Here is a 144,179-nt window from a genome sequence, read left to right as displayed (position 1 = left end):
CTCCTACTTCTTCCTCTTTTTCTCTTTTTCCTCCCTCTCCCCTTCCTCTTCCTCTTCCTCTCCTTCTGCTTCTTCAACATCTGAGTGTATATGGAGTATAACTGGCCCAATGTAAGCAGTACCCTAAAGACGTGGTTTTCAACTGGTGTCATTTCGCCCCCTTCCCCAGACATTTGGTAGTGTTAGAAGACATTTTTGGTTGTCAGAACTGGAGGTGGGTACTGCTGACATCTAGTTGATAGAGGCCATAGATGCTGCTAAACATCCTGCAATGCACAAGACAGCTTTCTAGAGAGAAAACACCAAATGTCAGTGGTGCTGCTGGGAAATGCTGCCTTGATTGCCCCAGGAGGAACCATCGAGGGGGGAGCACCCACCCATACCTGGGTGGAAGGAGGAGCAGTGAAGGAGAGTACAGACAAGGACTGGCTGAGCAAAGACCCATGAGGTGCCAGGCTTCTGAGGGATCAAAATGGGTGGAGCCTAAGGCAGTCTGCGGAGGTGAACCTGGATCAGGAAGATATGGTAAGCAGTGCACGGACTCTAGACTTCACGCCAAGGTCCTGAGGGAGACATTGGGGGGTTTTAGGCAAGGCTGTGACAGGCCCAGGTTTGCCTTTACAGCTTACAAAGAAATTTTAACTCTTCTCATCAGATCTTTGCAATAACTCAGTGAGGAAGAGAGTCTTGTTATTATTTCTATTTTTAAAATCTGTTTTTCACCGTGGCCAGATAGCTCAGTTATTTAGAGCATCATCTCTATACGAAGAGGTTGCTGGTTTGGTCCCCAGTCAGGGTGCATACAGGAACTGATCAATGTTTCTCTCTCTCTCTCTCCACCTCACCCTCTCAGATAAATAAGTTTTAAAAAAAAAACAATGAAAAGATACTCAACATAAATAAACAAACAAATAAAATCTATCTGATTTTCATGACTTTCTTCACTATGTAAGGGGACGGAACTGCCTTCCTGCCTATGACGGGAGAAAATGCCAAGGGAAAGAGAAGGGAGAGATGCTCTCGGCCTTTGGCACTTCTGCGGAAGTGGCAGAGCTGTGCACAGCGGGGTCTCATTGCCTTAGTCGTCCACCAGCCAGCAATGTGTTGTCCTTGCCCGTTGCTTTCCCTCTGAGGAACCATGACCATGCATCAGCTACTTGGAACCATATACACCCACCAAGTTTTGCTCCAGCAACTGTCGCATTTGAATTGTTGTAGTATTAGTTGGAATAAAAATGGACTATCAGAGAGTTCATATATGCATAGGTAGTTTTGTTGCTATAAGAATGTGTCAAAGTCAGTGGGGAAATAAAAAACTTGTTGAAAACCAGATGTTGGCTCAATACATTAGTGCAGAGAGGTGAGCAGAGCAAACAGGGTACTTTTCTCCGTGGGTTAGGCTGAAGTACTGGTGTTCAGATGGAAGTGCAACACACCTAAAGCATCTCAGTGAAAGTCTGGCTCATTCACACGTCTTGCTTTTCAAAGCACCGACTCATTGCCCGCAAGCAGATTGCCTGGAATTCAGTGTGCTGACTTCTCCTGGGAGGCACAGTGAATCTTCTCCTGGTTTTGATGTACAATATCCTCCAATGGTGCTGTGAGTGGAGGTGCGAGGTTTTGCCTTCCATTCTGCAGGTGGTGAGGAGGAGGATTCTGTGAATAGACTGCTTTGTTTGCTAGTCCAGGGCAACGACTGCTTAACAACTTCTGATTCATCTGGGAGATATTTGCCAAAAAATGCAAATTAAGTGAAAACCAGAATAAATTCAAGAATAATTTTCATCAGTAACCATTTTTTAAAAAATGGTTTAACATTAATGACTATGCAAATGTTTCTATCTTCACGTTTCTATTCTTAACTGTAGTTGACACATGGCAATCCTGTGCTCTAACCTTCTGTGGCTAGTTTCAAAATTATGTTCAAAAGTCTGGAATCCAAAGTCTTTCACAATCTGATTCTACCTACTCTGCCTGTCCCCCCTCCCCACCCCACCTCATGCCACTGTTTGGGAATCTCAATATGAAATCGGAGCCGTTTGATTCTTGCATTGGTCACTTGAAAGTAGATACCTGCTCACCTGACAAGATTTTGGGCATTGCCACCCCGATCCACAGATCTCAGGCATGGACCTCTTGCAGCTGTATTTGTATCAGAGGCCCCACAGTTATCAGGGCTAGTGCTTGACAGCCTGTAAGATTCTCTTTTCTGGAAAATTTTAATTGGGATGCTGGAGTAATTAGTTCATACTCATTATGTGGCTGGAACTGAAACTTATAAGCGTGACAGCTGTGAAGTAGCCATCTTCACTGGAAACCTACAGAGGGTATAGAAGAAGTAAGTTTGTGGAGAGAGAGGAGTAGAACAAATCTATGTGGAGGAGCAGATATGAGAGATGGGGAAGTTGACCCAGAAACTTCACAGGCCTGCATTTCAGTTCTTTTCTGAAGCACATCCTATATACTATATATTCTTGTTCTTGTAGTCCAAAAAATAACCCCGTATCCTTATAATAAATTTTGCCTTTTGATTTTGTTTCCTACTCAGTTGCAGACTACAGCACTCTAGGCTCATTTGATGGTGCCCCCTCTTGATTTTAATTACTTTTCCTCTTTCATCTTCAGTCCTTCAACTCCTACTTTCTTACTTGTAACACCACTGCTGAATAGCAATCCACTGTGATGAAAACATCAGTCATTTATCCATTTTCCTATGGATGGACACTTATGTTACTCTTTTCTTTTTATTTTCTTTTTGGGAGGGGAAGAGAGAGACAAAAGAGAGGGGGAAGGCCCTGGCCTGTTGGCTCAGTGGTAGAGTGTCAGCCTGGCATGCAGAGGTCCCAGGTTCGATTCCCGGCCAGGGCACACAGGGGAAGCGCCCATCTGCTTCTCCACCCCTCCCCCTCTCCTTCCTCTCTGTCTCTCTTCCCCTCCCACAGCTAAGGCTCCATTGGAGCAAAGATGGCCCGGGCGCTGGGGATGGCTCCTTGGCCACTGCCCCAGGCGCTAGAGTGGCTCTGGTCGCGACAGAGCGACGCCCCCTGGTGGTCAGAGTGTTGCTCCCTGGTGGGCGTGCCGGGTGGAGCCCGGTCGGGCACATGCGGGAGTCTGACTATCTCTCCCCATTTCTAGCTTCAGAAAAATACAAAAAAAAGAAAAAAAAGAGAGAGAGAGAGAGAGAGGGAGAAGGGTGGAGAAGCACATGGATACTTCTGTGTACCCTGGCCAAGAATTAAACTGAGGACTTTCACACACCGGGCTGACACTCTACCACTGAGCCAACTGGCCAGGGCTATTCTATACCTCTTGATCTATGTAACTTACCTTTTTATTGACTACATTTTTACAAGTTTTAAAAATATTTAAATTGCTATCTTGGTTATCTTTTAGTTCTGATGCCTATATTTTTTTTACCTATTTGTAATTGATGATGTATCTCTCAGTATCAGAAGGTAAACTCTTTTTAATTTTAGTAAATTTATAGAATTGTTCAGTTGTTCTGTATTCTGGTTTTATCAGGCAGGGCTGGCCTAGGAGAGGGAGCCAGCAGTCTGCTAGTTTTTCCCTTTCCCGAAGTTCCATCTTTTTGCTTAGGCTGATTTGAGTTGATTCTTGTCATTTGCAGACAGAGTCCTAAGATAGCTTGTCAATAATTGTAATATGAGAATTAAATTACTTATTTTGACAGGGTTAACCATATTTTAAAAAGAAATCCTTTTTTAAAATATGCAGAAAATCACAATGAGGATACAACAATCAAAATTCATAATTTGGGAAACTCTTTAGAATGAATGGTTCAGTGTTTTTCAAAAAATAAATTGCATGGGGAAATAAAGAGAGGGAAAAGGAACCTAAAGAGTAAAAATAACTTAAAAGCTATATCAACCAATTTCAATGATAAATAATATATAAAAATTTTTATGAGGCCCTGGCCGGTTAGCTCAGCGGTAGAGCGTCGGCCTGGCGTGTGGGGGACCCGGGTTTGATTCCCGGCCAGGGCACATAGGAGAAGCGCACATTTGCTTCTCCACCGCCCCCCCTCCTTCCTCTCTGTCTCTCTCTTCCCCTCCCGCAGCGAGGCTCCATTGGAGCAAAGATGGCCCGGGCACTGGGGATGGCTCCTTGGCCTCTGCCCCAGGTGCTAGAGTGGCTCTGGTTGCAGCAGAGCGACGCCCCGGAGGGGCAGAGTGTCGCCCCCTGGTGGGCGTGCCGGGTGGATCCCGGTTGGGCGCATGCGGGAGTCTGTCTGACTGTCTCTTCCCCATTTCCAGCTTCAGAAAAATAGAGAAAAGAAGAAAAAAAAAATTTTATGAGCAAATTGAGGAAATTTGAACATTGACATAATATATGATGATATTAGGAAATTGTTAATTTTAAAATACTATATATAATAATGGCATGTGGTCATGATTTTTAAAAGAGAATTCTCTTTTAGAAACATATACTAAAACATTTCAGGTGAAGAGATATGATGCTCTGATGTTTTAAAAGAATCAGGGGAAGGGAGTGGGTGGGAGCATAAATGAAGGAAGAACGGACATACTGATAATGTTGAGTCTGGGTGCTGAGGAGAGTCAGGATACTATTCTCTATGCTTTTGCATATGCTTAAAGTTTTTCACAATAAATTTTCTTAAGTTCCTCCTTACAATCACTGACTTGAAGATCTAAAAAATAAGTGAGAAAAGAAAGCTACAAAAACTGTTCTGGAAAGATAATACTAATTACTGTCTTGATGTAATAGGGGAGATAGGCAAGTAAACATGTAATTACACAACCCAGTTAACTTCTATAATAGAAGAATCACAGGGTGGTATGTGTGTAGGTGAGGGCTATTCAATCCAGTCTGAAGTACTAGGGAAGAACAACTTTGGGGGACTGTGCTCATCCCACGGTTAGAATGAAATATAGCTGTTTGTTTCCATGGTGATGAGACCCAAGTGAACCTCCAGCTCTACTGAGCCAGTACTACTGCTACTGGCTTCTGTTTCCATCATTCTGTTTATCTCCTTCAAGATACCTATTCATTTGAAAATACAGTCTTAGTCTGTAAGATCTGCACTTTCTTGCCTTAATGGAAGCCTGACTCTCCCTGGACACACTGCCTTCCGTGTGTGCCCCCTGCCCCCCAAGTAGTGATGGTTTGTCTTCTAACACTGTCCTTGTGGCTGAAGGCAGGCAGGACATTGGTTTTCTCCTGGTACCACTGCACCTCCTGCCTCCTCAGACACCCTATTCCTTTCTCCCTTTCTCCCTTTCTGTTCTCAACCTCTCATCTCCATTGGTCCTCCTCATTATAAAACCATGTTCAAGTTTCTGCATCCTAAAAACAGAACCAAAAAGAGAAAGAGCTCTGACTCTCTTAGGGCACCATCTTCCTCTAGTAAAACACATCTCTCACAGCCAACCTTTTTCAGAGAATAGTCTATGCACATCTACGTCTTCTCAACTCCCAGCAACCCTCGGACTTTAGGCTTCACTTCTAGTACTTCTGGGTCAGTTTTGGTAGTTTGTGTTTCTTGGAATTTTTCCATCTTGGCTAATTTGTTGACATACAGTAGTTCGTAGTGTCCCCTTATAATCCTTCCATTTCCAGAAGGTCAGTAGCAGTGTTCCTTCTTTCACTTCTCATTCTAGTAATATGAATATTCTTTCTCTCTCGCCTTTTTTTTCTGTCTATCTAGTTAGAGGTTTGTCAATTCTGCTGATCTTTTCAAAGAACCAATTTTGGGTTCACTGATTTTCTCTATTATTTTTCTATTCTCTATTATACTGTTTTCTGTTCTTATTATTTTGTTTCTCTGCTTGCTTTGGGTTTAATTAGCTCTTCTTTTTCCAATGCCTTAAGGTGAAAGCTTAGGTTATTAGGTTTTTTAAAGGTACTTATAGTTATAAATTTCCCTGTAAGCAATTTTGCATGCTCAAATTGGTTTTCATTTTCATGTATCTCAAAGTATTTTCTAATTTTTCTTGTGATTTCTTCTTACTAAAAGGAATGCTGCAATTTCCAAATGTAATGGACACACATTTTGCTTGTAATTCATGCAGCATTTGACAGTGATTACTTCCTCCTTAAAATTCTCTCTTCTCCCACAAAGTTTTTAACTGCTTTCCCTCTAGCTGTTTATTCTGATTCAGTAACTTTCGTGGACTCTTCTTCCACTCACCCAATAAACGTGAATGTCTTTGTCATTCCTCTGCAGGATAGAACTTGATGGGAGACCCCAAGAGTCAGAACGACACAGAAGGTATCCTCCTGGATTTGAGCAGGGTGCTGCTGTGAGAGGAAGTGAGCGCAGTTCAAGGACACCCTGGGGCCTGGTACAAGCCAGTGCCCACAGAGCTGGGCGTTGGGAATCTTGTTGTGGGTCCAGGGTCCAGGTGGATTCTATCCCTTGTGGGGAAGCACATGGGTTTCTAGTGCTATATCTGAGAAAGGAGGAGGTGGAACCAGGTCAGTGTGGCCAGTGCAAAGGAGAGGCATCAGGAGACCAAAGAAATGTGATAGAGGAGGAGGTAGAAATAAGCCATTTGGTTCCACATAGAAACTGAGCTTCTAGACCACTAAGGAGCTGATAGATATAACTCACTGGTGATGAGACCTTCCAGGTTCCTTTTGTCCCTTCTCACCTCCTTATCTGTCCCACCAATTTAGCTTAGTCACAGTTGAAAACGATCCTCATTGTGACTTCATGCCTCCATTTCCTCCCTAAATTTTTTTGTAACAAAGAATAGAACATGGCTGGGCATGGCCTACAGATACAAATTGTAAGTATAAAAATTTGACAAAGTTTTAAAAAATTTACTATTAGATTGTCTCTTGTTTCATTGTTTCCAAACTCAGTTGGAGGGTCATTGTCAGGTCTAATATGTGTCAAATAGGGTTGCTATTATTGACATTGCCTCCCATGAGAAGTACTCTGAGAGAGCTTTCAGGGATATGAACTACCTGGTCACAACAGAGCAACATCTCAATATGCATATCGTGGTACTTGGTTGGAGGCACCAGATTTTGTGGACAGGGAGTCATTGTGGAAGTACATAATACACTCTTCTTTTACTTAGCACATATTCATGAACTTGGAAAATTTGTAATGAATGCACCCAAGGTTACTAGTACACTTCTTTTCTTGTCATTTTTACTTTAAAATAGCCAAGGGAAGACATCATAGAATTATTTAGATCTTGGTCCACAGTAACATTCGATAAAATTAATCAAGTTTAAAACTCTCTTCCCCACTTCCTAGAATACTGACACCAAACTTCACAGACATTCCTGGAAAAAAAGTTGAGTCTACATCTTGGAACTCAATTCTTCTAATTATTATTTTGAAAAGTATGACTTATGGCAAAATAAATTAATGAAAGCTAAAGGACACAAAACTTCCAGTGGGGATCCTGTGCATTCTGGGCATAACGGTGATGGGGTGATGTGACGAACCATTAAGAAGTGTTCAGTGAGTGCCTTCACTGTGCTAAGTACTGATATGACAGATACAAAGAGAACAAAAATGTAGTCCCGCCTTTGGAGGGCTTACTATCTATTGAAGAAAGAGTATGCATACACTGTGGTAGGCAGAAATCTAAGATGGCTTCCAAGACACCAGCCTCTGGTGTACGCACACCTTCTCCCAGTTAGTTAGGTACCGCTGTGAAGAGATTTTGAAGATATAAGATCCCAAATCAGTTGACCTTAAGATACAGAAATTTCATCCAAATGGGTCTGACCTCATCATATGAGCTCTTTGAATCTGTCTAGCATTCAGAAACAGGGCAAGTCAGAGACTTAAAGTGCAAGTGGAATTTAACATGAAGATTCTTCATTGGAGATGGAAGGGGCCACATGGCAAGGAATGTGGTTGGCTTCTTGGAGATGAGAGCAACTCCTGACTGACAGCCAGGGAGGAAAGAGGGACCTGAGTTCTACTCTCACAAATAACTGAATTTGGTCAAGAAACTTGGAAGCGAATTTTTTGTGAAAGCCTTCAGAAAAAAATACAGCTAGGCCAGGCCCTTGATAACAGCCTTGTAAAACCCTGAGCAGAGAACTCCATCAAACTTGTCTGGACTTCTGACCTATAGAACTGTGAGCATATGTCTGAGGGTTGTTTTTAGCTAAGTTTTTGTGGTAATTTGTTACACAGAAATTGCATGAAAAGAGAATAATAATAATAATAATAATAATAATACAAGAAAGCTTTCCTATCAGACATGCTGCTGTATTGTGCATGCAGCCGCACCTGTCTCCATGACAGATTATATGTGTGCAGATGATGTGGAAGACTCTGGAGGCTGTATTTGAAAGTCTGTGTTGTTGCATAGTTAAAACGTCAGGCTTTGCAGTCCAAATGACCAGACTTAACTCCTGCCTCTCATAAGCTGTTGGATGTTCCATAACCTAAGGATAGTCTGGAAAATAAATGAAATACATACACCTATTAGAATGGCCCAAATTCTAAATAGTGACAACATGAAATGCTGGTGAGGATGTGAAACAACAGGAACCAGACCTCCTTCTGAGAGTTCACTGCTGATGGGAGTTCAAATTTGGTATGAACCACTTTGGAAGATCGTTTGGCAGTTTCTACAAAACAAAACATACTCTTACCACGTGATCTAGCAATTGCATTCCTTGGCATTGACCCAACGGAGGTGAAAACTTATTCCACACAAGAACCTGCACACGGATTTTTATAGCAATCTTATTTGTATGTGTCAAAACTTGGAAGCAATAAAGATGTCCTGTAGTAGGTGAATGGGGAAGCAAACTGTGGTACATCTCGACAATGGAATATTATGTTAGCATTAATTAAAAAAAAACACACCAAACTATCAAGTCATGCAAAGACATGGAGGAGCCTTAACTGCAAATATGTCATTATACATTTGACCAAACCCATGGAATGTACAAACCCACCAGTAAAACCCAAGGTAACTAAGGATTTGGGGTGGTTATAATGTAGGTTCATCAATTATAACAAAGGTACTCTCTGGTGGGGGATGTTGTTAGTGGGGGAGGCTGTGCATGTGTGGGGGCAGGAGGTATGTGGGGGCTTTCTGTACTTTCCTCTCAATTTTGTTGAAAACCTAAAATGGATCTAAAGAAATAAAGGCTCAAAAAAATCTAAGTAAGAAAATACTTATAGAAGGCTTGGATAGTGACCACAAAATTAATATCGAGGGTGGGGCAAAAGTAGTTTTACAGTTGTAAGTGTGGAAAATAATACAATAATTAATAAATAATAGTACAAGGGTAAACTCCTGGTTTCATGTACTCAAAACCATAAGCCTACTTTTGTCCTCTCCTATATATATGGAGCACCTATTAAGTTAAAGGCTAAATAATTACTGTTTATTAGAATTTTCCTTGATATGTGTTCACAGAACACTCATCTTGAAAAGTCCTCTGTGATGCAAGGGCTCTCTGACTTCACTTGTTTGTGAAACCGCACATTCATTTCCCCTCTAGTGTACTGTATGCACAGTGTTCCTTTACAAATTATAGGCTCTGGGATATTCTGTGGTATGTAAACCTGTTTAGCTTTGTTTACTCAGTTATTTATCACAGCTATTTGACTGCAAACTCTTCTGTCAGGAAGCATATACTGTATTATCAACCAGCAGAAACATTTGTGGGAGCTTATTTTAAGAAACACAAATGTAGACAATTAAATTTCCTTGGAAATATATTCTTTGTGTTCATTGAGTTGTTTTCTGAGCTCCCTAAATTGCCTTTCTGTGTTTTCTTGTATATCTCTGAGTATTTTTAGGATTTCTATTTTAAATTCTCTGTTGTTTAACTCCAAGGTTTCCAATATATTAAATTTTTTCTCCATAGATCTTCTCTCATCTATCTGTGTTACCTCTCTTTCGTATCCGTGATATTCGATTTTCTCTTCCTTAATGGCAACTGAGGGTGGTTTTGTTGATAGTATCAATGAGATTTAATAATGAATAAAAAGTTAAAAGAATAAAAAATCGAAAGGTTGTGTTTTTTTAAAAAAATTAATAATTAAAAAAAATAAAATTAAAATTAAAAAAAGGAAATTATTTCCCCTCTCCTTTTTTCTTCTCCTCTCCTCTCCCCTCTTTCTTGAGAAAATCTTGTGGTGAACTGTGAATTATATTGTACTAAATAGAACAAACAATGCCTGTAATGGAGGGCCTGAATGGGGAGAAGTAATAAAGGGGCAAAAAAAAAAAAAAGAAAAAGAAAAAAGAAAAAAAAGGGGTATGGACCCACAAAAAGGAAATAAGGAAAAAATTTGGGTCAAGAATAAAATGATTTGCTTTTAGGTGTTGGTTGACTAAGAGTTATGACGAGAGGAATAAGAGGGAAACAGGAAAATGGAGGGACAAATTAAAAAATTACTATTGTATTTAGTGGAACAAGAACTAGATAAAATGGAGAGCCAGGGATGGGAGCACTGCTAGTGAGTTAAAAAGGTGAAGTAAAAACCCCCTAAAATGCCACAAACATAAGTTTGAGTCCCAGATAAGATAATTTGTTTGTTATTGAGGTTTGAATGAGAGGAGATGTAAAGGAGAAAGGAAGAAACTAATATAGAGGGAGAAAAGAAAGAGAGAGAGAAAAAAAAAAGAGGGAACCACTAAAAGAAGAAAAAAGAAAAAAGAGGAGAGAGAGAGAGTTAAGGGTTTTGGAGTACAACCCTCATAGAGAGAAAGAAAGAGGAAAGAAAAGATAATGGGAGTTGTAACACTTGTGGGTAGTGTAGTTCAAGGAGAGGAGAGAGTAAGACCGGCAGAGAGTTATACGACCAAATTGGAGGAGGAGAAAAAAAAAAAAATCAAGAATGAAGAGAGGAGTGACGTCACGGAAATGGTGCCGTGAGCAGCGCGTCCGACAGATCTCCCCAAAATCACAACAAATTTATCAACTAGAAACAGAAAAATTTATCCTCGGAGCATTCCGGAGTTCCACACAAACTGAAAGCGAAAGGACTGTTATCACTTGAATCTGAGAGACGAGGGTGTGGAGGAAGCTAACTACCGCAGGGACATTCATTCAAGTCGCGGAGGGAGTGCACCTGTGGTGAGTCGGCCCACACTCGGGAGCGGCGAGCAGCCGCCGGCGCGCGCCCGGTCCTGTTGCAGAGCAAGCACCGCTAACGTTCCCAGCGGCCCGCGCACTGCGAGTGAGAGTCCCCAGCCACCGGTGCCTGGAGCACCCCATTCACGCGCGTGCCCTACTGGCCCGCACACTCAGGGTGCCCCATTATCCTGCGCACGGTGCGCCCCAGCCGCCAGCGGCGGGGCGAGCGGGAGAGGTGCCAGGGCGGTCTTCCCTACTTGGGAGATTCTCTCCGCGGGCGGGGCACCTCACCCAGCCATTCAAGCTAACAATCAAGCATTGGGGGAGGGGCGCGCAGGCAGCCTGAAATACCTTCGGGAGCACAGCTGCGGACCCAATCACTAAAATTAGCTTAACCCATGAAATCTGTGCACCCACGGGCTCTAATTGATAAGATCTCTCTCAGTTCAGCGGTCCAAGTTTCTTAGTACCTCTCGCTAAAGGGGCGGGGGCAACTTCTGATTGATAGAGCCTCCATATTCAGGGATAAACGCTAACAAGAGGGACTTGGCAGATAATAAGATCTTTACTACACTAGTCGCAAGCAGAGACTAGTGCCTCTTCTTCCCAGCCAAAACAGGCTACAAAGTGTGGAAAGCCTGGGTTGAGTGGTCCAACTGAATGCTAGGCGCTGAACAGTCACCTTGACAACAATTGACTCCCACCCCCACCTGATTACACTGGAGGCTCTGACTGCCAGAGCCTTTCCCAAAGCCTTGCACTGAGTGGGGATAGAGTGGGGATTTCCTAGCTCTTTGAGCCTCTTACTCCCCAGGCAGAAGCAGTAGCAGCCTTATAGCTGGATCACCAGGCTGCTAATTCAGGAAGGGGGGACTAGGAGAGAGACTCCAGGAAAGCAAACTCTCTCATCGTTGGACCCTGCAAACACCAACAAGCCTTGACTACCAGCAAGACTAAAGCCAATTATATGACATTGCCATAGAATCCCATCAACTGCAAATCCCTACCTAAGTGTGACACAGGGGCAGAGCCTGGGGTACAGAGTCACCAACCAGGAAGAGGGAGAGAAAAGAAAAAGGAAGAAGTTAACCTCTCAAAATCCTTTTTTTTTCCTTCCTTCGTTTTTCTCTTTTTCTTATTTTTTCCTTTCTATTCGTTTTTTCTTTTCTTGTTTTACTTTTCCTCCCATTTAATCCTCAATCACGAACAAATTAGTTAATTTGGGACTCAAGGTTTTTTTTTGGTTTTATTTTTCTTTTTCGCTTTTGTTTTTGTTTTATTTGTTTGTTTATTTTTGTGGCATTTTGGGTACTTTTTACATTGCTTTTTAACTCACTAGCATTCCTCCCAACCCAAGGTCTCCATTGTATTTAGTCTTCACTCCACTTAATACAACAGATTTTTACTTATTATTTTTATTTTTTTCTTTATTATTCTTTTTTTTTCTCTTTTTGTCTGGTTCCCTCTTATCCCTCTCATTATATCTCTTATTCAACCATCACTTACAAGCAAATCATCTTATGCTTGTCTAAGATTTTCTTCCTTTTTTTTTGCATTTAGTAGGTCCCTACTCCCTTTTTTTGCCCCTTGAACTCTTCACCCCAAATCAGGCCCTCCATTATAGGCAGTTTTTGTTCCATTTAGCATAATATAATTCACAGGTCATCACGATATTTCCCTGAGGAGGGGAGAGGAGGGAAAGAGAAGAAAGAAAAAAGGGGGAAATAATAAATTATTACTGTTTTTTTTTGTGGGGTGTTTTACCTTTTTTTTTTTTTTACTTTTTACTCTTTATTAATTCTAATTAGTGCTATCAACAAGACCACCCTCAGATGCCAATAAGAAAGAGGAAATCGAATATTATGGATACAAAAGAAAGCGAGGTAACACAAATAGATGTGGAAAAATCTATGGAGAAAAGACTTAACATATTGGAAGCCTTGGAGCTAAATGACAGAGAATTTAAAATAGAAATCTTAAAAATACTCAGAGATATACAAGAAAACACAGAAAGGCAATTTAGGGAGATCAGAAAACAACTCAATGAACACAAAGAATATATTACCAAGGAAATTGAAACTATAAAAACAAATCAAACAGAAATGAAAAACTCAATTCACGAGCTGAAAAACGAGGTAACAAGCTTAGCTAACAGAACAGCCCAGATAGAAGATAGGATTAGTGAAATAGAAGACAAACAACTTGAGGCACAACAGAGAGAAGAAGAAAGAGACTCAAAAATAATAAAAAATGAGAAAGCCCTACAGGAATTGTCTGACTCCATCAGAAAGAATAACATAAGAATAATAGGTATATCAGAGGGAGAAGAGAAAGAAAATGGAATGGAGAATATACTCAAACAAATAATAGACGAGAACTTCCCAAGCCTGTGGAAAGAACTAAAGCCTCAAATTCAAGAAGCAAACAGAACACCAAGTTTTCTTAACCTCAACAAACCCACTCCAAGGCACATCATAATAAAGATGACACAAACCAATGACAAAGAAAAAATTCTCAAGGCAGCCAGGGAAAAGAAGAGTACAACATATAAAGGAAGGCCTATTAGATTATCAGCGGATTTCTCAGCAGAAACTCTACAAGCTAGAAGAGAGTGGACCCCAATATTTAAAGCCCTGAAAGAGAGGAACTTTCAGCCAAGAATACTATACCCATCAAAGCTATCCTTCAAGTACGAAGGAGATATAAAAACATTCACAAATACAGAAAAGATGAGAGAATTTATCAGCAGAAAGCCCCCACTCCAGGAAATACTAAAGGGGGTTTTCCAACCAGATTCAAAGAACAAAAGAAAACAACACCACAAGTAACAGCTCCACCAAGAACACAATAAAACCAAACTTAAACTGTGACAACAAAAAAAAAAAAGGGGGGAGAGGATGGAGATTAACAGTAGCAAAGGACGATGAAGTGCAGAAATACTCATAAGATAAGGTACTACAATGAATATGGTAGGTACCCTTTTCATTACTTAATGGTAACCACCCTAGAAAAAAACACCACAAAAACACATGACTTAAAAAAGGTAGCAACAGAGGAAAGAAGTATGGAACACAAACAAACAAAAACAAATGATAGAAAAACAAAAGAGAAGAATCAAACTAGATACAAAACTAACAGAAAGCAATTTATAAAATGGCAGTAGGGAACCCACAAGTGTCAATAATTACACTAAATGTAAATGGATTAAACTTACCAATAAAAAGACACAGAGTAGCAGAATGGATTAAAAAAGAAAATCCAACTATATGCTGCCTACAAGAAACACATCTAAGCAACAAGGATAAAAACAAATTCAAAGTGAAAGGCTGGAAAACAATACTCCAAGCAAACAACACCCAAAAAAAAAGCAGGTGTAGCAATACTCATATCTGATAATGCTGACTACAAGACAGAAAAAGTACTCAGAGACAAAAATGGTCATTTCATAATGATTAAGGGGAAGTTGAATCAAGAAGACATAACAATCCTTAATATATATGCACCAAACCAAGGAGAACCAAAATATATAAGACAGCTACTTATTGACCTTAAAACAAAAACTAACAAAAATACAATCATACTTGGAGACCTCAATACACCGGTGACGGCTCTAGATCGGTCATCCAAACAGAGAATCAATAAAGAGATAGTGGCCTTAAACGAAACACTAGAGAACCTGGATATGATAGACATCTACAGGACACTTCATCCCAAAGCGACAGAGTATACATTTTTCTCTAGCGTACATGGAAAATTCTCAAGAATTGACCATATGTTGGGCCACAAAGACAATATCAGCAAATTTAGAAAAATTGAAATCGTACCAAGCATATTTTCTGATCATAAAGCCTTGAAACTAGAATTCAACTGCAAAAAAGAGGGGGAAAACCCACAAAAATGTGGAAACTAAACAACATACTTCTAAAAAATGAATGGGTCAAAGAAGAAATAAGCGCAGAGATCAAAAGATATATACAGACAAATGAAAATGACAATACGACATATCAGAATCTCTGGGATGCACCTAAAGCAGTAATAAGAGGGAAGTTCATCTCACTTCAGGCCCATATGAACAAACAAGAGAGAGCCGAAGTAAACCACTTAACTTCACACCTTAAGGAACTAGAAAAAGAAGAACAAAGACAACCCAAAACCAGCCAAAGAAAGGAGATAATAAAAATCAGAGCAGAAATAAATGAAATAGAGAACAGAAAAACTATAGAAAAAATCAATAAAACAAGGAGCTGGTTCTTTGAAAAGATCAACAAAATTGACAAACCCTTGGCAAGACTCACCAAGGAAAAAAGGCACAGGACTCAAATAAATAAAATCCAAAATGAAAGAGGAGAGATCACCACAGACATCATAGATATACAAAGAATTATTGTAGAATACTATGAAAAATTATATGCCACCAAATACAACAATCTAGAAGAAATGGATAAATTCCTAGAACAATACAACCTTCCTAGACTGAGTCATGAAGAAGCGGAAAGCCTAAACAGACCAATCAGCAGGGAGGAAATAGAAAAAACTATTAAAAACCTCCCCAAAAATAAAAGTTCAGGCCCAGACAGTTATACTAGTGAATTCTATCAAACATTCAAAGAAGACTTGGTTCCTATTCTACTCAAAGTCTTCCAAAAAATTGAAGAAGAAGCAATACTTCCAAATACATCTTATGAGGCCAACATAACCCTCATACCAAAACCTGGCAAGGATGGCACAAAGAAAGAAAACTACAGACCAATATCTCTAATGAATACAGATGCTAAAATACTAAACAAAATACTGGCAAACTGAATACAACAACATATTAAAAAAATAATACATCATGATCAAGTGGGATTCATCCCAGAATCTCAAGGATGGTTCAACATACGCAAAAACGGTTAACGTAATACACCATATCAACAAAACAAAGAACAAAAACCACATGATCTTATCAATAGATGCAGAAAAGGCTTTTGATAAAATACAACACAATTTTATATTTAAGACTCTCAACAAAATGGGTATAGAAGGAAAATATCTCAACATGATAAAGGCCATATATGATAAACCATCAGCCAACATCATATTAAACGGCATAAAACTGAGGACTTTCTACCTTAAATCAGGAACAAGACAGGGTTGTCCACTCTCTCCACTCTTATTTAACGTGGTGCTAGAAGTTCTGGCCAGAGCAATCAGACAAGACAAAGAAATAAAAGGCATCCATATCGGAAAAGAAGAAGTAAAGGTATCACTTTTTGCTGATGATATGATCCTATACATAGAAAACCCGAAGGACTCCACAAAAAGATTATTAGAAACAATAAACCAATACAGTAAGGTCGCAGGATACAAAATCAACATACAAAAGTCCATAGCCTTTCTATATGCCAACAATGAAATATTAGAAAACGAACTCAAAAAAATAATCCCCTTCACGATTGCAACAAAAAAAATAAAATACCTAGGAATAAACATAACAAAGAATGTAAAGGACCTATATAACGAAAACTACAAGGCATTATTAAGAGAAATAGAAAAAGACACAATGAGATGGAAAAATATTCCTTGTTCTTGGATAGGAAAAATAAATATAATTAAAATGGCCATATTACCCAAAGCAATATATAAATTTAATGCAATTCCCACCAAAATTCCTATGAGATTTTTTAAAGAAATGGAACAAAAAATCATCAGATTTATATGGAACTATAAAAAACCCCGAATAGCCAAAACAATCCTAAGGAAAAAGAATGAAGCTGGGGGCATTACAATACCTGACTTTAAACTACATTGTAGGGCCACGATAATCAAAACAGCATGGTATTGGCAGAAAAATAGACACTCAGACCAATGGAACAGAATAGAAAGCCCAGAAATAAAACCACATATATATGGTCAAATAATTTTTGATAAAGGGGCCAACAACACACAATGGAGAAAAGAAAGCCTCTTCAACAAATGGTGTTGGGAAAACTGGAAAGCCACATGCAAAAGAATGAAACTCGACTACAGCCTGTCCCCGTGTACTAAAATTAATTCAAAATGGATCAAAGACCTAAATATAAGACCTGAAACAATAAAGTACATAGAAGAAGACATAGGTACTAAAATCATGGACCTGGGTTTTAAAGAACATTTTATGAACTTGACTCCAATGGCAAGAGAAGTGAAGGCAAAGATAAATGAATGGGACTACATCAGAATAAAAAGTTTTTGCTCAGCAAGAGAAACTGATATCAAAATAAACAGACAGCCAACTAAATGGGAAATGATATTTTCAAACAACAGCTCAGATAAGGGCCTAATATCCAAAATTTACAAAGAACTCATAAAACTCAACAACAAACAAACAAACAATCCAATAAAAAAATGGGAAGAGGACATGAACAGACACTTCTCCCAGGAAGAAATACAAATGGCCAACAGATATATGAAAAGATGCTCAGCTTCATTAGTTATTAGAGAAATGCAAATCAAAACTACAATGAGATACCACCTTACCCCTGTTAGATTAGCTATTATCAACAAGACGGGTAATAGCAAATGTTGGAGAGGCTGCGGAGAAAAGGGAACTCTCATCCACTGTTGGTGGGACTGTAAAGTAGTACAACCATTATGGAGGAAAGTATGGTGGTTCCTCAAAAAACTGCAAATAGAACTACCTTATGACCCAGCAATCCCTCTACTGGGTATATACCCCAAAACCTCAGAAACATTGATACGTAAAGACACATGTAGCCCCATGTTCATTGCAGCACTGTTCACAGTGGCCAAGACTGGAAACAACCAAAAAGCCCTTCAATAGAAGACTGGATAAAGAAGATGTGGCACATATACACTATGGAATACTACTCAGCCATAATAAATGATGACATCAGATCATTTACAGCAAAATGGTGGGATCTTGATAACATTATACGGAGTGAAATAAGTAAATCAGAAAAAAACAAGAACTACATGATTCCATACATTGGTGGAACATAAAAACGAGACTAAGAGACATGGAAAAGAGTGTGGTGGTTACCATGGGTGGGGGGAGGGAGGGAGAGAGTTAGGGGGAGGGGGAGGGGCACAGAGAACTAGATAGAGGGAGGCGGAGGACAATCTGACTTTGGGCGAGGGGTATGCAACATAATTTAATGACAAAATAACCTAGACATGTTTTCTTTGAATATATGTACCCTGATTTATTAATGTCATCCCATTATCATTAATAAAAATTTATTAAAAAAAAAAAAAAGAATGAAGAGAAACAAACGAACAAATATAATAAAATGAGATAGGCTATAAAGTCTGCGGATTATTCTTGATTTTGAGAGGTTATCTTCTTGCTTTTTCTTTTCTCTCCCTCTTCCTGGTCAGTGACTCTGTACCCTGGGTTCTGCCCTTTGGCACGCTCAGGTAGAGGTTTGCAGTTGATAAGTCTCTATGGCGATGTCATGTATTGTGCTTCAGTCTCGTTGGCAGTCGAGGCTCATTAGCATTTATAGGCTCCAACAGTGAGAGAGTCCGTGTTCCTGGAGCCTCTCTCCTAGTCTTTCCTTCCTCAATTAGTAGCCTGATAATCCAGCTATGGGGTTGCTGCTGCCTCTGCCTGGATAGTAAGAGGCTCAAAGATCTGGCAACTCCCCACTCTATTCCCACTCAGCACAGGGCTCTGGGTAAGGCTCAGTCAGTCAGAGCTGCTAGCTTAATCAGGCAGGGCTTCCGCCCACTCAAAGACCTCTGGCTCTGCCACTCTGTCCGGTAACAATGGCAGGCGCCCACTCCTGGGGCGCTTGGAGGAAACTCTCGCTCACTATCTGTGTGCAGACCAGGATATCAGGCTGGCAGTCTCACACTCTGAGTGAAACCCCTGCCCGCATGGAAAAGTTCCAGCATTGGAATTGGCTCTCGCTCCCTCCCTGTGCGTGGCTTTTTCAGGGCGCTGGGGCGGCCTGGAGATTCCGCTTTTGGCCCACACAAAGGCCCCTGACTCTGCCCCTCTGTGGGATAACACGGGCTCCCACTCCTGAGGTGCTGGGAGGAATCTCTTGCCCACTCTCTGTGCGCACCAACCAGGATATTAGGCCGGCCGCCTCACACTGTGAGTGAAACCCCCACCTGCACGGAAAAGTTCCAGCGTTGGAATTGGCTCTCGCTCCCTCCCCGTGTGCGGCTTTTTCAGGGCGCTGGGGCGGCCTGAGATTCCGCTTTCAGCCCACACAAAGGCCTCTGACTCTGCCTCTCTGTGGGGTAACATGGGCACCCACTCCCGGGGCTTTCGAAGGAATCTCTCGCCCACTATCTGCGCGCGCCGACCGGGAGATCAGGGAAAATGGCTGCCCCGCTTGTCTTTCTTTATCTGGGTTTGGCGCGAGTGTTAGCTTGTATTGCCTGGGTTGCCCCAGGCACAGTTTTTCCTCGGCTTGGATCTCTGTGCCACAGTCTGGTTCAGCCTTTTGTGCCGCAGCCTGGATCTATTCACCCCCTTTGCCCGCCTTAGTTTCTATATTCTCAGTTCCCAGTGCAAGCAGCCCTATTTAGGTTAGTGAGAAAGGCGGAGCATTTCTTACTCCCTATTTCCTTCGGGGTTTGTATATATTTAGCCAATTTTTCGCTCGACCATACCTTCGGGTGTATTGTGAAACATCTGGAGGCTCCAAGGATAGGTTTTTCTGTTTCTGGTTGAAGATCTTGTTGAGTTTTGGGGGAGATTTATCGGTATCGCTTCCTACAGCGCCATTACTCTGACGTCATCAGATGTAGACAATTCACTCATTCATTCAACAAATATGAGCATCCACTATACATGGCAGGCACGCTGCTGGGAACTCAGAGGAAGTCAGGAATCTAGTATCTTCACACACACCCAGGGAGAAGCCAGACAACACAAAAAATCATCAAACACATAATTAAAAACTATGATGTGGCCCTGATCAGTTTGTTCAGTAGATAGTGCATCAGCCCATCATTCGACGTCCCAGGTTTGATCTCTGGTAAGGGCACATGTGAGAAGGTCTATCTGCTTCTCTCCCCCTCCCTCTCCCTCTTCTCTCTCTTCCTTCCCCACAGCCAGTGCCTGATTGGTTCAAGTGTCAGCCCCGGGCATTGAGGATAGCTTGGTTGGTCTGAGTGTTGACCCCAGATGGGGTTGCTGGGTGGAGCCCAGTCCAAGTGCACGTGGGAGTCTGTCTCTCCAGTATCTCCTCTCCTGACTTAAAAACCAAAAACAAAACCAAAAACAAAAAAACTGTGATGTGTGATGAAGAAGAATTGTAGGGAATATGAGTGAATGTCATTTAGATTGGGAGAGGGTCAAAGAAAAGCCTCTTTGACAAAGTGACATTTAAGCTCAAATCTGAAAGATAAGCAGAAGCCAGTCAGGTAAGAAGTGGAGAGAAGCACTCCAGGCAGGAAGAACAGCTTGTGTAAATGCCTTCTGGAGTTTGGAAACAGCAAGTGGGGGATATCGGCAATATTATTAATTTTGGGAGCAAGATCGAGATTTTAGTTTTGGACATGATTACCTTGAGATGCTGTGACTTCATTAGAAATATACACTTGGCCTCTGCTCCCAATTCCTGGCACAGAGCTTCTAAAACCCATGCAACTTTCCTACTCATAGGGATGGGAGGAGTATCTTTTGTTATTCATAATAAGGCGTTTCCAATCATACCTTAGTTTATTCTAGTGCAGTGATTCTCAACCTTTCTAATGCCGTGACCCCACAATACAGTTCCTCATGTTGCGGTGACCCCAAACCAAAAAATAATTTTGGTGGCTACTTCATAACTGTAATTTTGCTACAGTTATGATTCGGAATGTAAATACCTGATATGCATTATGTATTCTCATTGCTACAAATCAAACATAATTTAAACATAGTGATTAATCACAAAAACAATATTTAATTATATATTGAGAAATATTTATTACTAATGGACCTCCTTACCTAGTGTATTGGGGCTACCATTCCGTAAATAGCTGCTTAACTAATGGATCCATTTTTTCCAGATTAGTGGCAAGTTTTCTATATAGAACAGTGTGAACTACGTCATAGGATACACTGCAGTTTCTGCACAGCATGGTATCTTTCAGGGCTCTTTCACACTATAAAGCAGCGGTTTCTGCGGTGGAATCCACATCTCATTTGCTTCAATAGGAGACCCGTGGATTCCGCAGAAGAGAAATCCCCTGTATGGCAGAAATGCAGTTCCGACATATTTCTTCCTCTCCTATTCAAGTCAATGGACTGAAAGAGGCCTCACACTGAGGAATCTGCAGTGTAAAAGATCTGCCTCCTATAGAAGTCTATTGGGGGTGGCGGATTCCACCTTTGGTATTTTTCTGCTCTAGGAAAAGTTCTAGCGTGAAAAAAATTAAGCAACATGCTCTATATTTGAGCGGAATCTGCTGCAGCCTCCCATTGACTTGAATAGGAGAGGAAGAAATGTGTCGGAAACTGTCATTTTTCCGCCTCTTATTGAAATCAAAAGGAGGCTGCGGCGGATTGTGTGGTAACCCGAGATTCTCGGGAGCTCTCTTCCACAAAATCCACCGTACTCCCAATGAAATCAATAGGAGGCGATTCAATGCCGGAAACCGCTGATTTCAGCAGTTTCCTCATTCAGAATATGGGAAAATAGTGGGAGATATGGGAGATAATTATACATTGGGGAACAGTGTGAACTACATCTTATAGTGGTCTCTTATAGTAGAAGACCGATGTAGTTCACACTGTGTAAATGTATGGTGCTTTGTGTAAGTGTAAGCTGCTTTGTGTACTGTGTAATGATTACACACAAAGCACCTTACACTTACACAGTATTGTGTGTATGGTGTGTGTACTGTTTTCACATTATTAACCTTTTTTTTATACCAGCAGGCTGTCTCGCAGGCTCTCTTGGCTCTCTGCCTCCTAGGCTTCTGTCCTCCAGCGCTTGCTGCACCCGCCCACTGATGACATCAGCAAGCGTCGGACACATGTAATGCGCTGCTATGGACTGTGGAGCATCCCATCCCCCCCCCCCTTGCTTCCCCCACCCCTTAGGCCCCGGACGGATGATGCAATCACATCTGCGCATGACCTCAGGCATTCAGTTTGGAACACACGTCCATAACGGCGTGCGTTCTAGCTGAATAGCGCTGCTGCAGACGGTAGTGCGTCTTCTCAGCGGCTAAAGCCATCGGAAATATGTATTTTCTGATGGCTTTAGGCGACCCCTGTGTTTTGGTTGTTCGACCCGCGCCGGGGTCGCGACCCACAGGTTGAGAACCGCTGTAGTGGCTCTTAGAGAAGGGGGCTGGTCACTAGAGGAAGTCACCATGTGATTAGAGGGTGCAACTTTTAGTCCCCCATACACACACTCTGGCCTCTGGGGCGAGGGGAGGGGGCTGGGCTTGACTTAATCACCAAGATGGGGAGAACATGGAGGTGATAGGAGGGTGGTGCCCCCAGAGAGGGCATGGAAGCTCTGCACACATCCACCCCTCCTCCCATACCCGCCCTACACATCTCTTCTGTTTGGCTATTCCTGAGTTGTGTCCTTTATAATAAACTGGTAATGGTAAGTAAAATGTTTCCCTAGTTGTGAGCTATTCTAACACGTGATCACATCCTGGAAGGGCATCATGAGAAGCCTGGCTTTCTAGCCAGTTGGGAATCTGGGATTTGTGATTGGTGTTTGAAGTGGGGGCAGACTTGTGGGACTGAGTCCTTAACTTGGGGCATCTGAAGATACACAGTATCAGAATTAAAATGAATTGTAGAACACCTAGTTGGTGAAGACTGAGAATTAGAAAATTTCTTGGTGTGGGGAAAAAAGCCACACATTTGGTATCAGCAGCATTGTGAATCTAAAAAAAGGTTTTTTCCTGTTTTAGATCCCCATGAGCTATTCATAGAAAATGTAGTAAGTAGTTGGATATGAGTTTGAAGATCAGAAAATAAATGTAGATTAAATAGTTAAATTATAATTGGGTTATATTTCAATAAAATTTTACTAAAATTATAGTAACATCAGTGGTGGGTGCATAAAAAATAAATCATCAAATGTTGTGCCTATTCTAATCAGGGGAAAAATATCTGAGTGTGCCTTTAATTTAGTCTTATTTTTCTTAAACAGAACAAAGCTCTTTGGTGATTAAGGCTCTTAAAGCCTCTGGAAGTCCCAGCTGGCAGCCTATGAGCTGTTCCAAAGCCAAAGAGGAAATGTGTTTGTGTCTGCTTAGAAATAGAGTAATTAATGATGTGGGGAAACTACTTTTCCTTGATTTGCTTCTCAACATGATGGCTCTGTATGATGGAGAGATGCTAGGATTGAATATAAATGTTACAGGGAAAAAAAACATATATGAGCTGCTACATCTGTGTTGTATGAAGAATGCTCAGATATTTAACAGATATGCTGAAAGATCAAAATGGCATCTGAAAACATCTAAAGAACTCTCAATGTTAAACATCCACATGGAGCTTTGGGCTTCTCAAGAATGCTACTAAGAGTAGGGAAGCTACGGTTATTGCAAGGGGGTGTGCTGGACAAAGTTTCCTGGTAACAAAGCAATATGGGGAATATTTTTATGAGGGGGAGAGGACATGAATTGTTGGAGCCTTGCAGCATTAAGGGTAAGAATTGACTGCTTGGCCCACATCCTTTGTCAAGATGCTTCATATTCATCCTTGAGATCTCAGCTCAAGTTCAGGTAACCGGGTCAGGTACTTGTCATAGGTTTTCATAGAAACCAGTCTTCCAGTCACAGTATATAATACATTTAATTAAATCATCCATTGTGTATAGGAGTAGAGATCTTAGTCCACAGCCGAGGCAACTAAGGAACATAACTTAATTTAAACTTCAGAATCCCATTCAACCGTGATAGTAAAAATAGAATTTCCGTGAACTTGTGGTCTCAAAGGGTTCAATAGTTCTGTAGCACTTAGCTTCTTTAGTTTGAGAGCAGGAAGAAAAGAAGGTACTGGGAGTGACCCCTTTGTCTTTAGTGATATCTGTCCATGAAGCTGTCTGTTAAGATACCTAGAGTCCTATCTGGTTTTATTTCCATAAGTACCTTGGCTATTAGATAATAGCAGCCAGAGAAGCCTTCAGAAAACCTTTTCATCCTGCCCTCCATCACCTGGGCAATGAGCACAGCTTCATGACTTCAACAGGGAGAAAGCAAGAAGAGAAAAGGTAAGAGTTAGGAAAACTCTGGTTAACATAAAAAAAATAGTAGTTATAACATATATTTACTCTGGGAATGTGTAGTGAATGTTAAGGGGGAGAAATGATTGGCCAGTCTTTACCAGCTCTGTGTCTAATGTGGAAGCTTAAACCTCTTTTAAAAAAAGTAAAGGAAACAAATTTAAATATTATCCAAAATGTGAGAGCAACCCAAGTGTCCACTGATGAGTAGATAAATAAAATATGGTCTATACACATACAAGAAGATATTGCTCATTTTTTAAAAAGAAGAAAACCTTTTCACATGCTAAACATGGATGAACCTTGAGGACACTATGATAAATTAAATAAGACAATCACAGAAAGACATATCTGATTCCACTTACACACGTGGAGTCAAATCCAGAGAGACAGAAAGCAGACAGTGGTCTCCAGGGGCTGGGGAGAAGGGAACGGGGAGCTGTTTATGGGTATAGAGTTTCAGTTTTGCCAGGTGAAGATTTGTAAAGATGGATGGTATTGATGGTTACACAACAATGTGGATACACTTAATGGCACTGAACTGTAGACTTAAAAATGTTTAAATCTGCATTCACTGAATGTAGGCTGCTTTAATAAGAGACACAGTACAGTAGCTTCAACAAGTTTTATGTGTTTATTATCACAGTAGAAATATTATTTAAACAAATGTGTGTAATAAGTTGTTTCATATCTTTCTCTTCAGCTAGAGGATAAGCTTTGTGAGAATGGGACCTGGTTCACCTTATTTATTGCTGTATGCACACCACCACCCAGTACAGTGCCCAGCACGTCCCAGCAACTCCACAGACATCCCCACCCAGTACAGAGCCCAGCACATCCCAGCAACTCCACAGACATCCCCACCCAGTACAGAGCCCAGCACGTCCCAGCAACTCCACAGACATCCCCACCCCGTACAGTGCCCAGCACGTCCCAGCAACTCCAGAGACATCCCCACCCAGTACAGAGCCCAGCACATACCAGCAACTCCACAGACATCCCCACCCAGTACAGAGCCCAGCACATCCCAGCAACTCCACAGACATCCCCACCCAGTACAGAGCCCAGCACATCCCAGCAACTCCACAGACATCCCCACCCAGTACAGTGCCCAGCACATACCAGCAACTCCACAGACATCTCCACCCAGTACAGAGCCCAGCACATACCAGCAACTCCACAGACATCCCCACCCAGTACAGAGCCCAGCACATACCAGCAACTCCACAGACATCCCCACCCAGTACAGTGCCCAGCACGTCCCAGCAACTCCACAGACATCCCCACCCAGTACAGTGCCCAGCACGTCCCAGCAACTCCACAGACATCCCCACCCAGTACAGTGCCCAGCACGTCCCAGCAACTCCACAGACATCCCCACCCAGTACAGTGCCCAGCACGTCCCAGCAACTCCACAGACATCCCCACCCAGTACAGTGCCCAGCACGTCCCAGCAACTCCACAGACATCCCCACCCAGTACAGTGCTCAGCACATACCAGCAACTCCACAGACATCCCCACCCAGTACAGTGCTCAGCACATACCAGCAACTCCACAGACATCCCCACCCAGTACAGTGCCCAGCACGTCCCAGCAACTCCACAGACATCCCCACCCAGTACAGTGCCCAGCAGGTCCCAGCAACTCCACAGACATCCCCACCCAGTACAGTGCCCAGCACGTCCCAGCAACTCCACAGACATCCCCACCCAGTACAGTGCTCAGCACGTCCCAGCAACTCCACAGACATCCCCACCCAGTACAGAGCCCAGCACATACCAGCAACTCCACAGACATCCCCACCCAGTACAGTGCCCAGTACATACCAGCAACTCCACAGACATCCCCACCCAGTACAGAGCCCAGCACGTCCCAGCAACTCCACAGACATCCCCACCCAGTACAGAGCCCAGCACATCCCAGCAACTCCACAGACATCCCCACCCAGTACAGTGCCCAGTACATACCAGCAACTCCACAGACATCCCCACCCAGTACAGTGCCCAGCACGTCCCAGCAACTCCACAGACATCCCCACCCAGTACAGAGCCCAGCACGTACCAGCAACTCCACAGACATCTCCACCCAGTACAGTGCCCAGCACATACCAGCAACTCCACAGACATCCCCACCCAGTACAGTGCCCAGTACATACCAGCAACTCCACAGACATCCCCACCCAGTACAGTGCCCAGTACATACCAGCAACTCCACAGACATCCCCACCCAGTACAGTGCCCAGTACATACCAGCAACTCCACAGACATCCCCACCCCGTACAGAGCCCAGCACATACCAGCAACTCCACAGACATCTCCACCCAGTACAGTGCCCAGCACGTCCCAGCAACTCCACAGACATCCCCACCCAGTACAGTGCCCAGCACGTCCCAGCAACTCCACAGACATCCCCACCCAGTACAGTGCCCAGCACATACCAGCAACTCCACAGACATCCCCACCCAGTACAGTGCCCAGTACATACCAGCAACTCCACAGACATCCCCACCCAGTACAGTGCCCAGCACGTCCCAGCAACTCCACAGACATCCCCACCCAGTACAGTGCCCAGCACGTCCCAGCAACTCCACAGACATCCCCACCCAGTACAGTGCCCAGCACGTCCCAGCAACTCCACAGACATCCCCACCCAGTACAGTGCCCAGCACGTCCCAGCAACTCCACAGACATCCCTACCCAGTACAGTGCCCAGCACGTCCCAGCAACTCCACAGACATCCCCACCCAGTACAGTGCCCAGCACGTCCCAGCAACTCCACTGACATCCCCACCCAGTACAGTGCCCAGCACATACCAGCAAATCCACAGACATCTCCACCCAGTACAGTGCCCAGCACATCCCAGCAACTCCACAGACATCCCCACCCAGTACAGTGCCCAGCACATCCCAGCAACTCCACAGACATCCCCACCCAGTACAGTGCCCAGCACGTCCCAGCAACTCCACAGATATCTCCACCCAGTACAGTGCCCAGCACGCCCAGCACTTCATAAATATTTGTCAAGTGAATATATAGTTCGAGGAGTGAGATTTAGGGGTGCAGAGTATGCTCAGGAAATGCGTCTTATATGATGAATTACTTAGGAAACATTGGCAGGGGATTGCATAATTTGCTGCTGCTAATACTCAGTTGCCATAGTGCTTGGGTGTTTGTGAACATATATCTCGATTAAATATAGAAAGGAAAACTAGGTCTCATGTTGCACACCTATAGTCATATTCTCAATCACCTGGCCTTCTGCAGAAGAGGGCTTCTTCCTGTTGAGCCTTTTAAAATGATGACTTTTAAAATTTTAATATAATGTATTTTCATAGATTAGCACAAACAGCTTAACATTTTAGTTTATAAAAATAGACCTAAGCCTGACTTGTGGTGGTGCAGTGGATAAAGCGTCGACCTGGAACGCTGAGGTTGCTGGTTCAAAACCCTGGGCTTGCCTGGTCAAGGCACATATGGGAGTTGATGCTTCCTGCTCCTCCCTCCCCCTTCTCTCTCTCTCTCTCTCTCTCTCTCTCTCTCTCTCTCATTCTCTCTCCTCTCTAAAAATTAATAAAAGAAAAATTAAAAAAAAATAGACCTAAGATGAACACGTCAAGATTTTAATGACAATAAATAAAAGAGGGAAAGAATTTGGCAGGGAAGTGGGGAAAGAGAATTGTAGGGAGCAAAGAGGGAAAAGGATGGCTCCAGGGAAACAAGCCATTGCAATGGAAGACAATATTTATTAAGATTAAGTATTAATGTGCCTTTGACCCAGCAAGCTCACACCTGGGAATCTATGCCACAGAAATAAAACCACTCTTCATAAAAACTCATGTGCCTGAATGCTATTGCAGCATTATTTATTATGACAAAAACTGGAAAAAAAAGCCCATGGCTGAATAATTAATGGCATACCAGCATCAGGAATTATTATTCAGCCATTAAAAAGACAATTAAATCTAAACCAATTGCCTGACCAGGTGCTACCACAGTGGATAGAGCATTGACCTGGGACGCAAAGGACCCACGTGTGAAACCTTGAGTTCATTGGTTTGAGTGCGAGGTTGCTGGCTTGAGTGTGGAATTGTAGACATGACCCCATGGTCACTGGCTTGAGCCCAAGGTTGCTGGCCTGAGCAAATGGTCACAGGCTCAGCTGGAGACCCTGGTTAAGGCATATGACAAGCAATCAATGAACAACTAAAGTGAAGCAACTATGAGTTGATACTTCTCACTGCCCTGCTCCCCCCTTCATAAAATCGATAAATAAAAATCTTAAAAACAACAAAAAAAGAACCCTGGCTGGATAGCTTGGTTGGTTAGAGCAGTGGTCTCCAATCCCTGGGCCAGTACCGGTCTGTGGGCCATTTGGTACTGGTCCGCAAAGAAAGAATAAATAACTTACATTATTTCTGTTTTATTTATATTTAAGTCTGAATGATGTTTTATTTTTTAAAAATGACCAGATTCCCTCTGTCACATCCAAGACTCACTCTTGATTCTTGTCTCGGTCACGTGATACATTTATCCATCCCACCCTAAAGGCCAGTCCATGAAAATATTTTCTGACATTAAACCAGTCCGTGGCCCAAAAAAGGTTGGGGACCACTGGGTTAGAGCATCATTTGGAAGCGCAGTGGTGGTTGTTCGATCCTGGGTTAGGGCACATACAGGAAGAGACTGATGTTCCTGTTTTTTCCCTCTCTCTCCTTTTCTCTTTATAATATCAATAAAATAAACATTTTTAACAGTATTAAAAAAAGAAAGAAAGAAATATCCACTGTGATTTGTCTGGCAGCCCAGAGAAAGCTGACATTGGTTTGAGAAGGTCTAATTATTTTTCATGTAAGAATTAGGTTGGCCCTGGCCGGTTGGCTCAGTGGTAGAGCGTTGGCCTGGCGTGCAGAAGTCCCGGGTTCGATTCCCGGCCAGGGCACACAGGAGAAGCGCCCATTTGCTTCTCCACCCCTCCCCCTCTCCTTCCTCTCTGTCTCTCTCTTCCCCTCCCGCAGCCGAGGCTCCATTGGAGCAAAGATGGCCCGGGCGCTGGGGATGGCTCCTTGGCCTCTGCCCCAGGCGCTAGAGTGGCTCTGGTGGCAACAGAGCGACACCCCCTGGTGGGCAGAGCGTTGCCCCTGGTGGGCGTGCCGGGTGGATCCCAGTCGGGCGCATGCGGGAGTCTGTCTGACTGTCTCTCCCCGTTTCCAGCTTCAGAAAAATACAAAAAAAAAAAAAAAAAAAAAAAAAAGAACTAGGTAAATGAGTAAAGTATGTGTGTGTGTGTAGTCTTAGGAGAATTTGGCAAAGTCATGTGCCTTGTTTGTGTCATTTATGATTTAAAATTTTAAATAACATTAGGAAATAGTTTTAATAATTTTTGTCTGCAATATATTGAAATGCAGTGACTTTCAACACATTAAGGAAGAATTTTTACATTACATTTTTACATTAAAGGAAGAAATTTGCAGTTGGGAAGTGGATCCACTCTGCCACGTGTGAGGTGAGAGCAACAGTAATTGTTGACTCAGAGACCAATTTTCATACACCACACATGCAAATCAGCTTCCTCACTTACGGTTTCACCTCCTATTAAAACCCTGTGAAGTGTGAGTCAGAGTAAACTGGAGGTCCTAGGATTTGAGCGAGCCTAGTATAAAAAATTCATGAACAATTTCTGCACTACTGATCCTACTTTTTCTGATTGCAACTCGGGGATCAGTTTTTAAATTTTAATGTGCTTATCTCCTTTGCTTTCCCAAAGACGTAACCTTCACTTCGGTTGGCTCTAGGCATAAATCTGATATGGAGGAGATGAAAATTTGTTATGGAAGAAAGCAAAGAGAAAGGGTGGATAATTTTCAATTTTTGGCTGTCAAAACCAGGATTAGGCAGCTAGGCTAGCGCCTCAAATATAAATTTCGTGCAGTAGCATCTTTAGCTTACCTAAAAGCGGGCTCTGGTATAATGTAGAAAAGTGCAGTGAAATATAGAATAGAAACAGAAAAGGTACTTCCGGGGAGGGTGTCAGATAACACATAGGATGCCCAGTTAAATTTGACTTTCAGATAAACAATAATTTTTAGTCTAAGTATGCTCCCAATATTATATAGAACATACTTATATTTAAAAATTATTCACTGTTTATGGGAAATTTAAGTGTAACTGGGAGTGTTGTATTTTTATTTGCTAAACCTCGCCTACCTACCCCTAAGGTCTAGGACAGCTTGGCAAGTACAACTATGTAGTATGAAAACAAGACATGAGGGGAATCTTGAGCATGCGAGTCATCCGAACACTGAAGCCCTTTCCTCTATCTGAGCAGAGGCTGCAGACACTATAGAATCAGAAAGTACCAGATGCTTGCTTTCCCAGCCTTCCCTGAATCTAAACAGGGTACCTGCCAGTCAGATACACTTACCCCTGATTTTGACTAGAAAGCTGATGTTTGGAAGGACAGGTGTAAGGCACAGCCTATTTTGGTGACGGGTGATGACAGTGACCTTGGCAGCATCCAGTGTCCAGTGTAGTTTTCAGTGGAGGAAGCTGTGATGTCCAGTGTCCATAGCAACACCAGTGTTTCTAAGGCCTCACTGTGGGCATTGTTCCTGGCTGCATGAGTAGGAGCCTGGTTCTGGCCTTCTCAGGGATCCCACAAGCCATCCAATGTCCTTCTGATGGATTCCTCTGCTTCTTCACTCCCTCAGAGGCGGTTCTGTTCCCTGCACCTGAAAACTATGAGTGGTAAATGAAATAAAACCTTCTCAGGTGTGAGGAACTGTGGAGGGAAGAACGGGAGGAGTGAGAGGTAGACGGCGTGGGCAGGGATGTGTCTGAATGGAGGCGGAAGATAGGTGTTGGGAGGATGGAGGCCTTCTCAGAGGCTGCTGCTGTGCCAGTGTGCATGGGTGAGCCTGCCTCATCACCCACTTCAGCACCAACACTGTGCGCTCCAGCTCCACAGGGCTGCCCATCACTTCCCACTGTGCACACTCAGGCTCTGGAACAGCCTCTGGAGTCCCAAGCACGTACTCAGTAGTTCCCGTGTGAGTCCTGGAGAAAACCGATGGTTTCCAAAATGCCTCAGCATTGAACCCTATGCACTTCTGTTCATTCTGTTCCCTCCATGTGGAACTCTGCCTTCTCCACTGAAAACGACTCATTAGCCCCTCAAGAGCCAGACCAAATGTCATGACTGGCAAATTTATAGCAAGCTGTGCTCCATTCTGTGTTCCCTCCTTAGGCAGAATTAGTCACAGCGCTTTCCCCCTGCCTCTGGGGTTGATGGTTGTATTGTCCGCCTGCCTTGCTGGGCCATGAGCATATCGGAGGCAGAGAGCACATGGTTTCATTGTTACACCCCAGTTGCCGACACAGAGCCTGGCAAAAAGCTGGGCCCTAACACAGCTAGCTGAACAAATTGAATGAGTGCAATCCTTTGTTTCCCTTTATTTAACTTCCCAAATCTTGTGTCTAAATACCCTTTAATTATAGTCATCTTTGATCTAAATACTGGTAAGTGTTCATTCCTATCTGTATGCTGGTGGCCGAGGCCAGGCAGGTTCACATTGGACTCGGGCAGACTGTAGAGAAAGTGCGGAGTCGGAAAGTGTTGGGCCGTACCTATTTATTTGGAGGGTCACAAGAACAGGCAAGCTAATAAACAAAGGAAAATCTGCTATTCGCACTAAGGGCAAGGTAGCAAGGAAAACCGCATCTCGTGGTGGTGGTAGCAGTGGTGGCAGCGGCAGTGACGGTGGCCGGAGAGCAATCTAGAAGAAGTGCCGCCCAGGGGAAGTGCCTACAGCCTTATATAGGCTATGCACATATGCCTTGGCCATGTACTCACGCACCAATCAAGTGCTTGCAGCTGGTACACCCGAGAGCAAGCCTGACACAGCTGCCCCACACTATCCATTCATCATAGCATTTGGTGAAATAGCTTGCACAAAATAGGCACTCAGATGATGGTTGATTTGATTGTAGGTCTTGGCTTAATGCCTTCATTTGCAGAATGTCAGAGTTTGAAGCAACCTGTGACACCTCACCTGGTGTGTGAATGAGTAATGTCTGTATATTAATGGTTTTACATCATACATGTTGGTGTCACCAGATGCGACTTGGGCCAGCCGGTAGTGTGAGGATTCTCGATTTTGTGGAGGAAAGATTTCGCAACATGAATCCAGGTGATCTGAAGAGTGTATTTATTAAAGCTGGGGACAGTGAGAGTGTAGGAGAAAGAAAATAACAAGTTCATGACTGAGATAAAGCACAGGTGTGCTCAAGAGAACCCAGTGATGGCTTCCTTTATCTTGAGGGGTTTTGTCTGCTTTCCAGTGGTGGGGATATTTAGTGGAGGTCTCAGGGTAGGATCTGAATAGAATATTGTAATGCCAGTGGCTGACGCCAGGCAGGTTCACATTGGATTCAGGCAAATGGTAGGAAAACTGTGGAGCCAGAAAGGGTTAGGCCATTCCGTTTTAATAAAATCTCACAATGTTAGACAAGCACAGAAGCAGGGAAACCGCCTCTCGGGCAAACAGCAAAATGGCCCCTCACAGTGGTGGGCAGGCAATCTGCCATCTGCAGTCTCCTGTGCACAAGCACTAATCCATAGTCTTACATAAGCCATTCACACATAGCACTGCCACGTGCTCACACACTAATCAGGCAAAGAGCTTGCAGCCGGTAAACCAGTGAGCAAGCCTAACACAGCTGCCCCACAATATTGATCAGTGTTTCCAGGTAAGCATGGCCAGAGTCGTGGTCTCTGCTGATTGGTCGGTGCCAGGACAGAATCATTCATTACGTAGCTGGGCCTGGCTTCCCCTGCCTGCTTTTGCGGCTTTTCTGCGCCTGGAGCTGACATATAACTGATGACATATAACTAGATGTCATCACCAGGGAGGGGAGGTGGGAGGAGGCCTGTGAACCACATGGCCAGGGATATGAAAGATCACTCATTCCTGGAGGCCCGTTGCTAGGCACACGGGTCTTACAACACTGGTGACCTTCTGTATCTGGCTGTAAATTGCTCGGCTAGTTTGTTCAGCTGTCTGTCTCAGTTTCCCCATTCCTCTTGTCAAGGAATTTTCCTAGATTCTTACTATCCTGTCTCATAGGTATCTATACTAATATCTCCCTTGGATCTATGTTGGTGTGTGGTCAACTCTCTTTGCTCAGTTATCAACAATACTTCATGTGTGCTTTCTTTTCTTTTGTTTTTATTAAATTTATAGAAGTGGCATTGGCCAATAACACTATATAAATTTCAAGTGTACAAAAAAATCACATGACATCTGTATACTCCATTATGTGTTCACCACCCAAAATTTAGTCTCCTTCCATCAGCATAAACAGGGTGGGGCAAAAGTAGGTTTATAGTTGTGAGTACATGAAACACAGAATTTATTCCTGTGTTATTATTTATTATTTATCATATTATTTTCCATAGGAACAACCGTAGACCTGCTTTGCCCCACCCTGGGTTGTGTGCTTTCTGATGTTGATAGTGATGATGATGGAGTGTTATCGCCATCCTTTTGATAAAAATATTAGTATCTAATATTTAATGTCTTTTATTGTGAAGGTATTTTGCTGGGCACCGGCAGGACAAAAATACCAGGCAAAAGATAAAGAGTACTTGCCTTTAAGGAACCAGTAAGTCTTAGGAGGGAGATGGACGAAACAATTGTAGAACAATAAGATAATTGTTGGATGGGAGTGTGCAGAAAGCACGAGGGAGGCCAGGCTGTGAGGGGGTGGGAAGCGCATGGAGGATGGCAAAGGGGAAGCAGAATATAGATGAGGAGTCTGCCTGGTGGACAAGCTGGGGAAGCAGTTCCAGGAAGACGGGGTAGAATGTGCCAAGGGAGGAAGTGTGAGCACGATGCTTGTGACCATTCCATCCAGGCCAGTGTTATAGCCACAGAGCTGGAAAGGTTGTGGTTAGGGAGGTGGAGGGGAAGCCATGGAGGCTGGAGAGCTGGGGCAGCAGTTGGGGCAGAAAGGGCCTTTCTTGTCATGCAGAAGAATCTGTTTTTATTATTTTGGCATTGAGGATTTGGGAGAATTTTGAGCAATGGAGTGATATGCATATCAGAAAGACCTTGCTGGTATCATTATGTCTGACAGAGGTTGAGGTGTAGGGTTGAGGAAGACTGGTCAGGGGATGATTGTAATGTTTTAGAAGAGAAAGGATGAGAGCTTAGACTAAGGCAGTGGTGGAAGGGATGGGAACAGAGGGGATATACACTGTGTCCGTAAAGTCATGGTGCACTTTTGACCAGTCACAGGAAAGCAACAAAAGACGATAGAAATGTGAAATCTGCACCAAATAAAAGGAAAACCCTCCCAGTTTCTGTAGGATGATGTGGCAGCATGTGCGCATGTGCAGATGATGATGTAACACTGTGTATACAGCAGAGCAGCCCACAGCCATGCCAGTCGAGATGTGGATGGTACAGAGGAAAGTTCAGTGTGTTCTGTGGCTCGCTAAATCCGAATCCGTGACCAAAGTGCAACGTGAATATTGGCGCGTTCATAACGAAGCGCCACCACATAGGAATAACATTACTTGGTGGGATAAGCAGTTGAAGGAAACCGGCAGTTTGGTGGAGAAACCCCGTTCTGGTAGGCCGTCAGTGACGAGTCTGTAGAGGCTATACGGGATAGCTACCTAAGAAGCCCTAAAAAATCTATGCACTGAATGGGTCTGAAACTAGGAGAGTTTTTATTTTATTTGGTGCAGATTTCACATTTTTATCATCTTTTGTTGCATTCCTGTGACCAGTCAAATGTGCACCATGACTTTACGGACACACTGTATTTAAGATGTGCATATGGAGCAGGTGAGCAGGCAGGACTGGAGGGTGACTTCCAGTTGGGTGACTTGGGCTCCTGGATGGATGGTCATGACAAACTGAGGATTAGGAGCCATGGACCCTCCAGGTCAAGATGGTAAATAGTCAATTTAAACATTTTTATTTTTAAATCATAGTTTACATTCAATATTATTATTATTTTATTTTATTTTATTTTTTTGTGACACAGAGAGAGAGACAGAGAAAGGGAAAGATAGGGACAAACAGGCAGGAAGGGATAGAGATGAGAAGCCTCAATTCTTCGTTGATGCACTTTAGTTGTTCATTGATTACTTTTTCATATGTGCCTTGACTGGGGGGCTACAGCAGAGTGAGTGACCCCTTACTCAAGCCAGCAACCTTGGGCTCAAGCTGGTGAACCGTGCTGAAACCAGATGAGCCCACGCTCAAGCTGGTGACCTTGGGGTCTCAAACCTGGGTCCTCTGCATCCCAGTCTGACGCTCTATCCACTGCACCACTGCCTGGTCAGTTCAATATTATTGTTATTAGTTTCAGATACACGGCATAGTGGTAAGACAGTCATATATTCTATGAACTGTTCCCCCTGACATTTCTAGTACCCACCTGGCACCATACATAGTTATTACAATAGTACTGACTATATTCCTTGTGCTGCACTTCACAGCCCCATGACAATTCTGCAACAATCAATCAGTGCTTCTCAATCCCTTCACCTTTTCCCCCCAGCTCCACCCCCAGCCTCTGTAGCTCTGAGTCTGTTTCTGTTTTGTTTGTTATTTAAATTCCACATGTAAGTGAAACTATGTGGTATATGTTTTTCTCTGGCTGTGATTAATAGTCATTTTTATCTATTGCTCTGAAGTTCAGAAGAAATTTCTGGCTAAAGATCCAGACACGGTGCTGACAGTCCCCAGAGAGAGGAGACAAGGGCTAAGGGACTCCAGGGTCACCCGAATGTAAACAATAGGCAGCACAGGAGGAATCAACAAAGGAGATGGAGGAGGAAAAAGCCAGCCGGTGGAAGCACAGAAGGACCTGGCGAGGTGAAAGTTTGAAAGGGAAGAAAGTGGTCAATAGCATTCAATGCTGCAGAGAGAAGGGTTGGGGCCACTTACTTAAACAGCTCTGCAGAGCCACAGGGAGTGGTGTGTCAGGAGGCTTAAAGACAAGGGTAGAACACTTTTTAGGGGCTTGGTTGTGAAAAGGAGAGAGAGGATGACAAAGTCACATTGTTGTTGTTTTAAATAAGATAAAAAAAAAAGACAAGACATTTTGGATCTACTTCCATACTGACAGGAAGGTGCCAAACGAGAGGAAAATTGAGGATCAAGAAAAAAGGGGGTAATTAAGGGAGTAACAAACTTGAAGTAGGGTGGAGAGGGGTGAGGGGTTGGCAGAAGGCTGACCTTTTCTTTTCTTTGCTCTGCCTTTTTTTTTTTTTTTTGTATTTTTCTTAAGTTGGAAATGGGGAGGCAGTCAGACAGACTCCCACATGTGCCCGACCAGGATCCACCCAGTATGCCCACCAGGGGGCACTGCTCTGTTGCAACCAGAGCCATTTTAGTGCCTGAGGTAAAGGCCATAGAGCCATCCTCAGCACCCGGGCCAACTTTGCTCCAAAGGAGCCCTGGCTGTGGGAGGGGAAGAGAGAGACAGAGAGGAAGGAGAGGGGGAGGGGTGGAGAAGCAGATAGACACTTCTCCTGTGTGCCCTGGCCGGGAATCGAACCCAGGACTCCTGCACACCAGGCCAATGCTCTACCACTGAGCCAACCGGCCAGGGCTGACCTTTTCTTCTAAGATGTGGAAGAAGGCCCCTGGGAAAGGAGCTGATGAAGATGTTGGTGAGTGAGCCTGTACTGTACTCATAGTGCGCCAGGACAGCTATTTGACATGAGCTCAGTGGTGGGAAGGGCAGATTCTGGAGGCACTGCTGGGGTTTACACTTTTTTCCCACCATGCACCTTGGGAAATTTGCCTAAATACCATAGGCCTTAGTTTCCTCACCTGTATAAAGAATTTGATAGCAATCCTCAATGAATTGTTGTAAGAATTAAATGAGTCAAAATATGTGAAGGGCTTGGACCAGTACCTGGTGTATATGTAAGCACCATATAAGAGCTTGATGTTACCATCACCTCCACCATTATTATTTGCTGTGCCTGAGAGTTCCAGGCCCACAGTTGGAGGTTATAAAAATTTGAACCAGATGTTGAGTAAAGTAGAAGGGATCTGTACAGCCATGTGAAGTTATCACTGAATAACCCAAAGAGATAGGTTTTATTTCCCTTTTCTAGATGAGAAAAGTTGAAGTGTATTTATTGCTTACTTGATTTTTTTTTTTTTAGAGAGAGGGGAGAGAGAGAGAGAGAGACTGAGAGAGGAGAAATGAGAAGCATCAACTTGTAGAGGTTGCTTCTTGTATGTGACTTGACCAGACAAGCCCAGGGTTTCAAACTGGAAACCTCAGCTTTTCAGGTCAACCCTTTATCCACTGCGCCGTTGCAGGCCAGGCTAGTTGAGGAAAGTTGAGATTTAGAGAGGACCAATCACTTGCCTGGGGTCACACATGGGTAGGTGACAGACACAAGTGACTTGACTCCAACATTCTGCCTTTTAACCACACTGGTGTACAGAACACACCACAAAGCAGCTCACAAACCAAACTATCATCAGGCTTTTAGTTGCAAAGGTGAAGATGGGGTTGTAGCACACCAGGGAAAAGATCCAAAGAAATGGCATGAACAAAATCATCTGACTTTGCGAAGCACTTCTATGACATTGGCTAGCACAAGTTTCCTTCAGAATGAGAAAAGGCTCGTTCACATCTCACATTCTGGAAATGCAAGGCCAAATTCTGATGGATTCTGGTAAAGAAGCTTTGATAAATGGGTCCTTTATTCAGGGACTTGGCTCAGCATTAAAGCTGGAGGGACAGATGATATATAGCATCTGGAATACATATCTGGTGGTATCCAGGCAGTGCCCCCCACACCAAGGTGATTAACATGTGTTTGCTGAATGACTAAGGGATGGCTTGGGGTGTGGTAAGAGAGTGAGGGAGAAAGATTTGGTGGATTCTTAAGAAATTACAGAGGAAGTCCTATCAAAAGACTTTCTCTCTAACATTTTAAAGTATATGCAACACTCAGAAATTACTTAAATGTCTATGCAAAATTTATCTAAACAATTAAAATCGCCCAGTCATATTAACTGTCCTTCTGACAGCCAGAGAGTCCTACCAGCTTCTAGATGGAAATGGCATAGCTGGATTAAATGGGTCTCCATGGTTACAGGCATGCTCTAGTTTCCATGGTTACATCTCCCAGTCCCTCACAGGAATTAGATATATATTTGAAATTTCAAAGAATTTTTTCTTTCTCCCCAGCCTACACAAATATGTAGGGCTTGAAGATTCTGGGCTGAAAGTTTCAGTGACCTCTTGGGAAGATAAGAGGGAAATAATAATAATATCTGTGACAATTCTATCTATTATTGAATGAGGGAGAGAGAATTCAGTGAGGAAATGTCATGGCAGGAGAATGAAATCCCTATAATCAGCCTGAATATTTTGCTTAATTAGTAGGGAAGGAACACGGGGGTGAAGGAGTAACATGCTATTATTTGGCTGTGGCTCCCAGGGGCAGACGTGGGATGTTGCCCAGCGCTGGAACTTGTGTGTCAGAATCCATTTCCAGTGATCATTCATCCCTGCCCTAGTGGCGCTGTAGCCTCGTTGCATTAATTCCCCCCATGGTCCTCATTACAAATCATCTCTCTTGGCCCATTTTGGCTCAGCCAGGCATCTGTTCTGAGGCACCAGCCCAGGTCAACACATTTCTGAGGGGGTGGTTTTTTTCTCTTTCTTTTTCTTTCTTTCTTCTTCTTCTTCTTCTTTTTTTTTTTTTTTTTTTGGCAGAGGGAGCGCATGTGGAATTCTACTGCCTCCTTGTGGTGTCTCTCACGTTTCCAGCTTTACCTCACCCTCTGAAAAAAAAAGTTTTTCCTACTAATATTTAGCAAGGAAAAATAGTCTTTAACCATGTATTAACACATTCATCCATCCATCCATTCCGTTCTCTCCTCCTCTCACTAATTTCCTTAGTAGTTATTGTATTCCACCCAGGCCCTAGAAATAACACGAATAAAGAAGCTAAGCTATTGCCTTCACAGAGTTTACAGTCTGGGTACGGGGAGAGAACAAAGCAAGCAAGCAGTTCCCAACAGTAAAAAGGACAGAGGGAGAGACCCACTGGTTGGGGATGTTGTGTAAGTCACCCCAAGTAATTAATTTTTTAGAAGATAAAACATTCTAAATTTCAATACACAGCTGTAACACTCAATATACCCTGGCCCGGGGACGGGGTTGGGGGGGTGGCGAGGGCAAGGAGAGCCTAGTTTGTCTTGTACCTGGGGAAGGGGTAGATAGCAGAGTCACTGTCATGCCCAGCATGGACCCTTTGAAAGCCCAGGTCCTGAGCTCCTAATGTCAGGATCCCGACATCAGGGCTCACTCTGCTCCAGAGGAGCTGCTCCAGGAGGGCAGCCTCGTGTTCCTTTGATTCCTTCCCACCCACCCTCAACGCAGGAAGCGCCTCTGTCTGGCCAGGTGGGCAGGTCTGTTGCTGAACACCGGGAGAGTACATCCATCTCTCCATATGGCAGTGATACCCTGTCTTTGACACTCCATTTTGGAGCACCCCGTGAGGTCAGTTTTTGGAGGTGTTCCTGATGCACAAGGGGCAGCTGGGGATACAGCTCAAAGCCCTCTGAGCGGGTGGAATCAGGAAGCTTGTGGTGGAGGAGGTGCTGCCGGAGAGCCCCCTGTGCCAGCACCATGCTGCCTGCAGCCTCCACCTCACCTGAGGTCTTTGGGTCCTGGGAGAAGGGAAAGCGTGTGCAGTGAGCGCAGCTGCAGGAGGAGCAGGGAGCACCGGCGCGGCAGAGGGTCCTGGCAACCAGCGCCCGGGGTGGAGCTGAAGGAGGGCCACGCAGTCCTTGATGGGGATTTCCATCCTGAAATGGGGGGAAACTGTGTTGTCTTGGTGTGCCTAAAGTTGTAAGATGTCAAGTTTGAAGTTGTAAGATGCCAAGTTCAAAGTTGTTAATGGCCATGTCCTCTACCACGTGGATGCCAGTCTGCAGGGACTGAGACTGATGACGCACAAACTTGGAGGGGAGCAGGCTTGGAACAGAAGGAGTCCTGAGGGCTCCGGACACGGCTTCCCATGGCGCCTGAAGCCGAGCGTCCTTTCGCTTCCTGAGCTGTGTTCACGTTTTCCCTCCAGCTCTGAAAATGACCTGAGGTTTCTCCACCAAAAGTCCCCTAATGTGGAGTGGGTTTTGTCCCTTGCTATCGAGAGCACTAATTAATATTATAGAGAGACTTAGACCAAGCATTTCCAGTGGGAGACAAAGCTGAAGAGTGGGCTCAAGGAAAAGGTGGGAAAGACAATTAGATTTAACTTCAAAAAGATCACAGAAAACCTTAGCGACAACACTTTCAATGGACCGATTAAGTATGGCAAATTGAAGCAAGATTTGTTTTTGTTTTAACATTCTGAAATGTTTATGAGAGTACAGGGTATATGACATTTAAAAAATATATTTAGACCTGTGGTGGCACAGTGGATAAAGCGTCGACCTGGAAATGCTGAGGTCGCCAGTTCAAAAGCCTGGGCTTGCCTGGTCAAGCAAGGCACATATGGGAGTTGATGCTTCCTCCTCCTCCCCCCTTCTCTCTCTCCTCTCTCTCTCTCCACCCCCCTTTCTAAAATGAATAAATAAAATATATATATATATATTTAAAAAATGATGAAATTAAGAAGATATCAACAAGTTTGTCTCTCTCATTTTATTACCCCAGCTGCTTAATTTTTCCTCCCAAGAGTCCCAAAAGCAATCATATTTTTAAAAATGAATTTTTAGAGAGAGAAAGGGTGGGGGGAGAGAAACATTGATTTGTCGTTCATACTTATGTATGCATTCCTTGGTTGTTTCTTGTATGTGCCCTGAGTGGAGATAGAACCCACAACCTTGGCATGTCAGGACAATGCTCTAACCAATTGAGTTACCAAGGCCAAAAAGCAATAACTTTTATGGGTTTCTTAATTATGCTTACAGAGATACTTTAAGTAACACATACACATATCACACATATTCTCTCTCATTTTCATTTCTCCAACCCCTCCTTCCTTTTCTCCTTTATTATTATTATATATATTTTTGGTAACACATTTTTCTGTACTTCAGTATTTTCATTTACTATGATTTGGAGATATATATTTCACATACAGACACATATATATCCATATCAGGATATATTGAACTGACTCATTTTTGAAGTGTTTTTCCATAGAATGGAGGCAACAATTTACTTAACTAGCCCTCATGGATGGGCACTGAGATTATTCCCAATCTCTTGATATTTCAAATAATGGTCAATTAAAAATGACATGCTGTCTAACTGGTGGTGGCACAGTGGATAGAGCACCAAACTGGAATGCTGGGGTCCCAGGTTGAAAGCCTGAGGTCACAGACTTGAGCACAGTGTTGCCAGCTCGAGTGTGAGATCATAGATTTGATCCCATGGTCACTGGCTTGAGCAAAAGGTTGCTAGCGTGAAGCCCAAGGTTGCTGGTTTGAGTTCTTTCCCTTCCTGTCTGTCTGTCTGTCTCGTGTGCAAAAAACTTTCATGTCATGTTACATTTGTGCGAGTATATTTGTAGAATAAATCCCTAGCAGTGGAATTACAGTTCTATTGTATGTAATTTTTATGGATATTGGCAAATTACCCTTCAAAGAGGCACACCAATGTACATTCCTACCAGTAACATATGAAGGAATGCATTTCCCACCACCCTTGTCAACACAATGTTTTAACATTTTTTGACTTCTGCTAATCTATTAGGTGAAATGACTTCCCATTGTAATTTTAATTTCTTTTTCATGAAGTAGGTTTGTATTTTTTTTTATCTACTTAAAAACCACTTTTGCCTGACTGGTGGTGGCTCAGTGGGTAGAGTGTTGACCCGGGATGCTGAGGGCCCCGGTTCAAAACCCTGAAATTGCTGGCTTGAGCACGGGTTCATTGGCTTTTAGTGCAAACTTGCAGGGTTGCCAGCTTGAGTGTAGGATCATGGACATAATCCCAAGATTGCTGGCTTGAGCCCAAGTTCACTGGCTTGAGCAAGGGGTTATTGGCTTGGCTTGGGCCCCCAGGTTAAGGCACGTATGAGAAGCAATCAGTGAACAACTAAAGTGATGTTACTATGAGTTGATGTTTCTCATCTCTCTCCTTCGCCCCTCTCTCTCCCTTTCTGCTTTTCTCTAAAAAATAATAAAAAAACAAAAACTAAAAACTATTTTCTTTCTGTGAATCATGTGTTTATAAACTTTGCTTATTTATCTATTTGCTTGCTGATTTTTTTCTTTTGAATTTTACTTATTGACTTTTATCAGCTATTCAAATGCTAAGGAAAGTAATCTTTTGTGATGTCATTTGCAAATATTCATTTGTGTGTGTGTGATAGAGAGAGACAGAGAAAGAGATAGATAGGAAGGGGGAGAGATGAGAATCATCAGTTCTTCATTGCAGCTCCTTAGTTGTTAACTGATTTCTTTCTCATATGTGCCTTGATTGGGGGTGGGAGGAAGGGGCTACAGCAGACTGAATGACCCCTTGCTCAAGCCAGCGACCTTGGGCTCAAGCTGGTGAGTCTTGCTCAAACCAGATGAGCCTGCGCACAAGCTGGCGACCTCGGGGTCTCGAACCTGGGTTCTCCATGTCCCAGTCCGACGCTCTATCTACTATGCCACTGCCTGGCCAGGCTCATTTGTCTTTCGTGCTTTTTATGCACAATTGCTTTAATTTAGGGCTTCTGGATGTGATGTTGTCCTTAGGCAGTTCTCACCCATTCTGAGATAATAAAAGCAATTTCTCCCACATTTTCTTCTATTTTTATGGTTTCATTTTTTTTTTACATAAAAAAATTTAATGTACCTGGAATTTATTTTGCTCTACAGTGTGGGACAAAATCCAACCTATTTTCCCCATGTCTACTTAGGAGTCTCAACACCATCTGCTGAGTAATCGATTCTCCTCCACTCACCCTTCCCCACAATTCCTTGAAATGCCTATAAAAAATGCCTCCCCCACCCCAAAATGCCTTCTTTGTATTTGTGTCTGTTTTAGAACATTCTAATATAACAGATGACCTTGTCTTTGAATAAAAGTGTATTGTTTGTTTGTTTTTATTTTTTTATTTATTCATTTTAGAGAGGAGAGAGAGGAGAGAGTATGAGAGAGAGAAAGAGAGAGAAAGAGAAAGGGAGGAGGAGCAGGAAGCATCAACTCCCATATGTACATTGACCAGACAAGTTCAGGGTTCTGAACCGGTGACCTCAGCTTTCCAGGTTGACGCTTTATCCACTGTGCCACCACAGGTCAGGCATTTTGTTTGTTTTTAACACTCTTTTTTTTTTTTTCCATTTTTCTGAAGCTGGAAACGGGCAGGCAGTCAGACAGACTCCTTCATGCACCCGACCGGGATCCACCTGGCATGCCCACCAGGGGGCGATGCTTTGCCCCTCTGGGGTGTCGCTCTGTTGCATCCAGAGCCATTCTAGCGCCTGAGGCAGAGGCCACAGAGCCATCCCCAGCACCCGGGCCATCTTTGCTCCAATGGAGCCTCGCTGCGGGAGGGGAAGAGAGAGACAGAGAGGAAGGAGAGGGGGAGGGGTGGAGAAGCAAATGGGCGCCTCTCCTGTGTGCCCTGGCCAGGAATCCAACCTGGGACTCCCTCACGCCAGGCCGACACTCTACTGCTGAGCCAACTGGTCAGGGCCTTTTTTTAACACTCTTAATTGGTTTTTTTTATAGGGAGAGGAAGGGAAAGAAAGAGAGACAGAAACATCGATCTGTTCCTGTATATGCCCTGAATGGGTCCCAATATTCTGCATATTGCATCGCAAGGACTCTAACAAACAAAGCTATTTGACCAGGGCTTGTTGTTTTGATTATAAGTATGGAAGAGACAAAGCATGTTTGAATGTGGAGGGAGAAGAGCAAGTAGCAAAAAAGTGCAGAGGAGGCAAAAAAGGGGCCACAAAAGGAAAGTGGGTTAGGACAGTGCTATAGTGCCTCCCGACGGGTTTAAAGATATTTTAAGTTTGCTCTCTGTTTTAATGGAAGAAGGTACACTGATGATCTGTTACTGATAGTACTAATACAGACTCTTGTCTGCCCTGCCAAACTTTTTTAAAGCAGTTCATTTACTAAGGAGTAAAAACTTGTATGGGTTGAACATAAACCTTGGCTTCCAAACTGAAACACGCGACTCTTACTGATAGGAATGGAGCTCAACCTTTTAATTTCCATCAGTAAAACATGAAGGAAACAATGTGATGAATATTGAAAATGCATTTCAACTACTCATTATACAAGCCACTCAGAGAATACTTGTTTATAGCATTATATTTTCCCAGGAAACTGCTGTAACTGTTGGCTAGCTATGTTTGGTTATGCAAACAGTGAAAACTTACTGCTCTGTATGTGACTGGTAAGGTATTCTGACACTTCTGAAAAAGAAAAGACGGAGAAAGACTAATGAGTTTACACTAATTTGAGATTATCTAAGCTTAGCATGTATGATATACAGCTTCATATTAGGGGCAGAATAACGAAAAGTATAAATCAACATTTCATTACAGTGCTAAGATACTTCTGAATTGATCTATATTGTTTAGTTATCTGAAGTTTTATACAGGCTATTATAACGTGACAAGGTAATACTGTTTGTTTGACAATAGTTCTTTGATTATGCACGTATCTTGAGAAACGTATTGTGTGAAATGTAAATATAACTCTAAAATCACTTGTGTGCACTGCTAACTTTTCCTGTACATGTGCATTAAGATGGACTTGTTTCTCATGATAGATAGATGATTGAAGTTACATTTAAATTCGTGGTTAACTTTGGTTTCTTCAGCATACTGTAACTCTATTTACTCAATGAGGAACACTGGTAAACCTGAGGAATCTGATTTCATATTGAAATTTGTGTGCTGGTATAAGAAAGGATCATGAATGAAGCACTCTGTGGTTCAAAGAAGACTTTCAGGAACCTATTCTTGTAAGATCTTCTGGAGCAGGATACAGAGAGTGTAGATATAAGAGCCTGATTTTAGTTTTGAAGAACAACAAAACATACACATGAGTGAAGCTAACTCAGAACACTTGGAACTCATTTTAGCAAAAACACGCATACAACGAGAAACTAAATCTGACATGTAATAAAGCGTTAAGAATTGTCTTGAAAGAATGTAATATCTTCAAAAGTATGAATTGATCTTTGTACAAGTTCTTACGAGAAGTATACTAACTGTTAATTGAAACCTAACCATTTCTGTCAGTTTGAGAGGCAAAGCACAGATTGTATAGGTACATTACTGTGTAACCAAACTGAACACTATCTCAATTCCTCATGATGCTTTAACTGAAGAGCAGACAACTGTGTAACTCTAGTAACTACTACAGTAAATTTGCAACCAAACATACACAAGAGCGAGGCTGTCTCAGAAGACTTGTAACTATGTTAGCAAAAACCTGCATAGAAAGAAAAACTGAATCTGACATGTAATAAAGCTGTGAGAATTGTCTTGAAAGAATATAATGTCTTCAGAAGTCTGGACTGGTCTTTTACAAGTTCTTACATGAAGTATACAACGGTCATTTGAAACCTAACCCTTTCATTCAGTTTGAGATGCTAAGCGCAGATGGTGTAGGTTCAACATCGTGTATCAAAACTGATTATTATCTCATTTTTTAATGAATATCAAATATTTCCAGGCACTGCTTTTTCTTTTTTTTTTTTTCATTTTTCTGAAGCTGGAAACAGGGAGAGACAGTCTGACAGACTCCCGCATGTGCCCGACCGGGATCCACCCGGCACGCCCACCAGGGGCGACGCTCTGCCCACCAGGGGGCGATGCTCTGCCCATCCTGGGGGTCGCCATGTTGCGACCAGAGCCACTCTAGCGCCTGAGGCAGAGGCCACAGAGCCATCCCCAGCGCCCGGGCCATCTTTGCTCCAATGGAGCCTTGGCTGCGGGAGGGGAAGAGAGAGACAGAGAGGAAAGCGCGGCGGAGGGGTGGAGAAGCAAATGGGCGCTTCTCCTGTGTGCCCTGGCCGGGAATCGAACCCAGGTCCTCCACACGCTAGGCCGACGCTCTACCGCTGAGCCAACCGGCCAGGGCTGGGCACTGCTTTTTCTGAAGAGCAGAAAACTGTGTAATTCAAGTGAATAATACAGTAAATATTTGCATTGATTCAGGTGGTGTTTTCAAGAATTGTAAGAAAAGATTGATATATATGGTCACTATAAAACGTTTGTATACTGTGGTTATTATAGACAGTGCTACAGTGTCTTTCAACGGGTTTAAAGATATTTTAAGTTTGCTCTCTGTTTTAATGGAAGGAGGTACACTGATGATCTGTTACTGATAGTACTAATACAATCTCTTGTCTTCCCTGCCAAACTTTTTTAAAGGAGTTCATTTATTAAGCAGTAAAATCTTGTATTGGTTGAATATAAACCTTGGCTTCCGAATGGAAACATGCACTGTTACTGATAGGAATGGAGCTGAACCTTTTAATTTCCATCAGTAAAACATGAAGAAAACAATGTGAAGAATATTGAAAATGCATTTTAACTACTCATTATACAAGTCACTCAAAGAATACTTGTTTACAGCATTTTATTTTCACAGGAAACTGCTGTAACTGTTAGCTAGTTATGTTTGGTTATGCACACAGTGAAAACTTACTGCTCTGTATGTGACTGTTATGGTTATCTGACACTTCTGAAAAGGAAAGAGGGGAAAGGAGTAATGAGTTTACACTAACTTGAGGTTATCTTCTGGAGCTTAGCATATATGATATACAGCTTTATATTGAGGGCAGAATAACGGAGTGTATAACACAACATTTCATTACAGTGCTAAGATACTTCTGAATTGATCTATATTGTTTAGTTATCTGAAATTTTATACAGGCTGTTATAACATGACAAGTTAATACTGTTTGTTTGACAATAGTTCTTTGAATATGCACCTATCTTGAGCAATGTATTGTGTGAAAATGTAAATATAACTCTAGAATCACTTGTGTGCACTGGTAACTTTTCTGGTACATGTGCCGCAAAGATGGACTTGTTTCTATTGTTAGCTAGGTGATTGAAGTTACGTTTAAATTCGTGGCTAACTTCTGTTTCTTCAGCATACTATAACTCTATTTGCTCAGTGAGGAACACTAGTAAACCTAGGAATATGATTTCATATCGAACTTTGTTTGCTGGTTTAAGAAAGGATTATGAATGAAGCACTGGTGGTTCAAAGAAGACTTTTAGCAACCTATTCTTCTAAGAACTTCTGGAGCAGGAAATACAGAGAGTGTAGATATAAGAGCCTGATTTTAGTTTTGAAGAACAACCAAACATATACATGAGCGAATATCTCTTAAAGCACTTGCAACTCATATTAGCAAAAACCCAGATACAGGCCCTGGCCGGTTGGCTCAGTGGTAAAGTGTCGGCCTGACGTGCGGAAGTCCCAGGTTCGATTCCCGACCAGGGCACACAGGAGAAGCGCCCATCTGCTTCTCCACCCATCCCCCTCTCCTTCCTCTGTGTCTCTCTCTTCCCCTCCCGCAGCCAAGGCTCCATTGGAGCAAAGATGGCCCGGGCGCTGGGGATGGCTCCGTGGCCTCTGCCTCAGGCGCTAGAATGGCTCTGGTTGCAACAGAGCGACGCCCCAGATGGGCAGAGCATGGCCCCCTGGTGGGCGTGCCGGGTGGATCCCGGTCAGGCGCGTGCGGGTGTCTGTCTGACTGTCTCCCCGTTTCCGGCTTCAGAAAAAGTACAAACAAACAAAAAAACAAAACAAAACAAAAACCCAGATACAACAAAAAACTAAATTGGATGTGTAATAAAATTTTAAGCACTACTTTGGTAAAATATGATGTATTCAGAAGTATGAACTAAACTTTGTACAAGTTCTTTTGAGAAATATATAAATTATTTGAAACCTCACCGTTTCATTCAGGTAGAGAGGGTAAGCACAGATTGAGTATGTGTATTACTGAATAAAAAACCTGAGAATTATCTCACTTCCTAATGAATATCGAAGTAATGCCAAGCACTGTTTCTTCTGAGAAGCACAAAACTTTAACTCAAGTAAATACTACAATAAATTTGAGTGGTGATTCTGGTTGTGTTTTTAAGAATTGAAAGAAAGGGTTGATATATGTGGTCACTATGGAACGTTTGTATACTGTGATTGTTATAGACAGTGCTAAAGCAAACAGAAGTATGTAAGATATTTTATGTTTGCTCTCTGCTTTAATGGAAGAATTTACACTGATGACATGTTTCTTAATATGCTAACTTTAATACAGATGATTAAAGTTACTTTTTAATATAAATTTTTATTAATGTTAATGAGCTGACATCACTAAATCAGGGAACATATATTAAAAAAAAACATGTCAAGGTTTTCTTGTCATTGAATTATGTTGCATACCCATCACCCAAAGTCAGATTGCCCTCCGTTACCCTCTATCTAGTTTTCTTTGTGCCCCTCCCCTTCACCCTTCCCCTCTCCCTTCTTCCCTCCCGCGTCCTTTCTCTCCCACCCCTGGTAACCACCACACTCCTGTCCATGTCTCTTAGTCTCGTTTTTATGTCCCACCAATGTATGGAATCTTGTAGTTCTTGGTTTTTTTCTGATTTACTTATTTTACTACGTATAATGTTATCAAGATCCCACCATTTTGTTGTAAATGATCCGATGTCATCATTTCTTATGGCCGGGTGGTATTCCATAGTGCAGGGGTCTCCAAACTTTTTACACAGAAGGCCAGTTCACTGTCCCTCAGACTGTTGGAGAGCTGGACTATAAAAAAAAACTATGAACAAATCCCTATGCACACTGCACATATCTTATTTTATTTTTTTATTTTTTTATTTATTTTTTATTATTATTTTTTTTTTCATTTTTCTGAAGCTGGAAACAGGGAGAGACAGTCAGACAGACTCCCGCATGCGCCCAACCGGGATCCACCCGGCACGCCCACCAGGGGCGGTGCTCTGCCCCCCAGGGGGCGATGCTCTGCCCATCCTGGGCGTCGCCATATTGCGACCAGAGCCACTCTAGCGCCTGAGGCAGAGGCCACAGAGCCATGCCCAGCGCCCGGGCCATCTTTGCTCCAATGGAGCCTTGGCTGCGTGAGGGGAAGAGAGAGACAGAGAGGAAAGCGCGGCGGAGGGGTGGAGAAGCAAATGGGCGTTTCTCCTATGTGCCCTGGCCAGGAATCGAACCCGGGTCCTCCGCACGCTAGGCCGACGCTCTACCGCTGAGCCAACCGGCCAGGGCTAACATATCTTATTTTAAAGTAAAAAAACAAAACAGGAACAAATACAATATTTAAAATAAAGAACAAGTAAATTTAAATCAACAAACTGACCAGTATTTCCATGGGAACTATGCTCCTCTCACTGACCACCAATGAAAGAGGTGCCCCTTCTGGAAGTGTGGCGGGGGCCGGATAAATGGCCTCAGGGGGCCGCATGTGGCCCGCAGGCCGTAGTTTGGGGACCCCTGCCATAGTGTATATGTTCCAGGTCTTCTCTATCCGTTCTTCTATTGAAGGGCTTTTTGATTGTTTTTATGTCTTGGCCACTGTGAACATTGCTGCAATGAACACGGGGCTACATGTGTCTTTACGTATCAATGTTTCTGAAGTTTTGGGGTATATACCCAGTAGAGGGATTGCTGGGTCATAAGGTAGTTCTATTTTCAGTTTTTTGAGGAACCACCATACTTTCTTCCATAATGGTTGTACTACTTTACAGTTCAACCAACAGTGAATGAGGGTTCCTTTTTCTCCACAGCCTCTCCAGCATTTGCTATTACCTGTCTTGTTGATAATAGCTAATCTAACAGGTGTGAGGTGGTATCTCATTGTAGTTTTGATTTGCATTTCTCTAATAACTGATGAAGATGAGCATGTTTTCATATATCTGTTGGCCATTTGTATTTCTTCCTGGGAGAAGTGTGTGTTCATGTCCTCTTCCCATTTTTTTATTGGATTGTTTGTTTGTTTGTTTGTTGTTGAGTTTTATGAGTTCTTTGTAAATTTTGGTATTAGGCCCTTATCTGAGCTGTTGTTTGAAAATATTATTTCCCATTTAGTTGGCTGTCTGATTATTTTGTTGTCAGTTTCTCTTGCTGAGCAAAAACTTTTTAGTCTGATGTAGTCCCATTCATTTATCTTTGCCTTCACTTCTCTTGTCTTTGGAGTCAAATTCATAAAATGCTCTTTAAAACCCAGGTCCATGAGTTTAGCACCTATGTCTTCTTCTATGTACTTTATTATTTCAGGTCTTATGTTTAGATCTTTGATCCATTTTGAATTAATTTTAGTACAAGGGGACAAGCTGTAGTCGAGTTTCATTCTTTTGCTTGTGGCTTTCCAGTTTTCCCAGCACCATTTGTTGAAGAGGCTTTCTTTTCTCCATTGTGTGTTGTTGGCCCCTTTATCAAAAATTATTTGACCATATATATGTGGTTTTATTTCTGGACTTTCTATTCTGTTCCATTGGTCTGAGTGTCTATTTTTCTGCCAATACCATGCTGTTTTGATTGTCGTAGCCCTATAATATAGTTTGAAGTCAGGTACTGTAATGCCCCCAGCTTCATTCTTTTTCCTTAGGATTGCTTTGGCTAATCGGGGTTTTTTATAGTTCCACATTAATCTGTTGATTTTTTGTTCCATTTCTTTAGAGAATGTCATAGGAATTTTGATGGGAATTACATTAAATTTATAAATTGCTTTGGGTAATCTGGCCATTTCGATTATATTTATTCTTCCTATCCACAAACAAGGAATATTTTTCCATCTCATTGTATCTCTTTCGATTTCCCTTAAGAATGCTTTATAGTTTTTGTTATATAGGTCCTTTACATTCTTTGTTATGTTTATTCCTAGGTATTTTATTTTTTGTTGTTGCAATCATGAAGGGGATTATTTTTTTGAGTTTGTTTTCTAATATTTCATTGTTGGCATATAGAAAGGCTATGGACTTTTGTATGTTAATTTTGTATCCTGTGACCTTACTGTATTGGTTTATTGTTTCTAGTGATCTTTTTGTGTAGTCTTTGGGGTTTTCGATGTATAGGATCATATCATCTGCAAAAAGTGATACCTTTACTTCTTCTTTTCCGATATACATGCCTTTTATTTCTTTCTCTTATCTGATTGCTCTGGCCAGAACTTCTAGCACCACATTAAATAAGAGTGGAGAGAGTGGACACTCTGTCTTGTTCTTGATTTAAGGTGGAAAGTCCTCAGTTTTATGCCATTTAATATTATGTTGGCTGATGGTTTATCATATGTGGCCGTTATCATGCTGAGATATTTTCCTTCTATACCTATTTTGTTGAGTGTCTTAAACATAAAGTTGTGTTGTATTTTATCAAATGCCTTTTCTGCATCTATTCATAAAATCATGTGGTTTTTGTTTTTTGTTTTGTTGATATGATGTATTACGTTAACCGTTTTACGTATGTTAAATCATCCTTGAGATTCTGGGATGAATCCCACTTGATCATGATGTGTTATTTTTTTAATATGTTGTTGTATTTGATTTGCCAGTATTTTGTTTAGTATTTTAGCATCTGTATTCATTAGAGATATTGGCCTGTAGTTTTCTTTTTTTGTGCCGTCCTTGCCAGGTTTCAATATGAGGGATATGTTGGCCTCATAAGATGTATTTGGAAGTATTGCTTCTTCTTCAATTTTTTGGAAGACTTTGAGTAGAATAGAAACCAAGTCTTCCTTGAATGTTTGATAGAATTCGCTAATAAAACCGTTTGGGCCTGGACTTTTTTTTTGGGGGGGGGGAGGTTTTTAATAGCTTTTTCTATTTCCTCCCCACTAATCAGTCTGTTTAGGCTTTCTGATTCTTCATAACTCAGTTTAGAAAGGTTGTATTGTTCTAGGAATTTATCCAATTTTTCTGGATTGTTGAATTTGGTGGCATACAGTTTTTCATAGCATTCTATAATAATTCTTTGTATATCTATGATGCCTGTGGTGATTTCTCCTCTTTCATTTTGGATTTTGTTTATATGAGTCCTTTCTCTTTTTTCCTTGGTGAGCCTTGCCAAGGGTTTGTCAATTTTGTTGATCTTTTCAAAGAACCAGCTTCTTGTTTTATTAATTTTTTTCTATAGTTTTCTGTTCTCTACTTCATTTTTTCTGCTCTGATATTTATTATTTCCTTTCTTCGGCTGGTTTTGGGTTGTCTTTGTTCTTCTTTTTCCAGTTCCTTAAGGTGCGAAGTTAAGTGGTTCACCTGGGCTCTCTCTTGTTCGTTCATATGGGCCTGAAGTGAGATGAACTTCCCTCTTATTTCTGCTTTAGGTGCATCCCAGAGATTTTGATATGTCGTATTGTCATTTTCATTTGTCTGTATATATCTTTTGATCTTTGTGCTTATTTCCTCTTTGACTCATTCATTTTTTAAAAGTATGTTGTTTAGTTTCCATATTTTTGTGGGGTTTTTTTTTCTCTTTTTTGCAGTTGAATTCTAGTTTCAATGCTTTATGATCAGAAGAAAATATGCTTGGGACAATTTCAATTTTTCTGAATTTGCTGATGTTATTTTTGTGGCCCAACATATGGTCAATTCTTGAGAATGTTCCATGTACACTAGAGAAAAATGTATACTCTGTTGCTTTGGGATGAGGTGTCCTGTAGATGTCTATCATATCAGGTTCTCTAGTGTTTCATTTAAGGCCAATATATCTTTGTTGATTCTCTGTTTGGATGACCAATCTATAGCCATCAGTGATATATTGAGGTCTCCAAGTATGATTGTATTTATGTCAGTTTTTGTTTTTAGGTCAATAAGTAGCTGTCTTATATATTTTGGTGCTCCTTGGTTTGGTGCATATATGTTAAGGATTATTATGTCTTCTTGATTCAGTGTCCCCTTAATCATTATGAAATGACCATTTTTGTCTCTGAGTACTTTTTCTGTCTTGTAGTCAGCATTATTAGATATGAATATTGCTACGCCTGCTTTGTTTTGGATGTTATTTGCTTGAAGTATTGTTTTCCAGCCTTTCACTTTAAATTTTTTTTACGTTTGTTGCTTACATGTGTTTCTTGTAGGCAGCATACACTTGGATTTTCTTTTTTAATCCACTCTGCTACTCTGTGCCTTTTTATTGGTGAGTTTAATGCATTTACACTTAGTGTAATTATTGACACTTGTGGATTCCCTATTGCCATTTTATAAATTGCTTTCTTTTAGTTTTGTATCTTGTTTGATTTTTCTCTTTGTTTCTCTATCCTTTGTTTTTTTTTTGTTTCTATTTCATACTTCTTTCCTCTGTTGCTAACTTTTTTTTATTCATTTATTTATTTTTATTATTTTTTAAAATAAATTTTTATTAATGTTAATGAGGTGACATTAATAAATCAGTGTATATATATTCAAAGAAAACATGTCCAGGTTATCTTGTCATTCAATTCTGTTGCATACCCATCACCCAGAGTCAGATTGTCCTCCATTACACTCTATCTAGTTTTCTTTGCACCCCTCCTTTTCTCCCTTGCCCTCTCCCTGGGAAATGTTATTTTCAAACAACAGCTCAGATAAGGGCCAAATATCCAAAATTTACAAAGAACTCATAAAACTCAACAACAAACAAACAAACAATCCAATAAAAAAATAGGAAGAGGACATGAACACACACTTCTCCCAGGAAGAAATACAAATGGCCAACAGATATATGAAAACATGCTTATCTTTATTAGTTATTAGAGAAATGCAAATCAAAACTACAATGCGATACCACCTCACACCTGTTAGATTAGCTATTATCAACAAGACAGGTAATAGCAAATGCTGGAGAGGCTGTGGAGAAAAAGGAACCCTCATTCACTGTTGGTGGGACTGTAAAGTAGTGCAACCATTATGGAAGAAAGTATGGTGGTTCCTCAAAAAACTGAAAATAGAACTACCTTATGACCCAGCAATCCCTCTACTGGGTATATACCCCAAAACTTCAGAAACATTGATACGTAAAGACACATGTACCCCATGTTCATTGCAGCATTGTTCACAGTGGCCAAAACATGGAAACAACTAAAAAGCCCTTCAATAGAAGACTGGATAAAGAAGATGTGGCACATATACACTATGGAATACCACTCTGCCATAAGAAATGATGACATCGGATCATTTACAACAAAATGGTGGGATCTTGATAACATTATATGGAATGAAATTAGTAAATCAGAAAAAACCAAGAACTACATGATTCCATACATTGGTAGGACATAAAAACGAGACTAAGAGACATGGACAAGAGTGTGGTGGTTACCAGGAGTGGGGGGTGGGGGGGAAGGGAGGCACAGGAGGGAAGGAGGAGAGGGGGAGGGGGAGGGGCACAAAGAAAACTAGATAAAAGGTGACGGAGGACAATCTGTCTTTGGGTGATGAGTATGCAAACTAAGTGAATGACAAGATAATCTGGACATGTTTTCTTTGAATATATGTATCCTGATTTATTGATGTCACCCCATTAACATTAATAAAAAATTATAAAGAAAAACAAAACAAAAAAACCCCATTTTATTATAGTGCTAAGATACCTCTGAATTGATCTATATTTTTTTGTTAACTGAAGTTTTATACAGGCTGTTATAACGTGACAAGTTAATACTGTTTGTTTGACAATAGTTCTTTGAATATGCACCTATCTTGAGAAATGTATTGTGTGGAATGTAAATATTACTCTAGAATCACTTGTGTGCACTGCTAACTTTTCCTGTACATGTGCCGTTAAAATGGACTTGTTTCTCATGTTAGCTGATTGAAGTTATGTTTAAATTCGTGGTTAACTTCTGTTTCTTCAGCATACTGTAACTCTATTTACTCAATGAAGAGCACTAGTAAACCTAGAAATATGATTTCATATTGAACTTTGTGTGCTGGTATAAAAAAGGATCATGAATGAAGCACACTGTGGTTCATAGAAGACTTTTAGCAACTTATTCTTGCAAGATCTTCTGAATGAGGAAACAGAGAGTTTAGATATAAGAGCCTGATTTTTGTTTTGAAGAACAACAAAACATACACGTGAGCGAATCTCTCTTCAAGCACTTGAAATTCATATTAGCACAACCCTGGATACAACAAAAAACTAAATATTATGTGTAATAAAATTTTAAGCACCTCTTTGGTAAAATATGATGTCTTCAGAAGTAAGAACTTATCTTTGTACAAATTCTTTTGAGAAATATATGAATTATTTGAAACCTCACCATTTCACTCAGGTAGAGAGGCAAAGCACAGATTGAGTAGGTGCATTACTGAGTAAATAAACTTAGAAATATCTCAATTCCTAATGAATATCAAAGTGATGCCAAGCACTGCTTCTTCTGAGAAGCACAAAACTGTTTAACCCAAGTATATACTACAGTAAATTTGAGTGGTGATTCTGGTTGTGTTTTTCAGAATTGAAAGAAAGGGTTGATATATGTGGTCACTATGGAACGTTTGTATACTGTGGTTGTTATAGACAGTGCTAAAGCCTACAGAAGTATGTAAGATATTATATATTTGCTCTCAGCTTTAATGGAAAAAGGTACAGTGATGAAGTGTTTCTTATTATGATAATACAGATAATAAAAGTTACTTTTAAATTTAAAAATAACTTCTGTTTCTTCAGGATTTTGTAACTCTATTTATTCAATGAGGAACACTGTTTTAAATGAGCAATCTGGTTTTATACTGAACTTGTGTGCTGGTAAAAAAGAATATTATAGCCTGACTTGTGGTGGCGCAGTGGATAAAGCATCGACCTGGAAATGTTGAGGTCACCGGTTCAAAATCCTGGACTTGCCTGGTCAAGGCACATATGGGAGTTGATGCTTCCTGCTCCTCCCCCCTTTCTCTCTCTATCTCTCTTCTCTCTCTTTCCTTTCTAAAATGAATAAATAAAATGAAAATAAAAAAAGATTAAACAGCTATAAATTATTTTAAAAAATATTATAAATGAAGCACTTTTAGATTAAAAGAAGACTTTATGTAACCCAATATGGAAAGATCTCCCATAGCAGAAAATACAGACACTGAAGACATATAATCATGAAGAAAATTAGCAAGTACAACTTAACATATACGTGAGCGAAGCTAACTGAGAACACTTGAAACTCATTTTAGCAAAAACCTGCATACAACGAGAAACTAAATTTGATGTGTAAAAAAGAATTAAGAATTGTCTTAAAAGAATGTAATATCTTCAGAAGTATGATTTGCTCTTTGTACAAGTTCTTACAAGAAGTATACTAACTGTATATTTAAACCTAACCATTTCCTTCAGTTTGAGAGGCTAAACACAGATAACATAAGTACATTACTGTGTAACCAAACAGAGCACTCTCTCAATTCCTCATGATGCTTTAACTGAAGAGCACACAAGTGTGTAACTCTAGTAACTACTACACTAAATTTGCAATCAAACATACACTTGAGCGATGCTGTCTTAAAAGACTTTCAACTCACAATAGCATGAACCCGCATACAAAGAAAAACTGAATCTGACCTTTAATAAAGCAGTGAGAATTGTCTTGAAAAATATAATGTCGGCCCTGGCCGGTTGGCTCAGCGGTAGAGCGTCGGCCTGGCGTGCAGGGGACCCAGGTTCGATTCCCAGCCAGGGCACATAGGAGAAATGCCCATCTGCTTCTCCACCCCCCCTCCTTCCTCTCTGTCTCTCTCTTCCCCTCCCTCAGCCAAGGCTCCATTGGAGCAAAAGATGGCCTGGGCGCTGGGTATGGCTCCTTGGCCTCTGCCCCAGGCGCTAGAGTGGCTCTGGTCATGGCAGAGCGATGCCCCGGAGGGGCAGAGCATCGCCCCCTGGTGGGCAGAGCCTTGCCCCTGGTGGGCGTGCCGGGTGGATCCCGGTCGGGCGCATGTGGGAGTCTGTCTGACTGTCTCTCCCTGTTTCCAGCTTCAGAAAGAAAAAAAAAAAAGAAAAAAAAAGAAAAATATAATGTCTTAAGTATTCTGGACTGTTCTTTTACAAGCTCTTACATGAAGTATACAAACAGTCATTTGAAACCTAACCCTTTCATTCTGTTTGAAAGGCTAAACACAGATGGTGTAAGTTCTACACCGTGTATCAAAACTGAGTATTATCTCATTTCCTAAAGAATATCAAATATTGCCAAGCACTGCTCCTTCTTAAGAGCAGAAAACTGTGTAATTCAAGTGAATAATAGAGTATTTTTTGCGTTGATTCAAGTGGTGTTTTCAAGAATTGTAAGAAAGGGTTGATATATATAGTCACTATGGAACGTTTGTATACTGTGGTTGTTATAGACAGTGCTAAAGCCTATAGAAGCATGTAAGATATTTTATGTTTGCTCTCTGCTTTAATTGAAGAAGTTACACTGATGAAGTTTTTCTTAATATGCTAATACAGATGATTAAAGTTACTTTTAAATTTGGAAATAACTTCTGTTTCTTCTGGATTTTGTAACTGTATTTACTCAATGAGGAACACTGTTGTTAAACATGAGCAATCTGGTTTATACTGAACTTGTGTGCTGGTAAAAAAACAGATCATAAATGGATAACTTTTAGGTTAAAAGAAGACTTCATATAACCCATTATAAGATGATCTCACAAAGCAGGAAATACAGACAATGAGGACATGTAAGCATAAAGACAATTAGCAAGTACAACATACATATACATGAGCAAACCTATCACAGAACACTTGGAACTCATGTTATCAAAAACCTGCATACAACAAGAAACTAAATCTGTCGTGTAATAAAGCGTTAAGAATTGTCTTGAAAGAATGTAATATCTTCAGAAGTATGAATTGATCTTTGTACAAGTTCTTACAAGAAGTATACTAACTGTATATTTAAACCTAACCATTTCCTTCAGTTTGAGAGGATAAGCACAGATGTTATAGGTACATTACTATGTAACCAAACTGAACACTATCTCATTTCCTCATGAGGCTTTAACTAAAGAGCAGACAACTGTGTAACTCTAGTAACTACTACAGTAAATTTGCAACCAAAGATACACAAGAGCGACGCTCTCTCGGAAGAATTAAAACTCATGTTAGCAAGAACCCGCATACAAAGAAAACTGAATCTGACATGTAATAAAGCGGTGAGAATTGTCTTGAAAGAATATAATATTTTCAGAAGTCTGGACTGGTCTTTTACAAGCTCTTACATGAAGTATACAATGGTTATTTGAAACCTAACCCTTTCATTCAGTTTGAGAGGCTAAACACAGATGGTGTAAGTTCAACACCATGTATCAAAACTGAGTATTATCTCATTTCCTAAGGAATATCAAATATTGCCAAGCACTGCTTTTTCTGAAGAGCAGAAAACTGTGTAATTCAACTGAATAATACAGTAAATTTTTGCGTTGATTCAGGTGATGTTTTCAAGAATTGTAAGAAAGGGTTAATATATACAGTCACTATGGAACGTTTGTATACTGTGGTTGTTATAGACAGTGCTACAGTGCCCCTCAACGAGTTTAAAGATGTTTTATGTTTGCTCTCTGTTTTAATGGAAGAAGGTACACTGATGATCTGTTACTGGTAGTACTAATACAATATCTTGTCTTCCCTGCCAAACTTTTTTAAAAGTGTTCATTTATTAAGGAGTAAAATCTTGTATGGGTTGAACATCAACCTTGGCTTCCAAACCGAAACATGCGACTCTTACTGATAGGAATGGAGCTCAACCTTTTAATTTCCATCAGTAAAACATGAAGAAACAATGTGATGAATATTGAAAATGCATTACAACTACTCATTATACAAGTCATTCAAAGAATACTTGTTTACAGCATTATATTTTCCCAGGAAACTGCTGTAACTGTTCGCTAGCTATGTTTGGTTTAGCACACACTGAAAACTTACTGCTCTGTATGTGACTGGTATGGTATTCTGACACTTCTGAAAAGAAAAGACGGAGAAAGACTAATGAGTTTACACTAACTTGAGATTATCTTCTGGACCTTAGCATGTATGATATACAGCTTCATATTAAGGGCAGAATAACGGAAAGTATAAAATAACATTTCATTTCAGTGCTAAGATACCTCTGGATTCATCTATATTGTTTAGTTATCTGAAGTTTTATACAGGCTGTTATAACGTGACAAGGTAATACTGTTTGTTTTACAATAGTTCTTTGATTATGCACCTATCTTGAGCAATGTATTGTGTGGAATGTAATTATTACTCTAGAATCACTTGTGTGCACTGCTAACTTTTCCTGTACATGTGTCGTTACGTTGGACTCATTTCTCATGTTAGCTAGGTGATTGAAGTTACATTTAAATTCGTGGTTAACTTCTGTTTTTCCAGCATATTGTAACTCTATTTACTCAATGAGGAACACTGGTAAACCTGAGGAATCTGAATTTATTTATTTATTTATTTTATTATAAATTTTTATTAATGTTAATGGGATGACATTAATAATTCAGGGTACATATATTCAAAGAAAACATGTCTAGGTTATCTTGTCATTAAATTATGTTGCATACCCCTCGCCCAGAGTCAGATTGTCCTCCGTCACCCTCTATCTAGTTTTCTCTGTGCCCCCTCCCCCTCCCCCTAACTCTCTCCCTCCCTCCCTCCTGCGTCCTCCCTCCCCCCACCCCTGGTAACCACCACACTCTTGTCCATGTCTCTTAGTCTCGTTTTTATGTGAGGAATCTGAATTTATATTCAACTGTTTGATCTGGTATAAGAAAGGATCATGAATGAGGCACCATGAGGTTCAAAGAAGACTTTTAGCAACCTATTCTTGTAAGATTTTTCAGAGCAGGAAACACAGACAGTGTAGATATAAGAGCCTGATTTTAGTTTTGAAATACAACCAAACATATACAGGAGCGAAGCTTTCTCAGAGCACCAAAACTCATATTAGCAAAAACCAGAATACAAAAAAAATAATAATAAATTGGATGTGTAATAAAATTTTAAGCACTGCTTTTGAAAATATGACGTCTTCAGAAGTATGAACAGATTTTTGTACAAGTTCTTTCGAGAACTATATGAAATATTTGAAACCTCACTATTTCATTCAGGTTGATAGGCTAAGCAGAGATTGAGTATGTGTATTACTGAGTAAAGAAACTGAGTAGTGGCCCTGGCCGGTTGGCTCAGTGGTAGAGCGTCGGCCTGGCGTGCGGGGGACCCGGGTTCGATTCCCGGCCAGGGCACATAGGAGAAGCGTCCATCTGCTTCTCCACCCCCCCTTTCCTCTCTGTCTCTCTCTCTTCCCCTCCCGCAGCCAAGGCTCCATTGGAGCAAAGATGGCCCGGGCGCTGGGGATGGCTCCTTGGCCTCTGCCCCAGGCGCTACAGTGGCTCTGGTCGTGGCAGAGCGACGCCCTGGAGGGGCAAAGCATCGCCCCCTGGTGGGCAGAGCATCGCCCCTGGTGGGTGTGCCGGGTGGATCCCGGTCGGGCGCATGCGGGAGTCTGTCTGACTGTCTCTCCCCGTTTCCAGCTTCAAAGAAAAAAAAAAAAAAAAAGAAGAAAGAAACTGAGTAGTATCTCAATTCCTAATGAATATCGAAGTGTTGCCAAGCCCTGCTTTTTCTGAGAAGCACACAACTGTTTAACTCAAGTAAATATTACAGTAAATTTGAGTGGTGATTCTGGTTGTGTTTTTCAGAATTTAAAGAAAGGGTTGATATATGTGGCCACTATGGAACTTTTGTATACTGTGGTTGTTATAGACAGTGCTAAAACCTACAGAAGTATGTAAAATATTTTATGTTTGCTCTCTGGTTTAATAGAAGAAGGTACACTGAAGAATTGTTTCTTATTATGCTAATACAGATGACATAATTTACTTTACATTCGGAAATAACTTCTGTTTTTTCAGAATTTTTTAACTCTATTTACTCATGAAAAACACTGTTAAACATGAGCAATCTGCTTTTATACTGAACTTGTGTGCTGGTAAATAAGCAGATCATAAATGAACCCCTTTTAGGTTAAAGAAGACTTTATGTAACCCAATCTTGGAAGATCTCTCAAAGCAGGAAATACAGACACTGAAGACATGTAAGCATGAAGACAATTAGCAAGTACAACCTAATATATACAGGAGTGAAGCTATCTCAGAACACTTGGAACTTATTTCAGCAAAAACCTGCATACAACGAGAAACTAAATCTGACATGTAATAAAGCGTTAAGAATTTTCCTGAAAAAATGTAAAATCTTTAGAAGTATGAATTGATCTTTGTACAAGTTCTTATGAGAAGTATACTAACTGTTATTTGAAACCTATCCATTTCCTTCAGTTTGAGAGGCTAAGCACAGATGGTATAGGTACATTACTGTGTAACCAAACTGAACACTATCTCAATTCCTCATGATGCTTTAACTGAAGAGCAGACAACTGTGTAGCTCTAGTAACTACTACAGTAAATTTGTAACTAAACATACACATGAGCCACGCTGTCTCAGAAGAATTAAAACTCATGTTAGCAAGAACCCGCATACAAGGAAAAACTGAATCTGACGTGTATTAAAGCAGTTTGAATTGTCTTGAAAGAACATTATGTCTTCAGAAGTCTGGACTGGTCTTTTACAAGTTCTTACAAGAAGTATACTAACAGTCCTTTGAAACCTAACCCTTTCGTTCAGAGAGGCTAAGCACAGATGGTGTAGGTTCAACACTGTGTATCAATACTGAGTACTATCTCATTTCCTAATAAATATCAAAGTATTGCCAAGCACTGCTCCTTCTGACGATCAGACAACTGCATAATTCAAGTGAATAATACAATAAATTTGAGTGGTGATTCAGGTGATGTTTTCAAGAATTGAAAGAAAGGGTTGATATATGTGGTCACTAGGAAACGTTTGTATACTGTGGTTGTTATAGACAGTGCTAAAGCCTACAGAATCATTTAATATAAGGTATATTTTATGGCAGCTCCAAAAGCTAATTGCTGTTCCCATCTGCAGCAAGGGTTTTTCGAGCATTTTTTAAAACCTAACGTTGGTAGCTTTCCTCCTAGCTCACGCAGCCCTCTCTCCCATTTTGTCTGTTTCCTCCGGACCTCTCTTCTTCCCCACCCAGTGTGGAATTCGGGTTCATCATTTTTGTTACCTTAGGGACATTCTACTTTTCTCTACATCCCATCTGGATTTTCAACAACTCATCTGCGTCTCTGTTCAGGTCCCTCTTGCTTGCTCTTTGGTGTTTATTCCAAACCTTTGGGCCTCCGACCTCCTCCTCTCAGCAAATGATTTGTTTCATCTAAGTGGATGCTGGCTCTCTACTGGGAGTTCATGGATGGGATTCAGGAGGTTGGAAATCTAAAATTCTATGGAAAGATTTGTGTAATGTACATTCCGGAGAGGTGAAACAGCCATAGTCTTCATCAGATTCTCAACTCCCAAAAGGTTAAAAAATCTCAACCTTGGCAAATTAAATATGCCAGGCACACTCTCCCCCCTTTACTTAAAAATGTATCTATACCCATAACCACCCTCATTTCCTTTTCACTATTTTTAAAGAATGTGGGATTCCTCTTTCTGTTTATTCTTTTTTTAAAATTGATTTTTAGAGAGAGGAGAGGAGAGAGAGGGGTGTAGGCTGGAAGCAGGATGTGCCTTGACCAGATAAACCCAGGGTTTTGAACTGGTGACCTCAGCATTCCAGGTTGATACTTTATCCACTGCATCACCACAGGTCAGGCACCTGTCTGTCTATTCAAGCCCAACCCCTAGACATTGCTCTTCAACTCCAGCTTTAGATTATCTGCTCTTAGTCACCTCAGCTCTCCTCTCCTCGGCTCCTTCCTGTCAAACTGGTCTCTCTCACTCCTAAACATATAACAACCCCACCACGCCTTTGTTGCCTTCTCTCTGTTTTGTTCTCAACTCACCCCTCATGGGCCTGCTGACTCCTCTGGGATCAGACAAGGTCCTGTGCCTGTGCACTGCATTATTACAATTGTTTCTGTGTATCTTTCTCTCCCAATAGACTGTGAGTTGAGGAACAAGACTTTGTTATTTTTGTATCCCCAAACCAGTGTCTCCCACATACCTGGGAATTTCGTCAATATTTGGAGAAAGGAGCTAATCAGTTCTAGTGTTCTTCTCTATTATGTCTTTTCTTAAAGTATAGAAACTAGGACAGGAAACAGTTTTCTAGGTAGATACACCATAGGTTTGTCCAAATGTAGAACAGTGGTTTTTTTTCTTTTATATTTCTTTTCTCTCTTATATTACTAAAGACTTTACTAGACATTTTGTTTTGGTTACAGCTACATACTGAGTGGATTTAAATGATTCCTGAACATATTTCTGCATTACAATTGAGAACTCAAAGCTCATACTCTAATAAGTATAATTTATATTATTAATGCCTAAATTAATGTCATTACTGCCCACCCTGAAGCTCAATGGCTTGCAAGGCAGCATAAACAAAGCTAATTTAGCAATGGCCACCTATATAAGGGAACCTCCCCAACCCCATCTTTTATTATTTTTTAAATGATACATCTACAAATTATCTAAGTGTCACACACAGAAGGCCAGCAGCATTTGATTGCTAATTGTAAACAACTATATATTAAAAACTACCCCCACTTCACAACACTTTAAAAAATCCATTTTTAACTGCTCTATGTCTAGCTTTTTACTGACTGTAGCTTTTGTATTCAAATTTTTGTCTGATCAGAATATGATACCTCTTCTGATAACTGTACCCCCAGCTTCCTCTAGAGAGCCGCTGTGGCAGACACCAGACACCTGCAGAGCACCTGAGGAACTCGTGGCCCACCCATGCCCCTAATGACGATGCTTAACTAGAAGTTGCTAACACCAGACCCTATCTTGCGCATGAAGGAGCAAAGGTGAATTTGGTTTTTTTTCGTTTGTTTGTTTTTGTATTTTTCTGAAGTTGGAAACGAGGAGGCAGTCAGACAGAGTCCCGCATGCGCCCGACCGGGATCCACCCGGCACGCCCACCAGGGGGCGATGCTCTGCCCATCCTGGGCATCGCTCTGTTGCAACCAGAGCCATTCTAGCGCCTGAGGTGGAGGCCACAGAGCCATCCTCAGCGCCTGGGCCAACCTCGCTCCAATGGAGCCTTGGCTGTGGGAGGGGAAGAGAGAGACAGAGAAGGAGAGGGGGAGGAGTGGAGAAGCAGATGGGCACTTCTCCTGTGTGCCCTGGCCGGGAATTGAACCCGGGACTCCTACACGCCAGGCTGACGCTCTGCTACTGAGCCAACTGGCCAGGGCCGTGAATTTGCTTTTTGTCTTTTATATATTATTTCCCTAGGCATGCTACAAAAAACCCCCCACTACAAACATAGTAGTTTAAAGCAACATAATTTGTCAGTTTTGGAGGTAAGTCTGAAATAGGAGTGTCAGCAGGGCCACACGGCCTCTGAAGGCTCTGGGGAGACTCCTTCCTTGTCTCTCTATCTCTGATGGCTACAGAGTTTTTTGGCTTGTGGGAACAAAACTGCAGTCTCTGCCTTTATCTCCATATGCCCGGGTGCATTTTTGTGTCTCAAATCTCCAATTACTTTTCTTTTTTTTTTTTAAAAAAAAAATAATTTTCTCATTTTACTTTATTGATTTGAGAGAGAAAAATAAATAAATATTGATTAGATTAGTTGCTCCACCTCTTTATGCATTGGTTGATTCTTGTTTGGACCCTGACTGGGATTGAACCCACCATCTTGGAGTGTTGGGAGAATGCTCTAATCAACTGAGCTATCTGGCTGGGGCCTCCTTTTTCTTGCTCTTATAACACTATCATTGGATGTAAGGCCCACCCTAAATCAGGGATGATCTCATTTTGAGATCCTTAATTTAATTACATCTGCAGACTTTTATTCCAAGTAAGATCACATTCTGAGGTCCCGGGGGGACATATCTTTGAGGGAAATTCCTCCAGACCCAGCTGTCCAGGTGCTCAGGAGAAGAATCCGAGGAGCTGCATTCCTCATCCTGCTTCCACCTAGTTTTGTGATCTGGGGTTTTCAGTCTCAACTTTGGCTAATGTCTCTCTTGAGGGCTGCCTCAGACCTCGTACACCTTCTAACCAAGATACATGATTAATTGACAGTGTTGAGCAAGCTTCCTCACTATTGATTGGGTTGAAGCTAGTAATTCTTCATATTTTTTCATTTCCCTGTTTTTTGGTCTTGTTTATAAATGGAAAGACTATTTACTATTAAAAAAAAATAAATAAATGGAAAGACTAAATAATTTTGAACTGTATTGGGATTTATAAACTGAAGCAGAATGTTGTGAATAAACTATGACAGCCTCATTTCTCATCTACTTGGTGCTAAATGTACCTCTTGATGTCAGAGGATTTGATGGAACCAAGTAGGGGACAAGCAGTAGCGCCTTACTGGGCAGAACTACCCAGGCGAAGTCACTGATGAAGCAGGTCAGTGTGTGCACACAACTTCCCTACGCCCTCCACACAAAGGTTCATAGCTGAAAACTGGACCAGAAGATACCTCGGGAAAAGAGGACAAGAAATGGCCAGCCACTAACATTGGTAAACCTGGGGTAAACTGACAGGTAGGTAGTGATATCCCATTTTGGCTAACAAGATACTGGTATTCTTATTAGAAACGGTGGGAATAAAAAAATAAGATGGGGATTATAGCAAGCATCAGATGTTTCTGCCTCTGTGGTATGTCCCACCCTGTTTCCAATTATAGCATTTTCACTTTATTTTAAGGAACTACCCTCCCAAATTCTTAGTCTATGTGGTTTAGATAGGATTTAACCCACCCTTTGGCTTCATAAGTAGAGACAAAAACCAGCCTGGGCTATTGGGTGTTGTGTCTCTTGACCATATTATGATTGGTTCAGGAGTGAACAAGTAACCACAGCTAGTCCTTTGAGCCAGTGAGCATCAGCTCTTAGGGCTTCTGGCTGGAACTGGTGGGAATGGACAGCTCTCTTTTTATAGGGTTGCTAAGCTGGTAGGAGGATGTCACTTTAGATGTGCTGCTATCCACGTTTGTTACCACCTGGAAAGCCAACCTAGTGATTAAGTCCACACAAAGGAAAGCAGGCTGAGGGACAGACAAAATCCTTGATGACATAATTTGGGCATCCGGAGGCAGTTGTACCTAAACCTAGGCCTGCCTTCTGGACTTTTCTTTTTTTTTTTTTTAATCGAGAGACAGGAAGGGAGAGAGATGAGAAGCATCAATTCTTCATTGTGGGACCTTAGTTGTTCTGATTACTTTCTCACATGTGCTTTGACCGGGTGGCTCCAGCCAAGCCAGTGACCTCTTCCTCAAGCCAGGGACCTTAGGCCTCAAACCAGTGACCTCGAGCCTCAAGCCAGTGACCTTTGGGCTCAAGCCAGCATCCATGGGCCATTATTTATACTATGCTCAAGCCAGCGACCCCATGCTCAAGCCGGCAACCTGAAGATTTCGAGCCTAGGTCCTCAGCATCCCAGGCCAATGCTCTATCTACTGCGCCACCCCCTGGTCACACTGTTCTAATATTCTGATAACTGATGACTGTTTTATGGGTTTTCAGAGCTAGGGCCTAGGGCACAAATTCAGACATTTGGGAAATTCCAGAAGGCCAGTAGAGTAGACCTTGGGCAGTAGGACCAATACGATGAACCCTAGTGATGTTTTGATTTGGCTGAGAAGTGCTCTGGGAGGCTCCTTTCACCTTCTAGGACTGGGTAACCCCCCTATATGACAGGGCTTCCTAGTTCCAATAGCAAGGACCAGCCCTGAGCATGCTTCTCATGAGACACCACATGAGTGCAGTTCTTCAAATATTGCAGGACTAATGCTTCAGGGCCTTCCCCTATGTGGTCAGTCATTTTTCACATTGCTAGCAAGTTCCTTTCTCATTTAGGTTTTAGCTTAAAAGACATCTCTTTGGAGATACTTTCCTTATCCCCTGACTTAAAATATGATTCCCTTCCTTAACTCCCTGTTAGTCTCTGACTACAGTTTTCTTTATAACACCTACCACAACTTGCAATTACTTGATTTTCCCCCCAGTGTTATCAGGAAATAATTGACTTACATCATTGTGTAAGTTTAAGGCGTAGAACATGATAGTTTGATTTACATATATTGTGAAATGATTACCATGATAGGTTCAGCCAACAGCCATGTTCTCATGTAGTTACAATAGAGAGAAAAAGAAAAAAACAATTTCCTCCTTGTGACCAGAACACTTAAAGATTTATTCTCTTAACAACTTTCCTATCTCTCAGAGAGCAGTGTTAGCTACAGTCATCCTGTTGTACACTTTATCCTTTTTACGAGGTCCTTTTCTGTGGTCTCACTAGAACACAGAATCACGAGGCAAGGACTCCGAGCTCCTCACCTGCGCACGCCCTGTAGTGACCAGCACAGACTGTCCTCAGGGAGGAGGCTGTGGAGGTCTACTTCTCCACTGTGTTCTTAGCACCTGGCACATACGTGGCTGTTTACTAAATGTTTACTGAATGAATGAACACAGTATTTCTTCAAGAAATACTTATAGGGGGCCCTGGCCGGTTGGCTCAGCGGTAGAGCGTCGGCCTGGAGTGCAGGAGTCCCGGGTTCGATTCCCAGCCAGGGCACACAGGAGAAGTGCCCATCTGCTTCTCCACCCCTCCCCCTCTCCTTCCTCTCTGTCTCTCTCCTCCCCTCCCGCAGCCGAGGCTCCATTGGAGCAAAGATTGCCTGGGCGCTGAGGATGGCTCTGTGGCCTCTGCCTCAGGCTCTAGAATGGCTCTGGATGCAACAGAGTGACGCCCCAGAGGGGCAGAGCATCGCCCCCTGGTGGGTGTGCCGGGTGGATCCTGGTCAGGCGCATGCGGGAGTCTGTCTGACTGCCTGCCTGTACTGCCTGCCCATTTCCAGCTTCGGAAAAATGAAAAAAAAAAAAAGAAAGAAAGAAATACTTATAGGGGAAGATTCAGGGATCCTCTTTCCTAGATCCAAAAGTTCAGATTCCTGTCATTTAATGCTTAGCTTTTGTATTGCAAAGTACCTCTTTTAGTCACTTCCTCAGCAGTCTTCCTAGTAGTTCAGTTTCTATCGCTGACTATATAATAAAAATTTTGGACTTACAAACAAAACAAAAATAAAGGAGCGTAACTTTTCAGATATAGATGAAACTTTATACATAAAAAATTACACCTCAGGAATTCTTCTTTTCTAAAAAGTCTTTTAATTGTAAAGTTCAAAATGAAAAGATTGAAATGGGCAGTGTATAGCCTTTTGATTTTCTACATACGACAGTCACAGTTACTTTTTTAAGCAGCAAAAAATAGATCTCTCCAATAATAGGAAATGTATGACCTTTTGTAACCACAGACAAACACATGACGACATCAAAAGTCAAAGTAAATAAATTAATATTCTGAAATAGAAGACTTGGTTTTGATGTTACATGGGTACAATCTCTAACCACTTCCCTCCATGTTAATTCTCCCTCTTAGGTGTATTCTCAATAGAGAATTCTTCCCCTAACATTACCATAAAAAAAGTGAAAAGAGAAGTGATAAGGCCTCTTGTAAATAATCTTAAGAATTATCTCCCATTATTATACATATCTAGATAATAACAGTAACATTTTTCACCCTATATAAGAAAAAGAAGTGCCACAATGTTTTGCGATCAAATAATTTATATAATAACCATTGACCTGTTCTGGAGCAGGTGATCTCAGCACCATGTAAATCTCAACCTCACATCTAAAAACAACATCAATTCAAAGAACCATTAAATGAGCAAGTGATTAAATGTCAAATGGTTCTTACATCCAGACAAAATTGAACACTCTTAGTAAGGCCTGTTTTTTGGGGTTTTTTTTTGTTTTTTTGTTTGTTTGTTTTCTTGAGAGCAGGGCTTCATTTAGGACATTTTGCCCAATATAAAAAGGATTCATCTGATAAAAGTTTTATGGATTTAGTCACCATCTCTCATCTTTTGTCCTCACAATTCGCCCAATTGCAAAAACCTCTATTTATTTACCAGTAATATGGTTAGTATTCAAAGCATCTACATTTAATTCAGATGACAATTGGAGAAGTGGACAAAATCATATAATTTCAGGTACAATGAAGTTAAATGTCACCTTCAACAGTAAAGAATGTAAAGTAGCTGCTTCACTTTTTTAACTTAATGTTGCTCTTTTTCTTCATTTTTAAATTTCAAAAGTGGTCACAGTTCTATAAAACTTGGCTAAGAAATGTAGGACATTAGAAAACGTCAAGAATCTCAGTGTTCTATGAGATGGATGGAGACTTAACCTCATCAGGCTGCCTGCAGCTTAGATGAGGGGAGGAGACGAAATTAAGACCTTCCCTTCTGTGCAGACAGACCCTGCTCTTTCATTGACCGTGTCATTACACTGGGGTTGGCCTGTCTACAGGGCAGAAGACCTCCGGTCTGGCCTTACATTTTATTAAAATTGGACTCAGGGTGGCACAAAAGAGCCTCAGACCCCAGGTGGCAATAAGATGGTAAGTCACAAAAAGAAGAGGTTCTTTCCCCTTTAGAGGCCATGGACATTCACTCATAGGGTGAGGGAGAAACAGTAAATATATAATACAGAAACACCCTTATTCCCTTGGGAGGAGAGCAAAGAAAAAATAAGTATCCAAAGATGACATTTTTACTTTAAGAATACCAGATTTTCGCAAAATATATTAGGACTTTATAGCAGGATGTGAAAATAGAAAAAACATTTCTTCCTTTTATTGAGGAAAAGAATTACAACAAAATTAAATGAAAGCAATGGATGCTCTTGTACAAAGTTTTGTGTTTAGACAATACCGCCTGCTAAAAATGACACCTTTAGTCAAAAGGTAGCTCTGTTCAACTCTGTTTAGACAAGAAGCCTTTCATACATTTGCTTAGGACAGTAGTTCATCTTTTTAACAGCAACGCTCCTTGAGGAGGCCACCATTTACACGGATGTTATGGAAGATATCACTGTACTGCGATGATTGAAAGAATAATTTATACCATTCTTTAAATAGTTTACTCAATTTTTATAATGCCTAAATGAACTAGGAATCAATCTTTTCCCATTAAAACCTTGTGCCATATATATATATATATATATATATATATATATATATATATATATATGAAAGAATACAGAACTAGCAGGATAATTAGGATTAACCTGTAAGAAAATATAATTTACAGAATTTTAATTTAGGCTTTAACAGTTTAGAATTTTCTATTTAACATCTAAAGAGCCATACTTATAGCATTACAAACTTATAATGCTCCATTAGAGAGATTATGATTACAGAGTTTCATTTTTTAAAAAGGCTATTCATGATTGATATTAAAAACCAATCTATCCCTAATACATTAGCTAAAATCTATTAAATATAAATAGGTGAGGTTAAGATCATCTCGAAGCGGAGTTTAAACACTTAGGAAGCTTTGGCTGAGATCACAGAGCTGAGTCTTAGATTCCACCCTGCTTACAGTCATGGCATGTCTTGTTCCTCAGATAGCCTCCCCTAGAAATTCTTATTAAAGCTGAAAAAAAACCAAATCCTTTTTCCTTAGCACATGAGCTGACTTGCCAGGGCAGCTTAGTAATGGCCGACGAGGAGGGCCTGGCTGTGGAGATTCAGTGGCAAGTCCTGACCAGGTCTGAGAGGGTACTTGTGAGACATCACAAAAATTAGGGTATGGTTGGGGGAATCCTCAGAATAATTTGAAGAAAAGCCCACACTTTCTCAGAAGCCAAAGACACTTAAAATCTACATAAGAAACACTGATTTCATGTTTTTGCATGACTTTGAAGGACACACAGAGCAATGCAAGTTTGTATGGTTTTTAAGACTAAAGTAATCTCTAATCTTAGAAACTTAAAGCAAAGAAATAAAAGTTGACAGACAGATAAGAGTATTCTTCAACTTTTCTTCATTGCACAGGGAAATCCCCCTGAAGTAAGAATAAGAAAATTCAGTAAATTGGAAAATATTTCTAACTTTAACTGTATTTTCTCTGAAAGGCTCATTTTAACATTGATGTAGGTTTCATACAATTAAAAAAATCATAAGGATTCTTAAGAAACAGCATTAGTTTTAGTGCAATTCCTTAACCACCATTATAACCCTTGTCAGTTTGGGCTATAAAGGAATGATGTAGTGTTTTTAAACCTTACCTTAGTGAGAACATTTAAAAGCAATGGACATTGACTAATTGTGACCTTATTTAACATAAAAAGACCACTAGCGACCCTGGCTGATTGGCTCAGTGGTAGAGTGTCAGCCCAGCATCTGGAAATCCCAGGTTCGATTCCCAGCAGGGCACACAGGAGAAGTGCCCATCTGCTTCTCCACCCCTCCCCCTCTCCTTTCTCTCTATCTCTCTTCCCCTACCACAGCCAAGGCTCCATTGGAGCAAAGTTGGCTTGGGTGCTGAGGATGGCTCTGTGGCCTCCGCCTCAGGCACTAGAATGGCTCTGGTTGCAATGGAGCATCGCCCCCTAGTGGGCATGCCAGGTGGATTCCGGTCAGGGACATGTGGGAGTCTCTCTGCCTGCCTGCTTCTCACTTCAGAAAAATACAAAAAAAACACCCAAAAACCCAAAAGAAAAACAAACAAAAAAGACCACTAGCAAACCTCTTTTCTTCATCCTTTAATAAAGCATGTATGATTACCCAACCTTTACACCACACTTTCCATTTCTTATAAACTAAATTTTTATGTTAGCATTTTTAATAGCAAAGCCCTGTTGGGTTATTATGAGAACAAAGCTATTTTTTCACAAACTATATTTTTAAGCCCAGAAAGGCTGAGTTTTAAAAAAATTAGTTAAATTATAAGAAAAGATTTGTACGTTTATAATCTACTTTATTATAAAAGGAAATAGATTTTTGCACATATTTATAGACAAACTTTATTTTTAGAGAAGTTCAAATTTATTGGTATAAAAATATACCTGACTGAAATATACTTACTTATAGAAACATACTGCCTTTACCATGTGAGAACCTGGTGTTTAGTTCTCTAGATCTTTTTATCAGGGCTTTTTTCTGAGCTTCATCAAACCGATTGACCTTGAGGTCCTTATCGCGGTCGAACGGTGTTCTTTCTTGGGGCTTATTTTTCTCTTCAGCAGCCTTATTCTTTAATTTTTTTTGATGAATGTCCATAAGAGATTCTGATCTCTTTGATTCCTGTGGAAAGTCAGAGAGTGGAAATAAAAATCTTGTCTGTACAGATTGTGAGACTATGACAGGGAAGCAAAGTGGCTGAGCAGTAACGGCGAGCACTGAGGAGGCTGTTTACAAACCCCCGTAGGCTTTCCAAATCTAAGAGAGCACCCCTGAGGAAAACAGGTGCAGAGGTTAATCCAAGTCAACCAAAATGAAGACACCTAACTACATGCCACACACACAAAGAGAGCAAGACAGAGGAAACAAATGTTTAAGTGATTGTGTGATGTATCCGAATTAGAGTCCAAACCAAGAACATGGGTGAGGAAGAGCAATTATACACTCTCACTGGGAAGCCTGGTTAAAGCCTTATGGACATGCTGGTCCTTGAAACCTCAGAAAGGCAGGGCACTGCCAGGCTGAGGCAAACACAAGGGCAGACCAAAACATAACAGCACAGAGGTGACACAATGCAAGGCCTAGGCAGGATGTGCTGGCCTATTCCCGATAGAAATTTTGCTCCTTTAAGTTTTCTGTTTTTTCCCTTACCTCCCCCACTTTCTTCCTAGTTGGGGCAGGTGTTCACATATATTCTCTCCCCCCACACACACACATAATATAGGACTAAGCAAAGGCAACTGGTTTCATAAATTAGAGACTCATTATAAACCTTTCGGTATTAAGAAGAGGACGGCCCTAGTGGAAGAAGCAGGGAGTGGGATGCAAGAGTAGACACAGGTGGTACAGCCTTCAATCTGGGGTACACATGTCCCTGAGGGCGACAGTGGATTCATGGGGCATGAAGACATGGATAACTTTAATGTTATCCACTCATGATTCTCAGCTCATGTAGGCTTACTTAAAATTGATTTGCCCAAGAATACATCTTGTGAGAATGCCTCCTCTTCTGTTATAGCCTCTTCCCAGTTAACAAAGGTGAGCCCTTCCAGCATCTTACTATCTAAGAGAGCAAGTCTTGGGCATCAAAGGAAGAAATCTGAAATACTAGTATGAGTGAAACTTCCTCTAACTTAGGCAGGGCTTTGTGTCCTCTTTGTCTTAAACATATTTCTCTTAAGAGTATATAATATCCTTTTGAAATGAGTGTTTTAGCTGGAATGTTCTGAGTTCAGATATACTGAAGAGTGGGGCAATGGAAGAAAGGGCAATTTTTACTGAACATACCTCATCTCTTCCAGACCCTGCCCTGTCAAAGAGTGGGCTAGAGAGCAAAGATGCATGTGAAGCCAGCCCAGTGGAAGCAAAACAAGCACTGGTCAGAAATGCTGAAGGTGACAGCATCTTAATTCATGTGGAAGACAAACTCATAGTATCCACCTACCTACTTTAAAGATTTAATTTATTGATTTTAGAGAGAGGAGAGAGAGAGAGAGAGAGAGAGAGAGAGAGAGAGGGAAAGATGGTAGGGAGGAGCAGGAAGCATGAGTTTGTAATTGCATTTCTCGTGTGCCTTGACTGGGCAAGCCCAAGATTTTGAACTGGCGACCTCAGCGTTCCAGGTCATCACTTTATCCACTGCTCTACCACAGGTCAGGCTCTACCTACCCAGTTTAAAATTCAGAAGGGTTACAGGAATGATCATTAACATCTGTTAGAATGGAAAAATGATGTCAAACTTTCTGATAGAAAGTAAGTCTGACTTGGCTGACTTTGCCAATTAGGTTATGTGACAGTTACTGTTTATAAATAAATGAGCCTAATCTGGAGCTATAAGGTTTTAGCACAATGTACAGAAGATGCTGTATTAGTAAATATTTCAGTTAGTATTGTTTCCACTTTCCCAATACTTCTCATTTCATAAATAAATCTTTGTAAAGTCTTTAGATACAAATTGATTTGCAACTCAAGTACTTTCTAGTTCTTTTTTTTTTTTTTTTTTTCTGAAGCTAGAAACGGGGAGAGACAGTCAGACAGACTCCCGCATGCGCTCGACCGGGATCCACCTAGCACGCCCACCAGGGGGCGACGCTCTGCCCCTCCGGGCGTCGCTCTGTCAGACCAGAGCCACTCTAGCGCCTGGGGTAGAGGCCAAGGAGCCATCCCCAGCACCTGGGCCATCTTTGCTCCAATGGAGCCTCAGCTGCGGGAGGGGAAGAGAGAGACAGAGAGGAAGGAGAGGGGGAGGGGTGGAGAAGCAGATGGGCGCTTCTTCTGTGTGCCCTGGCCGGGAATCGAACCTGGGACTTCTGCATGCCAGGCCGACGCTCTACCACTGAGCCAACCGGCCAGGGCTCTAGTTCTTTATTTTTAATAAAATAGGCAAAAATTTAAATAATGCTAAGAAAAAATAGGTTATCAATATGTATAGAATGAAGAAATAACTTAAGTTCCAAATCAGAAAAATCTGGTTGCAAGGATAGTCCAGATCTTCTCAACACTGGTAACATTAGGCAAGGAAGTTAGCCCTCAATTTCCCAGCTATAAAATGGTAGTAATAATAGCAGTAACTTTTAAATATTTGGGTGAGAGAGGAGTTAAATGAATGGATTAAAAAGTTTTTTTAAAGGAGTTTTTTTCTTTATGTTTATTTTCTTGATTTTAGAGAGAAAGGGAGAGAGAGAGACAGGAACATCAATCCGCCCCTGTATAGAATATAAAGGATTTAGTACAGTGTTGGGCACATAAAAATCTCCCAATAAATGTTAAGTACCAAATTTACGGAGCATTTACTATATTATAATCCTCACCATATCTCTGTAAATTACATATTATTATTCCGATTATACAGACTTGGAAAGAGAATAAGAAAATAAACTAATGGGTATCAATGTGAAAAAACTGAAGTTGATAGTTGACAGTCGAGAGAGATCATTAACAATAATTTTTAATAGATCACTATGAGGTTTAAGTAAATAACTGAGAATTGTTTAAAGAATTGAATGATATTGCTGTAACAAATCGTGTTATGTTTCATCCACTTCTTTATGCAGTTTCTTAACTCTTAACTATAAAAACAGAGAAGACATTTGATGCTGCAACTTGTCTTCCTCTATCTAGCATTAAGTAACATTCATCCAAAGACTAGAAACTAGAAAAAAGAACACCTTTCAGTAAGAGATAAAATTAAATTAACTTTTACATTTAATAATTTATTGAAACTCACAAACTACTTATATAGTTTTGATCAACTGGAATTATAACTTAATCCAGAAGTAGAAAAAGTGTAAACATTTAAAGACAGGGCACAGAAAATTAAAAAGAACTTTCAATTTCAATTTATATGCATATTATTGTTGCAGTAAAACAGGACTTACCAAATACAATCATGAAAAACATTCAAGCATAAAAGTACATTCTGTTAGGATAAAACTCTGTGAAAGAAAAGCAATAAAATTGTGCACTCAAGGAGAAAAAGGATGAAATAAAATTTCCAAATGTTAAGGGAGTACTTGTTCATATATAATTTTAATAGATAACGATAGCTATTGAATTGTGATGGTACTTAGATTCTTCTTGAAACATTTAATAGAGTAACATAATATGCTATAAATTTCATTTTTGTTAACTATTTCAAACTTACAATGAAGAATTTTAGATGTCAAGTAAAAACTTTCTTTTAGGGGATACCAAACAGAAACACTTGAAGCTCACTGGTGTCCACTGCTGACTGGTCAGACAGAAATAGACCCTGAGCCCCACTGGAGATTCAGTGAATGGTAACTGTCAATTGTGGGTCTCAGCAACCTGCACTTTTAAAAATGACCGAGGTTCTCACACAGGGTACTCAACAGATGTGGAATCATTGTGTACATCATTGTGTACATCATTCTTTCTGGTAGTTCATTATTAATAGAGAGAAGAGAGAATGACAACACAAAACAGAAAATATTTCCATTGATCTGAGAGAGAGAGGCATTAACTTGTTTCACACAGTTGTTCCATTTAGTTGTGTTCTCCTTGATTGCTTTTTTCTTTTTTAAAAAGACGTCATTTATTGAGTTTATAGAGAGAAGAAAGAGAGAGAAGGGGGAGGAGTAGGAAGCATCAACTCATGGTTGCTTCTTGTATGTGGCTTGAGTCCAGGCAAGCCTGGGGTCTTGAACTGGCGACCTCAGCATTCCAGGTTGACGATCCATCCACTGTACCACCATAGGCCAGGCTCTGATTGCTTCTTGTATGTGCCCTGACCAGGGGTCAAACCCTGTGACCTCTGGTCCACCAAGTAGATGTTTTATCCACTAAGCCATCCTGTCAGGGTTTCATGGTAATATTTTACATAGTGCTCAATTTATCAAAACTAAGAATTATTGAGTGGTTTAGTCTTAACACCATATTAATATTTATTTATTTATTTATTTATTTATTTATTTATTTATTTATTTATTTGGTGAGAGGAGGGAAGACAGCGAGGCAGGCTCCCTGCATGTGCCTCAACTAGGATTCACTCAGCAACCCTACCTGGGGTCGATGCTCAAGTACCAATTTATTTTTAGCACCTGAGGTTGCTGCGCTCTAACCAAGCTATCCTTAGCGCCCAGGGCCATGCTCGATCGAGCCACTGGCTGTGGGAGAGGAAGAAGGACAGAAGGGGAGAAGCAGATGGTCGCTTCTCCTGTGTGCTCTGACCAGGAATCGAACCTTGGATATCCATACACTGGGCTGACGCTCTATCCACTGAGCCACTGGCCAGGGCCTATGTTAATATTTTTAAAAATGTATCTCATAAGTAACCAAAATTTCAGTATAAGATTAAAATCCTTAATATTTTTTTTTGCAATTTTAAATTCAATTGCAAACATTATTACATGAATAAAGCATCTATGAATATTCTTGTCTTTTCTTGAGGCTACTATGAATAAAGCATGTTCAAGTCTTCATGGGGACATGTTTTCATTTGTCTCATATAAATGCCCTGGGATGGAGTTGCCAAGTCATAGGGTAGATGTATGTTTAGTTTTATAAAAATGCCCATTTGGTAAAAAGCCCAGTTTGTGAATTTTCAGCTATTCTTCGTTTTGCACACAACTCATTACGGCTATAAATTTTGCCTCTAAGTACCACTTTATAGTGCATCCCACACATTTTGATATGTTGTATTTTTGTATCATTCAGGTTTAGGTATTTGCTAACTTCCATTATCATGTCATCTTTGAAGCAAAGTTTAAATTCTGAAATTTTCTCATTTTTTTTGTATAAGACTTTTAAGTTACCTGCATTTTAACTGACTCTTCTTGTGGTCAGAGAACATGGCCTGAATGATGGTGATTCTTTCAATTTTGTTGAGATACGACTTTTAAGCTCATCAGTTGTTATAAATGTTCCATGGTGGTTGAGTTGTCAGTTTCCAAAAATGTCTCATGAGTGCTTCACTGTGGTACTAGTCTACATATATGTCCAATAAATCATTCTCATCATATTTTTAATGTTTATGGAACTTTTTATGAACTACTATCTTTGGAACAGTAGGTAATTTCCTGAACACCCATACATCTTTCAGGGATAATGTGTTCTGTGATTCAGACTTATTCTTTGAGCCTGAGTAAGAGAATATAATGAGATACTGATATGCCAAAAGAACACTAGTCAGTTTATAAATTTAGAATGAACCATATTTTAAAAACATTTTTATCCCATATTTAAATCTTTACATCAAACATCCTAAATCTGCTTATAATTAAAAAATGTATGAACTGAGATTCTGTAGGAGTTAGTAGGGCTCTTACTTTCTGACCACATGCTACCGTTCACTAGAAATTAAATTTCTCATATGATGTAAGTAAAAAATGAACTGAGAATATTACATGAGATATATTAAAAAACCCTACACAAAAGGGTTTTATATAAATATATACACGCAGAGTTCAGTATTTTTCAGAATAGATGTATAGAAACAGACAGGAAAAGATGTGGAAGAAAGAGAAACAATTAAAAGAAAAAATGAGGAGCATTAAAGGATAGAAATAAAGAATATAAATTTCATTTTCTGACTTACATTGTACGAGGACACCTGCTCGGCCAGTCTCCTCTCCCTTCCTGACAATGCATGCTCCTCGCCCTTCTTACTGAATGACTTCCTTGCTTCTTGTGTCTCCTGAGGAACGAACACAGATACATGTTACTGAACCATATAGTTAAGAGAAACTAAGAAAGAAATACTATTATTTTTACTCAGATTGAGCAACTCGAGACTGAACTAAGCCAGGCTTGTTGAACCTCTGTCCACTAGAAATGTTAATATATTTGCTAAGAGGTCTGTTAGTATTCTAAGATTTTCCTGAAAACAAGGGAAAAAAACCCCCACAACTCTACCCAGTCAACCAACTGGAAAAACCTATTTCTTGAACTCAGACATGAGTATGACAATGATGAAATGCAGAAGATAAAATAAGACTTACGGTAAAAAGAAATATTGCATTCCAGTTTTAAAACTTGGAAAATCATTCTTGAGGGAAAACTTTTTAAAATGTTTACTTTATTAATTTTAGAGAGGAGAAGGGAGAGAGTAGGAGAGAGACAGGAACATCTGGTCCTGTATGTGCCCTGACCGGGGATCAAACCGGCAACCTCTATGCTTCGGAATGATGCTCTACCCAACTGTTATCCAGCCAGGGCATGAGGAAACAAACTAAGAAAAAGAAATAGAAGGTGTACAGACTGAAAAAGAAAAATAAAGCTGTATTCACAGAAGGCAAACTGTCTATGTAGAAAACCCCAAGGAATCAACAGAAAAACTGAAACTTGGGAGCAATTCCAGCAAAGCTGCAGGATACAAGGCCAATGTGCAAAATACACCAGCAATGAACAACTGGAATTTGAGATGAAGATAAAAAACACCACTTACCATAGCACATTCACAAAAACGAAGTATGTACTTAGGTAAATCTCCAACAAATTTTAGTTAGAAAAAATAACTACTGAAAACCACTATTTTCATGGCACATTTTTATGACAATTGCTATTTGCTTAAGAAAACCAATGAGGGCCCTGGCCGGTTGGCTCAGTGGTAGAGCATCGGCCTGGCGTGCAGAAATCCCGGGTTCGATTCCGGCCAGGGCACACAGGAGAAGCGCCCATCTGCTTCTCCACCCCTCCCCCTCTCCTTCCTCTTTCTCTCTCTCTCTTCCCCTCCCATAGCTGAGGCTCCATTGGAGCGAAGATGGCCCGGGTGCTGGGGATGGCTCCTTGGCCTCTGCCCCAGGCGCTAGAGTGGCTCTGGTCGGGACCTGGATGGGCAGAGCATCGCCCCCTGGTGGGCGTGCCGGGGGGGGGGGGGGGATCCCGGTCGGGCGCATGTGGGAGTCTGTCTGACTGTCTCTCCCCGTTTCTAGCTTCAGAAAAAATACAAAAAAAAAAAAAAAAAAGAACACCAATGAGGCTCTTATACTATTTTTATACTAATAATAAACTAAAACAACTTTGTATTTCATAAAGTATATTTAAAATATAGGAAGAGCTCAGTTCTTACTTTTCCATAAAACATTTCCCAGAAAACAGATGCTTCTACTTGGAAATATTCAGAGAAAAATGATGTTATTGTAGATGGAGATAAAAACCTGACCATTTAAGAGTTAACAGATATAACTAAGACTGGGCGGTGAGAACTAGCAGATCTTATTCACCCTATTTCTTTCTAAAGAGCAATTTTACTTCTTTCAGGCAATGCTGGCTAAGTGAATGTGAGAACATTAGTGACATGGGAGATGTGTGCTGTGGAATCAAATACTATAAAACGTAAGATGAAGTGGTGAAGAGAACCTATTAAAAAGAAAATAAAAAAAGGGGGGGGCTAATATCAGCTATAAAAGTAAATACTGGTCATAAACTTTTCACGGTATCAAAAATGGTTGGGTCTGTGGTGGTGCAGTGGATAAAGTGACCTGGAATACTGAGGTCGCTGGTTCAATACCCTGGGCTTGATTGGTCAAGACACATATGACAATCAATCAATGAACAACTAAAAGTGAAGCAACTATGAGTTGATGCCTCTCACCCTCCTCTCTCTCTCCTCTCTCTGTTGAATCAATAAATAAAATCTTAACACATTGTGGACCAGAAGTTTTATTGCGAGCTTTACCCAGTGGCCAGAGAAGTTTCTATTGAACGAATACAAAAACATTTTACATAAATGTTAAAAGCACACTTTAAAATTAAATACCCATTGCATTTTGAAGTTATTTGTTAAAAGAAAGTCTTTGTATCTTACTTGGCTTTCTGGATTGAGTGCTTGATAAATCCTGAATGAATTTAATAGTCCACAATTAATCAGGTAAAGCACTACTTTCTTCGCCCATTTTATTGTTTTTCTAAGGATACTACATGTTGAAAGATATTGGTCAGCAAGATCAACACCTTGCATATGGTTATTATACTGCACAATGGAAACTGGCTTCTTTATTTCCTCTCCAGTATGCCAATTTGTCTTTTCTGTTTAAAAGAGCAAGTATCATGGGTAGTTGAAATAATTCGAACTTCTCTTTTATCCTTCCAAATCAATAATAAAAAGCCACCTTTTATTCAGAAGACTCTTTTAAGTGTAGATGCCTCATCTTTCAAACATTTTGGCAAGCCTCTATTGGTTTGAATTGTTCTGCAAACTCTTGTTTTATGTAGTAATAAAGTTTCTGCAATTGAAATGCTATTGTAATAGTTATCTTGGTATATGTGATGCTTCAATTCCAGACACAGCTGAAGTAGTGACAGAATAGAGTCATTCAATGCTTTTCCTTCACCTGTGTAAATTTCCATATTGCAAATATACCTAGTCTTGTTCTCACATGCTATTCTTGTAGGTAAACCATATTTAATAATTTTAGCTGCGTTGTAAGTTCAAAATACAAAACGTCCCCTCCAGGGAATCATGTCTTCATCTAATGATAATTCTCGCATAGGTTTATATATTGTTTGAAATTTATTAATAAAGTAGTCGAGTACAGACTGAATTTTAAATAGCCTGGATAAAGATTTAGTCATGCTTGCATTGTCACTGAAATGCCAATTAAGTCCAGATTTGTTCAAAACGATTTTGACTCATCATCTGAGGAAATAATGGAACAGCTAGAACTGGATTTGTAGACCAATATTCTTTCCAAGTATCCTTTTGACTATGCCCCATTAGCACTATAAGTCCTAATTTTTTTTCCATATCTGTTGGAGTAACAGGAGACCAGTTTACTGCTTTCGAAATTTTGTGCTTTCCTAAACTGTGGTTATAACATATGTTTGACTGATGACAAAATAGTTAAAACAGATCATTGTCAAAAATCAAGCTGGCGACTTTAATAATGTTCTTAGAATCAGATGGTATAACTGTAACTCCAGAATTACCTTCAAATTTTTCCAAATTTGATTGCAAGTCCTCTTCTGACCAATCATTATCTTGGCAACAAAGACGCAAATCACATTCAAAATCATGTGTGGAATTATTCAAATTTTCAGGTTCAGAATTACTTGAAATTACTATTTTTTACCTTTTTGAAGGAATGACTATATCATTGTCACTGTCAAAGCGTTCATCAGTTTCACTTGGAATATCTGATATATTGTCAGCTAATATGTCTAGGATTTTATCATGTTCTTCATCACTATCCATGGTTACTGAGCACTTTAAAAATATTAAGCTGATATAAAAAACAGCAATTTTTATTACTAACAACAAGAGACTTTTAATTCCTTTTGTAATTTTTAATTTCAGCAAATGCATTTTCTGTTACACTGTTTCTCTCTAAATAACAATGAAAAGCCAAGAAATCTCATGATTGGCTACAAGCCTTAGAACAAAAAACACAAGAATTCTCGTGATCCACCCGCAATGTGTTAAAAAAGATATATCAGAAAACGAATTGCTCTATGATTCTACATAGTTTGTACCACAAATACACAGTAGGATGTGGTAGTATTTGCTATAATACAATACCACATAAAATTTAAGGGGTAGTAATAATTCCTTTATGAGTCTACTCTAGAATGAACACCGAACAGTCCATTTTCAGCCATGAAGAGAATGACCAGACCTAAAGAACCCAGTTATAGAGGTCTAAAATCATGTATGTTCAAATTGGACTACCTAGGGTCTACTTGTTCCATTTTCCTGTGACATTTCCCTTTGGGGAAGGTTACCTGCTACCTGCTGGCTAGACACCTATTCATCTACGATGAGGGACAAAGACAGAAAATGTGTACATAAATGTAGGCACTAATATAAAGTTCATGGACACAAGGGAAATAATTGTATTTTGGAGACAACCCCGAAGGTTAAATTATAAAAACACCAATAGTATATTATTTTTATAAGAGACCAGTTAATAAAGATTAGACAGGCCTTCCAACACTAGCCATTCAAAGGTGTGGCTCACATCCGCCCCCACCTTTTGTTGTCTCTTCTGCCCCCATGTGTGTTGGTCCACCTCACCCTTCTATTACAACTCTCAGATTTCTTTCAATCTTCAGGGCAAGAAGCAACTTACTACGATGCTGCATATATTCAAGGTATGATGCTACAATGTGAAGACTTCAACTTCCTAGCCACATTTTAAGAATAACACAATTTCACAACCAAGTCTCCACTAAAATAAGAGCTTTTCCTTAATCTTTCTATTATCTGCAACCAATAGAATGCCTATAACACAGTTTACAGTTCCAGAATGAAAATAGAAATCCTTGTAATTCTAGATACTAATGAACAAAGTAAACAAAGTGAAGGGATGAATTAAATGCACTACGTTTAAGTCAGAACTGACAAAGCTACAATCACAAGGTGCTAATTAGCGGAGCATTTAAGATTTGAATGGGATATGTTAAGAAAGAAAATCTTTTGATGGAGTAAATTTAGAAGGAGCGCTGGGGACACTGGTTCAACTTCTAATTTACAACGAAGTGTTTTATAATAAACAGCAAAGATTCAAGAAAAAAGAAAATTTAAAAAATAATAATGTATTTCATGCATACTTTTGGAAATATATTTTGTAAATTATATAATGTATTAATAAAAGTGCCTATTTCTTTATTGAGGTATAACTGACATTACATTATATTAGTTTCAGATTGTACAATGTAATGATTTGATATTTGCATACACTGTAAAATCATTGCCACAATAAATGTAGTTAACATCCGTCACTATACAGAGTTACAAATTCTTTTTTCCCTTGTGATAAGAACTTCCGAGATCTAATCCTCTAGCTACTTTCAAATATGCAGTACAGTATTATTATCTATAGCCACCATGCTGTAAATTACATCCCCAGAACTTAATCATTTTATTACTGGGAGAGAGAGAGAGAGAGAGAGAGAGAAGCATCAACTCATTGTTCTACTTATTTGGCCATTGATTGCCTCATATGTGCCCTGACTGGGGTTGAGCAGGCGCCCTTGGGATGGAGCCAGAGACCCCGGGATCAAACTGTCGGCTGTGGGATCAAACCAGTGTCCTCGGCACTTTGGGATGAGGCTCTATCCACTGCGCCACTGCCAGGGCACTGAAATTTTAAAAATAGTATCCTTAAATAATTTTACCCTATGTCTTTTTGAAATAGAGCCATCACAGACAGAAATCCATGAATAAACAGTTCACCTTAGCTTTCCTTTCCCTGTCAGCTGGCGTATCTGTCCAGACGGATCGATCTCCAGATCTGTCATCGGTTCTTCTCTTAAAAGTTCTGGGGCCAAGACCGAAGTCTTTCAGTTCTGGAGGAAGCTCAGTCATCCATGACTCTCTTGTGATGGACTTAGCCGAATCCTTGAAGAGAAACAAACAGTTAAGAAACCCCAGGAGCCTGGAAAGAGTGCCTGTGTGTAAAACATGGTATGAGTAACTGACTGTGTTTCTCAACTGAGCCTTTCAAGTTGAGTAACAGACTTTAAGAAAAAGGGTTTAATAGAAAGAACTGATGTTTTTATCATACACATTACAAATATTTTCATCTAATTTATTGTTTTTTTGACTGTTATCTTTTGCCATGCAAAAATGTTTAGAGAGCAGATTTGCCAGTTTTCCTTTTATAAGCTTCTGGGTTATGCAATTCCTAATTTTTCTGTATATATATATATATATATATATATATATATATATATATATATATATATACACACACACACACATATATACAGGGCAGGGTAAAAGTAGGTTTACAGTTATTCAAATGGAAAATAATACAATATTTAATCATAAACAAGAACAAACTGTGTTTTGCATACTCAGAACTGTAAACCTACTTTTGTCCCACCCTGTACATGTATTTCTTAATGACTATTTTAAAAATTCAGATTAATTTCATTAGCCTATTTTTCAGAGTAAAGTATATTTAAAACTTACATTATCTCCTTTAGTCAGTTTTTCTTTCATCCTCTGGGCCCTTTTTTCAAACTCTGTAGTCACACTGTAGTTCACTGGTCCTTTTGCAGGCATCGGCCCAACAATGTCCTCATCTTCACTGCTATCTGTTTCCTTCTGAAAGAAGACATTATTTTTAAACCAAGAGCAGAGCTACAGGTTATAGGAAATGATCCTTAATTACTTAAAATTAAACTGAATCTGATTTACCTAGAGACAGTAAAACAAAACAAAAAAAGCAAACAATATATAGTATTTCTGGCTAACCAATCACTGAGTGACAAAGACGCTTTCTGTGCCTTCCTTGAGTGCACAGTACAGAGATGACAAATCATGGCATGGGGACTGTCCACCTCTCCTCCATGGAGGTCCATGGCAGATCTCATTCAATTATTTCTGCTCTCTTCCTCATGGACAATGATGTGGGCTCACAATTCTTAAAATGATATTCTAGATAATTATTACCAATAGCCAGAGATGTTACAAGTGGAAGCTGTCCGCATTCCTGGCCCAGACAAGGCTCTCTGGGGTAAGACACACAGGAGTGAACACTCTTGGAAGCTGTGTCAGCCTCTAGCCTTCAGTATACTCCACTGAGATCGAAATGCTAACCTGAGTGAGTTCATTTGGTTCCCAAAGCACCACATTTACCCCAAAGATAGAATAGTACTGTATTTATTGAATTCAAGTTGTTCTTAGCATCACTTTACCAAAGGGTTTTCACATAAGACTCTGGGTTAGGTGCTATATACCATAGGCTTTCAAGCAGTCCTTGTCCTAAACAATAAGCATATTAAGTGAACAATAAAACACGTCTGTCCTCCAGCTCTGATAGGCAGCCTCTTTCTCTTATTTTTTTTCAAACAACCAGAGTCAAGAGTTCATTTGTATTGTTTATATTTTCCCTAACCACTTAAAGGTAACTCTCCATTTGTGTTTTCTTCTCTGAACCCTTATAGTGACTGCTGGTACAAACAATGAAATAATTACATATTGTCTTGTGCCTTCCCCTAAATCACACACTCTCTCCCCTAGTAACTATGGGCTGTGTATACCATGCCTAATTTGATCCTCAGAATAATACTTTGAAATGGCGGCATTATTTCTGTTGTCTTTTTGAGAAAACCTAGGTTAGTACTTCAAAGGGGTAAACATCTTGCCCAAGGTTATAAAGCCAGTATCTAAAATTCAGATATTCTAAGAGCAAAGCCAGTACTTTATAGCACAGCATCTTTATTATTTTATTTCAAAAGTTAATGATTCAATTTTAAGTGTTAGTAGCTTATCTCTACAACAGTAAGCTCTTTGATGTCAAAGACATCTTCAACAGATTATAACTGCCCTACAAATAAAATACTTGGCGACATAAAGGAGCATATATAAAAGATATAGTGAACTTTTAAAACTATAGGAGACATGATATTGATGCAATATTGAAGTTTAAGATAATGGAATAAGCTAATGGTATTTTTTGCTTTCATCTAACAAGGTATTTGTGGGTTTTTTTGTAAACATAAATTTCAGCAAGTCATGGTAGGATGATGCCTGAAATTTTTAGAAATAAAAATCACTTAGTATGTTGGGAGACATAAACTAAATGGTTGGATGGAAGAGCAAACAGAAAATCAGGCCCAACACACTAAACTGAAAGTAAGAAGCCAGAATCATAAACCCAAAGCCAATCTCGGTATTAAATCATTTTGGTGTCCTGGGTGAATTAATTTTTTTTTTTCTGAAGTGAAAAGCAGGAATGCAGAGAGACAGACTCCTGCGTGCATTTTACCAGGATCCACCTGGCATACCTACCAGGAGGCAATGCTCTGCCCATCTGGGGCATCGCTCTGTTGCAACTGGAGCCATTCTAGCGCCTGAGGGGGAGGCCATGGAGCCATCCTCAGCGCCCGGGCCAACTTTGCTCCAATGGAGCCTTGGCTGCGGGAGGGGAAGAGAGACAGAGAGGAAGGAGGGGGGGGTGGAGAAGCATATGAGCGCTTCTCCTGTGTGCCCTGGCCCAGAATCGAACCCGGAACTTCCATACGCCGGGCTGATGGTCTACCACTGAGCCTACCGGCCAGGGCCTGGATGAGTTAATTTAAAAAACAACAACATGCCTGATCAGGTGGTGGCGCAGTGAATAGAGCATCGGACTGGGATGCGGAAGGACCCAGGTTCGAGACCCCGAGGTTGCCAGCTTGAGCGCGGGCTCATCTGGCTTGAGCCAAAGAAAGCTCACCAGCTTAGACCCAAGGTCGCTGGCTCGAGCAAGGGGTTACTCGGTCTGCTGAAGGCCCGCGGTCAAGGCACATATGAGAAAGCAGTCGATGAACAACTAAGGAGTCCCAACGAAAAACTGATGATTGATGCTTCTCATCTCTCTCCGTTCCTGTCTGTCTGTCCCTATCTATCCCTCTCTCTGACTCTCTCTCTGTCCCTGTAAAAAAAAATAATAAATAAAAATTAAAAAGAAAAAAGAATAATTAAAAAAATAAAAAAATAAAAATAAATAAATAAAAAAATAAAAAACAACAACAAAGGTGAATTATTTTGCTCAGAAATACATTAGAAATTACATACCCTCCTGGTTTATAGTTTGGGCTGCAGAGTTAGACAGACTGAGTTGCAAGGTCTCAATTTGCCACAGTATTCACCCTGTGACTCAGGCTTGTCATTTAACTCTTTTAGGCCATGCTTTTATTTTTTAGACGGGAATTATAACAGCTTCCACCAATAACTGCTCTGTTGTTAAGGGAACACTGGTTTTGTTCATCCTCTTTGGAGCCATGCTCTTTTTTGCAAACTGGGACTTTCTCTGCCTCCTGGGAGAAAATGTTGATAATTCTAAGACAGACACTTTGGTCTCATTTTTCTTGATCATTTGGCCATAGAATGTGAGAAGAGGTCTATGGGAAACCGTGGAAGGCTTTCCTTTCTCTAGAAAAGGAACACGGGTCTGACTGGTGGTGGTGCAGTGAATAACCATCGACTCAGAACTGAAATCACTGGTTCAAAGCCCCAAAGTCGCTGGTTTTGAGCACAGGCTCATCAGTCCAGGGCCACTGGCTTAAACAGGGGAATCATCCACATGATCCCAAAGCTCGCCAGCTTGAGCCCAAAGGTTGCTGGAGTGAAAAGCCCACGGTTGCTGGTTTGAGCAAGCAGTCAAGGGCACAGCCCTGGTTAAGGCATGCAGAAGAAGCAATCAATACACAACTAAAGTGAAAGCAACTACAAGTTGATATTTCTCAGCTTTTCTCTCCCTTCCTGTCTCTCTCAAAAAAATAAATAAAAATGGGACACAGGGCAGGGACTATTCTCCTTCTATGCCTGGACATTGCCATCTGCACATAAATCATAGAACTTTGGCAGGCTTCTTGATCTAATAAAGGATCATCCTAAGAGGAATTACCATACTGTAGATCAGGGGTCCCCAAACTACAGCCCGCGGGCCATATGCGGCCCCCTGAGGCCATTTATCCGGCCCCCGCCGCACTTCCGGAAGGGGCACCTCTTTCATTGGTGGTGAGAGGAGCATAGTTCCCATTGAAATACTGGTCAGTTTGTTGATTTAAATTTACTTGTTCTTTATTTTAAATATTGTATTTGTTCCCGTTTTGTTTTTTTTTACTTTAAAGTAAGATCTGTGCAGTGTGCATAGGGATTTGTTCATAGTTTTTTTTATAGTCTGGCCCTCCAATGGTCTGAGGGACAGTGAACTGGCCCCCTGTGTAAAAAGTTTGGGGACCTCTGCTGTAGATGATAGAGAAGACAACAACAATGATCTCATTAAGCTGTAGATTTATAAAACCCTGGAATGACCTGACCCCTAGACCTTTTATTATGTATGAAATACATTTTCTGTATTTTGAGAAAAGAGCTTATATATCAACCAGGAAATTATATAAACTACCCATTTACTAACTACATAGGTTAAGACAAGATTCCATTTTGAGTTGTATTTTCTGTTTTTTTGCATCTAAAAGCATTCTAGCTGACACACCATCTCTGAGGATTTTTACTGGGATTAAATTAAGTTTATGCAGTTATGCAAATATGATTAAGTCATGAAAATAGGCGTTTATGTTGTGCTTTGCAGTGTTTGGTTTGTGGCAAGTGCTCAAAAAATGTTAACTATTAATATTAATATGTATGTCTTAATTTGGGGATATACGCTGTGAATAAGAGACTGAGAGAGGAATCTCTTTGAGAAATGAAAATATGAAAACAGAGTGTCTTTTGAAAAAGGTTGAAAGAGAAATCACAAAGCAAAGAAATCAGAACCAAGAGTATCTGAAACAGGCATGCTATGGTGTAATCTCTACACCACCTCTACTCCTCCCCTTTGGCTAAGAGCCGCTAGATAATATGGAATAGATACCCACTAGGGAATTATATAAACTACCTATTTGCTGATTACGTGAGTTAAGACAAAATTCTGGGTGAATAAAGTTGAATTATGCTGTATCTTAAAAATGTTTTAGTTTGAAAGAATTTGTACTAAGCCAAGCACAACACCTATGTATCCTCACCCAAATTCCTCAATTGCTAACATTTTACTTTTCTTTCTGCACCTCTGCTCCTCTTTCTCTGAGGCATATGTCTGTACTGCTGGACAGACACACCCTATGTTTTCTTTTTTGTGAATCATTTGAAAGCTGGACAAATAGCATGAAAAGGCCCTACAGCAGGGGTCTCAAACTCGCGGCCTGCGGGCTGCATGCGGCCCGCCGAACAATTTTGTGCGGCCCGCAGACTAATTCACAAAGCTCAAAATATTTTGGATAAAATTAAGTAAGCCTAGGGGCCTACTTGTATTTTTCATTTCTCTAGCTTCCTAGCTAGATATTAGCTTAGTTAACAGCAGTTGTGATGCGAACTACAGTTTCTGGTCGTTTTGTGACACTGAGTAAACTGCACGTACGATTGTGCTTGTTGTACTGATTTTTTTTTGTTTTCAACTGCAGTGAGAAAAGTGTTGCGTAACAGTTGCCTTTTGTAGACCTAGTGCAGCCCGCCAAACGGCTGTGATCTTGCTCTGCGGCCCACATGCTGAGTTGAGTTTGAGACCCCTGCCCTACAGCCTAGACAGAAGCAAACTTTCCTACACAGTGGGTTATGTTTCTATAGTATGCTTTTTGCAGACGGAGCAGTGCTTTGAGGCTGTGGGTTTTATTCAGCGAGCTCAAGTAAAACTGTCCTCTGCCTGAGTAAGCCTAGATCTACAGCTCTGGCCCCCAGGCCCAACCCTCTGGGGCTATCTATGGCTTCTATCTCTAAAACTACTGGGGCCGGCCCTGGCCAGTTGGCTCAGTGGTAGAGTGTCGGCCTGGCGTGCGGGGGACCCGGGTTCGATTCCCGGCCAGGGCACATAGGAGAAGCGCCCATTTGCTTCTCCACCCTCACCCCCTCCTTCCTCTCTGTCTCTCTCTTCCCCTCCCGCAGCCAAGGCTCCATTGGAGCAGAGATGGCCCGGGTGCTGGGGATGGCTCCTTAGCCTCTGCCCCAGGCACTGGAGTGGCTCTGGTCGTGGCAAAACAACGCACAGAGCGTCGCCCCTGGTGGGCGTGCCGGGTGGATCCCAGTCGGGTGCATGCGGGAGTCTGTCTGACTGTCTCTCCCCGGTTCCAGCTTCAGAAAAGTACCAAAAAACAAAACAAAACAAAAAAAAACTACTGGGGCCTTCACTGTGTAACTTGTGTCTACTGCTCTGGCTTTGGATTCTCTCAATGTTATTAGCACCCGTGGATTTCTCTTTCTTTCATTGAAGCTTAGCTGTGTATTCACTTTGTGCTCTCTTATTTCCCCCCAGCATCCCTCTGTGATGTAGCAGGGAAGGCCTAGCCTGGTCCTGTCAGCTCAGTCTGTGTGGCTGAAGTACTACTTCTGCTAATTTATTCCTATATTTAACATCCTTGTTACAAAGGATTCCTTATTCCCAGCATAAATTCTTCAAATTTACTCTCATGGCATCAATAGTGGAAGTGGTGATGATGATAATAATAATAATAAGAGCTACTATAAATTAAATACCTACTGTTTCAATCCATCCTTACAAAAACTCTGTAAGGTAACCTGCATTCTACTTATTATGAAACTAAGCTCAGCCAGGATTCAAGCTTGCGTGGCTCTTGCTACCCCTCTCTTTCTCTCTTACCCTTTTCCTCATTCTCTCCACTCTAACCATACTAGACTTTTTAAAACCCTTTTTCCCTGTCCATGCTTTTTTTTGCCTTCAAATAAGCTGTGCTCTCTGGAACAATCTTTCCTGCCCTTTTTGCTAAGCTAGCCCCAACTCAGCAATCTACAGTTTAGACATTTTGCAAAGAAAAACAGTTTTTCGCATTTCTTCAGATTAGATTTCCCTGTAATCTAATCTTCAGATTAGATTTTCCACTATATTTGTCTCACCTTTTGAATCACTCATATTAGACAGTATTTGCTTACTGTGTATATTCCCCAAGACACTGTGTGATGAGGGCAGGGACTATGGCTGATTTATTCATTCACTCAGCAAATACTCCGAATGTCTACTGGAGAGACAATAAAAATCTCTGTCCTTACATTCTCGTGGAGAGGTCAATGATACACAGAAAGAAGCAGTAAAATAAATGGTTTCTTAGGTAGTGATAAATGCTTTGGAGAAAACTAAAGGAGTGAAGGGGATTGGAGTAAAGGGAAGAGGAGTTAGCAATTTTAAATTAGGAGGTCAGAAATGACCTCTCTGAGGTGACATTCCAGCAAAAAAGGAAGGCCTGGGAGGCAAGATACAGAGATATCTAGGGAAGAGCATTCTGGAGAGACTGAGCAGGTACACAGGCTCAGGGGTAGAAGCCGGGCTGTTCTGGTTGTGGTACGGCAAGGAGCCAAGTGTGGTCAGATCAAAATAAGAGAAAATCAGGAGCTAATGAAGGCCAGATGCAGAGGGCCCTGCCAGAACTCTGGCTTTATGCAGAGAGAGGACGGACAACTTATGGTTCTGAGTGTGTGACATGATCTGACTTGGTTTCACGCAGGCCACTGTAGCTGTTGCACCAAGAAGAGGTAGTAGAGGAAAAAGGGCTGAAGCATGGAAACAAATAAAACAGGTGAAATGTGATGTTGACCTGGACCAGGGTGTAACAGAAGTCGCTGCATTCTGCATGACTTTTGAAGGCAGGAACAAAAAATTTGAGATTCATTTCTGTGACTATATGCCTGACAAACTGTAGGAGCTCTATAATATGGTTGAAAGAATGAATAAATGATTCTGAAGTTTATGATCTTAAACACAGCACTATATCTTCTTTAATAACAACCTTATTCTAACTGTCGAATTCTCAGTGGAGATAAACATCCAGAAGCCACACAGAATAACATAATGAAGAGGTGATTTAAAATAAAGGCTTACGAACTGGGGCTTTAATAAGTACAAACTGTGCAAGTTACCCAATTTTTCTTCTTTTTAGCATCTGTAAAATGTGATCACATCTATTTCATGAGGCCATTGAGAGGACAAAAATATATCCATATATAAGTAAAATGCATTAAAAATAATAAAGCACTGTACAAGTCTCAGCTATAGTTGCCTGGTTTCTAACAAGAAAACAGTCTTCACACTTGACTCCAAGATCATTTGGTCTATTTTTTCATGAAATTACTTACCCATCAGTGCTTTTGTTATATAGAGGTACCAGAGCTCAGTAGGAGAGAGTTAATTTCAAGGTAAGGATTATTATTTAAAAATTCCTCAGCTTTCTCTGTTCAGGGTAGAATCATATTGACTCCTTAAAACTTTTCATCATGTTCTATTTTCTAGCACTTTGAAGCTTCCTTTCAAGGATGAGGAGCATGAATAGGTTAATATGCTTCCAACATTACATGTTATTTTTCTAATATAATTTCGAGTCTTTAAAAATGGTGAAATCTTTTGATTTCATCTACCTAAGCTACATTCCTAAATTCATCTGAGTATGACTGTCTTATATTGTTACATCAGAGTCCAATGACTGTAGTCATTACTATGTAAAGACTTGAGTTTGTTACCGTATTTCACCATGTATAAGACGCACCATTTTCCAAAATATTTGGGGTCTAAAAACTGGGTGTGTCTTATATAGTGGAAGTAGGTTTTTTTTACTTGCATTTCCTGCTTTTTTTTCCATGGATGAGGAGTTGAATGAATTTTATGAGGAATAAAACTGAAGTTCAATAACTTTACATAATACATTTTTTTCCCAAAATTTCGGGCCCCCAAATTAAGGTGTGTCTTATACATGGGAATACGGTACATCTTATTATTTAATTAAAAATTTTCCAAACCTCAGAGTTGAAATATGATGACACTTGTCTTGGATCATTTCTGCCTTTGTCACTTTTCTGTGTAGATTTAATAAAACCAGGTGGTAATGCAGGACCTATCATAGGCCTGAAAAATAAAATGCACCTTTATCATTTTCCCCTTTCAAAAGCAGTTTTCAGAATAAAATTCACAAAAATAATATAAAACTAGATAATGAAAAATGTTGAAGATGAGAACTCTAACACAGTGGTCCCCAACCTTTTTTGGGCCACGGACCGGTTTAATGTCAGAAAATATTTTCAGGGACCAGCCTTTAGGGTGGGACGAATAAATGTATCACGTGACGGAGACAAGTGTCAAGAGTGAGTCTTAGACAAATGTAACAGAAGGAATCTGGTCATTTTTTAAAAATAAAACACCGTTCTGACATAAATATAAATAAAATGGAAATAATGTAAGTTATTTATTCTTTCTCTGCGGACCGGTACCAAATGGCCCACGAACCGGTACCGGTACGCGACCCGGGGGTTGGGGACCACTGCTCTAACATATTTTTATTCTATAACTTAGTATTTTTCCACTTAATATTCAGTATCAAATTTTTGCATTTTACTTTCTATTTGTTAGTCAAAGATATGAATTAGATTCTCAATACTTATGATAGTGGTGTATACCCACTTTCTAAAAGACCTATTTGAAGTAAAAATGATAATTAAAAAGTCATTATTATGGATTAAAGCCTGTGAAGATGTTTTTCTATTTTGTGCCTTGGTTTTCAGTTTTCATAGTCAATGTCTGTTAAAAAATACCTTATGGGCATTATAAGTATAGTCAGAATTACTAGAGTACAAATTGAGTTTGAAGGACATATAAAGCACGTGCATACAACAGATTTCAGCAATTTATGGACATGTGTGTCAAGGTGATATAAATATCTAAGCCTTATCCTTACTAATAATCCAAAAATTATGTGGAACTGTACAAGAATGAAAATAGTTCATTTGAGAAAAAAGCAAAGGTACTGTGCTAACCACATTTCAACCAGTGCACCTTGCTATTTCCATAAAATAACCCTGCCCGGTATAAGGCACTCCATTTTCTAGGAGAGCACAACAGTGCTCAAGGACAACACAAACTAGGAAGTGGCAGAGCTGGAGTTTGATCCCCGGTCTACTAGATGAAAAGTTCATCTGCTGCCAAGCTGCACCGCAGCCATATTCTGAGGAAAGCGTGGTCAGTCCAGAAGGGAGAAATGCCTAAATTCTGGGTCTGAAAAAGAGAAAGCCTTACTTTGTATAGAGAAAAAATAAGAGAAAACATATTTTCTATACTCTTTCATATTTTAGTTTCTTTATCCTTTCCTTCGTACCAATGCTTTTTCGGGTGTCACTGTGCCAGTGTTACCAAGATGGTACCGCAGTCCTATGCTGAGTTTTCCAGACTGCACTGTGTTCACTTAGAGCCTCCGAGACAGGCTTCCTGGCAGAGGGCAAACAGGACTGAAAGTCAGAAGGTCCGGGTTCTGATTCTGATCTAGCCATTCTATAACCTCTTGTCTTGTTCATAAAACCTCTTTGAGCCTGACCTGTGGTGGCGCAGTGGGATAAAGCGTCGACCTGGAACACTGAGGTTGCCAGTTCGAAACCTTGGGCTTGCCTGGTCAAGACACATATGGGAGTTGATGCTTCCTGCTCCTTCTCCTTCTCTCTCTCTCTCAAAATCAATAAATATTTTAAAAAAAAAAACCTCTTTGAGCCAAAACAATTTTCTATATAAAAAACAGGGAAATCTGGCATTGTTAGAAAGGTCAAATTAGCTAACATGAGATATAAGGAAGTACTACATGGCTTTATTCTGAGAGTTTTTAGCAGATCTGCAAATGCAATTACAACTCAATTCTCTGGTTTCTGGGAATTTGTGAAGATAGCATTATTTGTACATGAAATCATAAGATATAGTAAAGGAATATAATCATGGCGTGATATGGCTGCATAAAAGGTTTTGCCTACATTATTGCTATCACCTGTTTATTTCACACATATATTTTATTATAGCCAAAATATAATTCTCAAAAAAGAAACTGCTACATATTTAATAATTTCTTTTCTTTTATTTATTCATTTTAGAGAGGGGAGAGAGAGAGAGAGAGAGAGAGAGAGAGAAGGGAGGAGGTGCAGGAAGCATCAATTCCTGTATGTGCCTCGACCATGCAAGCCAGGGTTTCGAACCAGCCACCACAGCGTTCGAGGTCGATGCTTTATCCACTGAGCATATCACAGGTCATGTTTATAATTTATTTTCTTGAAAAGAATATTATATCCTCATAAAATTTCCTATAAAGGGCCAGATAGAAAATTTTAGGCTTTGAAGGTTATATTTGGGTCTTGTTGCATATCTGTCTTTGTTTTTTTAATGGCCCTTTAAAGATCCTTCTTAGCTGGGGGGCCACCTAAAAATACAGTCAACTGTCTAGCTCTGTGACTTCTGAAAATTAGGAGCTGACAAATGTGATGAAAAATTTTGAATATAAAATGTATAACAGCTTTTTATTTGTTTGTACACTTTAGTATACAGTGTTATAAATTATAAACAATTTGGTGTGCAATTTCATATTCAGCATTTAAAAATTTTACAATACCAAGATGATAGGAATCAGTATGTACTTATATGCTTACTCTGTGCCAGGCCCCATATAAGGTACACATATGTGTGTGTATATGTCTATAAATATGAAATAAAAAAGTGTGAATTAGTAGTCAAATACCAGGATTCTAGGCCCTAGGTCTACCACTTACTATATGTGCAACCTTATCTGTTTCCCAAAAAAGAGGGATAACATTCTACCCAGCCTATGGCAAAACGCTTTTGTGAGTATCAAATAGGAGATGTGGAAGTTTTAGAAACTATGAAAGTGTCACAAACATGTACTTAATTATTCTTATTATAAAAATTTTATTATAATTACTTTTATTTAAATGATCGTTTAGAAGTATATTTAGATAATTATTTTATTATAGTAAATTCAAATGTTTTATAAACATATAAGTAAAAAATAATTTCAGACAACTCTTTAATGAATTAACAGACAGTAAATAAAATGTTTGGAAAAGGCTGGCCTGAAATATTACACATTATCACCTTGGAGGAGAATCATTCTGTTTTTTAAATCCAGGAGGAAGGGCTGGTCCAAAAAATCCTTCATCGTCATCATCATCATCTTGATTTTTTTGCTGTTTTCTGTAAATACAACAGTGTAACTTTATGCATATATGTCAAAATTGATTTCACAAAACTTCAATTTTTAACTTCATCTAATTGTAGAAATGCTGAAATAATAAATTAATCTTGCCAAATAATAAAAAAAATGAACACCACATTAAGTTCTCTACTAATCTTTTCCTGACATTTATTTTTGGCTTAAAATAGTTAGAAATTGGTTACTTTTTTAAAAACAGTAATGTATCAATTTTCTATATTTTTCTATGGTGCTAAAGATTTCATTCAGCAAAGTTTTGAATAGTATTCTGCTTGCTAGATGTTTTTGAGCAAAAAGTTTATGACTTTGGCTTTTAACCTTATTTAAGGAAGGGTTTATTTTGCTATTTCTGTCTCATGGTCCTTAAAAATGCATCAAAAAAACCCTTGCTATTCAATAATAAAGATTTAACATCTTATTTACATGGACCTGTGGTGACTAGATTAGAGAGAAATCATTCATTTAACTTGAATAAAAAACAAACATTGCATATGTAATTTAAAAAAATAAATTGTATTGTTTATTTAGAATATTTAGTCACTTTAATAATACCTTAAGGAAAAATTCTATTAGCAATTTTACTGAAATTCTAGCTATCTCCACATCTATGTACTATTAGAATACATTTCTTTAGAAAAGGCGTAATTCATGAGGAAATGCAGCATGAAATGATTTCTTCCTGTGCTGTATAAATGCAGATGTCACATTCCCCTTACTAGTTATCTGTTCCAGCCACGGTATTAACTAGATCTGAAGCTTGGATTAAGAAAGTGACTGACCTTGCAGGTGGACCAGTGTCATCTTCAGATTCTCGATTTCCTTCTTCATACAAAGAACTGCTGTCCTCGTCACTGTCTGATGACTCTGAACTACTGCTCTTATAATTAGGGGGTAGCGCTGGTCCTGCAACTAAAAATTTCTCGTGTATGTCACAACTAGTCACAATTGTTTCAATGAGCCCCTAGTTGGCAATTTATACTTTCTTTTTTGAATTCACAGCACTGGTTGGCTATCATTTACATTTTATGGACTTTAATCTAATCTGCTCCTGTTTTGTGTACAGGGTTTTTTGTCTTTCTAGCTCCAGGAAGGCAGAAATCATGTCTTGCACTACGAGATTCACAAAAAATAAAATACCCATATTTACAAATATAACAATAGCATGTAATTTCCCTGACACCTTGCATGTTTTACACTGGTTGCAATTGAGGTTGGTGCAATTGCCCAGTTTCATGTTTTATTTAGTTTTTTTCTTCTTACAAACAGCTTATGGTAGACAATATTTATGTAATGCAGCTAACCAAATAACAAATCTGCCATTCCATATTCTAACATATCAAAAATCAAAACTACCCATTCTGGTTTCTGAATAAGAAACCAAATTCTCCTAGGCCCACTCAACAGAGCAACTTGCTCTCACGTCACATCTCAGAAAAATTACAAATACAGCACTATGTCTCTACATGATGCCATGATGTTACATGGACACAACAGTCTAAGTTGGCCCTGTGCACTGACACTAAAATTCTACTCTCACAGTTCCCAAGGTTGTATGTATATCAGGATCACCAAGATACCTTTTTATCCATTTCTGAATATATACACAAAAAAATGGAAAACAAGGACTTAAGTACTATATTTCCCCATGTATAAGACACAATCTTTTTCAAAAAGTTGGGGTCTAAAAACTGAGTGCATCTTACACAGTGGTTGTAGATTTTTTTTACTTGCATTTCTCGCTTTTTTTTCATGCTTGTTCTTGTACTCAATGTTGAAGACAGTGATTTGTCATCAGACAAAGATGAGGACAAGCTAATGGATGGGAGTTTTGACAGTGATGAGGAGTTGTATGAATTTTATGAAATGAAACTTGAGTTCAATAACTTTATGTAATAATTTTCACCTCCAAATTTCGGGCTCCAAAATTAAGGTGCGTTTTATACATGGGGAAATATGTTCATAGCAGCATTATTCACAATAGCCAAAAGGTGAAAACAATCTGCGTCCATAAATAGAGAAATGAATAAACAAAATGTGGTCTATACAGTATATACTATACATACTTGGAATAGTATTCAGCCTTAAAAAGGAAGGAAATTCTGAAACATGCTGCAACAAAGATGAACCTTGAGGACATTATACGATGTAGGTAGAGCGCAGAGCGCATTCCTAACAGCTGTGGCTGATGCAGTGCTGTGAGAACACTCCAGTGCCGGAAACCCTTCTAGGCACACTCAGGAGGGAGCTCACCTACTATAAGGAAGTGACACAGTGCCAACCAGGCAGCTCCCTGATCTTTTATAGCCATTGGCTTTGAAGAACACGCTGTAACACCCTATAGGCTGAACCTGTGTATATAAGCTAACTTACTTCCTGAATAAAGTGGATCTGCGTCACTGAACCTGGTCTCAGGAGTCGGGTCTCTGCTTCTCCGTCGTCCTCACCCCTGGTGAGCCTTGTCCACAACACTAAGTGAAGTAAGCCAGTCACACAAGGACCAACATATTATGATTCTACTTAAATAATGGGGGTACCTAACGTAGTGAAATTCACAGAGACAGAAAGTAGGATGGTGGTTGCCAAAGGTCAAGATGGGGGGTACTTACTGTTTAATGGGTATAGAATTTCAGTTTGCAAGATAAAAAGAGTTCTGGAGATGGAAAGTGGTGATGATTGTACAACAATATGAATGTACTTAATGATAAAACTGCACATTTCAGTGATTAATATGGTTTTATGTTATGTGTACTTTATCAGAATGAACAAGAAAAACAACTATATGCATATAATGGTCATCTGATTTATAAGTGACATTATAGTGCAGTGGGAAAGGGATGGTCTATTCAATAAATAGTGCTGGGTCAGCCTGATCAGATGGTGGCACAGTGGATAGAGTGTTGACTTGGGATGCTGAGGCCTCAGGTTCTAAGCCCTGAGGTCACCGGTTTGAGCACTGGCTAATCTGGGTTGAGTGTGGGATCATAAACATGACCCCATAGTCACTGGCTTGAACCAAAGGTTACTGGTTTGAGCAAGAAGTCACTGGCTTGGCTGAAGCCTCCTGATCAAGGCACATATGAGAAAGCAATCAATGAACAACTAAGGTGCTGCAACTATGAGTTGATGCTTCTCATCTCTCTTCTTCCTGTCTTTCTGTCCACCTCTCCCACTCTCTCCCAAATAAATAAATAAATAAATACATACATACATACTGCTGGGTCAAATGAATATCCATATGGGGTTAAAAAATAACTTTATCCCTACCTCACACCATACACAAAAATCAATTCCAGAAAGACTGTAAAAATAAATGTGAAAGCCAAAACAATAATGCTTTTAGAAGAAAACATAGAATATTTCTGTAATGTTAGAGCAGGCAAAGATTCCTTAAATAGGATACAAAAAGCGCTAGCCATAAACTAATTAAGAACTAGAATATATGAAGATTAAGAACTGTTCATCAAAATATACTAAAGACTTAAAAAGGCAACCTATAGAATTAGAAAAAGTACTTGCAACACACACCTCTGAAAAATGAGTTGTGCTTTATTCTTTTCCAACTTTAGAGTCAGTCCTAGCCTACAAATTAGAACAAACAATAAGAGATAGCTATGCATGAAGGAGTCTGAAAAGCATTTATCTGGCAAATACGAAGTGTCCACTAAACATTAAGACCAGGAGACCACAGTGAAATGATGGAGAAAGATAAGCCAACAAGTTATTCAAAAACAATGTATTAAATATGTGATGTAATTAAGTAGGAAAAAAAACCTGTGGGTAAAGAGGAAGGCATGACAGTGCTTTGGAAAGTTTGGGAAAGGCTTCACTGAGGTGACATTTAAGTTGGGCCTTCAAGGATAAAATAGGAGTTTGTCAGGTATGTCAAGAAGTGCAGAGTGAAGCCAGAAGGAGCCTAAAGAATTGAGAAACTAAAATAATCTGGAGATGTTTTCTCGGAACATATGTACCCTGATTTATCAATGTCACTGCATTTAAATTAATAAAAATAAGATAAAAAAAAAAAAAGAATTGAGAAACTGCCAGAAACTCTCTCTGGTTTGGACACTGGCTTGTGTGTGTCAGATGCAAGGACAGAACTAGAAGCTAGGAAGGCAAGAAAGCAAAGCATCTTCTCCAAGAGCTAGGGGCATTGTACATCAGAAAGCAGTAACGCAGCCTGACCAGGTGGTGGCGCAGTGGTTAGAGCGTTGGACTGGGACATGGAGGACTCAGGTTCGAGACCCCAAGGTCGCCAGCTTGAGTGCGGGCTCATCTGGCTTGAGCAAAAAGCTCACCAGCTTGGACCCAAGGTCACTGGCTTGAGCAAGGGGTTACTCGGTCTGCTGAAGGTCCACAGTCAAGGCACATATGAGAAAGCAATCAATGAACAACTAAGGTGTCGCAATCAAAAACTGATGATTGATGCTTCTCATCTCTCTGTTCCTGTCTGTCTGTCCCTATCTATCCCTCTCTCTGACTCTATCTCTATTAAAAAAAAAAAAAGGAAGCAGTAACGCAAGAGTACCAGCTTTATTCTAAATAAGGCTCCACCACCAATTAGAAGTGTGAACTGAGCAACAGCCTGGGCCTGTCCCCAATTGTAACATGAAAATGTGAACACAAAATGGGCTATGCAATAACACTGGCAAGGTCCCTGGGGCCATGTGGCAGGCCTGAAAAGCTCACTGACTGAAAGTAACCACAGAGGATGGTCTGGTCACAAATCCCTAACCAGACAGATAACGGCAAGCACACTCCAGACCTAGCTTAGCAAAGGTGAACATTCACCTTAAGTGAGCCCTGTCCATTGTTTTTACGCATGTAGAATAACATACTGTTAGAATGTCTTTCTTTTCTAGACCCTTGGAAGGCACTAGTGAAGCACCGGAGTACAGGACCATGGGAGACCACAGAACTCCTCATTGTTATCTTGTTCCCTGCATACCATCTTTATGTGCTGTAAATGTTAATTATCCTGTGCTCACCGATGTAAAAAAAAGTATGTGTTTCTTCACTTCGCTTTTTATTGTCTTAGATATTTTCCTGCTTTACTACCACCAGTGGATTTCACGTACCTTCCTTATGTTTTCTCCTTTGATTCTAAATACACAAAAGAACTGCAAAACTGTCATCTTCCAGAGCCTTTTCTCACTCCGTTGAGATCTTGCTTCTGGGCCCATTCACAAAAATTTGGCTCATATATACTCTCATGAAACTTTTATATAGATTTGGATGTTCTTTTCCTTGACAGCAAGAATAATCTCTACCTGACACAGTTGCTAGGAAGATTAAGTGACTGAATGTGTATCAATAGTTTCGCACAGCGTTCAGCCCATTTATTGCTTAATGTAAGGTGACCAACTTTTTTACAATGAAAAGACAAAAATAAATTAAAAAAAACAATATCGTAATAAAAGAGACATTTTATTCATTGCAACAAAACACTATAATAGGATAAATGCACAATTAAACATTTGTAATGTTTTATGTTGTAATTATGCTTACATGCTTATTAACTTTTAATAGTAATTATAAGAAAAAAGTACTCATTTAGATACAAATACGTCAAATCACACGCAACGGATCGACTCTGCATAGATCGAATACGGACATTTATAGATTAGTCTTCTAATATCAAAAAGGAGAACATGTAGGAGGACACTTTTTGAGGGAGCACAGAACTTACAAAAGAAGGACTATCCTCCCTAAAGGAGGACGACTGGTCACCTTACTAAATGGGAACACATTATTTTTTAATAACTACCAGGCCAAAACTCGCTTCTGAGGTCCCCACCGCCGCCTCCCCCACTGCTACGGCTTGGGGAGTAAAGTTAGCTGGAGTCGCCCACGCCCACACCCCACGTCCCTGCCTTCCACGCCTCAGACTTGTACTCAGCAAGGCCGGGCCAGAGAGGGGGCGGCCGGGCCCGGCAGGCAGGGGACCCGAGCAGCTTACCCGGACTGGCGTCCTGCTCCTCGTCCTCCGCTGTCCTCGGGGCCTTGAAGCCTGGCGGCAGTGCGGGCCCGATCAGATCCCTCGCCATGCGCGGCGGCAGACACTGACCACGCCTGCAGGTCTATCCACGCAGAGTCAAACCTACCCAAACAACAGCCCGCGATCCTTCGCAAACGCTGCCAGATTTCCCGGCGCACAGCAATGACATTGCAGCCCGTGGTTGGCTGATCCGCGCAACTCGCGTTAACGGAAGTGACGCTTAATGCCGGCTTCACATTCGCACGCGACGTTCCCTAGCTGGCGGGTGGCATGGCTGAGCCGGTTAGTGGTTTCGTGACTCCCACGGGGTGGATTTCAGCTCCGGAGCCGATCCCCACGTCGGGGTCTCGGAACGACACAACCCCACTGCCGGACAACTGGATGTTCTGGGCAATGTTGCCGCCGCCGCCGCCGCCGTCGCCGTCGTCTCCCGCAGCCGGGGCACAGTCTTCCTCGGAGGCGCAGCCCTCGGTGGAGACCCAGGCGCTCCCCGCGCCTCCCCGCTTCGACGCCCAGTCCCACCTTGATTCCCAGGCTCAAATCAACGGCCACCCTTCCTGGAATTTCCAGGCTTCGACCTCATGGCACTGGGGACAGTTTCCTAGTAGTTTTCCTCAGCATCAGAAACCCCACAACACTCCGGGTAGGCTGTTCTCTGTACCGCTCCCCCTTAACTTTTCTTCTCTCTCTTATTTCTGATTTTACGCGGCACTGTTGGAGTCTGGTCATTAATGTTATTCAGTGTAGAAGTTTTTTTTTTTAATTATTTATTGATTTTAACAAGAGAGGCGAGAGAGAGACAGGAGCAGTGATCTCTTTTCCCCACGTGCCCTGACCGGGGTTGAACCGGCAGCCTCTGTACTTCAGGAGCATGCTCTACCAACTGAGCTATCCGGCCAGGGCAATTTAGCAGTTATTTATTGAACTCCAATTGTGTGTCAGGAACTGGAGACATAGTAGTGAACAAAAAGTATGAAAATCCATATCTTTATGAAGCTTACCATCTGGTGTAGGAAGACAGACTAGCCAAACGAAGCAGGTGTATCAGAAGACAATGAGTAGTATGGATGGATATAAAGCAAAGGAGAACGATAGGTAGTGCAGTTTTAAATATCAGTGTCAGTCATAAGGAAGGTAGCATTTGGGCAAAGACTTAAGGGAGGTGAGGGATCAGATCCGCAGGTACATCTTGAGGAGTAGGGATAGGGGCAGAAGGACCTGCAGCTGCAAAAACCTCAAGGCAGAAGCTATATAGATCAGTATGGAAGCCAGTGTGGCTAAAGAGGGCTGAGCCTAGGGTAGAACTGTAGAAAATTGGGGAAGAGGGCAGACCTGTGAGGGCCTTGTAGTCGGTGGGACTTTGAATTTTACTGTTGTGATAAGGGTAGTGCAGGGGAGTACATTTTTTTGTATGTGTGTGTGTGTATTTTTCCGAAGCTGGAAACGGGGAGGCAGTCAGACAGACTCCGGCATGCGCCCGACTGGGATCCACCTGGCATGCCCACCAGGGGGCGATGCTCTGCCCATCTGGGGCGTTGCTCTGTTGCAACCAGAGCCATTCTAGCGCCTGAAGCAGAGGCCACAGAGCCATCCCCAGCACCCGGGCCAACTTTGCTCCAATGGAGCCTTGGCTGTGGGAGGGGAAAAGAGAGAGAGGAAGGAGGGGGGGGGTGGAGAAGCAGATGGGCGCCTCTCCTGTGTGTCCTGACCGGGAATCGAACCCGGGACTCCTGCACTCCAGGCCGTCGCTCCACCACTGAGCCAACCGGCCAGGGCCGGGAGTACATTATTTGATTTATGTAAAAACATGTGGCTGCCAATGGGAATTGAATGGAAAGGGGGCCAGTTAGGAAGTTATTGCAATTCTCCAGGTGAGAGATATTGGGGACTTGGACCAGGGTGGAGCTCAGGAGATGATGAGAAGAAGATGGATTTAGGTATATCTTGAAGATAGGGTAGGACCAAAACGATTTGTTGAAGGATCAGATAGGGGTGTGATATAAAGAGGGGATAAGAATAACTTAAAAGTTTTTCCCAAACAAGTGGGAGGATGTGGATGGAGCAGACTGGGGGAAAAAGAGCAGGAATTAAGTTTAGAATGCGTGTGTCAAGTAGAGATGCTGAAAAGGCTGTGAGCTCTTTCATACTTTCAGGGGAGATCTGTGGCTGGAGTTGTAAACTTGAGTGTCATCAGCATATAGATTATATTTAAAGCCATGAGATTGTTCACTATTCTTCAACTTAAGATTCAGTTTACATTAATTTGAATGTAAATCAGTGTTTACCATGTGCCAAAAACTGGGAATATGAATTTGCCTAAGGCAGTCCTGAATCAGGTGGGATGGGTTTATTACATTTAATCCCAATACAGTGTGACTGGTGATGGAGACCTAGAAAAGGTGATTTCAGAGTGTTGAGGAGTTGGGGACAGCTTTTGGAAGAAGTGCCTTGGGAGATATTTAGGAAGACATACTTTTTAGGTAGAGGCAAAGAGGTGTCAGTACCACGTGAGTTCTGAAGAGTGCAGGGTTCTAGTGTGACTGAAGCAGAGTGTGTGTGGAAGGTGTCAGGAAAGAGTGAAAAAATAAACCAGGATCTCACTGAAGGGCTCTAGGAAGCCATTTGCAGATTTTGAGCAGAGTTATGACCACTGGACGATTATTTTTGTGGTGTCAGTTATTGGCAAGGAGGACTTAGAAATTGGAATACAGTTCGGGAAACAGTAATGTAGGAAATGCAGTAATCTAGGAAAACTGTCAGTAATCAGGGTTTCAGAGTTGGATCATGGCAATAAGAAAGAAGAATTTGAGAGAATATGTATTTCATAAGATTTTTTTCTTGGTGTAAAGTTGATGTTGGAAGAGCTGAATAGAGGTTTTACTGTTTACATTTCTAATGTTTGAAATAACTACAAGGTATTTTATCTGAGTAGCTTGTCCATTGCTTAGATGTTTAAAGCATGTATGGACACTTAATCTTTCCACTATATATTAATTTGAAAAATACATATTTGGTAGACTAGACTAGTCTTAATCTTCGATAATTTGTTCAAACTACTATCCTTCTTAGAAGGGGGCAGTTTACCACTGTTTTTACTCAAATATTTGTGACATGCTATAGCAAATAAAAATTTAAATAATTGTTTAGTTACAAATATTTATGGATCTCTTTTTGTTTTTCAGTTAAACATTCTTATTGTCAACAAAGATATGATGCACAGTTTACTGACTTCAACTTCCCTCTTAGTAGAAAACATAAAAAAAAGGTATTTTTGAAGATGCTCTTGAGCCCCTATGTTACTTGGGCCCCTATGTTACTCTTTCATATCTCGTGCTTCTATCATTACTCTCTCCATGTTTTGCCTCCATTATTGACACAGTGGAGCTTAGCTACAATAGAAGCTTTAAAGATCTTAGCTGTAAGTAAAAATTGCAGGTGAAATCTTTTTGAGAAATATGTGGAGAAATTATAGAAAAAAGAAACATTGAATTCATTTCAAAATAGTATCAGGAGTAAATGTTATTGAGAATTATGATTACAGATAAATGTAAATATTATTAAACCTTGATGAAGTAAAATATGTATAAGTTATATATATGTGTATTCCTAGAAATGAAGGGATGGAATTAAAAGTCTTTGTATTTTTTTAAGGAGCAACAACTCTTGCTTATGTTCAGAGACCCAAGTCTTAAAATGGGCTTCCTTTATTCTGATGTAGTTCATAATCTGGTCTTTCAACTTTTATAGTGTGTAAATAATGTCATTAGTTTAGAATAAGTTGAATAAGATACTTTATTTTGGCATGAAAATATGTAGCTAATAGTAACAAAATGTTGTGAAACTGTACTATATTTATTAGCATCACAACACTAAATATTTCATATAGGATTTATCATTGTAATAATCTTTGTTTTATGTTTAGGCATAAAGTAACAAATTGGGAATAAAAAAGAACTAATCTTTACCTAAGTAATATTTTTCTCCTTCTGTAGTTTTAAATATATATATATTTACATGTGTGTTTAAATTTACATATATTTAAGTATATATATTTATATATATATAATTTTTTCTAAAAGATGAAATGCTCTTTTTACACTGTATATTTTTAGATTGTCTTGATATGTGCTCTTATAAGTCTTAATTAGACTGCTACTGTGTGAGCTGTTCATTATTTATGTTAGCTCTATCAGATTTTAAAAATTTTGTTATGCCTGGCTTTTCCTAATATTTGCTTAAAATAAAAGAAAGAAATGGAATAGAATTGTCTTTTCATTAATAATGTCTTCAAGGGTTTTTCCCATGTTCAAGGATTATATGAAAAATCAAAATATGTATTACTAGAGGGAGAGTTATATTTTTATTATTGATTAAAGATTTTTTTTCAAAAGCTTAATGTCTCTTCATTTTGTTTGCAGAAAAGAAAAGAACCAGTGTTTCACTATTTTTGTGATACCTGTGATCGTGGTTTTAAAAATCAAGAAAAGTATGATAAACACATGTCTGAACATACAAAAGTAGGTTGTCTTGAAATTTATTTAACAGAATGGGTATACTTGATAGAAATTCTAAGCTTTTTTTCCTTAAAAGTTTATAGTTCATAGAAATTTTTTTCCCCCCTGTATTTTTCTGAAGCTGGAAACGGGGAGAGACAGTCAGACAGACTCCCGCATGCGCCCGACCGGGATCTACCCGGCACGCCCACCAGGGGGCGACGCTCTGCCCCTCCGGGGCGTCGCTCTGTTGCGACCAGTGCCACTCTAGCGCCTGGGGCAGAGGCCGAGGAGCCATCCCCAGCACCCAGGCCATCTTTGCTCCAGTGGAGCCTCAGCTGCGGGAGGGGAAGAGAGAGACAGAAAGGAAGGAGAGGGGGAGGGGTGGAGAAGCAGATGGGCGCTTCTCCTGTGTGCCCTGGCCGGGAATCGAACCCAGGACTTCTGCACACCAGGCCGACGCTCTGCCACTGAGCCAACCGGCCAGGGCCTATAGTTCATAGAAATGTTTGATGACCTGACCAATTGGGACAGTAACCCTGGGATTTGCAGTTTGAGGGTGGGGAGTCCACTGCTTCAGGAGGAGGTAAGATGGCAGCAAAGAAGTGGGGTCTGGCAGCTGTAAGTGCGCGTGGGCTTCCTGCTTTGCAAGCGGGCTGGCCCTCCCCTCCACTTGCTCTGTGTACCTTTGTAAGTTCTTTTCCTCTTAAGGCTGCTCTTGACCATTTAACCACACTGTGTAATTTGCCATGGGCCTTCATACTCTAAGGATGGTTTGGACCTCATTAACTACTTTGAAAGTGTTTTTAACCGGAATATTTGGGAAGTAGAGATAAAAAGAAAGTTCTTAGTTTGGAAAAGATGCTCTTTCAGGTTATAGGAATGCCCCTCATTTTTAGGAATAAAGAACATTGTATAACATTGAAAGTATATAATATGTATTACTGTACTATGTACTTTGAAAATGTCATTTCTTTTTAAATTCAACACTGTTTTGGGTAATCTTTTGTTTGTTTTTGACGTAACTATGCAGTGATAACACCACACATATGGGATAACTGTGTAATATGTCCAGAATATGTCTGTATGTGTAGTAATAGGGTATACTTAATATGGAAAACACTGAATTGTCCTTTCTTTGTTAACTCTTTCAGTGTCCTGAAGTAGACTGCTCTTTTAGTGCACATGAGAAGATTGTCCAGTTCCACTGGAGAAATGTAAGTTCTTGTGTGGGTTTTTAAATTTTTTTGGATACATTTTATTTTTTGATCTGTTATTGTCAATAACTTTTCATTTATATAGCCTAATAATTAGCATTCATGCAGTATTTTGTATAGCACTTTTACATCTATTATTCAATTTTATCCCACAAACCACTGTGTAAGTAGCTAAATATTGGCCCTATTTTATAGAAAAAATAGTGATTTCCTCAGGGCCTCAGAACTGATTCTTGCATTTGAGTTTTTTACTCTAAATGCTATGGTGCTTTTCTGTACCATACTGCTTCACATTGTTTTGTATATTTATTTCTTTAGCTACTTCAATTTTGGTTATTAGGTAGTTACTTTTAGTATTTAATAATTGAAAAGTGGGTGACATATTTACTTTGTAACCAAAATTATGTTACTCCTTCTTTTCTTATCATTATTTAAATACACAGGAAATTATTCTTTATTCTTGAAAGAAAAATCATAATAAGGATGGATAAAACATGCTTACGTAGTTTTAAAATTTGGGGCGTCGAGTCTTCATTTTCCCCTTAATGCTTGAGATTTAGTCAAAAGCATAGATATGCTTCCTGATGTTCAGCAGGCTTTTTCCCCTAGATGCATGCTCCTGGGATGAAGAAGATCAAGTTAGACACCCCTGAGGAGATTGCCAGATGGAGGGAAGAGAGAAGAAAGTGAGTAGAGATTAGAACTTGTGAAATAACTTTCTTTTACAAGGCAAGGCTGAATATTTTGAAATAATGACTTTGTTCAAGCCACTGCTTCTAGAAAATCTTACCTTCTCTATTTTTGAAGTTCTGCTTATTACTTTAACCCAGCTGAAATCCTGCCACTTTGGGGATAGTTTTCCTCATCTGCCTACAGAAATATCCTCCCTTTCTTTGAATAGGGTATCTGCTCTGCCTCTTTAGCATAGATGTCCCTTATTAGAGTCCTATTGATGAACTTGGCATATGTATCTTTTTTAAAATGACTTACAGGCTTCACAAGTGTAAGAACCATGTTTTACATGGCTGTTTATCCTCATAGTATTGTTGATATAGGGAATCATATAAGTGTGTGTGTGTGTGTGTGTGTGTGTGTGTATGGAGCTTGGAAATACCTTTATTATGTATAGAATTCCGTTTTGGTACATACAAGTAAGTGGTTAGACAAATCTTGCTGAGACTCCTTTTTAATATATGTTTTAAACTATTCCTTTGTTGTTTTTAAAGAAGTGGGCAGAAATGTGTTTATCTGATTAATAATTATGATTTTTAAATTAGTAATAGAACATACTAATTAAACTGCTATGGTTTTTGAACATTGAATTTTCACTGCATTGGACTGACAGTCACTGAGACAAGCCAAATTGGTGGCTTTCCCCATAGGAATGTGAACTATGCCCCCTTGTGGTTTTGTGCAGCTAGTGCTTAAATGGAAAAAAATCTATTGGCTAAAGAAACTTAAGGAATTTGAAATTACAAACTATTTTAGATAGCATGTGTTTATATAAAGCCCCTGCTAGAAGGCTAGTTTTATTTTCTAATGTTAGTGAGAAATCTCAGCAACTTTTCTATTTGTGTTAATGTAGTTATATCTTTGAATAACTTCTTGACAATGGTTTAGCTTGAAAATTAGAGGTAAACATTCAGTATTTAAAAAGGCAAAGATTTACTATATATGGCCAAGGTCACTGAAAGCTGATAGTAGACTCTTGCCTTTAGTACCCTCACCCTAATACGAGATGTAGGATAAATATATGTGATGTGGCCATGAGACCATAGATAACTAAAGCATTAAATTTAATTATGTAGGGACAATGTCTGGTCAAGGCATACTTGGAGTCTTTGGAGGCAGGGCCTCAATTTGTCTTTCAAGGCTTCTTGTAAGAGGTGTAGTGCCTGCCCTCTCTTCTCTTATTTTAAGGTATGTTATACATACAGTGAAATTCACCTGTTTCAATGCATAGTTCTGACAAATGTATATAGTTGTGTAATCACCACAGTTGAGGTCTAGAATAGTATTCTATCACCTCAAAATACTCTTATACTCTTTGTGGTCAACTTCTCCCCAACCTTCAGTTCCTAGTTACCACTGATCTGTTTTCTGTTCTTATATTTGTACTTTTGCAGAACATCATATAAATGGAATCATACAGTCTGTAGCTCAAAAGCTCAAAAGTCTGACTTTTTCTCTTAGCACAGTGCATTTGAGATTCTTTTCTGTTGCATGTGGTAGTAGTTCACTCCTTTCCACTGCTATTGTTCTGTCTCATATGTATGTCCCATATATGAATATACCACAATTTGTTCATCCATTTCCCAGTTAAGGGACATTTGGGATGATTTCAGTATTTTATGATTATGAATAAAGCTTTCATAAACATTGGCATACAGGCTTTTGTTTAGAACATTTACACAAGTTCTTACTTGACTTGGGTAAATTCCTAGGACTTGTATTGGTTGGTCATGGTAAGCATATGTTTAACTTTATAAGAAACTGCCAAAGCTTTTAGGAGGTGAGTTTTAAAATCAGTATATGCCTAGTTGGGCATGTAAAGCATCCAGATTAAAGAGGACAAAGAGGATGCAGGTGCACTTGCATCAGGTGAGGTTGTGCTCCACGAAGTGGAATAGCAACCTTACAATTGCGGCTTAGCACCAAGAGGTTTATTTTTCGCAAGTAGAAGTCCAGAGCTACTGTTGCTGCTCATCAGCACCATTATTCCCCAGGCTTTCTCTTGTTAGTCCTTTGTGGGAGGTTTCATTTTCATGTCCACCAGGTTTCTGCATATCCAAAAACTAAGCCCACATTTTAGGCAGGAAGAAGAGAAAAAGGCAAAAGTCACACATAGCCGAGTGTGCCCCTTTTCATTAGGAATATAGAAGCTTTGTTTTTAGCTCCAACCAGGAGACTTCTGTGTAGCTATCATTGAAGTAGCTTGCATGGCCACCTTTAGTGATGAAATAGCCCCAAACTAAAGTGTTAAGGAAAGGGGAGAACATGTAGCAACATTTGCCGCAGTGCTTGGTGGGAAAGTTTAAAGATTGTTGGATTTTACATTCTAAGCGATACTTGGAAGCAGCTCTATTCTCAATAAAGGATAGATGAGCAAGTGTTTAATATGCTTGTTGGTGATTCTTTGGTGTGGGATAGCTGGGGGCAGAGGGGAGAGAGTCTAGTTGTAGTTTCTAGAATGTAGGCTGAAGGTATGACTATGACAGTGGACAGAGTAGCTTGGAAGAAGACTGGGCAAAATCTATGGAGTGAATAAGTGAGGTTACAGATTTGTGAAATTATGAAATGCTTAAAGAAAATGAGGAAATTGGGTGAGGATGACAATTTTGGGTGAATTTTTTTGTACCTATGATACTGCCTTATTAACAGAGCATTCTGAAATTATCTTTTGGTGCTTGCTGAATTCACCTGAAGTTCTTTCATATCTTGTTTTTCCAGTTCTTGTTCTTTAACTTATTCAGGTGTTATTTCTGTAAATGTATTTTGTTAATAAAAAGTATGAGAAACATTTCTTTTGGCACATTTGATGGATTTCTCTTAAATACACTAACTTCTCTCAACTAGCAGTTTTTATAAAACCTATTATGAAAATACATTTGCTTTCTAAATTTCTGTTACTCAATTTTTAAAAAACGCTATTTGAACTCCTAAAAAGCGTGAATTTCACATTGATACGGCAGAATGATCCTCCTGTGTTGAATTTTATCCTGTGAGAGCTAAACTCTTTCTGAGGAAGCCACTGTATTTTTTGACATGCAGGAACGGTAACGGCTTTGTAATTGCTACCTCAGAAAATCTTGTGAAAGATTTTCCACAGAGGAATAATTTTGGAGCTGGAAGAAAACGCTAAAGATTTGTTTGGTTTATTACTCCTTTAAAGAAAGTATGTCTTTGCTTTTATTCCGTCGTTATTTTCTTCATTAGCCAAAATCAGAGATGCCCTTGTACTTAAACACTTCAAGGCTTTTTACGAATAGCCTGCAAAAAAAAATTCCACACAAAAAAGTGATTCTTAATTCCTGGCCTACGAGGTAGAAATGCTGAATGATCTGGCGTTAGGGAAAGTGAGTGGTAGAGGCAGACTTGTTTATGGCAGATAGGGGCCCACTAGGTGGAGTAGTTTTGTGATGTTTATTTCAGTGGTTGCTGTGGCTCTGAGGAAATCCTTTGAAATTGTGTCCCCAGTTCTTTCAGAATGCCAACAGAGGGAGTCTGCTCCTCAAGATTGCTACATCTTTTTGAAGTTCAGAAAGACTTTGAAATAAAAATGTACAGTAGTAAGGCTTGTATTGAAGCAGTTGTGGTTCAGTGAGAGTAAAGAAGGGTTTGTGTTTTTATGGAGAAAACTAAGTGGGTGGTGATTTGGGTGTAAGGAAGGAGAGTATAATGTAACCAGAACAATATGTGCCAAGCTCGTGGTTGACACAGTTTTGCCCATTATTGACTCTAGTGCTTAAGGCTTGTCACTGGAGGCTTAAAGCACAGGCGAGAGGAAGATAAAGAGGTGGGATGAAATGAAATAGGAAGAGAAGAGAAAGGTTTGGCTGTGGTTTCAGGGCCTGTTCCTCTGGGGGTCCTGGAGGAGAGAAAATGATTTTAGCAGACAAAAATAGAGAAACCAATGTGAAAATATCACTTATCCCAGTCTTTATAACTCTGTCACATCCATTCTCTAACAAGAAATATTGGGTTAAGTTTTATCTGTACATAATTGTGCAATGTAAGAAAATTTGATTTTTTCAACAGGCTTTGAATTGGTTATTTCACTTGTACTTTGGAACCTGACCTGTGACCTTTATGAAGGCTCCAGGCTTTTCCTTACCCTTGTATCTCAGTGTGATGTTGCAGGAGGAGCTTTCGGATCGTTATGTGTGAGACTCTGTCTTGTGTTTCTGGTATCCCTGTTTAGGGATAATTTGTTTTCTAATATTCTTAGTTTTTAGTCTTTATGTTCTATGCAAATATGAACAGTTTAGATTTGGGGCCAAGATTTTATTAGTTTAAGCACTGAAAAATAGAATCTTACAGCTTTGCAGGTGGTATTGAAAGGTCTATCTTTGGAAAGTGATACTGTAATCAGCCAGAAAGGAAGTAAGCTGGAAAGACTTCCGCCAAAGGAGTTTCTACAACTTTCTTGATGTCTTGTATAAGGAATTCTTTTTGCACCTCACCTAAAATCCACCTGCTATAACAAATGTTTATATTTTTTATTATTGAGAAGCACTTTTGTAGCATCTACTTGTGTGTGTGGGACACTAGAGTACCAAATCTTATTTTTTAGCATATGGCCTACCATGTTAAGGGTCTGCAGTACTCAGAAGAAAAATGGTGAAGAAACATAAGTAGTATGAAGAAGTGACTTCTGAGAGATGTGAAGGGCGTTGAGTAGCTGCGAGCTTCATGCCTAGACGCGGGGCCTGTGAAAGCCATCACCTTTTCTCAGCATTTCTGCGTCTACACTGTGTCTTTAGGTTAGCACAGCTGGCTGCCAATCTCTTGATGAGGTCCTTTATTGTCGCGTCCCTTCCTCTTTTCAAGGCTGCAAATAGTTCCAGTTCTTTTCATCTTCAGAGGTTTTATTTTTCATTCTGTTAATCATCTTTGAGTCTCTTCTGAACTCCTTCCAAGTATTATTTTTCTTCAACCCTCCTTTTTAGTTTTGAAATACGAAACTGGACACAGTGCCCTGAGAGTTTCTGACCACTTTTGAGTATTGTGAGAGGAAGGTTTCACACTTGTACGTGTGCTGGAGTCCATTTCACATAACCTTAGATTATATTTGCTCTCCAAAAGCATAGTCTTATGGTACTGACTAGCTGTCAGACCTTTATCTCCTTATGACCTTGATCTTTTCCTCTTTGGTTATTTATAACTTATGTATTCATCATCTTTTATTTATGGAGTTTATTTTTCTTGGCTGAATAGATTGCTCTGCACTGTTCTCATTGAAATGCATTGCCTTTTTTGCTGATTACTTCACCACTTAATGTCTTTTCAGTTCTTACCTTCCAATGTGGCCCACCAATACTGTCTGTGCTATTCAAGTCAGTGATGAAGGTGTTAAAAATAAAAAAAGGAGATAGAAACAATGTCAGAACAAGATTTGTTGATGTTTCTCAAAATTTACTGTGATGAACAGCTTGGCTAAGTGGTAGAGATCTGTCTGTATTCCCCTCCGACTGTCCTTTTTCTGCGTCTAAGATCCACCCCCCTCACTGTGAGAATTGAGTACCTGCATCTCTGTATAGCTGTGCCACAAAACAAAGAAATGTTTACCAGAGCACACAGCTGTTGGATTTAATCTTAATCACTGCTTTGTATGTATCTCTTCCTGTTCATAACTTGCAGGAGCTCCATCTCCACCGAATTAAATATGAACTTTCTGGTCTTCCATTCAAGGCAGATATTGGCCGCAGCCTCCCTTTCTGGTCTGATCACCAGTAACTGTGTTTTATACAAAATGAACCATTTGTTATTCCCTGGATTTCTCTCACATTTTGGAGGTCTTGATTTGTCTGCACTGTTTCTCTACTTAAAACACTCAAAACCTTTTTTTTCTGATTTGTTTATTAACACCATTTAAGACCAATTTCTTCCACATTCCTTTCCAGATTTCTCCAGCTCAATATGATCTTTTCTCCCACCCTCCAATCTTTATGTTCTTTGGAGTGATTATTATATTTTACCTTTTTTTCAAAGCTGTTTGTGTACTTCTATTATCATTCCTGGTAGACTGTCTTTTTTGAGAAGTCTTTTTGTCACCTGGGTAACTTTGGATGTACCTACTGTGTATTTGCATAAGTTATTGTGTAGACTTACATTTGTTTCTTTACAGTATTTATGGGTACATCCATACCAAATAAATGGATCAGTTTGAGCACATTGTATGATACATTTGATTTAAATTCTAGTGCAAATCTTCTTCCCTACCGGTAGCAATTTGTAGACTTTCAGCTGGTCTAACTTTGAGTAGCATTGTTATAGTCTACTTTTTTCCTCCAAAAAAGATTCTAGGAGAAATTAAAGGTTTTAAATCTTATATGAAGGTTTATATAGCTTCCGATTTATGGTTAGCCATTAAACAAAAATTGCTGAATGCAGCAATTGCTCGATTGCATAATTCAGGTTGTATTTTTAAAACTCTCTCATAATAGTTTTTTACTTTGTTTTGTAGAAACTACCCAACTCTGGCCAATATTGAAAGGAAGAAAAAGCTAAAACTTGAAAAGGAAAGGAGAGGTGCAGTATTGACGACAACACAGTATGGGTAAGTTCCTTAAAATTGCCTGCATTCTTGCTGCTTATTTTAAACAAGAATATTTATAAACAATAAAAAGAACATATACCAACATCTTAAAATCTCTGCACTCCTAATTCTAAAATCTTTTGTAACTCTTTTACTTAAAATAATTAATGCCTGTATTTGTATGCTTTTCGAAAAGATTTGTAATTAATAAGTCTTCCTGTCTCTGTCTCTCCGGTAAGCAGTTCCCCTTCCCAAAGACAGCCCATTTTACCCTCCCAAAGGTGTTCCACATGTATACAGAACCTCCCCCCTTTGGACACTATTCTACACCTTGGTGTTTTAGCTAAATAATATACTTGGAGATCGTCCCATATTAGTACAAAACAGGTCTCATTCTTTACTGATGTGTAGGAAACTTAAGGATAGCTTACAGGGTCTTCGTGTGTGTGTGTATGACTATAGACAGACATTTAAATTCTTACCAAACTTTTGCTATTCCTGAGGAAGGATTCCTGGAAGTGGATATGTTGAGTTAAAAGATGTGTGTGTGTCTGTAATATTGATAACTAATTGCCAAGCTGTTCTAGTTACTCTTCCACCAGCAGCATATATAAGACACCATTCTCACTCCCTCACCTCCTTAGAATTTTTTCAGATTTTTTTTCCATTTTATTTTTTTACTGAAATGTATTTTTGTGTGTGTGTGTGACAGAGACAGAGAGAGGGACAGACAGGAAGGGAGAGAGATGAGAAGCATCAATTCTTCGTTACAGCTCCTTAGTTATTCATTGATTGCTTTCTCACATGTGCCTTGACTGGGGGGCTCCAGCAGAGCAAGTGACCCCTTGCTTAAGCTGGTGACCTCTGGGCACAAGCCAGCAACCTTGTGCTCAAGCTGGTGAGTCCGCACTCAAGCCAGCAACCTTGTGGTTTTATACCTGGGTCCTCTGCGTCCCAGTCCAATACTCTATCCACTGTGCCGCTGTCTGGTCAGGTGAAATGTATTTTTAATATAAGTAAAATATACAAATCTCAAATGTACTTGGTGGATTTATGTACTTGGTGGATTTATGTACTTGGTCAATTTATGCCCATACATACGCACCCATAACTATATACCTACATACCCATGTAACCTTCACACAGATTAATATAGTAATGTGCTGTCTAACTGTGGTGTACGTTTTCACAACTGTGTCGTTAGGCAATTTTGTCATTGTGTGAACATTATAGAGTGTACTTATGCAGAGTTGAATGGTATAGGCTGTCTGGTATAGCTTAGTGCACCTCGGCTATAGACCTTTACAGCGTATCACTGTACTGAATATTGTAAGCAATTGTTAACACAATGGTAAATATTTTTTATGTCTAAAAATAGAAAAGATATAGTAAAAATAGAGTTAAAGATAAAAAGTGGTACACCTGTACCCTGATTTATCAATGTCACTGCATTAAATTTAATAAATAAATAAAAAAGTGGTACACCTGTATTGGGCACTATGAATGGAGCCTGCTGGACTGGAAGTTGTGCTGTATATAATTGTGTATGTGTATAATAATTTCACATGACTGGCAGCACAGTAGGTGTGTTTACACCAGCATCACAAACACGAGTAATACATTGTGTAATGAATGGCATTAGACAGCTCTGATGACCCAGGTTTGAAACCCTGAGGTTGCCAGCTTGCACACAGGCTTACCAGCCTGAGCACAGGGTCTCTGGCTTAAGATTGGGGTCATAAACATGATCCCATGGTCACTGGCTTGAAGTCCAAGGTCACTGGCTTGAGCAAGGGGTCACTGGCTCAGTTGGAGTCCCTAGTCAAGGTACATATGAGAAAGCAGTCAATGAATAACTAAGGCACTACAAGTATGAGTTGATGCTTCTCAGGTCTCTCCCTTCCTGTCTGTCTGTCCCTATCTATCACTCTCTTTGTCTCTCTTGTTTTAAAAAATAAGTAATCTCTGTATTGCAGAGATATTAACTGAATATATTGGGCTCTGGCCGGTTGGCTCAGCCGTCGAGTGTTGGCCCAGCATGTGGGCTCGATTCTGGTCAGGGCACACAGAAGAAGCAACCATCTGCTTCTTCCCCCTGCCCCCTCCATCTCTCTCTCTCTTTTCCCATCCCACAGCTATGGCTCAAATGGTTCAAGCAAAGTTGGCCCCAGGCACTCAGGTCCATGGTCTTGCCTCAGGCGCTAAAATAGCTTGGTTACCATGCAACAGGGCAGTGGCCCAGACAGGCAGAGCATCACCTGGGGGCTTGCCAGGTGGATCCCATTTGGGGCGCATGAGGGAATCTGTCTCTACCTGCCACCTCTCACGTAATAATAATAAAAAATATTGGATTAGCAAATTATTTAGAAAATGCTATAATACCATTTATTAAGGGCTCAGTGTGTTACCTTGTTCTAGATGCAAAGGACTTTATAGTAATTTCTCTTTATGTCTCTCTGATTCCCGTTCTACAGATGAGGGAGTAAACTGACTCAGGTGTGTTGATATTGTCCAAGAGACACAACTATAAGCAGCAAAATTAGGATTTGAACCCAGATTTCTAATTTCTATACTCTTCACTGCAGCTTTCATTATTAATGAAAAAAAATGAATTTTTCTCTATAAATGACAGATTAGAATAAACATATGTATCTTTGTGAAAATTCAGCCCTAGCAAAAGATACCTTGTATTGTAGATACTGAGAATGTAGGTGATACTGTAAACCTTTTTTTTAATGATTTTTTTCTACACATAGTTTACATTAGAATATATTCACATAAGTGTTTGTTTTCCTTCGAAGAGGAGTATTGTAGTGGTTCAGAGGGCACTTGGTTTGAGGTGGGTGTGAAATTGTGCTCAGCTTATTCTCCTGTAAAGTGAATAGTACCTGTCTAATCAATTTCAAAGAGTTGTCATGAAGCTCAAACAAGGCAGCATATTTGTAAATGCTTCAGAAATTTTAAGACTCCTTAAAAATGAGTAGACAAAAGTTAACACACTTTAAAGTCTAAGAAGCACTTTATTTTATGTACAATAGGAATAAAAAAAAGGTACTGGTTAAATTCACTTGCTATCAATTGTACAACATAATCTAGTTTCAGAGGTTTTAAAATATGGGAGGAAACATCTTGGAATTGATGAAATATGGTATATTGTGGCGTGTTACTCTTTTACAATTTTTCCATAGAGTTCTCTGCTTCAGAAACCATTGACTTGATTTTATTCTGGTCTATTTAATGAACTGGGTGATAAGTGATTGATTGACAGATTTTTTTTTTGGCATTCAATAGATTTTTTTCAAATATTTTTTGAAAGGTCAGTGTTTTTGTTTTGTTTTTTTACTACAGTAAGATGAAGGGAATGTCCAGCCATTCACAGATGGCGAAGATCAGAAGTCCTGGCAAACATCACAAGCGGAAAAACCACCGTGCTGCCCGGAGAGCAGCCATTGGGCCAGGCAGTCACTTGTGTGATTCAAAGCCTGAAGGTCCTAAAGCAAATGCAGACCCTCTTAGTGTGTTGGTAAATACTGACTCTGGTAAGTTACATAGGAAAACAGTGTGTTTTTAAGTATAGACTGTGATGCTTAAGGTGATTTTTCACAGTGCTGTTTGTGGAAGTTTAATGGTAAATATGTTAAAAATGTAGAATGATGCTTTTGTTTTTATTTGTTAATAGGAATCCCTTGTTAAAACCTCATTTCAGGTCTTCTTTTCTGAACGCTGGGGGTGGGCAATTGAGGCAGGCAGGATAGGGAGGAATGATAATATATGTTGGATAATTTCCATAATATTGTGTAATCTTATAAATTCTCTTAAGATTGTCCTGAGTGTATTGATGCTGTAAAATTCACATTTGCCCAATTATATGAAGTTTTTCCCACCTGTAAAGTAGCAATCCTGTGGAAGCTAGACTTATTTATGCTACTGAGCGTGAACATGGTATCTTTGGGTAAATGATATTAATTCATTGTATTTGAGTAATGCTGTTTATTCTTAGGGTATAGACAATATATTTATGTGTTTATTGAATTCCCTATTGAACTGGTGGGGAAAGTTTATTCTCGCTTCTAAGCTGAAAAATTATTTTCTTTTTTTTTTCTTTTTTCTTTTTTATTTTCAGAGACAGAGAGAGAGTCAGAGAGAGGGATAGACAAGGACAGACAGACAAGAACGGAGAGATGAGAAGCATCAATCATTAGTTTTTCGTTGCGCATTGCAACACCTTAGCTGTTCATTGATTGCTTTCTCATATGTGCCTTGACCTTGGGTCCAAGCTGGTGAGCTTTGGCTCAAACCAGATGAGCCCGCGCTCAAGCTGGTGACCTCGGGGTCTCGAACCTGGGTCCTCGGCATCTCAGTCCGATGCTGCTATCCAGTGCAGATATCATTCAACCTCTGAGGCTCCATTTTCCCTTCTGAAAAATGCAAATGTATATGGAAATATTTCCACCACCTTTCCTTCCAATAGCTTTGGGATATTTGATATAATTGCCCGTGTGTCCTCTTTTGCAAAGGATTATGCTTAGTGAGTGGACTGAGGTTGCATTGTAGGTTTGCTAGCAGGTTCTCTTCAGGCTGGGAGATACTAGCTTCACATGACAAATTATTGAACTTATGGCTGGCAGGAAACGGGTATATCTAATCCACCGACCGAGCTAGGATGGAAAACAATCTTAGCATAAGAGAATGTTAGACCAAAATTAAGATGACATTTAACACCAACTAACACATACTGAGTAAGGTTTTGACTGCTCTCAGTGTTTTATATGTATTAACTCGTTTCCTCATAACAAATCTTTTACATATGTACTGTTGTTACTTCCATTTTAGAATGGAAGAACACACGGTAAGTAACTTCCCTTAGTCATGTTTCTAGTCAGTGGTAGAGCCAGAGTTTGAACTTAGGCGTCTGACTCCACTGGTACACCTTACTTATACTTATGAAGCCTGAATTTGTCTAAAAAATATTGCATGGGCCCAGGACAGTTGAGATAAGGTAGTTCCGCATTCACAGAAGAGTATTCTCCCTTTTCCTGGTGGCATATTTTGGTTTTCCCTGGACTGATTTAGTGAACATTATATGCTGTCTTGAAACATTTAATATTGGTTGTGGGTTGAGTTAGTTCATTACATACCTAAGTTACTTATTGTCTTTATTCTTTGGTCAGGCTTTATTTTTATTGGTTGTTGTGAATTGATTTAATATATTTTTAGAGCTGCCAAAAACAAATGTAATAGGTGGTGTCCTGGAGCTAAACTAGGCCTGTTGGGCTCTGATCAAACACTTTACCTTTGGCAGGCTTGTGAACACTTGCTCATGCTTGGCCTGTTTACTTAGGTTCTTAGACGTTCCAGATAATAAAAACTTTGGTCAGATTAATTTCAGAAAAACTCTGTGATTGAGCCTTTATCTGTAGAATGGCATAAATGTTATTTCTGTCCTTAAAACCAGTCTTAAAAATAACAAGGGTAGATACATTTATATTTTATTCCTAAATCTAATTTTTAGAATCCATGATCCTAACTAATCCAGTGAAGTTAAATAAATGTCTGGTCTTTCTACTACCTTTATAAAATTAATAGCATAAATACAATAAGTAAAACAAATTAATAGCAGAGACTGTATAATTAAATAAATTGAAGGAAGACCCAAGTTCCATAACCTGTGAAGTATTGTAAGTAAGAGCTGTGTATAGCTTCTATTTGTCTCTGTGTCTTCCCTTTGGGGCAAATAGCTTCTCTGACTGTGAAGATTTAAACCAAGGGGATATTTTTCAGGTCTCCTGAGTTTTGTTCTTGGGGAAGATGTAGGAGTGATCAAAAATTACTCTTTTCACTAACACATGAGGGAGTGGGGACTGTCAGCTTTTTGTTATGGTAGATGTTTTTGGCATACTGTTTTACTCCTCGTTCTTTCTATTTCAGAGTCTGATAAAGAGGAGAAACCACAAAGTACTGTCATACCCAAGGAAGTGACACCAGCCCTGTGCTCACTAATGAGCAGCTATGGCAGTCTCTCAGGGTCCGAGAGTGAGCCAGAGGGTAAGGCGGGTCTCAGTTGTTGCATTCGGGTTGGTTTTGTTCTGTTGTTTTGCCTTTGATGTGTGCTGTGCTTTGGTAGCATCCACTTATGTGTATCCAAGGAAAGCTGTGTCATGCACATTCTTTATTTGATATTGAAATTCCTATTTCATTTGATTCAGAAGTCAACATGGGATAAAGGAAAGAAATGGGGAAATGTGCCATTCTGAGAGAAAAAGGCAAACATAATACAGTGGAAGAATGGGAAGAAGAGAATATCAACTAAGGAATTGAGGAAAATGCTAAAAGATATAGCAAAGAAAGTTAATTTCTCTCTACTCTCCATTTTTAGCACCTTCGGTGTGAAAGGAGGTCCTGTGTGACAGAAAATGGTAGACTTTCTTCACTATATATAGGGCATTGCTCTTTGTAGAGCAGATTTACATAAATTATCTCATTTGGGGAACACAGCAACCCTATACTTGTGGTTGCGTTAGTATGTGTATTTTAAAGGTTGGATGAAATGGAATCCTTTCAAGAGTCTGAGAAGTCAGTGAGGTTCAGCAGACATGTTTTACCCTTAGAGATGACGATAAGCCAGCTTAATCTCTAGCATCTCCGTTAGGGCCACTTGCAAGAGCTGTGAGTAGGCCATTGATCTGGTACAGTGTGGCAGTTCTTAACCCACAGTTCATATCAATAATCCTGCATATGCTTAGTGAATGCCTGTGTCCTGCTGTTGTGGAAATCTGACTGCATGGTAAGTTTATTGAGGCCTTACCAGACGTGAAAGAATTCATGTGTATGTATTTTTGGACAAGATGAGTAATCACAATAGGAGCTGCACTGAAATAAGAATACAGGGGTCTGACCAGGCGGTGGCGCAGTGGAGAGTATATAGGGTCTAACAGCAAATATGTAGCGTGAAGGGAAGGCTTGAATGTTTAGGCTAGACATAATGTTTGTATAGTTGAAAGATACTAAAAAAGGAAGAGTTAGGTTTTAATATGAAAGATAATGTTTAGATCTGTCTGTAACATAGGAATTTTTTTTCTTTTTAAAATGGGCTCTTATTATGGTAACTGGTTAAAAGCTACTTGAATTTTGAAATATAAACTACTTTGGTTTTATCTGAGTATTCCTTAACAGACGGTTGCCTCCTCTTGTGTGTGTGTGGTTTTGTTTTTTTTTTTAAGAAAAATAGTATTTATTTCTGTACTCTTGTTTCCAATACACTGAAATGAAGATGGAGTTATTCTTTAAACACATATTACATTTCCTGCTTATCAGTTGTATTTATGACAGGTGATAGCAAGAAAGCTATTACTAGATTACTGAATCCAGTAAAAACAAGCGGTGTGAGTGCTTTCTTCTCTCTCTCTTAAAACATTTAATACTTTTATACTCATGTCTTCGTTTTGAGGCTGCCACCATTTTTTAATTAGAAGGAAGAAAAGAAACTGGAAGGGAGCTTTGAGGTCCCACTCCAGCATTCCATAGAACCTGAAGCTTAAGGGGGATAAGTTTGCAAAGCTAGTATGTGGCTGAGCTGGTGTAAAACCTTAGGTTTAAGGACTTAAAAATCTAAAGAAGCCAGCTGTATTGCTTTCCATTATGGCCTTTCTCTCTCTGTGGCATTTGTTGTCTTTCTGTATGGTAGTGCATAGCCTTTTCTAATGGATAACAAAGGATATTGTCTATTAAAAGATGTATTTGATCTTGTATGAGTTCATTTTAACTAATTGTCTAAAATGCCCTCCCTTAAGGAAAAGTCCTTGTTTCACATTCCTAAGCCTTAAGAATAATTTTTATGTAGTTTGAATTCAGTTTTATTAAGCCAGGTCACTAGCAAAATTTCTAGCTTTCAGTGTTAAATCTGGGCTGTAGAATAGGGTATGATACATAGGGACTTTGGAATAAATAAACCAAGGAAACAAAGTGGGCTTTATCTGAACCATGAACTAGCATTTAAAAGGCTGCTTATCAAAGTGGATTCTAAATGGAGAGGAGCAGTGTGATTCTTGCAGAAGTTAACAATTCTATCTTTATATCAATAGTTAAGGTCTGTTTCAATTTAGGGATTAATGTAAAAGTGTATAGTGGATCTTAAACATGAGTAGTGCTTTTCTGGAAAGAGTTTTATGCAAGGAAAGGGTACCTCAGGAAAGATCAAAGTAAAAGAAGAGGCTAAGACCTGACTGTAGTGGCACAGTGGATAGAGCATTGACCTGAGATGCTGAGGACCCAGGTTTGAAACCCCCAAAGTTGCTGGCTTGAACATGGGCTCGCCAGCTTGAGCGTGGGATTGTGGACATGATCCCAAGGTCTGGCTTGAAGCCCAAGGTAGCACTGGCTTGAGTAAGGGGTTACTGGCTCGGCCCACTAGTCAAGGCACAAATGAGAAGCAGTCAATGAACAACTAAAGTGTCGCAATTACGAATTAATTCTTCTCATCTCTTTTTCTCTTTCTCCCTCTCCCTCACTCCCTATCTCTTCATCAAAAAAGAAGAGACTGTGCTTGGTTCTGAGATTGTCAGAATCTTTAAGATATACAGGGTGGGGCAGAAATAGGTTTGTAGTTGGGTGAATATGAAACAGAGTTTATTCTTATTATTTATGAACTATTGCATTGTTTTCCGTATGAACAACTGCAAACCTCCTTTTGCTCCACCCTGTACATAGGGAAGAAAATTTCAGTGAGTAGTATTTTCAAATGGGTTAGTTTGATATCTAGTCTGGGTTTTGCATGTTAGTTTTTTGTTTTTGTTTTTGCCGTTTTAGAAATTAAGTGCAGTTTCATAGCTAACTGTTGGGCAGATAAAATATATTATGCTCACTTTGTTAAAGATGGTGCTGCCCACGTGGAGGCCGTTGCCCAGGTGATATTAATGTGTGTCTCTGTGGGCAGGCAGAATCCTTGTAGCCTGGGGCTTGGTTTTGGGATTAAGCCTTTCCCACCCTTTTTGATGTGGGGTGGTACAATCCCATCATGCCCCAGATAAGTGACTTTGTATTAGAGACTTCTCTATTTTGTATATTGGATTAAAGGTTTTGATTTCTACACTATAAAATGGGGGCAGAACGGGAGCTTGCTCTCTTGGTTCCTGAAATTATCATTAGAGGAGAGAGCAGAGAGGAGAGCAGAGAAAGGCCACGTGGAGGAGGCCAGGAGAAGCAGCCAAGATGGCGGAGTGTTGAGTGAGAAGCCAGTTTGTGCAGAGAGAAGGAAGGAGATGGGAACAGAGGTGAATAAGTCTGGTGAGCTAGAAACCTTTGATTCTAGGAAATTCAGATAAGTCAGTAGCTTTGTGAGCACTGAATGTGAGTGGGTTTTGGAGCCCAGTGTGTGTTTTTACTTGCCCCGCCGGGTGCAAGCTAGGATTAAAGATAATGGCCCATCAGTTTTTGGCTCCGTTGTTTCTTTACCGACTGTCCGAATCCAATGCGAACTTGCATGGGCCAGGTGGCTGTGATAGTGGCCGTGGCTACTGGCTTTACACTAACTGAAATGATTGTTTCTTCAGTTGGTTTGGCTGTGACTGGGGACCTCTAAATTGAAAACTTACTCAAAAGGCCACAAACCAAAAAGAGTGATTTAGGTTTGAAAGCAACATAATCGCTATATTTTAAATTTATTTGGATTGTTAAATATTACATTAATGTTACATGATAATGTTATAAAGTACTGCTCCCCAGATTCTGAAAGGCACCATACCTCACTTCATCTAGTCTACCCAGTCCAGATAAATTTTGAAGAGTTTTATTAAAGGAGGAAATTTTAAATATGCCAGCCGCATATGGCTGACACGGGGCATCTGCAGGCCCAAATTGTGCAGCCCCAAATATACAGTGTGTCCATAAAGTCATGGTGCACTTTTGACCGGTCACAGGAAAGCAACAAAAGACAATAGAAATCTGCACCAAATAAAGGAAAACCTTCCTATAGGATGATGTGGCAGCATGTGTGCATGTGCAGATGATGACATAACATCACGTATACAGCGGAGCAGCCCACGGCCATGCCAGGCGAGATGTGGACGGTACAGAGGAAAGTTCAGTGTGTACTGTGGCTCGCTAAATTCGAATCCATGATCAAAGTGCAATGTGAATATCGGCGCATTTATAACGAAGTGCCACCACATAGGAATAACATCACTGGGTGGGATAAGCAGTTGAAGGAAACCGGCAGTTTGATGGAGAGTCTGTAGAGGCTATATGGGATAGCTACTTAAGGAGCCCTAAAAAATCTGCATGAGCCCACATCGAACTGCACTGAATAGGTATGTGTAAGGCCAGTAGCCATGGCCAGGGCCACTATCAAAGCAGCCTTCTGGCCCATGCAGGTTCGCATTGGATTCGGACAGTCGGTAAAGAAACAACAGAGCCAAGAACTGATGGGCCATCATCTTTAATCCTAGCTTGCACCCGGCAGGCAAGTAAAAACACACACTGGGCTCCAAAACCCAATCACATTCAGTGCTCACAAAGCTACTGATTTATCCGAGTTTCCTAGAATCAAAGGTTTCTAGCTCACCAGACCTATTCTCCTCAGTTCCCCATATCCTTCCTTCTCTAGCGTCAAACTGCACAAACTGGCATCTCACTCAGCACTCCGCCATCTTGGCTACTTCTCCTGGCCACATGGCCTCTTTCTGCTCTCTGCTCTGCTCCCTCTGCTCTCTCATGCTAATCATCCCAGGAACCAAGAGCCCAAACTCTCGTTCTGCCCCCATTTTATATTGTAGCTTCACAACCTCTAATCCAATATATAAAATAGGGAAATCTCTAATACAAAGTCACTTCTCTGAGGCATGATTGGATTGTACCACCCTTACATCAAAAAGGGTAGGAAAGGCTTAATCCCAAAACCAAGCCCCAGGCTACAATGATCCTGCCTACTCACAGAGACACACATTAATATCACCTGGGCAACGGCCTCCACATGGGCAGTGGCACCATCTTTAACAAAGTGAGCATAATACATTTTATCTGCCCAACAGTATGAAACTGGGAGAGTTTTCCTTTTATTTGGTGCAGATTTCACATTTTATCATCTTTTGTTGCTTTCCTGTGACTGATCAAAAGTGCACCATGACTTTACGGACACACTGTAGTTCAGGGGCTGCTTATATACCCTCAATCACACGCAGGCGAGGGAGAGCATGACAGTATGGCACAATCATTAACAAGATTATAACATTTGTCTAGAGGATACACAGAAACATTAAGACTTTCAAGGTAACATAATCAAAGATATTTACAAATCTTTCAGGGTTCCTCTTCCCTCACTGGCCTAGAGATATTTTACTCTCAAGATTCCAGGAAAGGGAGGAACTACAATCAATGCAAGGTGGTATGTAAATTCTGCCTCCTATTGAAAGAGAAGTTTCTCATTTAACCTTAATCCTTTCAGAGAACTTAAAACCAATTTAAACCCTAGTCGTCCTTGTAAGTCAGGAGACTTTTACATTCCTTTTCCTCCATTTTCCAAGGAAAGGACAGGAAAGCCTGACCTTTTCTTCCCAGAATATCAATATTAATTTGCAGCTTTTTGGTACCTTACAACAATACTATGAAATCTGAATCTTGAAAAAAATATGAATGGTTCCAATTCCTCATTCCTTAGCAGGAAATGGACAATATAAGCTCTTGATCATCTGACTTCTGTGTTCCTAGACTGGGAGAGCAGTACTTGAAAGGGAAGGGGGACATAGAAAGTAGTGCCTTGGTTTTTCTTTTCACCTTTAATAATTATTCCTAGAATTTTGAACTTTATAAATATAAAGCCAGTAGTCACAGCCACCATCACAGCTGCCTGGCCCATGCAGGTTCGCATTGGATTCGGACAGTCGGTAAAGAAACAACGGAGCCACAAACTGGTGGGCCATAGTCTTTAATCCTAGCTTGCACCCGGCAGGCAAGTAAAAACACACACTGGGCTCCAAAACCCAATCACATTCAGTGCTCACAAAGCCACTGACTTATCCGAGTTTCCTAGAATCAAAGGTTTCTAGCTCACCAGCCTTATTCTCCTCAGTTCCCCATCTCCTTCCTTACCCCAGATACAAACTCTGTACAAACTGGCATCTCACTCAGCACTCCGCCATCTTGGCTGCTTTTCCTGGCCTCCTCCACATGGCCTCCTCCCGCTGCTGGCTCTACTCTCTCTGCTCTCTCATGCTAACCTCAGGAACCAAGAGGGCAAGCTCCCGCTTCGTCCCCATTTTATAGTGTAGAAATCCAAACCCTTAATCCAATATACAAAATAGGGAAATCTCTAATACAAAGTCACTTCTTTGAGGCATGATTGGATTGTACCGCCCCACATCAAAGCCCCAGGCTACAAAGATCCTGCCTACCCAGAAACACACATTAATATCACCTGGGCGACTGCCTCCACGTGAGAGACACCATCTTTAACAAAGTGAGCATAATATATTTTATCTGCCCAATAATCCACCCCTATGCTCACTTTACTACCCACAATCTACATCACCGGCATCCCTGTGCAAGGAAATTAGCACATTACACAAATTACAACAGCATAAATCATACAGTTTCAACAATTACAAAGGTACACTTCACCAGTCTCTCAGCATTTAGCCCAAAGCGCAAAATGTCCTCGGCCTTCTTTCTAGCCATGGGAAAAGCTTCCTGGGGCAGGGGAATGGCCTCCAGCAAAGCCACCCCCACCCCCATCAGGGTATTTCACATTGTCCAAAATCCATAATCCATAAGTCCATCCAACAAAGGAGCCAATGCCCACTCCGGTCATAGTCCAGGAATCAGTCCAAGCACATGGGGCGTCAGCCACCCCCCTCATTCCTGCCGTCCTGGCAGGTCTTACACTGTCCCAAAGAGGGGCACATGGCAATGGCAGTCAGCATTTCCATCTCTGCTCCGGAGAACACGCCCAGCCCTATGTCCCAAAATTGCAGACCTACCAGGGCCGCAGTAGGTGCTCCTTCCAGCTGGGCTCTCACCTTCTGGAGACTGCGGATTGCAACTCCAGCCCAATTCTCCTCATCCTCCAAAGAGGAACTGAAAACACCAGCTCCGGCTGCCGGGCTCGAGCCTCCATCCGCTGCCGCCTTCTGCTCTGCAGACCTTGCAGCTCCGGACCTGGCTTCAGCTTCAGCCTCAGCCCCAGCCTCCTGCCGCTGCTGGCTCTCCACAACATCCACGGCAATCTGCAACTCACAAACCTGTAATTCTTCCTCCAGTAGCTGCTCCATTTCCAGGCGAATCTCGCAAACCTGGTCGGCCTTCTCCTCCAGCGCTTCCTCCAGCTCCTGGGTCAGCATCTCTTTCTCCCACGTTTGCTCCAGCTCCTTCCGCTGCTCGGTTGGCAGGTCCCGGGCAGCCTCTTCCACAGAGCTCTCGGTTTCCTCACACATGGCTATAAAAGTCAGCCAGCGTACGGTCCCCAAAAGGACAGCCATGGGGAACCCTAACACTAGCCAGTCCTCTACTCCACCGCTCAAAGGCTCTTTGCCGATATGTATCGAATCCTGCCACAGATTATGCCAAATGTAAAGCCAGGAGGCACGGCCAGGGCCACCACTATCAAAGCAGCCCAGCCCATGCAGGTTCACATTGGATTCGGACAGTCGGTAAAGAAACAACGGAGCCACAAACTGGTGGGCCATAGTCTTTAATCCTAGCTTGCACCCGGCAGGCAAGTAAAAACACACACTGGGCTCCAAAACCCAATCACATTCAGTGCTCACAAAGCCACTGACTTATCCGAGTTTCCTAGAATCAAAGGTTTCTAGCTCACCAGCCTTATTCTCCTCAGTTCCCCATCTCCTTCCTTACCCCAGATACAAACTCTGTACAAACTGGCATCTCACTCAGCACTCCGCCATCTTGGCTGCTTTTCCTGGCCTCCTCCACATGGCCTCCTCCCGCTGCTGGCTCTACTCTCTCTGCTCTCTCATGCTAACCTCAGGAACCAAGAGGGCAAGCTCCCGCTTCGTCCCCATTTTATAGTGTAGAAATCCAAACCCTTAATCCAATATACAAAATAGGGAAATCTCTAATACAAAGTCACTTCTTTGAGGCATGATTGGATTGTACCGCCCCACATCAAAAAGGGTGGGCAAGGCTTAATCCCAAAACCAAGCCCCAGGCTACAAAGATCCTGCCTTCCCAGAAACACACATTAATATCACCTGGGCGACTGCCTCCACGTGGGAGGCACCATCTTTAACAAAGTGAGCATAATATATTTTATCTGCCCAACAGACGGTAATGAAACAACAGAGCCACGAACTGGTGGGCCATTATCTTTAATCCTAGCTTGCACCCGGTGGACAAGTAAACACACACACTGGGCTCCAAACCCCACTCATTCAGTGCTCACAAAGCTACTGACTTATTTGAGTTTCCTAGAATCAAAGGTGTCTACCTGTTGGGCAGATAAAATATATTATGCTCACTTTGTTAAAGATGGTGCTGCCCACGTGGAAGTCCCTCGCCCAGGTGATTGCTTGGGATGGATGTGATTATATTAATGTGTGTTGGGGGCAGGCTGTGGGCAGGCAGGATCCTTATAGCCTGGGGCTTAGTTTTAAGACCAAGCCTTTCCCATCCTTTTTGATGTGGGTGGTGCAATCTCGTGAGGAATCCCATTATGCCTGGGATGGGTGACTGTGTATCAGAGACTTTCTCGTTTGTATATTGGATTAAAAGTTTTTGATTTCTGCACTGTAAAGTGGGGCAGACCGGGAGCTTGCGCTCTCTGGTTCCTGAGATTATCATTGTTGGAATCCATGGGAGTCTGAAAAGACCAGAGTAACAGGCTTTATTAAAAGGAAGAAAGGAACCCTGCCGAGCACTTCTCTGGGGGAGAAGGGCACCGGTTACAGACTAGGGGCGAATTTTATAGCGTTTGAGAGAGTCTGAGGGGGTACTGAGTCAAAAGTTCTGGTATGTTTCCTTTTATGGTTTTAGGATTTCAGCTTTCTGGAATGCTCCTTCTTGGGTGGTTGATCAGCTTTCTGGAACTTTTCTGCCTCAGGGGCGATTATCCAGTAAGTAAGAGTGAGGTCAGGCAGATAAGCAGAACATCAAAAAGGCAGTTGGAATTCCTGGTAAATTCATGTATATATTAATTATTAGAGGAGAGAGCAGAGAAAGGCCATGTGGAGGAGTGGAGAGGCAACCAAGATGGTGAAGTGCTGAAAGAGAAGCCAGTTTGTGCAGAGAGAAGGAGATGGGGAACAAAGGAGAATGAGGCAGGTAAGGTAGACATCTTTGATACTAGGAAACTTGGGTAAGTCAGTAGCTTTGTAAGCACTGAATGAGTGGGTTTTGGAGCCCAGTGTGTGTTTTTTACTTGCCCACTGGGTGCAAGCTAGGATTAAAGATGGCCCACCAGTTTGTGGCTCTGTTGTTTTATTACTGTCTGTTCGAATCCAATGCAAACCTGCATGTGAATGGCCACAATGGCAGCTACTGGCCATACATTTGGCGTAGTCTGTGGCAGGATTTGATACAGATGAGTATGGAGCCACCACCACCTTTGAGTGGTGAGTAGAGGACTGGCTGCTGTTATGGTTCCCCATGGCTGTCCTTTTGGGGATCGTAGGCTGGCTGACTTTTACAGCCATATGTGAGGAAATGTAGAGCTCTGTGGAAGAGGCTGCCCGGGACCTGCAAACCGAGCAGTGGAAGGAGCTGGAGCAAATGTGGGAAAAACATGCTGACCCTGGAGCTGGAGGAGGTGCTGGAGGAGGAGGCTGACCAGGTTCGTGAAATTTGCCTGGAATTGGAGCAGCTGCTGGAGAAGGAATCACAGGTTCGTGAGTTGCAGACTGCCCTGGACATTGTGGAGATTTCCGAGTGCCAGCTGCAGCGGGAGGCTGGGGCCAAGAGGCAAGGCCTGCGGCTGCGGCCTGGGGCTCAAGCCCGGCAGCGGGAGCTGGCATTTCCAGCTCCTATCTGGAAGATGAGAATTGGGCCGGAGTTGCGATTCCCAGACTCCAGAAGGTAAATGGTGGCAACCGTGGCGGGAGGATGAACGGACATCCCAGAAGCCAGGCTTGCATCGCCGAGTGGCCGCTGGAATGGCAGGGAGTGCCTGCTAAGCCGCTGGTGGGTTTGCTGACATTTTGGGACATAGGGGTGGTTGCCATCATGCTTCCAGAGCAGAGATGGAAATGATGACTGCCATTGCCATGTGCTACCCTTTGGGACAGTGTAAGACCTGCCAGGATGGCAGGAATGAGGGGGGAGGCTGAGGCCTCATGTGCATGGACTGATTTCCTGGACTATGACCAGAGTGAGCACTGGCTCCTTTGTTGGATGGACTTAAGGATTTTGGACAATGTGAAATACCCTGATGGGAAGTGGGGGTGGCTTTGCTGGAAGCATTCCCCTACTCCGGGCAGTTTTTCCCCTGGCTAGAAAGAAGGTCAAGGACATTTTGCACTTTTGGCAAAGTGCTCAGAGACTGGTGAAATGTACCTTTGTAATTGTTGAAATTGTATGATTTGTTATGTTGTTGTAATTTGTGTAACGTGCCTAATTTCCTTGCACAGGGATGCCGGTGATGTAGATTGTGGGTAGTAAAGTGAGCATAGGGGTGGATTGTTGGGCAGATAAAATATATTATGCTCACTTTGTTAAAGATGGCGCTGCCCACATGGAAGCCTGTCGCCCAGGTGATTGCTTGGGATGGGCCTGATTGTATTAATGTGTGTTGGGGGCTGGCGATGGGCAGGCAGGATCCTTGTAGCCTGGGGCTTAGTTGTAAGACTAAGCCTTTCCCACCCTTTTTGATGGGAAGTGGTGCACTCTCATGAGGAGTCCCATTATGCCTCAGATAAGTGACTTTGTATCAGAGACTTTCTTGTTTGTATATTGGATTAAAGGTTTTTGATTTCTGCACTGTAAAGTGGCGCAGACCAGGAGCTTGTACTCTCTTGGTTTCTGAGCAGAGTCCAGAGAAAGGCCACGTGGAGGAGAGGAGAAGCACCCAAGAAGGCAGAGTGCTGAAAGAGAAGCCAGTTAGTGCAGAGTTTGTGCAGAGAGAAGGAAATGGGGAACATAGGAGATTGAGGCTGGTGAGGTAGAAACCTTTGATTCTAGGAAAACGCGAATAAGTCAGTAGCTTTGTGAGCGCTGAATGAGTGGGTTTTGGAGCCCAGTGTGTGTGTTTACTTGCCCGCCGGGTGCAATCTAGGATTAAAGATAATGGCCCACCAGTTTGTGGCTCTGTTGTTTCATTACCGTTTGTCTGAATCCAATGCGAACCTGCATGTGAATGGCTACAATGGTAGCTACTGGCCATACACTACCTCACCAGCATTATTCTCCTTTGTTTCCCGTTTAGGCTGCTTCTCCTGGCCTCCTCCATGTGACCTTTCTCTGCTCTCCTCTCTAATGCTAGTCTCAGAAACCGAGAGAGAGCAAGCTCCTGGTCTTCTCCACTTTATAGTATAGAAATCAAAACCTTTCATTTAATATACAAACAAGGAAGTCTCTGATACAAAGTCACTTATCTGAGGCATAATGGGATTCCTCATGAGAGTGCACCACCCCACATCAAAAAGGATGGAAAAGGCTTAGTCCCCAAACCAAGCCCGCGGCTACAAGGATCCTGCCTGCCCACAGCCCGCCCCCAACACACATTAATGTAACCATGCCCATCTTAAGCAGGAAGGGCAGCTAATATAATCTGGAAGACGGGCCTCCACGTGGGCAGCATCATCTTTAACAAAGTGAGCATAATATATTTTATCTGCCCAACAATAAATCACTTTGTAAATTCTTTTATGGTTTTTTTTTTCTTTTTTCACCATCATTCTGAAGGCATATCAAAACTATCATTATGACAAATTCTTTCATCGTGCTTACTCTATGTCAGGCCCTGTTTTGTTTTCTTTACTCAGTTATTACCATCACCTCATGAAGTAGGTGCCACTGTTCATGAGGAAATTTAGGCAGAGATAACTAACTTGACCGAAGATCACATAATAAGGACTAGAACGGGTTGGGAACCTTTTTGGCTGAGAGAGCCATGAACGCCACGTACTTTAAAATGTAATTTTGTGAGAGCCATACAACGACCCGTGTACGTTGGTGTTGTCCCGGAGGACAGCTGTAATTGGTTCCAGCCGCCTGCAACCGTGAACATGAGCGGTAGGAAATGAATGGATTGTAATACATGAGAATGTTTTATATTTTTAACGTTATTTTTTTAAAGATTTGGCTGCGAGCCAGATGCAACCATCAAAAAAGCCACATCTGGCTCTCAAGCCATAGGTTCCCGACCCCTGGACTAGAACTAGCACTTGAACGTAACAGCTTGGGACCAGTGTCAGTCTGCATTTAATGCACCCTACACTTCCTTTCAAAGGCAATTTCCTTTGTAATGCCTGAGTGTTGAAGGTTTTGAGGCATATGAATCGATTCCCATACTCCTGTCTAGACTATTGAACCTAGTCTCTAAACTAGAATAGAACTCTATATCACATCAATCTGTAATACATAGTAACCAAAAATGTAGAATATCCCTTGTGGGAAGACAGGAAGAGATTCCTGCCTTAAAACTTTAATTTTTGCCCTGGCCGGTTGGCTCAGTGGTAGAACATCGACCTGGTGTGCAGGAGTCCCGAGTTTGATTTCCGGCCAGGACATACAGGAGAACCACCCATCTGCTTCTCCACCCCTCCCCCTCTCCTTCCTCTCTGTCTCTGTCTTCCCCTCCTGCAGCCAAGGCTCCATTGGAGCAAAAAGTTGGCCTGGGCACTGAGGATGGCTCCGTGGCCTCTGCCTCAGGCGCTAGAATGGCTCTGGTTGCTACAGAGCAACGCCCCAGATGGGCAGAGCATCACCCCCTGGTGGGCATGCTGGGTGGATCCCGGTCAGGCGCATGCAGGAGTCTGATTGCCTCCCCGTTTCCAACTTCAGAAAAAAGAAAAAGGAAAAGAAAAATAAAACAACTTTAATTTTCAACTGATCATATGCTTTTTCTTCTTTACTATTTTTACTCATTTATTTTTTTTCTTGAGAACAGTTGGGGCAGGGAATGATATGAGAAGCCTCAATTCATAGTTGCGGTACTTCAGTTGTTCATTGATTGCTTTTCATATTTCTACACTTGACCTTGGGGGCTTCAGCTGAGCCAGTGCTACCCCTTGCTCAGGCCAGTGACTTTGGCATCATGTTGATTTCCACACTCAAGCCTGTGACCTTGGAGTTTTGAACCTGGGTCCTCAGGGTCCCAGGTCAGTACTCGATCCATTGCTTCACCGTCAGGCTCTTCTTTACTACTAATATGGTAATATACATTGATTGCTTTTCAAATGTCAAATCAACCTTTATTTCTGGGATAAAGTCTACTTCATCATGGTTTATTAATTTTTTAATGCATTGCTGGATTTGTTTTGCAAATATTTTATTATGGATTTTTACATTCATGTTCAATAAGGGTTTTGGTCTGTTTTTCTTTTTTGTAACAGCTTTGTGTGAGTTTTTAAGTTAAGATTGGTTTTTGCCACTTGTTTTTTGTGGGTTTGTTAGCATTGCTACCTTTTTTTTTTTTTTTTGGCAGAAACGGAATCAGAGAGAGGGACAGACAGGAAGGGAGAGAGATGAGAAACACCGATTCTTTGTTGTGGTACTTTAGTTGTTCATTGATTGCTTTCTCATATATGCCTTGACCCGGGGCTACAGCAGACTGAGTGACCCCTTGCTCGAGCCAGAGACCTTGGGCTCAAGCTGGTGGTCCTTGCTCAAACCAGATGTGTCTGTGCTTCAGCTGGCGACCTCAGGGTCTTGAACCTGGGTTCTCTGCGTCCCAGTCTGATGCTCTATCCACTGCACCGCCACCTGGTCAGGCCCATTTTTTTTCTTATTTATAGATTTCAGCAGTGAAGCCATCTATTTGTACTTGGTATTTTCTTTTGGGGAAGACTTTAAATTATGAAATAAATTTACTTCCTAGGTATAGGACTATTCAAATTTTCTGTTTGAGTCATTTTTGGTGTCTTTCAAAAAATTTTTTTAAGTTGTCTAATTTATTGATATAATGTTATTCATAATCTTTTTCTGTGATATTTTATAGGATATATAATGCTGTCCCTTCTTTGAATCCTCATTATATTTTTAATATCTAATCTTTTTATTTTTATTTTTTATTTTGAGAGAGGAGAGACAGGAAGGAAGTGAAAGGGTGAGGACCATCAACTCATTGTTGCTTTCACTTTTCTTGTACATTGAGCTTTTCCTTTGTGCCTTAACTGCGCCATGCCAGTGTCCCCTTTTTGTGCCAGTCACGTTGAGCTCAAACTGGCGAGCTTTTGGGATCATGTGGGCAATTCCCCTACTCAAGCCAGTTACCCCGTGCTGATGAGCCTGTGCTCAGAGCCAGTGATCTCAGGGTTTTGAACCAGCAACCTGAGCATTCAGGTCAATGCTTTATCCACTGCGCCCTACCAGTCAGGCTGATTCCTCATATTATTGTTTTCTGTTTTTCTTTTCCTTGATCAGTTTTGCTAGATGTTTATTAATTTCTATAATCTTTTCAAGGAAACAACTTCTGACTTCATTTTTTTCTCTACTGTATTGTAAAGGCAGTAGCCACGGCTACCATCATAGTTGCCTAGCCATGCAGGTTTGCATTAGATTTGGACAGATGGTAATGAAACAATGGAGCCAAGAACTGGTGGGCCATTAGCTTTAATCCTAGCTTATACCCGGCGGGCAAGTAAACACACACGGTGCTCTAAAACCCACTCATTCAGTGCTACTGACTTATTCAAGTTTCCTAGAATCAAAGGTTTCTAGCTCATCAGCCTTATTCACCTCTGTTCCCCATCTCCTTCTCTCTGCACAAACTGGCTTCTTCAATACTTTGCCAACTTGGCTGCCTCTCCTCTCCTCCATGTGGCCTTTCTCTTCTCTCCAACCTGCTCTTTGCTCTAGTGCTAATCTCCGGAACCGAGAGCAAGCTCCTGGTCTGCCCCACTTTATAGTGCAGAAATCAAAACCTTTAATCCAATATACAAAATAGGGAAGTCTCTGATACAAAGTCACTTATCTGAGGCATAATGGGATTCCTCATGAGAGTGCACCACCCCACATCGTGCAATCAGTTAAGGATATGGGGAAAAGCTTAGTCTTAAAACTAAGCCTTAGGCCAGGGGTCAGGAACCGTTTTGGCTGAGAAAGTCATGAATGCCACATATTTTAAAATGTAATTGCTGAGAGCCATACAACGACTCGTGTACGTTATGCGTTATCCAATAAAAATTTGGTGTTGTCTCTGAGGACAGCTGTGATTGGCTCCAGCCACCCACAACCATGAACATGAACGGTAGGAAATGGATTGTAACACATGAGAATGTTTTATATTTTTAACATTATTTTTTTTCTTAAAGATTTGTCTGCAAGCCAGATGCAGCCATCAAAAGAGCCACATCTGGCTTGAGAGCCATAGGTTCCTGACCCCTGCCTTAGGCTATAACAACTTGGCCTGCTTACAGCCTGTCCCCCACACCCAATACATACTATAAGCGAGCAAACATATATATCATATTTACAAACTTATTTGACCAGCATATATGCTTTCTGTTTTTTCAATTTATTGAGACTTGTTTCATAGCCCGATACAAAGTGAATGTTTGTGTGAACTTGACAAGAATGTATATTGGGTTGAGTGTCCTTTGTCAGCCTGAGTTGATTGTTAGTGGTACTCAGGTCTTCTGTATCCCCTGCTCATTTTCTGCCCAATTGTTCTTCAGTTACCGAGAGCAGAATGTTTTAAGTCTCCGATCTTTATAATGGATTTCTCTATATCTCCTTTCAGTTTTGCTGCATAGATATTGACACCTTGTTATTAGCTGTTACTGTTCTGTGTTCTTGATAAACTGATTGCTTTATCATTATCTCTTTATCCCTAGTGGTAGTCCCTGTTCTGAACTCTCTTTTGTCTGATATTAATATCGCCATTCCACTTCTCTTGTGATTGGTGTATGCTTGGTATCTTCTTCCATTCTTTTACTTTTAACCTGTGATTTTATATTCACTGTTCCTTGGTAACTGAGATTTAATCTCAGTTCAGATGGTATAAAGCAAGGACTACCTATAATTTAAAGGTGTTTTGGTTTCTTTTGTAGATATTGTGTAGTTGTCTACAGAAGTTTTAGGGCATGCAAATAACTGGTTTATTAGTTATACTCTTTGTTTTATGTTATAGGAGTTGGCCTAGAGTTTATAGCGTGCAACTTTAACTTGTCACGGTATACTTTCAAATGACATTATATCACTTCACATATAATTTAAGAATTTTATAGCAATAAATTTACATTTTCCTTTTTGTGCGATTGTTATCATAGATTTTATTTCTACAGATGTTATAAACCCACATGCGTTGCTATTATTTTTGCTTTCAATAGTCATTATCTTTAAGAATTTTCAAATGAAAAAATGTCTGTTGTAATTATCCACATGTATTCACCGTTTCTGGCACTCTTCGTTCTTTGTTTGTGTAGGCCCAAGCTTCGGTCAGGTGTCATTCCCCTCATTGACGTCAGTTTCTGTAGCTGTTTGTAATAATGTCCTTAAGTCTTGGAAATTATAACTCCCAATTTAAAAAATATTGTGATACATTGTAAATTCCTAGTTTTAATTAATAAATATCCAGTATTATGTCTGGGGGAAATGATTATTTTGTTATGATTTTGAATGATAATCTGGGGGTTTTTTTCTTTTTCATTTTTGTGTCTTTTTTTTTTTTTTTTTTTTTTAATCACATTTAGAAGTTCCCATTAAGAATGAAGCAGATGTTCTGGCAGAAGACCAGGTTCTTCATAGTGAAGCTCCTCAGAGACCAAGTCAAGGTGTTAAAGCAGCTGTGACAAATTTCTCAGAAGCCAAGTATGAAAGCCAAAAGAAAAGTTTCAAAAAGACAAACCCTAAGGGGAAAAAAGATTATCACAACTATCATGCATTATTTGAACCAAGAACACATCACCCATATCTCCTGGAAATGGTAAGTGATTTTTCTTTACATTCTAATCTTTGTGTTCTTCTCACATCATGAAGGAATTTGGGTTAGTGGGTGTGTGCATGCCTGATTTTTAAGTTTACCAGAGACATATGCTCCTTGAAGACTCTTGCATGTGTCTGAATTCTGAAGCTGTATTTGGCATATAGCTTATGTTCAGTAAATATGGAATAATTATATTTTCAACACTTTGAAAGAAAAGAATCTAGGTTTCACTGATTGGTTACAAAATGTATATTGCAGTATACTGACAAAGTTTTCATTGAAAGCACAGTGAATTACAATGGCAGGCTGAAAGGAGAAAAGGTTTATTGTGTTTATTTTGTGTTTAATTGGCTGTGTTCTCAGTGTGGTGTGCTAAAACACTTATTATCTTTCTTCAAGTTAAAGAGGAAGCAAAGCATCTTTTGATTCTAAGTAATAGACATGAAGCTGTTCAAATATCTAAGGCTTTCATGGCTAAGAGTGCTAGAAATAGAAATCTTCCAGATGTTTTAGTGGAGTTGTGAAACTGAACATTCTGTGAAAAGTCTGGTTTTCCCCTGTCAGATAAGTGCTTGAGCTATAGCTACAGTGTTCTGTGGCTATACTCTGAGAGTTATATGCAGACACAGTTGCCTCTGGTTAAAATTGATCAGAAATGTGTTCTCAGTTTATAAATTTCTGGGTTATTCGAAGTAAATTGCATTTTTTAAATGTTTACCTTACAAGGGAAAATTAAATCATTTTTCCACTGAAAGTTTTCTGTGTGGTATTTCCCAGCAGCATTAATAACATAAAAAAATAAGTTGAGGTCACTTTATATTTTTGGCAAATTGTATGACTCCTTGGTTATGTACTCATTCTAAATACCAGGGACTTTTAGCTTTCTTTTCATTATAATCACAAAAGTGGGAAGTTATAAAGTTCAGGAATATTGGGCTTTTTAACTGCTAGTTTTATTATTACTATCTTTATTATATCTACTTACCAATTTCTATACTGTTTATATAGATTTGGGTTTGGTAGGATCCTCTTTGACATGATTTTTATATTAAAGGATTGCAGACTTCTGAAACTATATTTCTTGTCCCTTGTTATATACTCCTAGAGAGGACCCCAAATGTTAACATTTGTGCTGTTTGAAAAGCTAGATGGTCCTGATATACATTAAGAGGAAATGTTCCTGCATTATTTTTTATTGAAATAATTAGTAGATATAATACATAGCATCTTTTTGTGTGTGTGTTTTCATCAGGGGGAAGGCACACATAATATTTTAGATTGTAAATTTTGGATATATTTTATTTACTTGCTATTTTTTGTTTTTTAGCTTTTAGCTCCAGACATTCGACATGAAAGAAATGTGATTTTGCAGTGTGTTCGGTACATCATCAAAAAAGACTTTTTTGGACTGAATAGTAATTCTGCAACAAGTGAAGATGTGTAGGTGTCTGATGCTTCAGTACTCATAACTGAGGCATGTAAAATAGTGCCATCTTCAAGTTAGGGGAGGAAAATATATTTTTAAACTGGATTGGTAATTAAATTGTGAACTTCATATGATATTATGGTAGATTTTCACGTTTTTCTTTGAATCTATGCAAATAAACACCTAACTAGTTTTTAAAACTGGGTCTCTATTGTTGGGATTAAATATAGTGTTTGCTGACCAAATTCTGCTTTTTATGTATTTGTGTGCATTGCTGTCATGTAAGGAAGTCTGCTCTTGGGCCAGGTAAGAATTGAAGATACTGGATTCAGCTGAGCAAAGCTGTAGGTTATAAAGAGATAAACAGTGGAGGTTTTTGTAATGCAGGAGAGAAGAATCATTCTTTAACTGTAGAAGGAGGAAATATTTTTAAAGTAAACCAGGTTAATATAATTACAAGGTCTTGATTTTTTAAAATATTTTTGTTTATTTCAAAGAATATTTGGAAATTCACCTATTGATAAAGCCTCTGTTTATGTTTAAATTCAATGAAAATGCTTGTTTTTGGTATGGTTCAGAATTGGACCTTTTTTATTTCCTCATGCAAACGTATGTAAAGGATAGTACTTGATGAGGTTCAACTAATTTCTTATAGCAAGAACGGTCTGTGAAATAGTTACCTCAGTTTTAGCTTTAGTTAAAATTTATCCTGTGAAGATAGTAATTGAATCTTTTATAAAGTTTAAAATAAATAAAAGCTGCTGAGATCTTTTGTCTTCTGTAACACTAGAGACTCTGATTTTATGTTCTACAACATAAAATCTGTGCTTGCTAGAGCTCTAGAGGTCTGCCCTTTTGACATACGGGTGAAAGGGCCTAGGTTTTTAAAAGTTACTATGTTTTTGCAGTTGAAAAATTAATTTTATCTCACTTGTGATTATCAAAGTCGGTGGCTCTTGCCTGTGAGAAGGCAGGCAAGAACACTGTAATAGCTGTTGGCCCTCCTGCTGCTCCTCTGCACCTGTAACATCCTGTCCTGAATCCAGGAACACCTGTCAGCACTGTGCATCACAGGCCCAAGGTGAAAGTTCATGTGCAGGTGTTTCCTAACCCTGTCACCACTGTACAGATCTTTCATTCTGTTCCACTGTTGCCCCAGTGAGCCCCGTATTTTGGAAAATTCTCTGTCCAGTGCATTAATTCAGTTCATATAACACTGTTGAGTCCTTATGTGCCACCACTGTGCATAGATTAAAGATACAAAAATGAGTAAGGCCTTGGCTGACTTCAGAAACTCATTTTAACTTTTGTATCATTCAAAGATGTTATTCCTAACCCAATTCATTTCATCAGGATGAAGTAATCAATATTATAAACTGAGCTGATATTCTAAAATACCTTAATCTGCAGTTTATCACTGGTTCTCATGAAAATGTTATATGCCAAATATGTGAATGCATTCAGACTCTGAAACTACTTTCATGGACCACCTATCTGCAGGGATATTGACAGTTACTGCTTCAAGGTGTATTACGCAGTTTTATGTTCAGTCTTGCTCGTTTTCTAATAAATGAAGCATTGCTTCTTTTTAGCTGGGCTGCCTGTTGTTACTTTTTTCTAATCGGTAATTTCAGGATTCGATTACCTTTATCTTTAACCCAGGACTTATTTATGGGTGTTTAAAATTTCCAAGTATATAGAATATAGCCTGTGTGTTTTATACTTTATTGACTGTATGGTCAATATTTGTAAATATTCTGTGAGTGTTGCGGGGTGTGGTGCTTTACCTATTCTTAACTACACAGTGTTTTTGGATTTTAGGCTAATTGTTCAGACCTTCTACATTCTTATCTTAGGATCCATTTAATTAATTGAGTTCTGAGCTATGAAAGTGTATGTAACTATTGGTGAGTTGTGCCTTTTATAACTGAAATTTTTTTTTTCATCTTCAATACAGTCTGAATTGATTTTTTTTTTTTTTTAATTCAGTGAGAGGAGGGGAGGCAGAGACAGATTCTTTTTTTTTTTTCATTTTTCTGAAGCTGGAAACAGGGAGAGACAGTCAGACAGACTCCCGCATGCGCCCGACCGGGATCCACCCGGCACGCCCACCATGGGGCGACGCTCTGCCCATCAGGGGGCGATGCTCTGCCCATCCTAGGCGTCGCCATATTGCGACCAGAGCCACTCTAGCGCCTGGGGCAGAGGCCAAGGAGCCATCCCCAGCGCCCGGGCCATCTTTGCTCCAATGGAGCCTTGGCTGCGGGAGGGGAAGAGAGAGACAGAGAGGAAAGCGCGGCTGAGGGGTGGAGAAGCAAATGGGCGCTTCTCCTGTGTGCCCTGGCCGGGAATCGAACCCGGGTCCTCCGCACGCTAGGCCGACGCTCTACCGCTGAGCCAACCGGCCAGGGCCTCAGAGACAGATTCTTGCATGCGCCCGACCGGGATCCACCTGACAAGCCCACTAGGGGGAGATGCTCTTCCCATTTGGGCTTTACTCTGTTGTTCAGCAATGGAGCTTTTCTTAGCACCTGAGGCGAAGGCCATGGAGCCATCCTCAGCGCCCACGGCCAACTCGCTCCAATTGAGCCATGGCTGCAGGAGGGGGAGAGAGAGAGAAAGAGAGAAAGAAACAAGAGGGGGGAGGGGAAGAGAAGCAGATGGGCGCTTCTCCTGTGTGCCCTGACCAGGAATTGAACCCGGAACATCCACACGCCAGGTTGATGCCCTACCACTGAGCCAACTGGCCAGGGCTCACTCTGCATTGACTTTATTCTCCCAATTAATGCAATCAAAAGAGCTTTTTGGGAGTTCAATATAAGAGTGGGGAATTTAATCCATTATATTATAATAATTGAAATTGAAATGTTTGGACTATTTCTGCCCTTTTTTTTCCTGCCTTTTTTTTTTTTTAATTTTTGATTATAGAGAGAGAGGAAAGAAGAGTGAGAGAAACATCAATTTATTATTCCACTTATTTACTCATTGGTTGATTCTTATATGTGCCTTGGCTCAGGTCGAACCCACAACCTTGGTATATCTGGATGATCTCTAACCAACTGAGCTACCTGGCCAGGGTTTGGAGGCTTCTTGAGAGAGGCATTGGAACAAATGATTATTCCTTCCTCAAACGTGGGAGAGGAGGAAATGAGTCATTGTGAATGAATGGAATGATAAAGAGGACAGACACTCAGAATGTACGCAGAAAGACCCCAGGTTGAATTCTGTTCTTTATAGCTGTTGCCCTGGGTCTGCCCCGCAGGACAGCACAGACTGACACACCAGGTAGGGCTGTTTGGGACACTTTCTGGGTCTTCTCAGACTGACAGCAACAGTTGTCTTCTATTGACTTTCTGTACCCAAATGACTTCTAAGTCTGTACACAACCAGTAAAACCTGTGTCTTCATTTCAGTACCTTTTGAAGGCTGTGTGAAAGTTTCCACATTCCAGTTTCTGACAGTCTTCATTTTCTGGTTACTGGAGAGTAATGTCACCATTTCCTGGGCCAAATATTTGCAGTTTTGTGCCTATATGTTTTTCTGATTATTTTTATGTTTTTATTTAATTTATACTTGTATTTCACCAGTTTTTGTTTTTTTTAACAAATGTCCTATTTGATGATTCAGTCCAGGGTAGCACATTGCATTTAGTCTCTATGTCTCGTAGTTACCTTGTTTTTAGGTTTTTTAAATATTTAATGACAAAAGTAATATGCTAATTATAAAAATTTAAGTAGTCCAGTAGTATATTAGAAAAAGTGAGGTTTGTCCTGATCTATTCCCTTCTCATCATATTCCCCAGACACCACTGTTAATAGTTTGACATGCATTTCCAGACTTTTAAAATACATATATTTACATGTCTCAAAATGTTCATATGAATTTTGTTTTTAAATAGGAAAATTATAGATACTGCTTTACAAATTTTTTACACAACAATGTCATGAATATTTGTGCATGTGTATATAAATATATTTGTATACATGAATATATGTACACATATACTTTCACTTTTTAAATCATTGCCCTATGGGGAAATTTGTTTCTAACTTTTCTATAATGTTAATGACAATTCAGTGAACACGGCTGAATTTACAATGATCTACTTATCTGTGTGCACCTATGAATAGTTCTATAAGGTAGAGTCTTAGGTTCAAAGGTCAAATGACCTTTAAAAGGCTGTATCAAATTATATTCTTATTAAGAATGTTTTCTTTAAAAATGTATTGAGACTTGAAATAAGGAAAGTGGATTGTTGTGTAGCCTTTCAGTGTCACATTAGAGCAGTAGTTCTCAAAAGTGTGGTCCAGGACCTCCGGGTATCCAAGGCCCTTTCATGGGATCTGTGACAGAGACTACTTTTATAATTCTAAGACGTAACTTTCCTTTTTCACCTTTTTTCTTTTATGAATGGACAGTGGAGTTTTCCAAAGGCTACATAATGTATGATGCTATCATTACTCTTGACAGCTAATGGGAAGTGTGCTTGGCTATTGTTTTCTAGGATTTTCCAAAGTGGTAGGTTGAGGATAAACATAAATGAATTTTTAGAGATTAACTCAGGTTGTTCTC

At 40.5% G+C, this 144,179-nt stretch overlaps 3 protein-coding genes across 5 annotated transcripts; 2 read left to right on the top strand and 1 right to left on the bottom strand.

Annotated features, from left to right (window-relative positions):
- The first annotated feature begins 24,961 nt into the window (after positions 1-24,961).
- Positions 24,962-27,250, top strand: LOC136404210 (uncharacterized). The gene has a single exon (XM_066383613.1). It carries the CDS (start codon positions 24,962-24,964, stop codon positions 27,248-27,250), a length of 2,289 nt encoding a protein of 762 aa, XP_066239710.1.
- Positions 27,251-68,380: 41,130 nt separating this feature from the next.
- On the bottom strand, positions 68,381-102,334 carry GPALPP1 (GPALPP motifs containing 1). Of its 3 annotated transcripts, XM_066380865.1 has the most exons (9): positions 102,149-102,334; positions 96,972-97,101; positions 96,075-96,173; positions 92,957-93,062; positions 84,644-84,778; positions 83,903-84,067; positions 78,326-78,424; positions 72,175-72,393; positions 68,381-71,152 (listed from the first exon to the last, which is right to left on the bottom strand). In XM_066380865.1, exons 1-8 carry the CDS (start codon positions 102,234-102,236, stop codon positions 72,175-72,177), a joined length of 1,041 nt encoding a protein of 346 aa, XP_066236962.1. In that variant the 5' UTR covers positions 102,237-102,334; the 3' UTR covers positions 68,381-71,152. The 3 variants fall into 3 exon arrangements, with proteins under 3 accessions (XP_066236962.1, XP_066236961.1, XP_066236963.1); XM_066380864.1 differs by lacking the exon at positions 68,381-71,152 and having other exon boundaries at positions 72,047-72,393; XM_066380866.1 differs by lacking the exon at positions 68,381-71,152 and having other exon boundaries at positions 72,047-72,393; positions 84,644-84,775.
- A 103-nt stretch (positions 102,335-102,437) lies between these two features.
- On the top strand, positions 102,438-141,567 carry NUFIP1 (nuclear FMR1 interacting protein 1). Its single transcript, XM_066380863.1, has 10 exons — positions 102,438-102,830; positions 105,370-105,452; positions 106,606-106,704; positions 107,835-107,897; positions 108,507-108,583; positions 115,084-115,176; positions 118,504-118,694; positions 121,084-121,200; positions 137,949-138,181; positions 139,509-141,567. The coding sequence occupies exons 1-10, from the start codon at positions 102,458-102,460 to the stop codon at positions 139,623-139,625; spliced, it is 1,446 nt and encodes a 481-aa protein (XP_066236960.1). The 5' UTR covers positions 102,438-102,457; the 3' UTR covers positions 139,626-141,567.
- Positions 141,568-144,179: the final 2,612 nt, after the last annotated feature.

This window comes from Saccopteryx leptura, chromosome 4 (genome assembly GCF_036850995.1).
Source record: "Saccopteryx leptura isolate mSacLep1 chromosome 4, mSacLep1_pri_phased_curated, whole genome shotgun sequence".
In the NCBI taxonomy this organism is placed as follows: domain Eukaryota; kingdom Metazoa; phylum Chordata; class Mammalia; order Chiroptera; family Emballonuridae; genus Saccopteryx; species Saccopteryx leptura.
This window is presented reverse-complemented; position numbering and strand designations above follow the sequence as displayed.

Excerpts from the sequence above, each read along its gene's own strand:
- GPALPP1 (XM_066380865.1), bottom strand. The coding sequence starts at position 102,236 with ATGGCGAGGGATCTGATCGGGCCCGCACTGCCGCCAGGCTTCAAGGCC. Across the intron at positions 97,102-102,148 it reads GGAGCAGGACGCCAGTCCGG|TTGCAGGACCAGCGCTACCC; the intron begins GTAAGCTGCTCG and ends AGAAATTTTTAG. Across the intron at positions 84,779-92,956 it reads CATCATATTTCAACTCTGAG|AAGGAAACAGATAGCAGTGA; the intron begins GTTTGGAAAATT and ends GTCTTCTTTCAG.
- LOC136404210 (XM_066383613.1), top strand. The coding sequence starts at position 24,962 with ATGGGACCTGGTTCACCTTATTTATTGCTGTATGCACACCACCACCCA.
- NUFIP1 (XM_066380863.1), top strand. The coding sequence starts at position 102,458 with ATGGCTGAGCCGGTTAGTGGTTTCGTGACTCCCACGGGGTGGATTTCA. Across the intron at positions 121,201-137,948 it reads GTCCGAGAGTGAGCCAGAGG|AAGTTCCCATTAAGAATGAA; the intron begins GTAAGGCGGGTC and ends AATCACATTTAG. Across the intron at positions 138,182-139,508 it reads ACCCATATCTCCTGGAAATG|CTTTTAGCTCCAGACATTCG; the intron begins GTAAGTGATTTT and ends TTTGTTTTTTAG.